At 57.2% G+C, this 139,525-nt stretch overlaps 6 protein-coding genes across 19 annotated transcripts in view; 3 read left to right on the top strand and 3 right to left on the bottom strand.

Annotated features, from left to right (window-relative positions):
* LOC136013413 (olfactory receptor 52K2-like) overlaps positions 1-6,245 on the top strand; it is a 7,970-nt gene extending 1,725 nt beyond the window's left edge. The window contains 2 exon segments of the mRNA XM_065677173.1: positions 5,261-5,722; positions 5,725-6,245. Coding sequence (XP_065533245.1) covers positions 5,261-5,722; positions 5,725-6,245 — 983 coding nt within the window.
* Positions 1-11,381, top strand: part of LOC136012867 (olfactory receptor 52I2-like) — a 12,461-nt gene extending 1,080 nt beyond the window's left edge. For 2 of the 3 annotated variants that reach the window (XM_065675910.1, XM_065675912.1), the window contains exon 3: positions 9,905-11,381. In XM_065675910.1, the coding sequence (XP_065531982.1) occupies positions 10,255-11,193 (939 nt within the window). In that variant the 5' untranslated portion in view covers positions 9,905-10,254 and the 3' untranslated portion in view covers positions 11,194-11,381. Of the gene's footprint in view, positions 1-8,412; positions 8,732-9,904 lie in introns of those variants that run through there. The other variant, XM_065675911.1, reaches the window with a different exon arrangement.
* A 20,301-nt stretch (positions 11,382-31,682) lies between these two features.
* Positions 31,683-52,687, bottom strand: RRM1 (ribonucleotide reductase catalytic subunit M1). The gene is made up of 19 exons (XM_065679005.1): positions 52,496-52,687; positions 51,714-51,802; positions 49,835-50,012; positions 48,980-49,080; positions 47,722-47,781; positions 46,426-46,465; positions 44,303-44,465; positions 43,601-43,742; positions 42,728-42,811; positions 41,955-42,116; positions 41,304-41,383; positions 39,988-40,189; positions 38,621-38,770; positions 37,248-37,469; positions 36,772-36,848; positions 35,493-35,628; positions 34,227-34,322; positions 33,148-33,336; positions 31,683-32,827 (listed from the first exon to the last, which is right to left on the bottom strand). Exons 1-19 carry the CDS (start codon positions 52,512-52,514, stop codon positions 32,639-32,641), a joined length of 2,379 nt encoding a protein of 792 aa, XP_065535077.1. The 5' UTR covers positions 52,515-52,687; the 3' UTR covers positions 31,683-32,638.
* Positions 52,688-58,540: 5,853 nt separating this feature from the next.
* Positions 58,541-123,913, bottom strand: STIM1 (stromal interaction molecule 1). 9 transcript variants are annotated; one of them, XM_065678997.1, is made up of 14 exons: positions 123,841-123,913; positions 123,130-123,374; positions 101,953-102,086; positions 97,192-97,306; positions 92,943-93,054; positions 91,800-91,915; positions 84,183-84,360; positions 79,202-79,379; positions 75,280-75,447; positions 74,017-74,117; positions 73,371-73,606; positions 71,927-72,007; positions 69,000-69,066; positions 58,541-60,879 (listed from the first exon to the last, which is right to left on the bottom strand). In XM_065678997.1, exons 2-14 carry the CDS (start codon positions 123,236-123,238, stop codon positions 60,345-60,347), a joined length of 2,130 nt encoding a protein of 709 aa, XP_065535069.1. In that variant the 5' UTR covers positions 123,239-123,374; positions 123,841-123,913; the 3' UTR covers positions 58,541-60,344. The 9 variants fall into 9 exon arrangements, with proteins under 9 accessions (XP_065535069.1, XP_065535070.1, XP_065535074.1 ...); XM_065678998.1 differs by lacking the exon at positions 123,841-123,913 and adding an exon at positions 123,697-123,770; XM_065679002.1 differs by lacking the exon at positions 123,841-123,913 and adding an exon at positions 123,623-123,723.
* Positions 123,914-125,688: 1,775 nt separating this feature from the next.
* On the top strand, positions 125,689-133,556 carry RHOG (ras homolog family member G). The gene is made up of 2 exons (XM_065678994.1): positions 125,689-126,041; positions 132,837-133,556. The coding sequence occupies exon 2, from the start codon at positions 132,865-132,867 to the stop codon at positions 133,438-133,440; it is 576 nt and encodes a 191-aa protein (XP_065535066.1). The 5' UTR covers positions 125,689-126,041; positions 132,837-132,864; the 3' UTR covers positions 133,441-133,556.
* A 3,009-nt stretch (positions 133,557-136,565) lies between these two features.
* PGAP2 (post-GPI attachment to proteins 2) overlaps positions 136,566-139,525 on the bottom strand; it is a 19,099-nt gene continuing 16,139 nt past the window's right edge. For all 4 annotated transcript variants that reach the window (XM_065678993.1, XM_065678992.1, XM_065678991.1 and 1 more), the window contains exons 5-6: positions 138,439-138,547; positions 136,566-138,267 (exon numbers count right to left, since the gene is read on the bottom strand). In XM_065678993.1, the coding sequence (XP_065535065.1) occupies positions 138,137-138,267; positions 138,439-138,547 (240 nt within the window). In that variant the 3' untranslated portion in view covers positions 136,566-138,136. The remainder of the gene's footprint in view (positions 138,268-138,438; positions 138,548-139,525) is intronic.

Genomic DNA, 139,525 nt, shown 5'->3' with positions numbered 1-139,525 from the left:
GTTAAGTGTATCATATCTGGTAAATTCAATGGTTGTTGCTTAGCAGCAGAGGCAGATCTGGCAAAGCTGAGAGAGAAAAGAGTTAACGTCTCAACTTCAAGCACCAGCCTCTCCTCACTCCTTACAAAGTCAGGGGAAGCTTTGCCAGTATGGAAGCAATTAAAGATTTCAGCTCAGCGCGCACTGTGTTCAATCCTGAGCATCTCATGCTCTGAGGGGATTTTAACCTGTTTCACTGTTTGTAAATACATCACAACAAGTTTGCAGCAAATCTAATGGGAAGCTGAGGTCAAGGAGCCTCGTCTCAAAAACTCTTCTGGATTTGGCTACTGCAATGAGCAAAACTTGTGACTTTACCGGTTACTGCTACTTGACTGCACAAATAAAACTCCATCAGCTTTTCGTGCCAATGAAGCAGAAAGAAAATGCTCAGGAATGTGCCAACAGGCCCACTGGAGCAGCAGCGAGTCTGAAAGTGCTGCTCCCATCCCTGCTGTTCCACGTGCCGGGCAAAATAACAGCAGCATCTTCCTAACATGGCATTTGCATGTAGAATGCAACTGCTGCTGTTCTGGGCTGGTGGTAGGAGAGGTCCATGCAAGGCTGATTGAGTTTGAGGAGATGAAAGAGAAGATCTCAAGGTGTGATGCTCTGTACAGGATGCGGCACTAGGTGCCTGTCATCGTGTGTGTGTGTGTGCAGGATCTGGGGCTACCTTTGCTTGCACAGGGCATGTCAAGAGAAGGATGCAGGGAGTGTAGAGATGGTGTAAGGTGGATGAAACAAGTGCAGTGGGAACAGCTTCTTTGCATGGCCCAAATGGGCTGGTCAGAGACTGAACCAGCCAGGTTGATTCCTTGGCATTTCTTGTGTTGAAGCGCACCCAAGAAAGCAGACCCTGCTGAAGGAACGGGACTGGTATAGCATTCGATGAACATACATGAAAGAATCCGGTAAGAATGGCAAATGCTCTGCCCACCCCACCCAAGTCTTGGAGGGCAGACGCAGGGACTGTGAGAATGAAGAACTTAGGCCCACTGTAGGACAGGATCTGGTTCAAGACCATCTAAGAACCTGAACGCGCACAAGTCCGTGGGACCAGATGAAATCCATCTGCGAGTCCTGAAGGAGCTGGCAAATGAAGTTGCTAAGCCACTGGCCATCGTATTTGAAAACTCATGGCAGTCAGGGGAAGTTCCCGACGACTGGAAAAAGGGAAATATAACCCCCATTTTCAAGAAGGGGAAGATGGAAGACCCAGGGAATTACAGAGCAGTCAGTCTCACCTCTGTGCCTGGTGAAATCTTGGAGCACATTCTCCTGGAAGGCATGCTAAGGCACATGAATAACAACAAGGTGCTTGGTGACAGCCAGCATGGCTTCACTAAGGGGAAATCCTGCCTGACCAATTTGGTGGCCTTCTATGATGGGGCTACAGAACCGATGGACAGGGGTAGAGCAGTTGATGTCATCTGCCTGGACTTGGGTAAAGCGTTCGACACTGTCACAGAATCACAGAATCCCAAGGGTTGGAAGGGACCTAAAAAGATCATCTAGTCCAACCCCCCTGCAAGAGCAGGGTAACCTACAGTACATCACACAGGAACTTGTCCAGGCGGGCCTTGAATATCTCCAGTGTAGGAGACTCCACAACCCCCCTGGGCAACCTGTTCCAGTGCTCTGTCACTCTTACAGTAAAGAAGTTCTTCCTGATGTTAACGTGGAACTTCCTATGTTCCAGTTTACACCCATTGCCCCTTGTCCTATCACTGGATATCACTGAAAAAAGCCTAGCTCCATCATCCTGACACCTACCCTTCACATATTTGTAAACATTGATGAGGTCACCCCTCAGTCTCCTCTTCTCCAAGCTAAAGAGACCCAGCTCCCTCAGCCTCTCCTCATAAGGGAGATGTTCCACTCCCTTAATCATCTTTGTGGCTCTGCGCTGGACTCCTTCAAGCAATTCCCTGTCCTTCTTGAATTGAGGGGCCCAGAACTGGACACAATATTCCAGATGCGGCCTCACCAAGGCTGAGTAGAGGGGGAGGAGAACCTCTCTTGACCTACTAACCACTCCCTTTCTAATGCACCCTAAGATGCCATTTGCCTTCTTGGCCACAAGAGCACATTGCTGGCTCATGGTCATCCTCCTATCCACCAGGACCCCCAGGTCCCTTTCTCGTTCACTACTTTCCAGCAGGTCAACCCCCAACCTGTACTGGTACATGGGGTTGTTCTTCCCCAGATGCAAGACTCTACACTTGCCCTTGTTAAATTTCATCAAGTTTCTCCCCGCCCAACTCTCCAGCCTGTCCAGGTCTCACTGAATGGCAGCACAGTCCTCTGGTGTGTCAGCCACTCCTCCCAGTTTTGTGTCATCAGCAAACTTGCTGAGGGTGCACTCAGTTCCCTCATCCAGGTCATTGATGAAAATATTAAACAGCACCGGTCCCAGCACCGACCCCTGAGGAACTCCACTAGTCACAGACCTCCAGCTAGATTCTGCGCCATTGACCACAACTCTCTGCCTTCTTCCTTTCAACCAGTTCTCGATCCACCTCACTACTTGATCGTCAAGCCCACACTTCCTTAGCTTATCTGTGAGGATGCTGTGGGAGACAGTATCAAATGCCTTACTGAAATCAAGAAAAACTACATCTACCGCTCTACCATCATCCCTCCACCTAGTCACTTCCTCATAGAAGGCTATAAGGTTGGTCATACATGACTTCCCCCTCATAAAACCATGTTGGCTGTTCTTAATGACCCCCTCATCCTTGATATGCCTAGTGATGGAGTCAAGAATAAGTTGTTCCATCACCTTTCCAGGGATGGAGGTAAGGCTGACCGGTCTATAATTACCCGGGTCCTCCTTCTTGCCCTTCTTATAGATTGGTGTGACCTTTGCCATCCGCCAATCCTCAGGCACCTCGCCCGTTTCCCACGACTTACCAAAGATGATGGAAAGTGGCCTAGCAATGACCTCCGCCAGCTCCCTCAGCACCCGTGGGTGCATTCCATCCGGACCCATCGATTTACAGATGTCCAGATTGCATAGCTGATCCCTAACCCAATCCTCATCTACCAAAGCAAACTCCTCCTTTGTCCTGACTCCTTCTGGGGCTATAGAAATCCGGGGCCCTCGGGGAGAGTCTGCAGGAGTAAAGACAGAGGCAAAGAAGGCATTCAGCACCTCTGCCTTCTTTATATCCTCTGTCTCCAGGGTACCCACTTCGTTCAGCAGTGGGCCTATATTGCCTCTTGTGTTAGTTTTATTTGCTATGTATTTGAAGAAGCCCTTTCTATTGTCTTTAACCCGACTAGCAAGATTGAGTTCCAAGGAGGCCTTAGCTGTCCTAATTGCCTCCCTACATCCTCTAACAACTGTCCTATATTCCTCCCAAGCGGCCAGCCCCTCCTTCTCTGTCCCACACAACATCCTTGCTGGTCGATGAGAAAATGAACATGAGCCGGCTGCAGTGTGCGCTCGCAGCCCAGAAACCAACCGGATCCTGGGCTGCATCAAAAGGAGCGTGACCAGCAGGGCGAAGGAGGTGATCCTGCCCCTCTGCTCTGCTCTTGTGAGACCTCACCTGGAGCACTGTGTGCAGTTCTGGTGTCCTCAACATAAAAAGGACATGGAGCTGCTGGAACAAGTCCAGAGGAGGCCACGAGGATGAGCAGGGGCTGGAGCACCTCCCGTATGAAGACAGGCTGAGGAAGTTGGGGCTGTTGAGCCTGGAGAAGAGAAGGCTGCGTGGAGACCTCATAGCAGCCTTCCAGTACCTGAAGGGGACCTATAGGGATGCTGGGGAGGGACTCTTTGTCAGGGACTGCAGTGACAGGACAAGGGGTAACGGGTTCAAACTGAAACAGGGGAAGTTTAGATTGGATATAAGGAGGAAATTCTTTCCTGTGAGGGTGCTGAGGCACTGGAATGGGTTGCCCAGGGAAGCTGTGGCTGCCCCATCCCTGGCAGTGTTCAAGGCCAGGCTGGACAGAGCCTTGGGTGGGATGGTTTAGTGTGAGGTGTCCCTGCCCATGGCAGTGGGGCTGGAACTGGATGATGTCAAGGTCCTTTCCAACCCTAACTGTTCTATGGTTCTAAGAGCTGAGTCTGAAGGTGGTTGAGCAGCATTATTTAATAAGCTGGTAGCTTTATTATACCTGATGTAGTACAGGTACCACTGCCCAGAACAGCACGTGGGACTGGAGATCAGCTGCCTGTGACAGGGAGGAAGGAAGGAGGATCTGCTTTCTTTCCAAGCACAGGATTACAGGATCTCAGATGTGTTTGGCCTTTCCACATAAATAACCCTGCCACAAGACACATTTCCTGATGGACTGGCTTCTGCCTCCCTGACTTCACAGCCAAGGTCTCTGGCCACAGACAGTCCTCTTTGCAATGACCTATTATGAATAACGAGTCTTGGCAGCACTTTCAGTATTGGCTTTGCGGTGTTTGCCCTTACCTTGCAAATAGCACTGACTAAAATGCCTCTTGGTTTGTCATCTGGAGGACTCGAAGCAGTTTGGAAGAGATTAAACTATTTAGGGGTCAAAGAAGTCAAATGTCTGGAAAGCCGAGGAAATGAGGTCTGGCTCTTCAGTGCACTGAGGAAAGCAGGGTACAAGTGCCTGAGAAACGTGCAGCCAATTCCTGCACTGCCAGCAGCTGATTTAACCTTGTTTCCCCTGTAAAACAAGGACAGCCACAGAACCAGGGGCTGCTTCGGGTTGGAAAGGACCCTAAGATCATCCAGCTCCAACCCCTTGACACGGGCAGGGACATCTTGCACTAGAAGATCTGGTTTGTATCGGAGAGGTGTGTTGATGACCAGAGTCCTGCTGAGCTGCATCCCCAAAGTGTTCTGGATCTTCCCCTTTCTCCCACCTTTGATTTTTGTACTGATGGCAACTAAATGTGCTCAACTTCTACCTCGTAACTCCCAGGCTATGGAGCGGAGGGCTGGAGATAACAGCCAGAGGCCAGCATGGGAGGAGAGGTAAGATAACCCCAAATGTTCGGGTGAAGACAACGATGGGACTGAGTGTACCTGGATAAGAGACAGGAGTGTCATACCATAGAACATCTCAAACTGGAAGGGGCCCATAAGGATCACCAGGTCTGTGTGCCTGAGAAGACAGGCAGGGGTGTTCTGTCTGTCGCTGGAGTCCACAGCAGGGCTTGTTAAAGCTCATTCCTTTCTCTACTGGCATTGTCTATACCAACTTTCCCTGTGTCTTCCCTTCCCAGCTCTGCAACACTGGCTAGTGTTCTACCCAAATCACTCCAGTCCCTCGTTCTTCATCCTGACAGGCATCCCTGGGCTGGAGGATGCTCAGTTCTGGATCGCCTCCCCATTCTGCACCATGTGCTTTATGACAGTGCTGGGGAACATCACGCTCTTCCTAGTGATTAGGATGGGCCCAAACCTGCACTTGCCCATGTTTTACTTCCTCTCCATGCTGGCCGCCATTGACTTCTTGCTCATCACTTCCACCATGCCCAAGCTCCTGAGCATCTTCTGGTTCCTCTCCAATGACATCAGCTTTAAGGGCTGCATGGCCCAGATGTTCTTCATCCACAGCTTCTCCACGGCAGAGTCGGGGGTCCTGCTCGCCATGGCCTTGGACCAATACCTGACCATGTGCAAGCCCCTGCACTACTCTGCCATCCTGAATGGCCTGGCCATTGCCAAGCTGGGTCTGGCCGTTGTGTACGCAGCACCTTGGTCATCACCCCTCTGATGTGCATGGCGACCACCCTGTCCTACTGTGGTCCCCACATCATTCCCCACTCCTACTGCAAGCACATATTGGTGGTGAAGCTGGTCTATGGGGACATCCAGCCCAGCAGCATCTACGGGATCACGGCTGCCACCACCATCATGGGCGCAGACTCCATCCTCATCGCTGTCTCCTACGTGCTGATCCTGAGGGTGGTCACAGGGCTGTCCTCCATGGAGGCTTGTCTCAAGTCCTTTGGCACCTGTGGCTCCTACACTGGAGTAATCTAGCTCTTCTGCCTGCCCGGGCTCTTCTTCTACACTCAGCGCTGAGGCCAGAGCATCCCTGAGCACCTCCACATCCTGGCAGCTGATCTGTACCTGATGGTGTCTCCTGTGATCAACCCTTTCACTGGGATGAGGACCAGGCTGATCCAGGAGCTGGTGCTGAGCCTGCTCTGGCAGACAGGGATCCAGCCTCCAGCCCAGGTCCTGACCTCAGCCCATCGCTAATTCCAGGTGACAAGGAATGGCGTTTAGAGCAGGGAACTATGGCAACAGGATGGTCCCTTCCTCATCTTGGCCAAACTCTCACAGCTAGAGGCAACACAGGAAGTTTGACTGGTGAAACTTTCTTTTTAGCAAGTGAATTCTACATTCCTGTTCATAATGGAAAGATAAATTGTGTCTAACTGTTCTGTATCACCTCAGTCCCGTCTCACCGCTTGACTCTCCATCTCAGCTCTTCGTAAAAGACTGTTTCCACTTTGGGTTCCTTGTTGTCCTGGGTTCAGCAGTAGCAGTCATTTTTCTTCTTCTTAGTAGCCAGTAGCGTTCATCCTCCACACGTACCCTTTTCACCTCCTTTTATCCACTTCATTCAGATTTATTCATTAGTCTCCAGCAGCTGCCTGACCTTGGTGCCTGGCTGTGAGGGGGAAGTGTGCGATGTGCACACTTACACACACTCATCCAGACCTTGAACCAGTGTTTTCCTCCCAGCCCTGTCTTGAAGCCTTCCTGAAGCATCTGCAGCAGTCACAAAAACCAGCTCACTTGAGAACAGGGTCTCCAGGTCACACGGAAGCCCTGCAGTCGCATGAGGTTTTGTTTCTGTCTCCTTAGAAACACCAAAAGAGCGTCAGCTGTGAAACATTGTTCTACAGCTTTCTTTTCCCCAGCATTTTAATGAGATTCCCTAATGTTCTGTGTTGTCTCTTTCCCCTAAGCATGCAAGCACGTGTAATGAGATTTTGGGAAGCTCCAGCCTGGAGGTGAGGAGCAGGAGTGTGGATTAAAGATGGGGAGCAGAGAACAGGGACTGAGCTCCTCTTGTTCTCCTCAGCAAAGCTGTACCTGAACTTAGCTATGATGAAAACTCATCTCCTGACACCGCACACGGACCCAGCTCTCCTTGTGCCTTCAGCCCGTGAAATCAAGGCATGGGAGTCTGCTCTCTGAGGGAATTCTGAGGTCCTGCTGTGTCCTGCACTGAGCCAGAGGGGAAAGGGGGGGCTTAGAAGGAGCTGCGGTGAACACCAAATCAAGCTGGTGGGTATAGACTCAGTTCTTCCAGTGTCTCCTGACTCTGCTGCCCTTGAGTGCCTTCTGAACCATGTACAGCCCCCAGTAACACCCCCCTTGACAACAGTACAATCTACACACTGCCAGCGGATTTACAGTACAGCGCAGCTCCTCCTGCCCGGCTTGGGTACCAGACCCTTCCAACCCAAGCCTCACGGTCCTGGTCTACGCTGGGGCTGGGAAGCATCAGTGGTAGGTGCCCTGCGTGGAGCCTGCCCGGCAGGGGATCTGTTCTCCAGCTACAGGGTTTGCCTGCACTGTAATTGCCTGATGCTGACCAGGTAAGATGCACTGCTCCCAGTATCACACAACCGTGCCCTGCACGCAGCCAGGCTTCCTGCAGAGCTTCCCATCCCCTTCAGGGAAGCACAACAATGCTTTTTTCTCATAGAATTATAGAATGGTTTAGGTTGGAAGAGACCTAAAAGCTTCCAGTGCCTAAAGGGGCTGCAGGAAAGCCAGAGAGGGGCTTTGGACAAGGGCCTGTAGGACCAGGCCAAGGGGAATGGCTTGAACCTGCCCGAGGCGAGACTGAGCTGAGCTCTTAGGCAGAAGCTCTTCCCTGTGAGGGTGCTGAGGCGCTGGCACAGGGTGCCCAGAGAAGCTGTGGCTGCCCCATCCCTGGCAGTGCTCAAGGCCAGGTTGGACACAGGGGCTTGGAGCAAGCTGCTCCAGTGGAAGGGGTCCCTGCCCGTGGCAGGGGCTAGAGCTGGATGGGCTTTAAGGTCCCTTCAACCCAAACCAGGCTGGGATTCCATGGTCAGTAGGCATCCTTCCTTCCCTATGAACTGCCTGATGCAGCCGAGGCTCAGGACTTGCAGTGAGATCCCCCCTCCCTGAGTATTTTGCTCTCTCTGGCACAACCAAAGGGCTTTTTCTCCACTTGAGACGGACGTCTCCAGTTTACATTCTGTGCATTGGTCTCACGGGCACCACCAGGCTCTGGAGAGCACCAGCACCCTGAGACCCAGCGGGATGATGCTGAAGGGGAGAGGTAATGACAGAGGAGGAAGCAGTGCTGACAATCTCCATCTCCTCAGAGGGCACAGCCTGATCTCTGCCTCTTGCGTCTGCTGTCCCTTAGGGAATTCCCAGAGGCTGGGTTAATACCCACGCTGCTGCCCATGGAGATGTACTGCTGCAGGTGACAGCCCTACGGGTGAGATAGGTACCTGCGCTCGTCCTTCTGCTCCGGCCAGGAGCAGAACCTGCGCTTCGGCTGCAGAGCTCCCCTGTGCTGCTTTTCTCTCCCAGGCCACCACGTCCCACAATCAGGGCTCTTCACTGCTGCTGCCGCACCGAAACCCTCCTGTGCCAGGCCCTGGTGTGGAACAGAGCTTCTGGAAGCAACTTCCCTCTTGCCTTGGCTGTGGGCACCCGGGGCTCTGGATTCGGACACACATCGGTGCCTGCAGGTAGGAGGCCACGGACGCTCCTGTGCATGAGTGCTTCATGTCTGAGCCACAGCTTCTCTGGGCACCCTGGGCCAGCGCCTCAGCACCCTCACAGGGAAGAGCTTCTGCCTAAGAGCTCAGCTCAGTCTCCCCTCGGGCAGGTTCAAGCCATTCCCCTTGGCCTGGCCCTGCAGTCCCTTGTCCAAAGCCCCTCTCCAGCTTTCCTGCAGCCCCTTTAGGCACTAGAAGGTTCCCCTCGCTCCACTGACTCTTACCTGGATGTCCAGAGCCACTTGGGATGCTCCCCGGTACCTGAGGCATCCGTGTGGGAGATGCAGACCATCACCATGGTCCCGATTCACTCCCATTTAGCTCAGGTGAGTGCTCCTGTCCTGACCAGGCTTTCCAGCCAGCAGCTCCTGCAGCAACCCCAGTCCTGGGGCTGAGCTGCAGCGCAATGGGGGTTCAAAGCCTACAGATCCTGATGCCCTGTTTGAAACCTTCAGATGCTGTTTCCTCAGTTGCCTCCCAAATCTCCTTGACTCCCACCTGGAACCTCTCTCCCTGCTGCTGCCACCCTGGCCATGTCGTGTGCTAGTTTCAGCCTGAATGACCCTCCTGTGGGGCTCTGCACATGTGCATTTGCTCCATACTGTCCCCAGCAGGGGAACTGTCAGCCAGGGCCCCCCCCTTTGCTGCTCGCTATGAAGCCCCTGGTGCAGCATCCTGCAGGCAAGGGCAGGGGTCCGGGGTGGTCACCACTTGCCTGGTCCTGGCCACCACGTGGAGAGAAGCAGCAGAAGCAGGGGCCCAGTCTGGTCACAAATGACAGGGCAGAGGCTGCTGCCCAGCGTGCTCGGACCCCTCTCCTGGTCTGCCCAGGCTGTTCCCTGGAGTTCCTCTGTTGACTTCAAGCTTCTCCCAGCAGAATGTGACCTCAGGAATTCATCTTTTCCTCTTGCTGCCGCCCCGTTTTGCAGGTTTCTCTCGTGGCCGAAGGACAGAATGAAGCCAGAGCAGCAAAAGGCCTTTCCATGGTCACATTTATCATTCCAGAGCACTTTCTGAGGCCACTTTTTGCTTTACAGATCTGGAGAAACTCCCTATGCTGTGCCCATTGCAGGAACCCGGCTGCTCAGGTGCAAGCACTGTCTGAGGGAAGCTGGATGCTGACCTGATTCTCTCCTCTTGCAGCTCATTTCAAAGCACCAGCTGAGCAACCAACGAGGAACTGAGCCCTTCGCAAGCACCAGACTGTGACAGCCCCTTGGTTGTTCCTGGTGGCACCACCTGAAATATGAACTTCTCCACCTTACAGGCTCTTTGAGCCATAACATCCCATTTATTCTCCATTTCTGATCCATTCCCCCAGCCACCCATGTTCTGCTGTGGCACTCCTGTAGCATGCAAGGGACTAACGGTTTGGAATCCTGACTTGGCTCTTGCACCAGTGCAGAGATCCCTCATTTCCCCCTGTAGCTGTGCACATCGCAGCGCTCACAAGTGGGCTCCCTTGGTTTAAGCACAAAGCCACATCCACCTGCATGGCTCCTGATCCCTCCAACAGCAGCTCCTCCTCTTTCATCCTTGTGGGTGTCCCCTGCCTGGAAGCGTTCTCCGCCTGCCTGGGCACCCTTTTCTGCTCAGCCTATATCATCGCCTTGCTGGGAAACGGAGTAGTGCTGCTGGTCATTGGGCTGGACACGTCCCTGCGGGAGCCCAGCCACTGCTTCCTGGCCATGCTGGCCGTGGTCGACGTGGTGATGGTGACGTCCGTCGTGCCCAAGATGCTGAGCGTGCTCTGGCTCAACTCCGCCGAGATCGGTGGCACGGCCTGCTTTGTGCAGATGTTCCTTGTTCACTCCACCACGTCGGAGGAGTCGGGAGTGCTCCTGGCCATGGCTTTGGACCGCTACGTGGCAATTTGTCAGCCCCTCAGGTACCGAGCCATCCTGAGTCACCAAACCATTGCCTGCATAGGCCTGGCTATTGTGCTCAGAGGTCTCCTCGTCATGGTCCCCTTGACGTGGATGGTGACCAGCCTCCCCTATTGCCATTCCCATGTGATTCCCCATTCCTACTGTGAGCAAATGGCCGTGGCCAAGCTGGCGTGTGCAGACCCCAGACCCAGCGGGCTTTACAGCGTGGCTGGGTCCTCTCTCATAGTGGGGATGGATGTGGCTTTCATCGCTGCTTCCTATGGGATGATCCTTAACACTGTCCTGGGGAAGCAATCGTGCTGGAAGGCGCTGAGCACCTGCGGGTGCCACATCTGCGTGATGCTGCTCTATTACATCCCTGGCATAGTCTCCATCTACGTGCAGCATTTTGGTAGCACCATGTCTGTGCCTGCACAGGTTCTGTTGGCTGATCTCTACCTCACCCTCCCCACCATGCTCAACCCCATCATTTACAGCATGAGGACCAAGCAGATCCGTGGGGCTCTGCTCAAAATGCTCTTTTCCAGGAAGGTTCAGGCCTGACGCAGGGTCAGTGGTTTTCCAGGTGTATCCTTCCCTGCAGAGACAGCACCGGTTTCATTCCCGTTAAGCGCACGTGGTGAACAGAAGCAATGAGAGGAGGAGGGAGAACCTCCACAAGCAGATGAGACCCTACCCAATGATGAGAGTTATGTGGGACTGGGAGCATGAGCAAATATGAGATCCTATTTCCCTTCCCTCTTCCCAGGTGATACAGAGAAGTGAGAGCCACCTTTGAGCTCTGAGATGTTCCTGATGCCATCAACATCCCTGTCATTATTTAAATGACATTTCAGGGCCTCAGGTATAATTGTATCAATACACAGATTCCATTCCAAGTGGGGGAATGCCTCCTGTGTTGTCTTCTTTAGTCCCTGCTGGGCTATCAGGGCCAGCAATGGGCAACTGTCACCACTGCAGATGCAGTGGCCACAGAGCTTCTCCTCCCTGGGCCTCTCTTGCACCAAAGGCTCATCCTCACTGAGCACAGAGCAGCTTCTGCACGTTCCTGGGTGACGATGGAAACCGAGCATCCCCAAAACCGAGCTCTTCAAAGCGCTCTGCCCACCCAGCAGTTCACAGCAGTGGGGTGAGGAGCCTGGAGCAGGGAGATGCTCAGGGGGGTCTAGCTCCGTGTCCTGCTGGCCGCAGCTTGAAGGTGTGGAAATAAACACTGGGTCTGTTTGGAGACACTCACCAGTCCCGTGTCTGCTTGCGGTGATGAGCAAAAGTACCTGAACAGCAAAATCCAGGCTGCCTGGAGGCCCGGAGCGCAGCAGGCCATGGGTCTGAGTGTCCCGAGCCCAGCGAGCTCTTGCTGCACCGCAGACACCTCTGAGCCCTCAGAGCCAGCCCCTGTGTCCAACAGGCTCCATTCAGGGGCTGCAGGACCCAACCCTGCTGAGACTTCTCTGGTGCAACCTGTTCCAGTGGAAGGGGTCCCTGCCCGGGGCAGGGGTTGGAACTGAAGGAGCTTTAAGCTCCCTTCAGCCCAAGCCAGTCTGGGACTCTGTGACTGCCCAGATGCTGTGCCAGCGTTCTGTGGCAGCTCCCATTAGGATGTTTAAGATAAGGCAGTGATGAAACAGAAATGAGAATTCAGCAGAAGTGAATGGCCTCATCTCAGAGGTGCTCAGGGTCCTCTGCTCGAGGAGAGGAGCCACGACCTCGCTTGGCTCTGAGGGTGGTGGAAGAGCAGAGGGTTCAACTCGGGGGACTGTGTCCATTAGCACAAGGAATCAGGAGGAAAGCACTCAGAGATGGCGTGTTTCCTCCCACAGCAAGGGAGCGGGGCAGCCCCCATCCTCCTCAGACGCACTCAGAGTAGATGTCCACACGGTCACCATCATCTCCCTTCCATCATTGCATTGAAAGATGCTGGTGCAGCACCATTCCTCTGTCCTATTTCAGGTGTCGGCTTCAGGCTGGGATGAAAACTGCCCTAAAATCACTGACACCATGGATATGAAGGCAATCTGGAGAGCCAGCTCCAGGCACAGACTGGCATCAGGTCTACAACACCCACCCGTGTTTGTTGGGGTGAATCCCACACAAAATGTCATGCTTAGTCCTCATTTCTACATCAGTTTAAAAATTAAACTCAGTGAAACACCTTCAGCTTCAGAACAGGTTTGAATGTGCCATTCCGTGCTACAAAACCATTTTTCCTGCCTTTTTCATGTTTATTTGTCTTTGTGCTGGACTTTTCCTGGCATCTTGAGAACAGCTTTGACAGAATGCTTGTGCGACCTTGGAACTGCTTTTTAGTGTAGAGAAATTGCACATTTCAGCCTTCTGCTGGTTGGAATGGGAGCCTGGGGGGGGCAAGGACAGTTCATGCTCTTTGTACTGAGCGACCGACAGCTCCTGGCTCAGCACAGCCAGAAATGAACCTGCCCATGCCCTGCCTCAGGCAGAAACACAGGGGAGGTTTTTCACTGCTCTGCAGACAACCCATGCAGCCGGGGCCTGCCTGACTCGGTCAGCCCCCGGCACCCACCGCTTGGAAAGGCAATGAGAAGAGAGAGAACTGAGCTGGGGCTAAGGCTGTTGTCCTCCAGCTGCCCTGCTGAGGCCATTACAGAGGGTGCCTGGGATAGGCTCCGGGTGCTCCTGGGGATCTCCATCCGGGAGGCTCCCGCTGGCATTGCCTGGGGTGATTTATGCCCCTGCACACAGGAGATGCTGCCTCTCTTCTAGATGTGAGCATCCCCAATGGTGACAGCAAGCAGAGAGCAAGGTGAGTGCCTCTGTGGCAGGACGGGCATCAGAGAGGGCACGGAGACAGCTCTGGGTACCAAAGGACGGGAGGTTGGTGGGACGCCGGTATCCGCCCTGTTTGATTCCCAGGGTGAGTCAGTTGGGAAAAGGCAATTGCTGGGAAATATTTTTAAAAGTCGTTTTTTAAACTTCTGAAGTTTTTTCTCAACTGAAACTGTAGATCCAGGGCTGCAGAGCCTGGTTTGTAGGTATTTGTCAGGTAAAAGTAGGACTTGAGTTAGGAAAGTGAACAAGTAGATCCCAACCTTTTAACCAAACCCAGACACTGCTGCAGAAGAGTCAGCTTGGTTTTGTCTGTATGGATGAGTCTATAACATCCTACTTGGCCTTGAGCACTGCCAGGGATGGGGCAGCCACAGCTTCTCTGGGCACCCTGTGCCAGCGCCTCAGCACCCTCACAGGGAAGAGCTTCTGCCTAAGAGCTCAGCTCAGTCTCCCCTCGGGCAGGTTCAAGCCATTCCCCTTGGCCTGGCCCTACAGGCCCTTGTCCCAAGCCCCTCTCCAGGTTCCCTGCAGCCCCTTTAGGCACTGGAGCTGCTCTCAGGTCTCCCCTTCAGGAGCCTTCTCTTGTCCAGGCTGCCCCAGCCCAGCTCTCTCAGCCTGGCTCCAGAGCAGAGCTGCTCCAGCCCTCGCAGCAGCTCCGGGGCCTCCTCTGGCCTCGCTCCAGCAGCTCCACATTCTTCTTTTGCTGGGCACTTGGAGCAAGCTGCTCCAGTGGAAGGGGTCCCTGCCACGGCAGGGTTGGAACTGGATGAGCTTTAAGGTCATTTCCAACCCAAACCATTCCAGGGCTCTGTAGTTCTATGAAGGCTTCACTCTGCTGCCGTAGACAATTCCCACTGCCCCTGAGGTGTCTGCGATGGGGAGGGAAGGGATGCAGGGGTTGAGATGGGGAGGGCTCAGATGGGAAGATGTGACAAAGGAGGCATCAAGTGTGGGAGAGTGCAGGGACCACTCCTTCAGCCAGAGGGTTCTGCATCCAGCACTAACTGTGAGGAGTGAAGATGGTTTAAGCCGCAGGGAAGAAAGCTGGTGGCACCACGGAGCCGGTGGTGTGAGCTCAACGCGCAGTACTGATTTTCCATTGAAGTTCCATTTCCCAGAGCTGGGGAACTTAAAGGCAGAGGGAATTTAGACGAGGAACCTGCCCAGTCACTTTGGAGGTGTCCTGAACAAGCGCAGCTAATGGCCAAGCTCCACGACAAACTTGCAGGGAAGGACAGATGTAGTCAGGGAAGGGAACGGAGCACCAGGAGTCACTGCCAAAGCACCACGGATACAGTGAAAAGGGGGAGCTGGTCAGGATGTGATGGGAGTTAGAAGCTGTTAGGTGGAGAAATCACGTAAAAGCAGATGAAAGCATCTGCCTCTCTGCATGGAGAAGAGACGTCCATGCCCACCAGAGGGAAAGGCAGTCAGAGAACTCCGGCTGTAACATTAATTTGACTGATTGGTAGCTGAGAAGGATGTTGAATAGAATGAATGCACTGCTAGGAACAGAAAGCAGATAAAGCAGCAGGTCTGGGTAGTCTGCACAAGGGAAAAGCATCCCTGAGTTGGCCAAGGAGGTCTTTGGCCTCTTCTGCCAAACTTCTGTGAGTCCTGGCATGCCGTGGTCACTGCAGACGCTTCCTCAGGCCATTACTTTAGCGAGAAGGAGCGATGATGTGATTAGCTGCAGATTGCTCTGCCTGACGTCAATGCCCAGCAGAACGCCCAAGAACTTAAGAGGAGATTTGCTCAATAAAGAATTAAAGGATTGGAATCAAATTAAATTAAAGCAATCAAGGTGGATTTGCAGGAAACAGCCCCTGTCAAACAAACCTGATTTCATTTGCTGATGGGACAGCAAGTTTAGTTAATCATCACAGAGTTAGCTAACAGCAGCGTGTCTCCAGCACGCTGCTCCGAGGTGAGGGGCTGACACAGCGCGAGGTCTGTGGAGCATCAGCAAAGGGCGTGAAGAGCTGGGTGATCAATAGCCCTCAAAATGAAGCCCTCAGAAGCATCATCACGAAAAGCCTGTGTTTCTGCAGCCATGCTGCAGTGGCTGGCCCCAGACTAGCAGTGACTCTGTGGGACTTCCAGCAGTTGTCCCCAGATTCAGCACAAATTGTGTCTTCGCTTACAGAATCACAGAATCCCAAGGGTTGGAAGGGACCTCAAAAGATCATCTAGTCCAACCCCCCCGCAAGAGCAGGGTAACCTACAGTACATCACACAGGAACTTGTCCAGGCGGGCCTTGAATATCTCCAGTGTAGGAGACTCCACAACCCCCCTGGGCAACCTGTTCCAGTGCTCTGTCACTCTTACAGTAAAGAAGTTCTTCCTGATGTTAACGTGGAACTTCCTATGCTCCAGTTTACACCCATTGCCCCTTGTCCTATCACTGGATATCACTGAAAAAAGCCTAGCTCCATCATCCTGACACCTACCCTTTACATATTTGTAAACATTGATGAGGTCACCCCTCAGTCTCCTCTTCTCCAAGCTAAAGAGACCCAGCTCCCTCAGCCTCTCCTCATAAGGGAGATGTTCCACTCCCTTCATCATCTTTGTGGCTCTGCGCTGGACTCCTTCAAGCAATTCCCTGTCCTTCTTGAACAGAGGGGCCCAGAACTGGACGCAATATTCCAGATGCGGCCTCACCAAGGCTGAGTAGAGGGGGAGGAGAACCTCTCTTGACCTACTAACCACTCCCTTTCTAATGCACCCTAAGATGCCATTTGCCTTCTCCAGCAAATGGAAAATACCTTTCCCCAGCATTATTGATGCAGAGCAGCTTAGAGAGATGCACAGGATGGGGCCTCCGAAGGAATTGCCTTGCAGTGCTCTGGGTCTTTACCAAGAGTAACCCCTTGGTCATGGGAAGTGCGTACCTTAATGCAATGAAGGGGCCATAAAGGGCTCTCTGGCCAAGCACGGGAGGTAGAGGAGGATGCTGTGGCTGGGAGGAGCAGACAGGTAATGTCAAATGGGAAGAAAACCACATGGTTACAACCGTGAGGACAAGTAGCACTTGAGGCAAAAGTGAGGAGATGGAGGTTCTCATCTCTGGATGCCCACAAGCCTGCACCACTGCAGTTTCTTCCAGCAAAGCATGTGATAGCAAATCCCATGTTACTGCGCTCCAGAGAGGGAAAAATGGGTGTAAAACTCCCGTTTGTGACAGGACACTGTTCTGCTTTCATTTGGCATTCAGTCTCCATGGAGGACGGGTAGCACCATTTTAATTGCACCCTCCTGACCGCAGCTAGCAGCTGCAGGCTGTCAGTGGTGCTTCTGGCCCCTTAGTGCTGGGTGACGGCCTGGAGCATCACGGTCTGTCTGCAGTTTCTCTCAGCCCAGTTTCACCATGGACGTGTTGTCTCGGTGCAGCTTCTGCACTGACCCAAGGCAGCAACAGGATGGAACTTGTGTGACCTGGACCCATATGCTCAGTCTTTATCCTGAGCCGGGCAGAGGGAGGGAGGACACTTGTAAGTCCCTGCAGCAAGTCCTTAAGCCCTGCCATTGCACTGCTCACAAAGGGCGGGCAAAGACCAAACAGGCTGGGGTCATTATGCCCCAATTCTGCCCACTGAGAGTGGCTGGAAGGCACAGCAGGGCCGGACACCGTGCTGCCAGCCTTGAGACAGCTCCCAGAGCCCCAGGCTGGGTTGGGTTGAAGGGACCTTAAAGCTCATCCAGTTCCACCCCCTGCCCCGGGCAGGGACCCCTTCCACTGGAGCAGCTTGCTCCAAGCCCCTGTGTCCAACCTGGCCTTGAGCACTGCCAGGGATGGGGCAGCCACAGCTTCTCTGGGCACCCTGTGCCAGCGCCTCAGCACCCTCACAGGGAAGAGCTTCTGCCTAAGAGCTCAGCTCAGTCTCCCCTCGGGCAGGTTCAAGCCATTCCCCTTGGCCTGGCCCTACAGGCCCTTGTCCCAAGCCCCTCTCCAGGTTCCCTGCAGCCCCTTTAGGCACTGGAGCTGCTCTCAGGTCCCCCCTTCAGGAGCCTTCTCCTCTCCAGGCTGCCCCAGCCCAGCTCTCTCAGCCTCTCCACAGTGGAGGTAAGGGTAGGGAGGTTAAAAGAGAAAAGGTAATGAAAGCAATGGGCCAGTCCTGATGGGTGCTGGGCAACCGTTCCTTTGACCAAAGCACTCCTGTTTTCCCAGCTGTCACTTGGCACTGGTGGAGTCACCATCCCTGCAAGCCTTCACACCCTGTGCACAGGAGGCCCTCAGTGCCGTGGGTTAGTGGTGCCTTGGCAGTGCTGGGAGCGGTTGGAATTGGCAATCTTAAAGCTCTTTCCAACCTGGTTGATTCGATGACTCCATCGTTCTAAGGCCAGCGCAAGGAATGAGCTGATCCAAGTTCCAGCCCTGCAGGAACCAGCTGGAAAGGAGACACCCAGGATGGGGACATTGCTCTGAGTAGAAGCATTGCTGCTGCCTACACCGAGCTCAGAAAATCACCCAGAAATGTGAAGTGGGAGCTGTTCCCTGTTCCTGACATATCCCACGGTTCCCAGTGCCAGGAATGATCGCAGATTGCTCCAGGAAAGGGACTTGCTTCATAATTCTGCAGCGAGTGGTGCAGATTTGTCACCACTTGGAGAGGGGGTGATCTGCTCCGGAACAAGGGAAATCAGATGGTCCCTGCACAGTGTGATGCATCCGCCCATATTTGTTTCCTTCTCCCTTCTCCTCATCCAAAGCTTTCTCAACACTGGCATAAGTCATATGGTTTGGTCTGAAAGGAGCCATAAATATCACCCAGTCCCAACCCATCCTGACATGCACCCGCTGGAAAACTTCAAGGAATCACAGAATATCTCAAGCTGGAAGGGAAGGATCATGAGAGCTCCCTGCTCCTCCCAGGACAACCCCAAACCGAACCCTATGGCTACGAGCATTGTCCAGATGCTCCTCAAATTCTGGCAGCCCATTGTATGCTGTACTTACAACATCTTGGCTGTGAAGCCTGAGGTTAAACATGGTTAAAGACGTCTACCAGGAAGGTGTCCAGCACTAGAACAGAGGCAATCCCCCAGCAGAGAGCCTTAGACAAGCATCTTGCTCATCCTCCTGTGGGGCAGGAGAAAGGGGCAGGCACGTCCCCAGGCACTGACAGGGATGAGATGAACCCACAAGGAGTTCATGTGCAGTGTGAGATTGAAGCTGGGAGCGTTTTGCTGTGCTGAGGACGGAGCACAGAGCGCTTGCAGCTCGGATGAAGAACGTTCCATACCCGTCCGTACAAACTCGGGTTATGGTGCTTAGCATCTCCTCAGTCAGCAAAGTGAAAGGGGGGTTATCAGCACTCAGGACCAGCACTGCTGTAGGTGCTGGTGTGGTACAAAGTGCTCCTGCCATCAATGCCCTAAGAGATGCTTCACTGAACTCTGGTCATGGGGACACTGAGAGAGAGAAAGACTAAAACTGAAATGCGATCCATCCTGTCTGCTTCCTGCTCTCTGCGTCAATCATGGAATCCCAGACTGGTTTGTGTTGGATGAAGGGACCTTAAAGCTCCTCCAGCCCCAACCCCTGCCCCGGGCAGGGACCCCTTCCACTGGAGCAGCTTGCTCCAAGCCCCTGTGTCCAACCTGGCCTTGAGCACTGCCAGGGATGGGGCAGCCACAGCTTCTCTGGGCACCCTGTGCCAGCGCCTCAGCACCCTCCCAGGGAAGAGCTTCTGCCTAAGAGCTCAGCTCAGGCTCCCCTCGGGCAGGTTCAAGCTGGGCAGTTCATAACTGGGGGGGGCGCTGGGGCTGGAAAGTCAAAGTGGGGTCCTGCTCCAGGTCTGTGTTTGCAGAGCGATGGCAGAGGGATGTGGGGATGTCTCACACACACAGACACACACACACACGCACACCCACACTCACACGCACACTCTCACACACACACACACACACACGCACACACATGCACACACACATACATACATACATACATACGTACACTCGCACACACACACACTCACACACACACACATACATACATACATACGTACACTCACACACACACACACATATGTACACACACACACACACTCACACACACACATACATACATACATACGTACACACACACACACACACATATGTACACACACACTCACACACACACATACATACATACATACGTACACACACACACACACACTCACACACACTCACACACACACACACACACGCACACTCACACACACACACACATACATACATACATACGTACACTCACACACACACACACACTCACACACACTCACACACACACACACACACGCACACTCACACACACACACACACATACATACATACGTACACTCGCACATACACACACACACACACACACACACATACATACATACGTACACTCGCACATACACACACACACGCACACACACACACACATACATACATACGTACACTCGCACATACACACACACACACACACATACATACATACGTACACTCGCACATACACACACACTCACACACACACACACACACATACATACATACGTACACTCGCACATACACACACACTCACACACACACACACACACACATACATACATACGTACACTCGCACATACACACACACTCACACACACACACACACACACATACATACATACGTACACTCGCACATACACACACACTCACACACACACACACACACACATACATACATACGTACACTCGCACATACACACACACACACACACACACACACTCACGCACACACACATACATACATACATACGTACACTCACACACACACACACACACACACACACACATACATACATACGTACACTCGCGCACACACACACACGCACACGCATCCCCAGCAGCACCAGCCCTGGTTCCAGCCAAGAGACTGCTGCGCGATCCCCAGCGGAGCGTCACCAGCTGCACACGCACTAATTGGCCCCTGGGCAGTCAGGCCGGGGGGGCAGCGTCAGAAGCCATCGGTCCCCTGCGGCTGTGCGCTGCAATTACTCATTAGCACCAACTGGGCTATCCCCAGGGAGGGACCCGACGGGACGGAAAGCACAAAGTTCAGTTGCTTTTAACTTCCACTTGCTGGGAGAAAACACGTCAGAGGCCCGGGCACCTTGAGGGATGCTCCTGCTCCATGGCCCCGCCACACAGCCCAAGGTGTCTGCCCAGGGCACAGGGGTGGAGCGTGCACAGCACCGTGGTGAGGCCGATGGTTGGGATCCTGCTGCAGGATCAGGCTGGTCCCTGGGGTGAGGAGTGCTCAGCTCGCTGCCAGCACAGGGATGCTCCAACACTGAACACTGCTGGAGGGTCCTGAGCCTGGGAATGGCTCTTCCCCAAGCCAGGAGCCTGGTTATCCCCCTGGGACCGTGCAGAGTGCGTCAGATGTGAGTGGTCCGGCCTCTGCTTCCACCACCCAGCAATACCTGCTGGGTGACGGAGCTGAGCGTGAGCAGCTCGTGCCCAGGCAGCCGGGAAGCCCCCAGCATCCTGGCCTGGATCAGCACCAGTGCGGCAGCAGGGCCAGGGCAGGGATTGTGCCCCTGCACTGGGCACTGGTGAGGCCGCCCTTCGGATCCTGTGCTCAGCTCTGGGCCCCTCACTGCAAGAGAGACATTGAGGGGCTGGAGCGGGGCCAGAGAAGGGAATGGAGCTGGGGCAGGGCCTGGAGCCCAAGTGTGATGGGGAACGGCTGAGGGACCTGGGGGGTTCAGATGGAGAAGAGAAGGCTCAGGGGGGACCTGATGGCTCCCTACAAGCGCCTGACAGGAGGATGGAGCCAGGAGGGGCTGGGCTCTGCTCCCAAGGAACAAGGGATGGGACAAGAGGAACCGGCCTCAAGCTGCCCCAGGGCAGGTTTAGATGGAGCTGAGGAACAATTCCTGCCCCAGAGGGTGCTCAGGCATTGGAACAGGCTGCCCAGGGCAGGGCTGCAGGCACCGGCCCTGCAAGGGTTCACAGCCCGTGGAGACGAGGCCTTGGTGCCATGGGGCAGGGGTGGCCTTGGCAGTGCTGGGAGCGGTTGCACTGGATGCTCCTGAAGCTCTTTCCCAACAACCTGGTTAATTCCATGATTCCATGGTTCTGAAATGCTGGGGGTGCCCTCACCTTTGTCCCTACTACCTTCATTTTAGGGGTGCTTGTGGCCCCTGACAGCAGCTCCCAGCAAACCCTTCAGCTTGTGCCCCCCCAGACCCAAGTCCTTCCCCTTTAGGACAGCACGGCCCTGGGGACAGACCCAGCTCAGCATCCCTGCAGTGCATAAACCAGCCTGCACCTTGCACCCTGCACCCTCAGCCCTGCCTGCACCCTGCACCTTGCACCCTGCGCCCTGAGCCCTGCCTGCACCATGCACCCTGCACCATGCACCCTGCACTCCGCACCTTGACCATGCACCATTCCCCATGCACCATTCCCCATGCAATCTGCACCCTGTGCCATGCACCATGTACCCTGCTTACGCTGAGGCTGCTGCCCTGCAGCTGCTTCAGGAGCACAGTCAGGAGCAAACGGGCCTGCCCTGGGATGGGGGCTCTTGCAGCCCCACGAGCTGTGCCTGCCTCTGCAGCCCCCCTGCATGAGTCCGGTGTCATCAGGCTCTGCTGAGCTGGGCCAAGGCCAGGTCCCAGCAGAAAGCAAGCGTGGAGCAGCCCAGGGAGGGTTCCTCATCCCTCGGCCACTGACCCCATCCCAGCTGATGGACTGGGACACCCCAGAGGGTGCAGGCAGCTGAAGGGAGGCCAAGGAACAGAACTGGTTTGCCAGTGGTCAGGAAGAGAGTCTGGATCACAGAACACTCCAGTTCTGCTGCATCCCACTTGGGGCTGCAGGAAAGCTGGAGAGGGGCTTGGGACAAGGGCCTGTAGGGCCAGGCCAAGGGGAATGGCTTGAACCTGCCCGAGGGGAGACTGAGCTGAGCTCTTAGGCAGAAGCTCTTCCCTGTGAGGGTGCTGAGGCGCTGGCACAGGGTGCCCAGAGAAGCTGTGGCTGCCCCATCCCTGGCAGTGCTCAAGGCCAGGTTGGACACAGGGGCTTGGAGCAAGCTGCTCCAGTGGAAGGGGTCCCTGCCCGGGGCAGGGGTTGGGGCTGGAGGAGCTTTAAGGTCCCTTCATCCCAAACCATTCCATGGTTCTGTAGTGCAGGGCATTTGCACCCAGGGCTGGGGCAGTGAGGGGAGAGGTGCCCAAACCCTGCAGCTCTGTCCCCGCGTGCCCACGGGTGCAGGGCAGGGCAGGGGGTGCGGGTGCCCGGGTGATGCTCCCACATCTCCAGCACCTCCCGGCTAAGACGTGGCCCCCCCGAGCTGTGACCACAGAGCCCGGGGCTGGGGGGGGGGGAGCCCGTCCCTCTGCGGCTGCTGCAGCGCTGCGGGGCTCCGCGGGACAGGAGCACCAGGATGAACCCAAGCGTGCCCAGACCTCGCGCTGCTGCGGGCGAGCAGACACCGGGGCAAAGGGGGCACCGCGGCCGCACCGAGCGTGGCACCAGGCGTGGAGCGACGGAGGCACCTCCTGGCCAGAGGAGGGCATTGCCAAGCCCCTGCACTGCCCCCCTGCACTGCCCCCCTGCACTGCCCCCCTGCACTGCCCCCCCTGCACTGCCCCCCTGCACTGCCCCCCCTGCACTGCCCCCCTGCACTGCCCCCCTGCACTGCTCCCCTGCACTGCCCCCTTGCACTGCCCCCCTGCTCTGCCCCCCCCCTGCACTGCCCCCCTGCACTGCACCCCCTGCACTGCCCCCCTGCACTGCTCCCCTGCACTGCCCCCCTGCACTGCCCCCCTGCACTGCTCCCCTGCACTGCCCCCCTGCACTGCCCCCCTGCACTGCCCCCCTGCACTGCCCCCCCCTGCACTGCCCCATCCCTGCACTGCCCCCCTGCACTGCTCCCCCCGCACTGCCCCATCCCTGCACTGCCCCCCCTGCACTGCCCCCCTGCACTGCCAGCCCCCCCTGCAGTTCCAGCCCGCAGGGCCTGCAGCGACCGGCAGGTCCCTGTGCGGGTTGGACGCTCACAGTGGGAGGTACAAACAGGCAGCTCTCCCCCATTACCTGGGTCTGGACTGTGTTTAACACACGGACCTCACAAGACACCCGCACCGACCGGCATCCACCAGGGAACCACGGAACCATGGAATCAGACCAAAAGAGCTCGAAGTTTCTCCAGTGCAACTGCTGCTCAGCACTGCCGAGGCCACCCCTGACCCGTGGCACTGCGGGCCTCGGCTACGCGGTGTGAGCACTCGCACGGTCTGACCTCCTGGTCCTTGCAGCATCCCCCTCACGTCACTCTCTTGCCAGGGGGGGAAACCCAGCCCCACGTCCAGCACATCCCTGCTTCCCGGTCCGGGCCAGGTCCCTCTTACCCGTTTCAAGCAGGCCGAGAAGCCCAGCAGTCGGTTCGAGACCAGTCCCTGCAGCAGACGCTTTGTCCCCAGAGCATCTAAAGGTGCTTCTTAGCCTGCCTGCGCTCAGGGCAGCGGCTCAGACACTGTGCTCAAACACTTCCCTTCTCCCTGCAGCCATCACTCAGTGAGAGGACACTTTGCTGTGCAGTGCAGTGCTGTGCAGTGCAGTGATGTGCTGTGCTGTGATGTGCTGTGCAGTGCTCTGCTGTGCTGTGCACTGCAGTGATGTGTAATGATGTGCAGTGCTGTGCAATGATGTGCTGTGATGTGCAGTGCTGTGCGGCACTGTGTTGTGATGTGCTGTGCTGTGGTTGCAGTGCTGTGCAGTGCAGTGATGTGCAGCGCAGTGCAGTGATGTGCAGCTCAGTGCTGTGCTGTGCTGTGTTGTGCTGTGCAGTGCTCTGCTGTGATGTGCAGTGCAGTGCAGTGCTGTGCCTTGCTTTGCTTTACTTTGTTTTGCTTTCAGTTCATTTGCAATCACCAAGCCTCGTGTTCGTTGGGTTTTTCCGCAGCCCCGGCCCTGAGTCAGGATCCTTCCCTGAGGACTTTGGCTCTTCCTTCCCAATTGAATCCACGGCACATCAGCATCCACAGAGGCTGCTCCCAACCTTCCTGTGGGCAACAGCTGGGGGGGAGCACCCACAGCCCCGGCCAGACCCGGGTCTGGTTTTGGCCCAGTCTTGCTCCTCCGTGACTCAGGCAGTGAACGAGACCAATCAGACCCGAGCGGAAATGAGGGAAACCACAGCAAGGGCTGACCCAAAGGGAAGGGGTCTCTTAGGCCAACTGACCCGGGTAACCCCTGGCCATGGGGCCAGGCCAGCCGGGACCCCAGGACAGCTCAGGAGATGTCGACCTGGCAGGGAAGGAGCGCTGGAGCACGAAGCAGGAGAGGTGGCGTCAGACAGCAGCAACGAGGGACGCAGCAGCCCAAGGGGCTCGGCGGTGGACATCCTGGGGCTTGCTCGAGGTGGTCGTTGGCAGGCTGAGAGCTGCCAGAGGGGAGACTGAGATGAGCTCTTAGCAGTTCTTTAAGGTTCCAACCCCTGCCGTGGGCAAGGACACCTTAACCAGAGCAGGTTGCTCCAAGCTCTTTCTCCACTCCCCCGTGTGAGGATGCAGCTCGCTGTGATGACCAGGTGAAGGAAGACCAAAAGGGGTGAGGAGGAGCGGTGTGTGCTGCTGGACCCCAGGGAATCCCAGCGGGAGGGATGCGCCTGAGATGTGCTGTCTGCTCCCCATCGGCCACCCCAGGGGTCAACCTGCCAAAGGGCTCAGCTTTCCTGGGCCTGGGAGGAGAAAGCACCACTCCTCCTGCTGTGGGCGCAGATCTCTACTCTGCCAGCACAGACCCAGGGGCTGGAGGCAGCTCGTGCCCACGGGCTTGGTTTCTGGCAAGGAAGAGGCTGGGTTTTCCTGCAGGATTAAACGCTCCTGCACCAAAGCGTGGGCTTGCCCACGGGTGCGTTTCTCCACGGTTTCTGACGGAGCGCAGCAAGAGCCTCATCCAGCGCTGGGGGATGAGTGGGAGCGGCGGAGGATGCTCATGAGTCACGCGCGGAGCTCGAGGCAGGGCTATTAACTGGGAGGCTGCTTGAGCGCGGGCTCCTGGCATCTGCTCCTGCCTCCACCCCAGCAAGGCTCTGTTGGCAGCCCGGGTGTCAGCGAGAGGCCTTGCCACCGCCTCCCCTGGGTCCCTCTGATGGATCCCGATCCTCCCCGGTGCCACCTCCAGCCTCGGGCTGCCGGCAGCTTCCATCAGCCCCTGCAGCCTCTGGTAAGGGTCTCAGCCATGCAATCCCGGACTGGTTTGTGTTGGAAGGGACCTTAAAGCTCCTCCAGCTCCAACCCCTGCCCCGGGCAGGGACCCCTTCCACTGGAGCAGCTTGCTCCAAGCCCCTGTGTCCAACCTGGCCTTGAGCACTGCCAGGGATGGGGCAGCCATAGCTTCTCTGGGCACCCTGTGCCAGCGCCTCAGCACCCTCACAGGGAAGAGCTTCTGCCTAAGAGCCAAGGGAGCAGCAGGAACCTCCTCAGGGCCATGGGGCATCCAAGCAGGACAACCACCCATGAAGGAATGAAACCAAAATAAACCCAACCGACCAAATCAGAGCCCATCACCCCCAACGCATCCTGCACTGGACGGAGCCAACACACCGGAACGACCGTGAGCAGACGCCCTCACTGCCCAGGACATGGCACAACCGCAGTGGGGCAGCACGCAGTGGGGCAGCATGCAGTGGAGAGCAGCTCCCAGCACATGCTCACACTCGTAGCTCCATGATTTGGATGCTCCAGGATTGGTCCCACAGGACCTGCCTGAAGAGGGACTCACATCCCCGGCAGCTCGGTGCTGAGCACAGCAATCCTGGCTGCTCACCAGGACACAGGGCTGCAAAGCCAGGCAGAGACCCTGCACCAGGTTCATCCCTTGCTCTGGCAGCCTCAGACTCTGCTATTCCTCCTTCCTTTGCCCACACGTGCCCAGTGGTTATCCATGGAATTGGGATGGGGAAAAACTCGTGCTTCCACAAGGATGTTCCAGCACTTGCCTCTGCTCTGATGTGTGGTGGGACCAACACTGGTCTGTCCTGGGTGCTGCCTGGTTCTCTCCTCACCAGCTCAGAGGCTGAACTGGACACTGGGATGCACTACAGGATGTGTGGAAACCCTTAAGCTCTCTCTCAGCGAAGCACCTCAGACCCCTCTTGTGTCCATTTCATTTGCACCACGGTTTGCCGAGATCCTCACAAAGATCAGGAGTAACCCAAAGAACGGACACCGCGCTGGTGGCTCCTGTTTCTCCACTGGGACTATCTCAGTCCCAAAGGCTGCTTCAAGTCTCCCATCATTTTATTCCTGCTAAGCCTCTAAACCCGGCTGGAGCTGAAGAGGAGCTGGGTGTCTCATCACCCACACGGTGCTGCTGCACTGTGGGAGAGGCTTGTACAAAAAGCAGCAGAGAGCAGGAGAGGGCTGAGCTGCAGGATGAATATTAACCAGGTGCACAGCAGCGTTTTCTGCTTGATGCCGAGTCTGAAATCCCAGACAATGAGAGCTCCAGGGAATGAGCAACTTCATCAGGGCCTGTAGGGCCAGGACAGGGCAGATGGGTTCAGACTGAAACAGGGAAGTTCAGGCTGGATCTAAGGCAGAAGCTCTTCCCTGTGAGGGTGCTGAGGCGCTGGCACAGGGTGCCCAGAGAAGCTGTGGCTGCCCCATCCCTGGCAGTGCTCAAGGCCAGGTTGGACATAGGGGCTTGGAGCAAGCTGCTCCAGTGGAAGGGGTCCCTGCCCGGGGCAGGGGTTGGAGCTGGAGGAGCTTTAAGCTCCCTTCCACCCAAACCAGGCTGGGGTTCTGCGATCCTCCCCCAGCAGAAGAGGCTCGGTTTCAAAGGAGCACAAACAAGCTGCGGGCAGGGACAGGGGGAGGCAGTGAGCGCGTCTCTGTATTTGCCATCTGATGGTCCTCAAGTGTCTACAGAAAGTTGAGGGGACACCTTCTACAGCGAGGAAGTGAAACACCAAAACCTGTGGGTTTTAAATGGGAAACAGAACAAAGCCTTGCTCCAAGTCAAGCTCCTTCTCTCCCTGCTGCATTGCGGCTGCAGAGTTAAGGATCTGTTACAATTTACTGCCATAAATTAGGAACAACCAGCTCCAACACACACACAGGCAGGGAGAAAAGGGAAACAGGCTGAGCCCTTCCAGCTCGGAGCCAGAGCTGTTAAAGCATTCCCAAAGGAGCTCAAGTGATGGAGTAAAACCTGCCCCGAGGGCCAGGCGAGGACTGTGCCCACCCCAGGAACAGGAGGGATTCAATGTGAAACGCAGCCAAAACCAGTGGGAAGTTCCACCCCAGAGCTCACTGCTCTGGCACAGATCCTCACACACACACCCTCACACACACATCCTCACACACACATCCTCACACACACATCCTCACACACACATCCTCACACACACATCCTCACACACACACATCCTCACACACACATCCTCACACACACATCCTCACACACACACATCCTCACACACACATCCTCACACACACATCCTCACACACACATCCTCACACACACATCCTCACACACACACATCCTCACACACACATCCTCACACACACATCCTCACACACACACATCCTCACACACACACATCCTCACACACACATCCTCACACACACATCCTCACACACACATCCTCACACACACATCCTCACACACACACATCCTCACACACACACATCCTCACACACACACATCCTCACACACACATCCTCACACACACACATCCTCACACACACACATCCTCACACACACACATCCTCACACACACACATCCTCACACACACATCCTCACACACACACATCCTCACACACACACATCCTCACACACACACATCCTCACACACACACATCCTCACACACACATCCTCACACACACACATCCTCACACACACACATCCTCACACACACACATCCTCACACACACACATCCTCACACACACACATCCTCACACACACACATCCTCACACACACACATCCTCACACACACACATCCTCACACACACATCCTCACACACACATCCTCACACACACATCCTCACACACACATCCTCACACACACATCCTCACACACACATCCTCACACACACACATCCTCACACACACATCCTCACACACACATCCTCACACACACATCCTCACACACACATCCTCACACACACATCCTCACACACACACATCCTCACACACAGATCCTCACACACACACATCCTCACACACACATCCTCACACACACATCCTCACACACACACATCCTCACACACACACATCCTCACACACACATCCTCACACACACCTCCTCACACACACACATCCTCACACACACACATCCTCACACACACACATCCTCACACACACATCCTCACACACACATCCTCACACACACACATCCTCACACACACACATCCTCACACACACATCCTCACACACACATCCTCACACACACACATCCTCACACACACACATCCTCACACACACATCCTCACACACACATCCTCACACATGACCATGGGCAGGGCGCTGGGTGCAACCCAAAATCAACTTAAGCCCATCCTAAATCCCGCTGTGACTCACGTGCTCCACTCCTCAGCTGCTCCCAGCCTCCACCTCCCGTCGCTTCGCTCCAGCAGGGCACAAGGCACAGTCCGTGCCAACACCACTGACTCCTTCTTGGACAGACAAGCAGGATGATGGCCACAACAGCGCAGGGGCTGGAGGGGCTCCTGGATCAGCACCATCCAGCTGCAAACCCGCATCCTCCAGGACTGCAAGTGATTAAATGTCAGTAACAAAGCTCCCTGGTAAGTTCCTTACCAAGGAAGTTCTGCACAAGCCCAGACTTTGCTAAATCAAGAGCTCTCAGCCCCCAACCCAATGCGACAGGGAAGCACCGATTCTGTTGTTGCTTGCAGGACAGGCTCAGCATGTTACAGGTGCTGCTGCTATGGACGGACATGTCCAGAAATCAGGATGGAGGAGGCAGGTCTTGGACTTAACGCTCACCCAGACATCATAACAGAATCCTGGAATGGGTTGGGATGAAGGGACCTCAAAGCCTGTCCAGCCCCAACCCCTGCCCCGGGCAGGGACCCCTTCCACTGGAGCAGCTTGCTCCAAGCCCCTGTGTCCAACCTGGCCTTGAGCACTGCCAGGGATGGGGCAGCCACAGCTTCTCTGGGCACCCTGTGCCAGCGCCTCAGCACCCTCACAGGGAAGAGCTTCTGCCTAAGAGCTCAGCTCAGTCTCCCCTCGGGCAGGTTCAAGCCATTCCCCTTGGCCTGGCCCTACAGGCCCTTGTGATGAAGTTCAAGCCTTCGCCTGCCATGGATGTGTCCCACCTTGGGGACAATTCCTGCTGTCCTGATGCAGGGCTGGACCACTGCTCAAGCTGCACACAGATCAGCTTCAGCCAAGCCTGAGGAACATTGTGCCCAGCACTGATGCCAGTCTAGGGTTCAGCAGGCACAGGGAGAGCTGCTGAGTGCTCAAGGGATGTTCCACAGTGAGCAGGAGCAGAGCCCAGGCCACCTCCTGCAGGCAGCTGCTTTGTGTGCTCCTCACGGTCCTTCAGGCTGGACTCTGGTCCAACCTTCAGGCTGCAGAGTCCCATCCCCAGCAAGAGACTCGCTCCTCTTCCCTACTGCCTCCCCAAAGCCACGGAGAGCAGCTCCTCAGGGGCAGTTTGAACAGAGGCAGGCATCTATCCCAGCCTCTTGGAGAGATGTGTAGGTGGTTTCACCACCTCCACTACAGCTTTAAGCACACCAGCACCAGTCTGGGTCTCCAGTAGTAAATTCCTTTCATGTTTTCCTCTGTAGCTCAGAGCTATTTCCTGGAGAACAGCAGCACCTTGCTGTTAAGTGGGGAGAGTTCAAGAGAGAAACAGCCTGTGCAGTGCTGCTATAGCTCAACCACAGCAGAGGTAACAGACACCCATGTCATAGAATCATAGAATAGTTAGGGTTGGAAAGGACCTCAAGATCATCCAGTTCCAACCCCCCTGCCATGGGCAGGGACACCTCACACTAAACCATCCCACCCAAGGCTTCATCCAACCTGGCCTTGAACACTGCCAGGGATGGAGCACTCACAACCTCCCTGGGCAACCCATTCCAGTGTCTCACCACCCTAACAGGAAGAAATTTCCTCCTTAGATCCAATCTAAACTTCCCCTGTTTCAGTTTGAACCCGTTCCCCCTTGTCCTGTCACTGCAGTCCCTGACGAAGAGTCCCTTCCCCAGCACCCCTATAGGCCCCCTTCAGATACTGGAAGCTGCTCTGAGGTCCCCACGCAGCTTCTCTGCTCCAGGCTGAACAGCCCCAGCTTCCTCAGTCTGTCTTCATACAGGAGGTGCTCCAGTCCCCTGATCATCCTCATGGCCTCCTCTGGACTTGTTCCTATGAAGACAGGCTGAGAGAGCTGGGCTGGGGCAGCCTGGAGAAGAGAAGACCCCTTAAGGGGAGACCTCAGAGCAGCTCCAGTGCCTAAAGGGGCTGCAGGAAAGCTGGAGAGGGGCTTTGGACAAGGGCCTGTAGGGCCAGGCCAAGGGGAAGGGCTTGAACCTGCCCGAGGGGAGCCTGAGCTGAGCTCTTAGGCAGAAGCTCTTCCCTGTGAGGGTGCTGAGGCGCTGGCACAGGGTGCCCAGAGAAGCTGTGGCTGCCCCATCCCTGGCAGTGCTCAAGGCCAGGTTGGACACAGGGGCTTGGAGCAAGCTGCTCCAGTGGAAGGGGTCCCTGCCCGGGGCAGGGGTTGGAGCTGGAGGAGCTTTAAGCTCCCTTCTACCCAAACCAGGCAGGGATTCTGTGACTTGCAGTGGTGCCCTGTAAGAAAAACCAGTAGCAGAGGCAATAGGGCAAGTGCTGGACTGCAAAACAGAACATGAGGGCTGAAGCCTCTCCTCTAGCAGACTCCCAGGTCTATCCCATGAACTACCCAACCTCCTCTGCACATTCCCCAAACTACTTCATCCCTTTGTGTCTACTTTAGGCCCAAATCTTCGAAACACACAATGTAACAGACACCCAACTGAGTTAGGCACAGCTGCCTCAGCAAACACCAAACACGGTGCTGCCATGCCTCGCTTCACACCAGAGCCTTCAGCCTCACCTCACACGCAGGAACCTTCAGCCGGTGCTCTGGCAGAGCTGTGTGCAGGAGGCTCAGGGTTCATAACCACGGCTGCAGCCTCCAGCTGCTCCAGCTGAGTTTCAATCACAGAAAAGCTTCCCTGGGATACCAGCTCATTCCTTCCAGATTCCATACTTTATTGGCTTTGGCTGGGTTAAAGGGCTGGTTTGTGCTACATGAATTCAATAAATATTGTAGAACTGATGCTGGAGCCCCATCAGAGCAGCAGGGGGGGAGTATATGGACAAGTAAAAATGTATTAGCTTTCAAAGATCAAATAACCAGCTGGGGGGGAAATGCAGCTCTGGGGGGAGGAAAGGATGGTGTGTGCACTTGAGAAGGTTTCTGGCCAAGGCCAGAGTGAAGCCCATTACCAGAAATCTGACTGATAAATGGTTTAACACAGAATGTAATGTGCTGCAGCAGCTCTGCCATTTCCTGGCCAGAAATGGAAGGGAATATTTCCCAAGTGCAACTCTGGAGAATATGCACCTACCACCAGCCTGCTCCTTTGCAAAGATTGCTAGAGAGAGAAGAGGTGGGGACAAGGGGTAGGAAATGACGGGAGAAAGTCTCCCTGGCAGATGTGCACACACTCCAACTCCTCAAGCTTAACACCAGTCACCGCTTGGCTGTGACAGACGGCACAGTGAGCGCACAGCACACTTGGCCTGGGGATGCTTTCCTGCTGCCCCCAGCAAAGGAAAGCACAGTGAGGTCTGCTTCTTTCTCTGAAGCCACCAGTAACAGTCTTGAGCAAATGAATGTCTGAAGTCCTCAGGACAGGTCTCTAAGGTAGACGGCATTAGCACTTGCCCTGCCTCCAGGGTTCAATGTAACACCATGAAAGAGCACTTATGTTTCCCAACTACTAAAGCAATATAAAAACTTCTCATGCACCCTTCTCCATCCCCATACACCGCCAATGGAGGGGAAGCTACAACACACTACTGTGACCCCACCCTCCTGCCACAGCTCCAGCAAGCCTCCATGTCCTGACGTTATACTAAATGCTTCTATCCAAGATGGGCTCCAGGCAGAATGGCTTTGCTGGCATTGCAGGGTGGATCCATTAGGAGCCACACATGAGACACTCATCCCGGTTCTCCAGGGAGCACACCATGGCTGCTTTATTTCTCTCCTTCTCTTCCTCTTCCCTGGAAATCTTCTCCCGCTCCCGGAGCTTCTCTTTGTTGAGAGTGAACTGGATGGGGTTAGCAGCTGGTTTAGTCCTCAGGTAGTACATGCCCGTCTTCAGGCCCTGCAGAGGAAAACCTGAGTCTCAGAGCTGGAGGTGAGGCAAGTAACAGCCAAACTGAGCTGCTGAGGGCAGTCTCCCTCAGCCCTGCCACTGCACCAGCCCCACAGTCATGTCCAGCACCAGCCAGGATTAACAGGAACAATGCTAAGAGCACCCACAGCTTCACTGCTCTAGAGATACTCCACTGGTAACACTACATTCTAGGAAGGAAGCAGCCATTCACCCTTTTGAGAATCAGACAGAGCAACCTTTCCTGACAGAACTGACCAGCCCCATGTACTCTCGACTCCGGACAAGGCTCCTCCCACCAGCCCAGGTACCTGCTTCCAGCCATAGAAGTGCATGCTGGTGAGCTTGCCGTAGTTGGGCTCTGCAATGTGGATGTTGAGGGACTGGCTCTGATCGATGAAAGCGCCTCTGTCTGCTGCCATCTTGAGGATAGTTTTCTGGGAGATCTCCCACACGGTCTTGTAGAGCTGCTTCAGGTCATCCGGAATCTCAGGGATGTTCTAAAAGGAACAGGAAGAGTTTTCCAATGCCCAAATGTTCATATTTATAAAATCAAGTTCATAGATTCACAGAACTTCTGCCTAAGAGCTCAGCTCAGTCTCCCCTCTGGCAGGTTAAAGCCATTCCCCTTGGCCTGTCCCTACAGGCCTTTGACCAAAGCCCCTCTCTCCAGCTTTCTTGTCAGCTCCCTCGATGTACTGAAATTCTGAGACTTCAGCAACCCTGACCAAAATAAGGCTTTTCAACTCCAGCACTGAATCCAAGCGCCCTGTACCTAAAAGCACCAAGCTTAAAGAAACCTTGCTCCCTTCAACAGAACAGCTTCTTCTGGGGAACTGGAGAGAAAAAGCTGTTTGCAAACAGACCATCTGCCCTAAATAGTTGTGAGGTCTCACAAAAAGCAATCCAGACCAGAACTCCATGACCAGTGGTATGCACTTTGTCAGCTTGACTCCAAACACAACAGGCACAGCAGCATTTCAAACTCCACAGTATAAACCATTCATCCAACACAGACTTCTCTGGATCTCAAACTCAGCTCCTGTCTCAAGCCTACTCCCTGCTGTGAAATTCCCTCTCTCAGCTTTATGATAAATGGGAATCCAAACATTTGCAGGATCAGTCTGCAGTGGAGCAGCCCAGCTCTGTGTTTCCAGCAGTATTCAGTGGTACATTTCCACTGGGCTTTTCTGTTACAGAGCAGACTCCAGCAAGAGCAAACTACTACTGAGATCAGACACATCCCCTCTTACCTTAAACAGCTTTTCACCCCAGCCTGCCTGACTCACTCAAATATAGCACACCCCAAAAGCACAATGTGGCAGAACAGCCCCAACACTTCACAGACGCACAGGAACTCATGAGCCTTCTCCTGGTCTCTCACACTTACCTGGATAGAGCCGTTGTGGGCAATGATTTGGTTCTTCATCTCCTCGTTCCACAGGCCCCTCTCTGTGAGATCCTTTAGCAAGTGTGGATTCACAACCTGGAACAGGCAAAGGCAAAGAAGGAAAGCACTGCACGTTCTGCTAAGCTCTAGGCCTGCCTTATGGCACAGAGACAGCTTCCAAGAGGAAGCAAATGCACCCTAATGTGCACAAGTTTTTAAATGGTTAAACATGTACTGACAAACTCTCTCTTCAGTCAGCACTGAGCTGTGCACACAGACACCAGAGGAGGGACAAGGTTAAAACAACAGCGTGACAAACATGAGATGCTGCTGGACACTGCAGGCAACACAAGCCTGTCTGCAAGGCCTGGCTGACACCAACTAGTAGGACAGTACCAGGAGAAGTTCCTGGACCTCACAAATAAGAAAGGGGAGTGTATGCAACTTCCCTGCGTGAGGAACGCCAAAAGATGGGAAATGGAGAGATCTGGGTTTAACAAAGCCACTGACCACAAACTGAATTACTAAGTAAAGGTGTAAACAATCAGCAAGACTGGGGTCAGAATGGGAAAGAATAAAACAGAATCGTAGAATCAACCAGGTTGGACAAGACCTTTAAGCTCATCCAGTTCAAGCGCTCCCCAGCACTGCCAAGGCCACCACTAACCCATGGCACTGAGGCCTCGTCTCCACAGTGCGTGAACACTTGCAGGGCCGGTGCCTGCAGCCCTGCCCTGGGCAGCCTGTTCCAATGCCTGAGCACCCTCTGGGGCAGGAATTGTTCCTCAGCTCCATCTAAACCTCCCTGGCACAGCTTTAGGCTGTTTCTTCTTGTTCTATGCCTTGGGAGACCAGCCACTTTCTGGCTCCATCCTCCTGTCAGGTAGTTGTGGAGAGCGATAACATCTCAGTTACTCTTCCCATAGCACACACATGCCTTCAATAACATAACTTTTCATCATTCCCTTAGCAATTACTCCTGCAGGCCATTTAGAAGCCTCATAAAGGTTTTACACAGACAAAAGCAGCAGCACTTCTGTACAATTCTGCACATTCCACCACGCGTGTTGTGGAATACGCACAAGTGCACTACTAGCACATAGAACACAGAATATAGAACAATCTACATACTCCCCTTGGTGCTTTTGGACTTTGACACAGACATCTGACCAACTGAGTTACCAAGCGTGTGGTCTCCACCTTGTCTTTCCTAGCAGTGAAAGTCATGAAAGACATGAAAAGAGAAAAGCTCTTTTGCTTTCTTACCTGGAACTCTCCTGAGAGGACTCTGCGTGTGTAGATGTTACTGGTGTAGGGCTCGATGGATTCATTGTTGCCCAGGATCTGAGCAGTGGAAGCAGTTGGCATTGGAGAAAGGAGAAGGCTGTTCCTGACACCATACCTAGTAACAACAGGCAAGAGTTAGAAAGCTTCAAGCAAGTGAGATAAAAGACAGAAGAGATCCGAGACAAGCACAGTTAAAAAACTTGTCTGCAAAGAGCTAAAAGGGCCTTGTATTAAGGTACACGGAACACTCAGGTCACACTCAGAAATCAACAGCCCCTCAGGGTACCCTACGAACCTCAGCTTACCTGCAGGAAAATAGGGAAGCTCCACTAAACTTGTAATGTGGGTCAACATGGAAGCAGAACTAAAGCCTTTGCTATTTTCATCTGTAACTGTGGAATACTGGAATGGTCTGGGTTAAAGGGCCCTTAAAGTTCCTTCAGTTCCAACCTCTGCCACGGGCAGGGACCCCTTCCACTGGAGCAGCTTGCTCCAAGCCCCTTCCAAGCCATTCTCCTTGTCCTGTCCCTACAGGCCCTTGTTCAAAGCCCCTCTCCAGCTTTCCTGCAGCTCCTTTAGGCACTGGAGCTGCTCTCAGGTCTCCCCTTCAGGAGCCTTCTCTTCTCGAGGCTGCCCCAGCCCAGCTCTCTCAGCCTGGCTCCAGAGCAGAGCTGCTCCAGCCCTCGCAGCAGCTCCGTGGCTTCCTCTGGACTCACCACGAGGCTTTCCCAAATTATTCAGTCATGAGAAAGGGTGTAGAGAAAAACCCCCAATCTGTCAGACACCCCACAAGCCCACAGCACTCAGGGAAACCAAACCGAGCAGCTCATGAAGAGCCTGAGACCTGTCCAGAGAAGACAACAGACAGGAACGAAAGCTAAAACTCACACCCACACAAATTGAAGAAATTCATTACAGGCACTTCAGGCTTTAACAATTCTGCCTTCAGGATGTTCAAGGCTCAGTTCCCAGTCAGCAGGAGCCCAGCTGACACTGTCTCACTCATCACTACATTAAACAGGAACATAAACCATTCCACAGATGTACTCAAGGTGAAATAAGAGCTCAGCTAAATCAGAGTCTCGGGATGAGCTCTCCCTCTTGCAAGGACAAAAATAAATGAAAGCCATCCACGAAACAGCTTTGAAGAAACTGGGGCAGAGGGAAACATCCAGGACCATTTTTGCACTTGCACCCTATCAGTCAGAACATAGTGAAAGTATTTTACATCCAACACTACATGTGCAGGGCTACTCACTTAGCAATCTTCTCCTTTAAAGCCTTCCAGTCCCAAAGATCCGAGGGGGTAACATTCCACATGTCATACTGAAGAATCTGAAGAGCACAGGGGTAGTTCAGATTAGACAAGGCACCCTCTTCTCCATGCTTTAACACACTGTAAATTGACCTGTGATTCCTATTAACTATTCCCCTCAATTCAGCTCCTGTATCAGAATCTCACACTATTTTAACTGCACTGAAGGGACAGCAGCACAGGCTGAGTCTTGTTTTTCTTTTAGTGCTCTCTCCACTTCAGTTTAAGTTCTGCATTTCATACTGCACTTCAGAATGATGGAGGAAATGATGAAGGAAAACTCAAGCACCATTTGTAGTTGCAGTGTTATCAGCTAAAGAGCTCCAATTATACCTCTCTTCCTGTGTTAAAAGACCAGGCACAGTCATGTTCGCTTTCCGTAGCTTTGGCTCTGACACAGCACACATTCTGGTACTTACTCCTTTGCTGACAGGAGAACCCTCGTATGTCTCATAGGGTCCTTGCTCCTTGGCAAGCTCACAGCTGGCTTCCAAAGCACCGTAATAGATGGTCTCAAAAATCTGCTGGTTCAAGCGCTGGGCCTCAGGACTCTCAAAGGGGAACCTCATCAGAATGAAGGCATCTGCCAGGCCCTGCACCCCGATGCCAATGGGACGGTGGCGCCTGTTGGAGCGTTCCGCCTGCATGGCATTAGCAAAGAGAACATTACCTTCAGCACAGCAAGAGAGGCACAGGATGGGTAGATAAGGCTGGAAAGGACCTCTCAGAGGAACTGTCATCCACTGCCTTAAGTTTCATGGGCCTTTTGTTCTGCTGCAACAACCCCCGTTTCAATTCTGCCCAGTCCCCACTGTCTGCTGGGGCAGGAGTGAGGACCCAGACTCAGTTTGTTAGAACTGCTCAACCTGACAGAAGAAGCAGTGATTCAGAAGTGGACACCAAGCACACTCTGAAACACAGCCCCGTGAAGACATTTTAAGTCCTGCATTCAAATTGCACGTGCTAGAAAGACCTGATCCCTCAGCAGGTTTGACTTCATACTTTTGAGTATTTGGTTATTTCCTCCTCCAACAGCCTGCTCTTGCTTGACTCCCTATGTTCTGCAATGCCACAAACCCAGCTCCCATTCCTCTTCAGCAATACCAAACACTTTCCCCACTTTCCTTCCCAGAAATCAGTCTATGCACCCCCCCAAAAAAATGGATAAAACCAATGAGGCTGAGTTACACATTCCTGGGACCCTTCCAGAATCCTCCTCTCTGTTCCACTTCCTGCTCTATTCCTTGTGCTGTCCTATGCTTCAAGGAAATCATCATACATGAAAAAATTCCAGCTGCAGAACCATCTCAAGGAGAGGGGTTTTCTGCAACTGCTTCACTAAGGAATTGTCTTGGATTGAAGATTAAGGCAGCACCAACAATGGGTCATGTCTGTAACCAGGTTGTTAATGGAACTCCCAACTATTTGCTAAAACAGGTTTATAAAATCTCTCCTTTATTTCTTCTGCCCAAGAGTCAACAAGAGCTCAACATGACTTAGCTGTGCGTACCTGCAGCCCAGAAACCAGCCATGTCCTGGGCTGTACCCCCAGCGCAGGAGCAGCAACTCAGGGAGAGAATTCTCCCCCTCTGCTGTGTTCTGGGAGACCCCCCTGCAGTCCTGATCCAGCTCTGAGGCAACAGCACAAGAGGGGCACAAAGCTGTTGGAGTGAGTCCAGAGGAGCTCCCTTCCAACCCAAACTGCTCCAGACTGACTGGGGTTGCTCCAGAACAAGACGCTCTGCCCCCTGGCCCCCAGCACACTCCAGCCCTGCAGCAGCTCAGTGCTCACCTCTGGCACGGGGTAGTAATTGATATCAATGATTTTGTTCAGGTTTCGGACGATAACTTTGGTGACTTCAGCGAGCTTCTTGAAATCATAGCTGTGCTCGGGAGTGACGTACATGTTCAGGGCTATGGAGGCCAAGTTACAAACTGCAACCTGTGGAGAAGACAGTGAAAACAGGAACCACGGCCAAAACCCCATGCAAAACCCACACCATCCTCCTTCCAAAGCATGCTCTCTATCCAAAATACATGGAGACAAAGAAGCAAGCAGCTTACAAGGCTGGGAAATGCACTCCTCATTTCTCTGCTATCTTCGGAATTGTGAAAAGGGTAACAACAACTCAGAAAGGTTTAGTTAGTTATCACCATAAAAAATCAGTCCTCTGGCCTGGTCAATCCTATTGCCTGCAAGCCATCCTCACACAAACTAAGCCTCAGCATTTCTTGTCTTACGGAACCAACAGGATCTCAATGAAGTCCAGACTGCTTTAGGGTATTTTCTTGGTCATTTTTAACACCAACATTCATTCCAGCCTCAGGAGAATTGGAAGGGAAGCAGTTTAGTCACCATGCCTGGAAGTATTTAGAAGTCATGCAGATCTGACTTTTAGGAATATGATTTAGTGGTAGCCCTGGCAGTGTTAGGTTAACAGTTGGACTCGATGACCTTAAAGGTCTTTTCCAACCTAAATGATTTCATGATTCTGTGAAGGAAGTCAGCTAAGATTTCTATTGCAGAGGCAGCAGGATAGATCTCCACCTCTTCTAGGCACTTTAGGACTTTATGAACATGCCAAGGAATGTGCGCTAGAGAACTGTCAGGGCTCAGGCAGTAGAAACTTGTGGCTCAGGTAGCTTGTGGCTAAGACAGATACTTGCAGTTACAACAGCCTCAAGAGCTTTACTGCACTAGAAATTCCCTGTTCTATGTCCTACCTTCCCCTTTGTTAGCAATGCTGGGGTCCAAACACAGCACATCAGTGAAGCACCAAGATTAGGGTAGTGCACAGGGAGCTCAAGGGGAATTGCTACTGCAATGTAAGTCTGGGACTAAGGGAGGCCTGGTTTTACTAAAACGTTAGCCGAGGAGATGCTTACACTAGCCACCAGCAAGGCACAGAGCTCACTTCTCCCTCAGACTCTCACAGGTTTTCATTGATGGGATCTCTTGTGTTATACCAAAACCTCCATGGGAGTTGGAAGGGAGGAGAAACCCACTCAGAGGCAATGGAGAAGCTGCAAGTACTCAAGTCAATGCATCCCCAGAATTTGCTACCTGCTCCCTTCCCCAACCAAGTCAGACTTACTCTAGAAAGCTGCAACAGCAGCAGTCACAGCTTTCCTAAACACAAGCTGCTGTTCTCCACCTACCTCCTCTTTGCTGGTATACTCCACGATTTCTGTACACAGGTTGCTGCATTTGATGGTGCCCAGGTTCTGCTGATTGCTCTTCCTGTTGCAGGAGTCCTTGTAGAGCATGTAGGGTGTGCCAGTCTCAGTCTGTGACTCAATGATGGCGTACCAGAGCTGCTGGGCCTTCACCACCCTGCGCACACGGCCCTGCTTCTCATAGCTGCAACAGAACCATGGAATCATGGAATCAACGAGGCTGGAAAAGACCTTCAGGATCACCAACTTCAACTCTTACCCTAAGGCCACCACTAACCCATGGCAGTGAGGGCCTCGTCTCTATGGTGTGTGAACACTTGCAGGGATGGTGACTGCAGCCCTGCCCTGGGCAGCCTGTTTCAATGCCTGAGCACCCTTTGGGGCAGGAATTGTTCCTCAGCTCTATCTAAACCTGCCCTGGTACAGCTTGAGGCGATTTCCTCTTGTCTTTTCCTCTTGTCTTATCCCTTGTTCCTTGGGAGCAGAGACCAGTCATAGAATCACAGAATCACAGAATAGTCAGGGTTAGAAAGGACCTTAACATCATCTAGTTCCAGCCTCCCTGCCATGGGCAGGGACACCTCACACTAAATCATGTCACCCAAGGATCTGTCCAACCTGGCCTTGAACACCGCCAGGGATGGAGCATTCACAACCTCCCTGGGCAACCCATTCCAGTGCCTCAGCACCCTCACAGGAAAGAACTTCTCCCTTAAATCTAATCTAAACTTCCCCTGTTTAAGCTTGAACCCGTTACCCCTTGTCCTACCACTACAGTCCCTAATGAAGAGTCCCTCCCCAGCATCACCTCCTGGCTCCATCCTTCTTTCGATTAGTTGTAGGGCACATGCTGCTTAATAATTCTCAGGCTCTCCAAAACAGGAGTGAAAGACAATCATCAACTCAACATCAGGTTCTCAAGCAGGCAAGACCCCATTCACTCGTGAACTAGCCAGGAGTGTTAACAGCAGGGTAGCAAGACTGTCCTTGTCTAAAGGGAACAAATCTTTCATTACAACTAGTTCAAAGCAAAGCTATTGACTGTTGTAAATGGGGAACACTTCAGAATTTCCTTCTAAGAAGCTAAAACAATCATTCACACACAGTTCTACCTTGAGCAGGCCCCAGTTTGGAGCAAACAGTGAGCAGACATTCCCCATCTTTGTCCATTTATCAATCCGATAACAGAACTCACTGACCAACACCAAAAACCCATGCTTTGGCTCTCAGACACCACACACCAGGGGCAACTTTTTGAATGGGCGGCCACTGCTTCAAGGTCTATTCCTGCTTTTTACCTCTCATACAGCTTCTCAAATTCCTCTCCCCAAACTTCATCTAGGCCCGGGCACTCATTTGGACACATTAAGGACCAGTCCTGTAAGAAGGAAGAACAGTAAGAGAAAGTCTTTAGGCATCCTGTTTATTAAAAGCACTGAACTTCATCAGCAGACCTTGCTGCAAAGTGGAACATGCCAACTTCCGAACCCAAAAACCTGGAATCAACTCTACCAGCAGACATGGGGAAGGGATTTACCAGATGAGCCAGTATATTTAAAAAGTCATTATATGGATATTGGTGACCAAACTGCACTTTCAGTCCTGAAATGTCTGGTTCTCGAGATGCAACCCAGTGTAAAGTAAATACAAGCAGTCATGTGAAGCCTGAGAAGATTTGAAGATATAATGAAAGTCCACAGTAAATTCAGTGTAAAAGTGTAACAACACATGGGCTGGAAGATCAAGCACTGAAGCAAAGCATCCCACTGGAGTTCTCCAACTCCACTCTCTACCTGCACAGCCTAGCTCTTAAATAAGGTGAAGCAGCTCTTTTGGGCAGCTCCTCTGCTGTTAGGAAGATGGAGCTGCAGCTCTGCATGAAGCCCATCCCAAGGCTGGTCCCGTTTCTCCAGTAACAGGACCTATTCTGCACCAACGAAGCTTCTTACCTGGTTGGTTTCAACTCGCTTCATGAAGAGATCAGGAATCCAAAGTGCAAAGAAAAGGTCTCTGGCTCGTTGCTCTTCTTTCCCAGTGTTCTTCTTCAAGTCCAGAAACTCAAAGATGTCCAAATGCCAGGGCTCCAGGTAGATGGCAAAAGCCCCAGGTCTCTGAGAGGTAAAATGTGATCAAAATCAGGACAAACTGCCTTGAAGATAAAATGTCCTGCACTGCCCCTGAGTGCACCCAACAGCCTGAACTAACTGGAGCTTTATAGTGTCAATAACGCTGTTTCAAGAATGCTGTTTTGCCCCACAGTTGCTCTCACTATTGGAACTGGGCCATGTCACCAGTTCCAGACTCTCAATAAAAGTGATTTAGTACCACAACTGTATTTCCTCTGTGTAAACAGGAGCTCGACAATCACGGATTTACTGTGTCATGCCTCCACTGACCTCTGGACTGTGTGGAGACAAAGGATCAAGAAGCTTCCTACAGTCTTGTCCCTTAATTCACTAGAAGGTGTTCAAGGAGTGACTAATACCCAGCGCAAGAGGCTGATCTAACATGTGCCCATCATGCAGCAAGAGACAAACCTGCATGACAAAATGCATAGTGAAAGGGGAACACTAAATTATGAAGGGGTGAAATACCCTATTTTGATGTGTCATCTACAACCACTTCACCAGCTCACTGATGTTACTGGGTCAATCTTTCACAGGTGAGCATCTTCCCCCTTTGACCCAAGGCTCCCTTCTTGACCCTGATGCAATGACAGTACCTTGTTTCCTCCCTGATCCACGTAGCGAGCAGTGTTGTTGTAGACTCTCAGCATTGGAACAAGCCCATTAGAATTCCCATTTGTCTGCAGAGGCACAGGAAAACCATCAATACTAAAAAGCATCTACCTGAACAGATGAGCCTACATTGCCTTGCTGTCTCTCAGCAGTCTGCAAAGCTCCTACACTGAAAGCCAGGAACACACCACCCCAATCAGTTACTTGGTAGTCCCTTCCCTGTTTTTAAAGAGACAAAACTGGAATATTTGCTACTGGTCTTAAGAGTTAATCAAATGTAGCTCCTAAGCTCTTTCCTCTGCATTAGGTAATGTAAAGCCACGCAGAGGTTACATACGCTGTAACAGAAACACCAAACACATATCCACAGATCTCAGAACCACAGAAGGGTTTGGGATGAAGGGAACTTAAAGCTCCTCCAGTTCCAAGCCCCTGCCATGGGCAGGGACACCTTCCACTAGAGCAGCTTGCTCCAAGCTGGTGTCCAACCTGGCCTTGAGCACTGCCAGGGATGGGGCAGCCACAGCTTCACTGATGATCTCAAGTACTCAGATATAAAAAAAGGTAAAGGGCTAATGCACAATCTCTGAGCACACTCCCAGGTTGCTAATACATAAGAAAGTGGTAATTCTTTGATCAAACAGTGGACTAAGATCCTCTTTTTGGAAGGACTTCTGTTACACAGCCAGAACGCCACAGAAATCCAACCTTTTTGCCTTAGAACATACCGAAAAGAGAAGACTAACTGCTGTGTTCAGCTCAGTCAGTAGAAGCTGCATTGATCTGGCAACTGAAGTGCAGACATGTAATGAAAGCAGAAGGTTAACCTCTGCTGGGAGCACCATCTGCACACCTACCCCAGCAATATAGCTGCCGGTGGCTCGGATACAGCTCACAGCAAGGCCAATCCCACCAGCAGACTTCGAGATCAGTGCACACTGCTTCAGAGTGTCGTAGATCCCCTCAATGCTGTCATCCTTCATGCATAGCAGGAAACAACTGATAAAAACAAACAGCTTTAGCATACAAAGGTTAAACCAGAAAGAAGTCAAGAAGTACTTCATGAGGGCTGCAGAAAACCAAGGGTGAACACTGATTCTTTATCATGCTACACAAAGCAAATAGATGAAGCAAAACCACAGACTGCAAAGTGGAATAAAGAACCGGTTTAGATAACATCCTGAGCAATAGTTGTAATACCGGTATCTGTTATCAAAGCAAAACAATTTTAAATCATATCAGTTACGCTTGCTACTCTTAGCATGTGTTACAAAACAATTACCAGGATTCATTTGGTCATCTACAAAAGACTAGGCATGTAAGTAACTTTTACATGGAAACATTCCCATTAGCTTTAGAAGCTTACAGAAACCTGTGCAGTCTTCCCCAAAGACAACACTAAGTATCACGTTAAGTTTGACAGCAGCTTCTCAAACCTTCAGTAACCAACCACAGAAGCACAGCTGCTATTTATGAAAGCATTTCATTGACCAGACCCAATCTGCAGAACTTTCTCTTCATCCTGTTATGCATGAAGCAAACCTGGAAGCCCATGGTACCTGGAAAGCTGGGGCCGGTTGGTGCCTGCATTGAACAGCGTGGGGGAAGCATGAGTAAACCACCTCTCAGAGAGCAGGTTGTACGTTTCTATTGCAGCTTCTATGTCATTCTTGTGGATCCCCACTGACACCCTCATCAGCATATGTTGAGGACGCTCAGCAACTAAAGACAGAGGAGAAAAAAGAACGTCAGTGTGACATTTACTATTAGTACAGACGTGGAGGTTGTAGCAATGAGCTACAAACAGTGTGCAATGGGCCACTTGAGAGCCGTGGCTTTCATAGAACCAGAGTAATTTAGGTTGGAAGGAACTTCAGGAGGTCTCCAGTCCAAGCTCCTGCTCAAAGAACAGTCAGCTGAGAGAATCAGAGCAGTTTGCTCAGGGCTTGAGCCAGTCAGGTTCTGAAGAACTCCCAAGGATGGGGACTGGGTAACCCCTCTCAACAATCTGCATCAATGCTCATGGGAGCAGAAACAAAACCCACCTAATTCTAACTGTATTAACAGTTAGAATCCAATCAAATGCCCAATCCAGCATCCAATTGCTCTCCAGGTTTATTATGTTAAGCTGACAGGAGATTTAGATTAGATATTAGGAGAGAATTCTTCCCTGGGTGTGGTGAGGCCCTGGCACAGGGTGCCCAATAAGTGATAAATGCCCCATCCCTGGCAGTGTTCAAGGCCAGGCTGGACACAGGGGCTTGGAGCAACCTGCTCTAGTGGAAGGTGTCCCTGCCCATGGGATTCTATGATATTACAATTATCTCTCACCCTCCTGGTGTCCCTTTCACACTAGGGCCTGCAACAGCTGGTGCTGACAGCACCGTAGCTTATTTAACTTTAAATTTGTTATGAAGTGCTTAGCATTATGAAACATGTTATCAGATGGACAGGAACTCCTTCATCTTCTAAATCCTTGGCTACAGGCAGTTTCCAAAGCACCAGGGTCCTTAATACAGAAAGTGAAGCACAGTGGGCCAGGTCACACTGCCATCATTTGGAACACCCAAACACACCTCAGTGCTGCTCTTTATCGATCAGCTGCTCTTCATGCAAGCACAGCACTGCCACCAAACCCCCCCAGAGTCCTGGCCTAAGAAAAGAAGTTGCACATGCCCAGAGAACACCTACTGTAAACATTTGGCTGCTTTTTAAAGCAGAGTTTCCACTGGAATGATTTATGGAAACCTCTGAGGTTTCCTTTTTATCCCCTCAAACCCTGCTCTGAGCTGTGGTCTTGACTTTTAAATCACAGAATCCCATTGGAAGGGACCTCAATGATCATCCGGTCCAAGCTTTCTAGGCAAAGCATGACCTAGACTACATGGCCCAGCACCCTGTCCAGCCAAGAAGAGATGAAGCAAGAAGAGCACCCTGTCCAGCCGAGGCAGAGAAGAGATTCCAAGCAGTCCCGTGGAAAAGGACTTGGGGGTGCTGATCAATGAGAAAATGAACATGACCGGCTTCCGTGCACACTCGCAGCCCAGAGAGCCAACTGTATTCTGGGCTGCAGCAAAAGCAGCGTGACCAGCAGGTCGAAGGAGGTGATTCGGCCCCTCTACTCTGCTCTCATGAGACCTCACCTGGAGCATTGTGTGCAGTTCTGGTGTCCTCAACATAAAAAGGACATGGAACTGCTGGAACAAGTCCAGAGGAGGCCACGAGGATGATCAGGGGCTGGAGCAGCTCCCATATGAAGATAGGCTGAGAAAGCTGGGGTTGTTCAGCCTGGAGAAGAGAAGCTGCGTGGAGACCTCAGAGCAGCTTCTAGTGTCTGAAGGGGGCTTACAAGAATGCTGGGGAGGGACTCTTCATCAGGGACTGTAGTGACAGGACAAAGGGTAACAGGTTCAAACTGAAACAGGGGAAGTTTAGATTGGATCTAAGGAAGAAGTTCTTTACTGTGAGGGTGCTGAGGCACTGGAATGGGTTGCCAGGGAAGCTGTGAATCCTTCACCCCTGGCGGTGTTCAAGGCCAGCCTGGACTGAGCCTTGGATGACATGGTTTAGTGTGAGGTGTCCCTGCCCACGGCAGGAGTTGGAACTGGATCATCTTAAGGTCCCTAAATATTCTATGATTCTAAGTTGGATAATACTTGAAATTGACAGAAACAGTTCTTACCTTTTGAGTTGATTTTCAGCAAGTAAGAACGTTCTAGAGTCTTTAAAAAGAGAGAATGCATTTAGGAGACATGCAGTTTGATAAAAATCCTATTAATTAACCCCAAACTTGAGCATCTTCATGCTCCTTATCCCAGGCTTCAACAGAAGCACCAACCCTGCCCTCCACTCCTTGCCAATGGCACGGCAGATGAGGTGACTAACGACTAAAATAAGCCAGAGGTCCACTGTAGGATTCCCAATTCTCTACTTTGGATTCTGGAGCAGCAGTGGAGCACCCAGGCACAGGGCTCAGCACTGTCTCTCAACCCACAGTGAGTGAAAGCTCAAAGACAAGGGAGTGCTTGCTCCCCACAACCCCAAGCATGGGAGCTCCACCACGATAATGCTTTCCAGACAACCACATCACAGACTGGGGGTTGAACACCCAAACGACAAACACGGCAAGACTACAACTACAGCAGCTGCCTCTGAAGCTTGTTCCCAATGGATTACAGCAGTAATTACAGGAGGGAATGTCAGGAATTGTTTGTCTATACACATATAAAACACATCCCCTTCAAGGTCCCCTCTTTCCACCCTTGCCTATGCTGCTTCTGCAGCTGCTCTGCTCTTAACACCCTCTAGTTGTTTCCTCATTGCAAACTACTTCTCCTAGCCAGAAGGCACCATGTCAGGCGCATTGGTGGCAAGTCCTGGCAAAGCCCCCCAGCTCCTGCAGAGATCTACCCGAACCATCTGAAGCAGGCAGTGCTGTGGAATGGAGACATGCTCTGCAGAGACCCCACCATGTCACCCCTAAAGCAACTCAGCAAAGCACAGGCTGTCTGAGAGAGCAGGAGGAGCAGACAGTGGGGGCACAGCAGCCTGGGGGAGAGTTTCCAGCAGGGTGGAAGATGACAGAGGCTGAGTGGGGGATGACGCACTGACAAAACTGTTCCACAACACAATGGGGGAAGCAAAAAAATCCCTTTTTTGGTTTCTTCAGAATCACATTATTCCCATGAGGAATGGCATGAGCTGGGAAGCTTTCACCAACTTTCAGTGCTGGCTGCACAGTTAAGAGCCCAGCAGTTACATTACAGCAGCCAAGGGCACACAGTGAAGCCAACATGTTTCATCCAGAGAGCAACTGTTCTGTGCAGGTACTCTTGGTTTTTATCAAACCCACTGATGTCCTACTTAATCCAGTGCCCTGCTTGCCCAGATCTAGCTGCTTCCATCCTTCCCAAAGGACTCAGCTCCAGAACAACATCAAAACAGCACTCTTTGTTATCATGAATAACACACTTCTTACCTTAAACCCAAAGTAGTTGTAGGAGAAGTCTCTGTCATAGATAATGGCAGAATTCAGGCGCTGAGAAGAAATAAAACAGAGAAAAAGTTAGGTTTACAATCAGGGTTGTTGTACCTCACTTTAGGGTGTAACAACACTGTCATTGTTGGGCATTCCTGGCCTCACAGCTCTAGTGAAACTGATAGCAGCTCAGAGGAATATAGGAGGGGAAAGCTTGAAACAACAACTGCATAGTTTTAACAGGGTTATTTCCAAGTACAATGCACAATTGTTGGCTCCATTTGCTGAAGTCTAACTAGACACCAAGAAATGCAACACAGAATCAAAGTCCAAGGAATTGTTTGTCTATACACATACAGACAAACAAGAGTGACCTCCCCATCTGAACAACCTGAAATCAGAGCCCACAGCTCAGGTCTCCATTCCATGCTCCCAGGAGAGGCTGCTATAGCAAAAGGTGCTTTTTGTCAAATTCTTCAGTTGTGCTGATCATGACTATGAGGACTCTGCTCTGGTGAGACTCCACTTGCAGCACCGTGCGCAGTTCTGGGGTCCTCAACATAAAAAGGACACGGAGCTGCTGGAGCAAGTCCAGAGGAGGCCATGAGGATGATCAGGGGCTGGAGCAGCTCCTGTATAAAGACAGGCTGAGAACATTGGGGCTGTTCAGCCTGGAGCAGAGAAGCTGCATGGAGACCTCAGAGCAGCTTCCAGTATCTGAAGGGGGCTACACGGATGTTGGAGAGGGACTCTTCATCAGGGACTGCAGTGACAGGACAAAGGGTAACGGGTTCAAACTGAAACAGGGGAAGTTCAGGTTGAATATAAGGAAATTCTTCCCTGTGAGGGTGCTGAGGTGCTGGCACAGGGTGCCCTGAGAAGCTGTGGCTGCCCCATCCCTGGCAGTGCTCAGGGCCAGGTTGGATGGGGCTTGGAGAAACCTGCTCTAGTGGAAGGTGTCCCTGCCCATGGCAGGGAGCTGGGACTGAATGATCTTAAGGTGCCTTCAATCCAAACCTGTATGGGATTCTATTACATCTGAGAAAATAGAATCTGCTGCAGAAACATCCTTACATGAAGAAATTCCTACATCCTCTCTTGTAAACTCTCCAGGATGGGGCAGCTCTCCCTGAACTGGTTTCTGCATTGGCGTTTTGTCCTGGACCAAACATGGCTTTCTTAAAAATACGAGAAATCAATTATCTGAATCACTTCACTGAATGTTTAAAACTCAGAAGTGAAATAAGAAGTTACATACATCTTTGTTGGCCAAGACTATGTCCAGAGTTTCTTTGGAGATCATTGGCGAGTGCTTCCCATTGTGAGGGTTTATGTAGTTGTAGAGATCATCCATCACATCTGCAACAGAAAGAGGATTAAAGAGAGGGACATCCACAGACCTGCACATACATCAGCTGTCATCTTGTTTCAAGGGCAGGAGTAACCATCCTCTAAAATAATTCCCTCCAGCTCTATAAACACACAACTTCGCTTCTACCTGCTCGCTACTGTTAACCTTATAAAATGTACTTCTCTTAGAAGGGTTTTTTATAGTTTATAACACATAATAGATCGGAAAGAAAGGGGGTGCAATCTCATTTCTATCAGTTGCATTTTTCATCAATCTATTTATACAGATACTTTTCACAAACTAGGCAATTTCATTTTGTGTCACATCCCTAAAACTCATGTTTTTTCATTTCCATGGCATTTTTAGTTAGCCTGGGTACTGAGTAACTCCTGCTTAAGAAAGAGATTTCCATATTTATATCCTCTAAACCTCCTACTCTCTTTCTGACTATTGCTATACAAGGGCATGTAGCGAAAGGACAAGGGGAATGGCTTTAACCTGCCCGAGGGGAGACTGAGATGAGCTCTTAGGCAGAAGCTCTTCCCTGGGAGGGTGCTGAGGCGCTGGCACAGGGTGCCCAGAGAAGCTGTGGCTGCCCCATCCCTGGCAGTGCTCAAGGCCAGGTGGGACACAGGGGCTTGGAGCAAGCTGCTCCAGTGGAAGGGGTCCCTGCCCGTGGCAGGGGGCTGGACCTGGAAGAGCTTTAAGGTCCCTTCATCCCAAACCATTCCATGATTCTACCCAAGTCCCGCAGAGACGTACCACTGAACACCTTCTTGGTTTCCTTGTGCAAGTTGGACACTGCAATCCTTGCTGCCAGGATGGCATAGTCAGGGTGTTTGGTGGTCAGGGTTGCAGCCGTTTCAGCAGCCAACGTATCCAGTTCCACTGTTGTGACACCACTGTAGAGCCCCTGAATCACTTTCATGGTGATCTGGGCCTGTAAGACGAAAACCCTGGAGGTTAGCTACCTGTTGATGGGGAAAAAACGAGTCGTGACATGATGCTTCAACCATTTAAGATGTCAAATCTGCTTCACTATAAGCATTATGAGTGAGCAGGAAAGCAAATTAAGATGCCAAACCTTCTTGGTGAAGTACTGACTCCTAAAATGTTAAATACTAAGGCAGAAGGGAGAGCAAGGGAAGAGTGCAGAAAACAGGAACTGTCAGTCCAGAATCATCACCAGCTTCTTCCCTGCAGGTACTTTCCTCAAGGCAGAGTAGCACCAAAGTTCAAAGTTCAGAAAAGTCATATAGAAACAGTATTTGCTTGGGAGGTTTGAAACTCCAAATGAAGCTTGACTTTAGAAATGCCTGAAGGGACATGGAAGTGTTGCTCTTAAAATCATTTCATGACAAGAGAAAAAAAAAACTCCAACCCTGGAAGGAACACAGTGGCTTTTGCTTCAGAGCTTACTCCAAGCCTCACCTCCCATTTGGGACCTTTTATGGGAAAAGACTTTTTCATCTACTCTAAAGTATTTTCTGCTTTTCTGTCATGCATTTAGCACTGATCCCTACAAGAAAGGGCGCATTCTGCACTGGAGAAGAGAAGCTTGATCTAAGAAAGTAACTGCCAAACACACTGGAAGTGCCAACAGCCTCCCAGAAGCAGGACATGCACTTTCAAACCTCACTCTTTGACTGTAAGGACGTCAGGTTAAGGGGTTTTAGCACTGGTTGTAAAGCATCTGGCACAAGAAGATCCAAGTTGAAAAGGAGAAATTCAATTCCAGGAAGAGAGATGTCACACGCTACTGTGGAATAAATAAGAATGCAGTGCTTATATCAGATTATTGAGAGAGAAGCAATTAAGATTCAGGAGGCCCAGGAATCCTGCCTCTGTCCTCATCTACCACCAACATCACTGAGATCAAGCCAGCATTGTTTGTGTTCCAGTGACAGAGTCCCTAAAGCTCCTCCGGCTCCTTGTGGCTGCAGAGCACTTCTTGCCACAGGATGAATGGCAAATATTTCACAGACGCAATTTAAGACACAGAAACGGATCATCAGGTCTTTGAGATGCGAAGAGCCTTAACCTGGCAACTCCAAAAGAACAGACTCGGTCTGCAGAGCTGCATGAACACCTCACAGAGGTCAGTGGATCTGGAGGGAGTCATCTCTTCCCAGGCTTTGGAAGAAGAAGCTTACAGGAGTGGGCTCAGCAGCCTACGCAGCTCAAAAAAAGCAAAGCAAGGAAATTATAGTGACAAGAAGGGCTCTCTCAGACAGAAAGAACACCTTCTTTTATTGAGATGATCAGGAGCTACTTCCCATATAGCATTGCTCAAGCTTTGCAGATCAAAATTGAGAGCAATCTCCCAAAACCTGTGAATTGGAGCAACAAACAACTCTTCTTTAAGGACAAGAAGCTCAATCACTTCAAGAACGTCTGAAATAAAAGCAGTTTACAATAATAGGTAAAGTGATTTTTCCCCCACCACAGTCTCAGACTCTGTATCTGTGAAGCAAAAAACCTCAGAACGCAACGAGAAGCAGCACATCACGGATGCATTTGCCAGGAGCCCCTGCACAGGCCGCTGTGCGTGGCTTTGGCCAAGGAAGTGTAACTGGGGAACACTTGGTTTTTAGGGGGGATCACCACAAGGGGCAGAGCACAGGATCCAGAACAGACTCACAGGATCGACGAAGTCGGCATTGAGCCCGTAGCAGAGCTTCTGGATGCGCGACGTGATCTTGTCAAACATGACACGCTCCTGGCGTCCATCTGGGGAGAAGAGGGGGCAGCACAACAGGTCCCGTTAGCCAGGAGCCAGTTAAGCCCAGGGTGCTCCTGCCCAGCGCCTCGAGGAGGAGCCAGCCCTCTCTGGGGGGAAGCTGGGGTGGGTGCAGCAAGGACACCCTGTTCCGGTCCAACGTCCAGGCCCAAGGAGAGGCCAGGAGCACCCCTGCAGGCAGGAGGAACCCAGCCGAGGGCCACCGCCACCCCCAAGGGCCGGGGACCCCTCCTGTGGCCGAGGCTGTGAGGCGCAGGCCCAGCGCTCACTGCCATGGTGGGAAGCGGCAGGGCTCCCGCAGCACACCGAGGGGCCTCGTCCCTCGCTCCGGGCTCGCGGCGGGGGCTCTCTCACCCTAGGGTCCCCGCAGTGCGGGCCCTAACGCTCGGCGCCCTGGAGGCTGTGCACAAAGCAGACGGGACCCCATCCTTCCGCCTTCCTCCCGCAGAAGAGGGGGGAGCCCCATCTGCTCGCTTTAGGGATCGGGATAAGAACCCCCAGATGAGAGGGGTCCCACCCCGCTCACCAGCGCCCATGCGAGGGGTCCCCCAAAGCACGGCGGGTCCCGCTCCCTCAGACCCGGTACTAGGAGAGGGGGGCCCGTCCCCGGCACCAGGTGCCACGGAAGGAGCCCCCTCAAGCAGAGGGCCCCGTCCCCTCGCACCAGCGCACGGCCCCCTCACCGCGCTTCACGACGTGCATGGCGGCGGCCGGCGTCCCAACGGCTCCCCCGCTCCCGCCAAGCGCGCTGACCCCGCCGGAGCGCCCCGCCCCCGGGCCGAGGCTGCGGCCGACATCTTGCGGCCGGGCACCGCCTCCTCCCGCCGCGGCGGAGCGCGGCCTCCCGCCGCCCGCGGAGGCTCCGGCTCCGGTTCCGGCTCCGGTTCCGGTTCCGGTTCCGGCCCCCGCCCCGCGGCCCCGCGCCCCCCCCCCGGAGCCGCCGCTCCGCCGCCGGCACCCGCCGCTTGCCCGCTTCCAAGATGGCGGCGGGCCGGGAAGGGGCGGGGCAGGCCGGCGAGAGGGCGCGGCGTACGGGGGCCGCGGAGGGCCCAACCGCCGCCGTCCCGCGGTAAGCGGCATGGCCGGCGGTCCCCCGCTGTAAGCGCTGCCGAGCGCGGCGCTGGCGTTGCCTCTGGTGCGCTCCGGCGAACGGGGCCGGGCCCGCACGGCTCCGCCGCCCAGCGCCCCCCGGCCCCCTCCCGCGGGCCGTTTCCAGCCGCTCTTGCCCAGGCCTGGAGCGTTCCGCGGGGTCCTCGCGGTGCCGATGCCGGGCCGGGCGCTCCTCCCCGTCGAGCCCCAGCGCCCCTCCGAAGAGAAGCCCGTGGCCGCCCCCTCCCTGCACATCCCGCGGGCGAGCCCCTCCGTGCCCCGCGGGCTGACATCGGGTCCCTCTGCAGCGCCTGCTCCTTGCAGGGGCAGGGGCACGTCTGGGGTGCGGGCAGGGCTCACGGGCAGCGGCACCCAGAGCACCCCCAGCTTCACGTGCATAAACCAGCCCAAACCGGCAGCAGTTCCTCGGCGGAGCTGCTCTGAGGGCCGCACTGGAAGGGGCTTGGAGCAGCCTGGTCCCTGCCCGGGCCAGGGGGTTGGAACTGGATGAGCTTTACAAGCTCCCTTCAGCCCAGCCCAGTCTGGGGTTCCGTGATTCTGTGAGCCCCGGCACTGCCCCCATGAAGACGTTGGTTCCGTTCGGCCCCAGAGCAAAACTGGCAGTTAGTGGTTCCTCAGCACCCACGTTTGCTTTGAGCGCACCAGCATCGCAACCTGGTCCTGCTCAGCTTGAGCAAGACAAACACTGCGCCGACAGTGAGAGCTCGAAGAGCTCCCATCTCAAAGACGTGCCACAGGGACACTCTGGGGCTGATCAGGAAATGGGAACCAGTTTGGGGTTGTTCCTCTCTCTGATTGCAAATAAGGCTATGGAAGGACGAACCATGGCGTTTGGATCCGTTTGAGCTGTTCTCCCTCGCGGATCCTCCTGCTCAAGCCCTCGGTGTTTCACTCACTCCTCTGACAAGGCAGCAGCAGGCAGAGCACTTGTTCCACTTGGCGAGGCTGCGGCTGTGGGTGGTGGGCTCAGCTGCAGCAAACAGCCTGCTCCCCGCCAGCACGGCCTGGGGAGAGCAATGACCAAGCAAACCCGGCCCCCAGAGGGGTGAGGTTTGGAAGGGAACGGAGCAACGAACCCCAAACTTCCTGAGCCCGCGCAGGCTTCACCGCCCCAGCCCGGAGCCGGCGGTGGCCGCGGTGCGGTGGCCGTGCTAACCGGTTCCTGCTGTCGCGGTGCCTCGGACAGGCCCTGGACAGGCCGCTTCATTCAAACTCAGAGCACAGCCCGCGTGGCCAGCACAAGGGCACTGAGCTTTTCCCAGCCAGGAAACAAGCGCTGAGCTGGAACAGCACCAAAACCAAACCAAGGTTGCTTCAGAACCTCAGACGCATGCGGAGTGAAGTCAAAACCCAGAGGATGTGACCCTGCCGTGGAGCAGGCGGACGTGGCTCCCACCTCTTGCCCACACGCTCCTGTCTTGCCTGTGGTACGAGGAAGACATTCCTTAAAATGAGCGGGGTAAAACACTGGCACAGGGTGCCCGGAGAAGCTGTGGCTGCCCCATCCCTGGCAGTGCTCAAGGCCAGGTTGGACACAGGGGCTTGGAGCAAGCTGCTCCAGTGGAAGGGGTCCCTGCCCGTGCAGGGGTTGGAGCTGGAGGAGCTTTAGGGTCCCCGCAATCCAAACCAGGCTGGGGTTCGGTGGTAAACAAGACCACCAAACTTTCCCAGGTTAAAACCCTTCCTCCACTCCCTCTTTGGGGCGAGTTACAGTTAATCCCTTGACCCGGAAGGTTGCGTACAAATGCTGCTCGTTAGAAGAGGCTGCTTGATTCTGTCTCTCCCCCAGGTCTCGGCTTTTGCACTCCCCAGTACAGCAGCGCTGCGGCTGATGCCTGAGCGGAGGGACTCTCCTTTGGTTTCCCCCCATGATGAGCTTCCTTTCTGCTCCTGACTTAGATTAGATTGAAGGCACCCCACAAAGACCTTACACAGCCTCTCGGAGCGGTCGCCAGCTTAGTGCGTCACTGCACCATAATTCACCCTCTGCTCCGACCCTGCAAAAGGTTCTTGGTTGGAAAGGGTTGATTCTGCTGAAGCGCTGAAATCCCCCTTCCCTGCCGCAGAGCCGGGCACAGTTCTGGTCCGAGGGCCACTTCCTCCTCCAGTCAAAGGTTAGGAGGAGCTGGCTGCAGCCGCAGGGTGCTGGCAATGGCCAACGAGAGGCAGGGCCAGTGCCTCAGGTGTGTGGAGAGTGAATGCAGGGGTGCGAGACAGGCAGAGGCAGCGGGGGACCAGGGATCTCCCCCAGCATCCCGTGCAAACGCAGAGGGAAGGCGACGGCAATGCCGACCGGGGCAGCCGGTGGCCCAGTGGCTGGAGCGGGGGAGCTGCAGGGCGAGCGCCGACTCTCACGGGTAGATCACAAATTCCTCCCAGCAGCTGCTGCTGCTGCTGGCCCTGAGCCCGTGTGCAGGCAGCAGCGGTCCGACCCCAGGAAACCTGCACTGATCCCTGTTTGGCTGCCAGCGTTTCCCCGCAAACGGGACAGCAGAGCACAGACACTGGAAGCCAGGGTGACAGTGATGGGTGTCTGGGGGTGATTCCGCTCTGGGGAGAGCCCCCCTGCATCCTGCAGCCAGCCCTGGGGCAGCAGCACAAGAGGGACGTGGAGCTGTTGGAGTGAGGCCAGAGGAGGCCATGGAGCTGCGAGGGCTGGAGCAGCTCTGCTCTGGAGCCAGGCTGAGAGAGCTGGGCTGGGGCAGCCTGGACAAGAGAAGGCTCCTGAAGGGGAGACCTGAGAGCAGCTCCAGTGCCTAAAGGGGCTGCAGGGAACCTGGAGAGGGGCTTGGGACAAGGGCCTGTAGGGCCAGGCCAAGGGGAATGGCTTGAACCTGCCCGAGGGGAGACTGAGCTGAGCTCTTAGGCAGAAGCTCTTCCCTGGGAGGGTGCTGAGGCGCTGGCACAGGGTGCCCAGAGAAGCTGTGGCTGCCCCATCCCTGGCAGTGCTCAAGGCCAGGTTGGACACAGGGGCTTGGAGCAAGCTGCTCCAGTGGAAGGGGTCCCTGCCTGGGTCAGGGGCTGGAGCTGGAGGAGCTTTAAGGTCCCTTCAACCCAAACCACTGTGGTTCCATGATAACCTGGAAAGGGAGATGGAGCCATTCCTAAAGCTGCTTCTCCCTTCCACCTGGGTGCTGTTCAGCTTGGGGAGGCAGCAGCCCCTTTTGTGTCCCTTCACACCACTGCCCACCTCCTCCTCACGCCTTCATGCCTGGTGGCTTCCAGCACTGGGTGGAAGCCTGGCATCGCTGTCTGCCTCCTCACACTGCCCCGCAGCAGGGCTGGGATCTTGGCAGTGCCACAACCCTGATGTCCCAGTGCCCTTATGCGTGAGCCCACACCTTGAGCAGGCACCGGGCTGCTCCTGCATCGTGGCTCATCCGTGGGTGTCTGGGAAGCGCAGTACAAAACCGCATCCCAGCAGAGGCTTGATGCCGAGCGGATCACCTCTCGGCTGCAGCAGCAAGCGGGAAGAGCCGTTTGCGGGGCGCTATTGGCTCCGGGGGGGCTGATGGGGACTCCTGCAGCCGATGCTGCACCCCGAGCCGGGCTGCCCGGGGCGGAGCTGTGCCTGCTGCAGGGGAGCGAAGCGGAGCGTGCCCGTCCCTGCCCCGTCCCTCGCTGCCGAGCTGGAAACGCCGGGCACCGGGCACCGGGCACCGCGACGCGCCGGACCCCCGGCCCCCGCCCCGCCAGCGCAGCCCACGGTAGGACCGTGCCCGCTCAGAGCCGCGGGGTGCAGGAGCCCCTGGTCCCGGTGCTGGGGACCGGCGGGTGGCGGAAACCGAGCCACAGCAGCCCTGGACTTGCTGGAGGCAGAGCTGGGGCGAGAACCCCGCAGTGCCGAGGCCCCGTTCTCCATCCCCTGCGGGCTGAGCACACAGCTGGGCTGAGAACTGTTTGATCTGCTGGGGCACCGGTACAGATGCTCTGGGGATCCTGTGAGCCTCGCAGGGGGGCAGGACCAGTGCCCAAGGAGCTGGTTCTGGTGGAAGGATCCGAGCCCCAAGCCTGCTGTGGGCTCGCAGCTCCCTGTGCAGCCCCGGGAGCAGGGCAGCCGTGCTGCAGCCTCGCCGGGTCCCAGAGCCCTGCCAGCCTGCGATACGATAGCAGCTGAGGCACGAATGTCCCCATCCCGCTACCCACCGTGCTCATCCCCCCTTCAGCAGAGGTGCCCCAGGGCCGGGGGGCAGCTCTGGGGCTAGCGGGAGGTGTCCTGCTGGTCCTCCACCTCTCCCATGCCACGCAATGGCCCGCACAGTGTGCACAGCACCACGACTCTTCCCTGCATCCAGCACCACTTTGCCTTGGTGCAGCGTGAGGTGACGGCTCCAGCCCTTGGCCATGGGTCCCCTGGCCCAGTGCGTGGGCACGATCCCAGCAAAAGCGGGAGCTGGAGGTACAACCATAGACTCACAGGATGGTTTGGGATGAAGGGACCTTAAAGTTCCTTCAGTCCCAACCCCTGCCCCGGGCAGGGACCCCTTCCACTGGAGCAGCTTGCTCCAAGCCCCTGTGTCCAACCTGGCCTTGAGCACTGCCAGGGATGGGGCAGCCACAGCTTCTCTGGGCACCCTGTGCCAGCGCCTCAGCACCCTCACAGGGAAGAGCTTGTGCCTAAGAGCTCAGCTCAGGCTCCCCTCGGGCAGGTTCAAGCCATTCCCCTTGGCCTGTCCTTTCTGAGGGAGAGCTTGGCCATGCCCAGCCCTGGCGAGGAGCCTTGTGGGGTCTGGGGGCTGTAGCAGGTCAACATCTTCCGTACGGAGGCTCCAACCACCGCCCCCACCACCCAGCGCCGGCCAGGACCATCCCCTCAGCCCGGCATCCCGGCCCCCAGCGCCCCCCGGGAGACATGGGCCGGGCAGCACCAGTTCTGCTGTCCTGCCTGGCTGCTGCCTGGGCTGGGCAACGGCTGTCGCGTCCCCTGCCTGTGCTGCCGCAATGGAGGAGGTGGGGAGCCCCGGTGCTGCTCATGCCCCGGGGAGGGGGCCAGGGGCCTGGGGTGGGACAGCGCCCTCAGGACAGCAAATGGGTGCTGGTGGGGTCTGGGATCTTGTGTTGCCCACCCGGACACTTTAATCACACTGAGAGGACCACAGGGAGAGGTGCTGGAAGAGTTCAAAGCGCCTTCATCAAGGCCTGTAGGGACCGGCCAAGGGGAATGGCTTGAACCTGCCCGAGGGGAGACTGAGCTGAGCTCTTAGGCAGAAGCTCTTCCCTGGGAGGGTGCTGAGGCGCTGGCACAGGGTGCCCAGAGAAGCTGTGGCTGCCCCATCCCTGGCAGTGCTCAAGGCCAGGTTGGACACAGGGGCTTGGAGCAAGCTGCTCCAGTGGAAGGGGTCCCTGCCCGGGGCAGGGGTTGGAGCTGGAGGGGCTTTAAGCTCCCTTCATCCCAACCTATTCCACGACTCTTATGTACGGGTGATTTACGACCAACCCAGGCAGCACGGGATCGGTTTTGGTGCTGAGCAGCCGGGTGTGATTCAGACCCCATGGAGAGGATGGCACCAGGCTGTGGCTGCTGTGGGGGCACAGCCCTCAGGGAGATCCCCACCATGGGTAAGCACCAAAAGGAGCCCATCAGGGCAGGGCTGGAAGCAGGCGCAGCAGCCGCGGGCTCGTAAAATAGACTACATGCTTTATTGGATTCAAAAGTTTTATGAAATGACCCCCAATAAAATAACCTAAAATCCATCCTCAGGACTTGGCAGATGCAGCAACAGTCGCCGTGCGCCGGGTCCCCAACCCCCTGCTCCAGGTCTCCGCCACCACCCGCAGCTCCAGCCTGGGCCCCCCTCATCCCGGGGTACCCGCGGGTCCCCCCCCCCCCCCCCCCGGGCATCCCTCCCTTCCCGTGCGCGGGAATCAGGCACTTAGTCATGGAGAGGAATTGTCCACGTCTCAAAGCAACAGTGGGATTGTCACCGACCAGCTATGGAACCGGGACACGCGCGAGCCCCCCGCGGGGACAGACTCGTGTCACTGTGCAAAGCAGGCCCCAGCATCCCGCCCGCCTCCTCCTCCTCCTCCTCCTGCATCCTCCTCCGGAAGCAGCACAGCTCGGGATGTGTGGGATGGCGGTGCAGGGGTTGGGATGGAGGGACAGGGACCCCCGGCCTGGTGCAGAGCTCAGGCGGTCACATCGTGCCGGGCAGCAACCATGAGGAGTGCAGGAGGCTCCGCTGGCAGCCCCGGCCCTGGGATGGAGCAGGACTCATCCCTCAGGATGGGATCGGCTCTATGGATGGAGAAGCACTCCTTCCTGGGGATGGAGCAGGATTCGGACCCAGTGATGGGAGCAGCCCTGGGGATGGAGCAGGGCTGAGGCTCATCCCTAGGGACAGGTTCACCCCTGCGATGGAGCTGGACCTGGCCACAGTTTCTGTCCAGACCTGGGTACTCCCCACAGCATCAGACCCGCGATGGGGGACATGTGCTGAGAGAAGGGCTCGGACCAGCAGGATGTGACCCGCAGAGGGAGGACGGAAGCTGCTGAGCCCTGGGGAACAGCTTGGCATGGACCACACGACCCACCATGGGCTGTGCCAGCGCCCAGGAGCAGCAGGGCCCCCGGCTGACCCCGTGTCTGGATGGGGCCCGTCCCCAGCCAGAGACCCCCATTCCCTCTCTCCAGCCCTGCCAAACGGGGACACGGGGACGAGGGAATGCTCCTGCACCTGGGACCCCCTCCATTTGTGTGGCTGCACCCGGCTCTGCACCCGAGGACAGCCCTCCCCGGGCGCTCCCCATCCCCAGGGTGCCCCCAGGACGTGCCCGGCCCGGAGGAGCTCCTCAGTTCCCCTTTGCGAGTGAAGATGGGGCCGCGGCTCCCCCCGCACGCAGCGCTCCAGCGCGGACCCCGCGGGGCTGCGACCGCCCCGGGATGGGGGACGCGGGGCGCGGGTCGGGGACGCGCTGCAGGCAGAGCCCCGGGTGCGCAAGTACCAGCGAGGGCAGAGCCCCCCCGGAGGGCGTCCGACTGCTCCCGCTTACCGAGGGCGCACCCAGGGGACCGCCCCTCCCGGCCACGCCGCAGCGACGGGGCCGGGCCGGGGAAGGAGCCGGGACACGAGAACCGTCGCGACGGCCGCAGGCAGGTCCCGAGCGGGGCCGCTCCCCCCCCGGGCCCCCCCGGCGCGGGCAGGGGTGGCAGCGGCGGAAGGACCGAGGAACCCGATGGGGAGGACGAGACCCGGGCTGAGGCGGGGGCTGAAGCCATGCACAGCAAAGCCGAGGGGCGGCAGCGGCCGGGGGGGGGGGGGGGGGCGGCGGCTTCGTCCTCGGTCTCCGTCTCCAAGGTGAGGAAATAAATAAAGAGCGGCGGCTCCCGCGGGGGGGCCGGGATCGCTGCGCTCCCGCTCCCGGTGCGCGGCCGCCCCAGCGCCGCTCCGTGCGGGCTCCTCGCGGCCCCGTGCCCTGCTCCTACTTCCGGGGCTTCTTGAAGATCTTCAGCGGGAACTTCTTCCTGCTCGGGCCCAGCTCGGCCTCGTCGCCCGTGGCGCTGCTGTCCTCGTCCCCCGCGCTCTTCTTGGCAGCCAGCTGCGGGATGCGGGTGCTCTTGGCGCTGCCGGCGCGGCAGTCAGAGCTGGGGGAGGGGGTGTCGGGCTCGGTGGAGCTGGGGCTGTGCGAGCGGGAGCCCTCCGGGGGGCTGAGCCTGGCGGGGGCCGGGTGGCTCCCCTCGGAGCACGGCTTCTCCGGGCCGTGGTTCACCATCAGCATCTTCTTCAGCACCAGCGGGCTCTCGGGCAGCCGCTCCGGGCCGCAGGCATCGGCCCCCTGCCGGCTGCCGCCGTTGGGGGTGGCCGCGGCGCTGGCAGGGTGGCCGGGGACAGCCTCCTCGATGGAGCGGGTCAGCAGGTTGGGCCGGGCGGCCAGCAGCTTGGGCGCCGAGCTGGGGATGCGCTGGTGCTCGCTCAGGTGCGGGATGGAGGACTCGGAGTCGCAGCGAGTCAAGTCTCTGCGGCAGAAGAAGGTGAAGGGAAAGGAGGTCAGAGCCACGGAGCCGGGGGCGAGGTCCCGACCCCTGCACACGCGGATGCGGCAGCCATGGGCAGTGCAGGGACACCCCTCGGGGCAGCCCCGGCCCATGGGCAGTGCAGGGACACCCCTCGAGGCAGCCCCGGCCCATGGGCAGTGCAGGGACACCCCTTGGGGCAGCCCCGGCCCATGGGCAGTGCAGGGACACCCCTCGAGGCAGCCCCGGCCCATGGGCAGTGCAGGGACACCCCTCGGGGCAGCCCCGGCCCATGGGCAGTGCAGGGACACCCCTCGGGGCAGCCCTGGCCCATGGGCAGTGCAGGGAACCCTCCTGAAGGCAGCCCCATCCTGTGCTGGTGGCTTGCAGTGAGCCATGGGAGCAGGATCAGGGCAGCCCATTGCTCCCACTGCCTCATCCATGGTTCTGCTGCTGTCCCAGTGCCCGGACACTGCACTGGGCAGCCCTGGGGATGGGGGGACTCATCCAGCCCTGGACATGGGGCAAAGGGACCCCCCAGCGCATAGGGCTGCTCGCTGCCTGCACTGACCCTTGCTCATCCCATGGGGAAGCTGGAAGGAAGCACTTGGACAGGGAGGCAGAACCAGAGGGATGGAGGCTGATCCATGAAGCAGCAGCAAGCGCCCAGCCCTGAGCTCATGGGTCCAAAGGCAGCGGCTGTGGCTGCAGCCATTGGGGAACCTCACCCAGGGCTGGTTGGATGCTCCTGGGCTGTGCTGAGCCAGCAGATCCCTCCCATTCCCTGCAACCACTCTGGATCCTGGTGGAGCCGGGCCCTGCAGCACCCAGCATTGCAGAACCCCGACCCCGCTGCTCTTCCAGCAGCAGGAGTGGGGGCACCTTCCTCAGGGGGTTCCTCTGCGCTTCTCAGCTCACACCCACGTGTGCGCTGCTGCCCTGCCCCGGAGCCGCTGCCTCCGTTATCCTGGGTGAGCCGGGCACAAACCTCTAATCCCGGCGGCAGGAATTAGAGGTCCATTGCTCCCCATGCCATGCCTGAGCCGTTGCCTGCAGACCCTCTGCTGCACAGTGGTTTGTGCCCCCCAAGCCTGGTGCCACTTGGGGTTGCGAACGGTGCTTAAGAGCATTGCCCAGCCTGAGGGGCTCCCAGGCCCTTTTGGAAGCGGAGAGTGGGAGGTAGGAGAAGGGAGAAATGGGGATTCCCACATGGCTGCTGGACCCGACATCCCCATGGTCCCTGCTGAAACGTGGAGCTGGACCAAGAGCTCTGGCTGCCACCTACCCTAACGCTGGCCTCAAGGCCTGGGTGCCACAAGGCCACCAGCCCTGGCACTGAGGGGTAACGGGGGACCTGTCCTCTGCTTCACCCACAGCCTGTGCTGGGCCAGAGGCAAGGAGCATGGAATGGGAAAGGGGAATGGAGAGAAGAGAATCGAGGAGAAGCAGAAGGGGGTGAGAAGGGAAGGGAGGTGCTCAGTGGTTCCTTGGCCCTGGCTGTTCCCAGCACAGAGCCCCCCATGTGGCCAAGCCCTGGGACGTGTTTCACTGCGTCCTGCCTCAGCCCCAAACCCACCCAGCACAGCGTGAGGAGCCCCTGGATCCTTTTCTACCGCATCACCACCTCCAGTAACATCAGGGTTTGGAGGAGCAAAAGAGGCAAGATGGGAGAAGCAGCTCTCACTGCAGAGGAGGCTCCCAGGCAGGGCAGGGAGGATGCTCAGGAGGTGACAGCAGCGCAACGTCACCCAATGCAACTGCACAGCACAGCGTGTGGTGAGGGGCAGGAAAGATTCTCCTCAGATCATCACCCCTGGGATGGGAACAAGGGTGGGTTTTAACTAAACCAACTGAACACACCCGGGTCCTCGCTGAACTGCTCCATGGGGATACATGGAGAAAAGGGGGCCTGAAAACCCTCGTGGGTGGGCAGGATCCAGCGCAGGATCCACTGAGAGAGCCCAGGAGTGGAGATGGCCTTGGAGCAAGCTGCTCTAGTGCAAGGTGTCCCTTGGAACACTCCAGGAACTGGAGGAGCTTTAAGGTCCCTTCATCCCAAACCAGGCTGGGATTCTGTGCTAGGGCAGGTGTGAATCCATGGGGACACGACTCCCTGGTGCTCACTGGCTTTGCTGGAGAGCAAGGAGAAGGGGATACTCCTGAGCCCAGCGCTGGGACAAGAGGGGAGAACATCACCAGGATAATGGCAGTCGTTCTGGGAGAGGCTCAGCCAAAAAGGGCTGGTTTCTGCGTTGGACTGGATGGCCTCTGCTTGAAGGTCTCTTCCAACCCAAACTATCCTAGGATTCTATCCCGCTGATTTTCACAAGGCTGATGCTCCCGAATCGTGTGGCACAGGCTCAGGAGGAAACGGTGGTCCAGGACAGAGCCAGCCTCGATGGGACCACGGGAAGGTGCCTTCAGAGGAAGCACTTCTGTGGTGCAGCAGGAGCTACCGAACTCTCACCCCTCCTGGAAAGCTCAGGCCAGCTGAACATGGAAATACTGCTGAGCCTCACGTCGGCACGTTCCTCAATCCCAGCCGCGCTGCCGCAGTGCTCATGGCTTTCTGTGTGACATAGCTGGGGACACTGAGCCCAAAGCCAACGTGTTCACCTGCGTGAAGGCAGGATGCTCGTGCTGCTGCTGTTCTACCCGCTTCCACCTGCGCTTCCTACTGTGCTGCTCCGGGAACCTGAACCCACTGGTGAGAGGGTGAGGAAATGGGAATGGGCTGACTTGGTGCAGGAAAGAAGCAGAGAGCAAAGCATGGAGTAAGGAAAGACTGGCAGTGGTGGAGGAAGAGAGGACAGGGCAGGAAGATGAGGGAGTGACAGCATCAACACACATTGTGCCTCAACTCTGCAGCTCAGTGCGTGGCTTCTCCTGGTGGCTCCTCTCTGCACCCCCAGACATGGGCTGCAGGAAAGCCCAGGGTGACTGACACGAAAGCTGGGCTTGGTCCATCAGCCTCAGGCAGACCTTGCTGCACGTACCATCGCCCGCCCTTCACCAGCAACACCCACAGCTGCACAGCTACAGCCTATCTGTATATAGACATATGTAGGCACTAGGACAGCAGAGGCTTCCCCTATGGCAGAATCAGATCTGCCATATGGCTGTTACTCCATTGTGCTCACTCTGCCACAGTCTGAGGCTTTAGAAAGGGCTTTGACATTGCAAATCCAAGATTCCGCTCTGTACAACTGTGAAAGATGCCTTCTGCTGGAGTCACCGGTAAAGGGGCTGCAGGAAACCTGGAGAGGGGCTTGGGACAAGGGCCTGTAGGGCCAGGCCAAGGGGAATGGCTTGAACCTGCCCGAGGGGAGACTGAGCTGAGCTCTTAGGCAGAAGCTCTTCCCTGTGAGGGTGCTGAGGCGCTGGCACAGGGTGCCCAGAGAAGCTGTGGCTGCCCCATCCCTGGCAGTGCTCAAGGCCAGGTTGGACACAGGGGCTTGGAGCAAGCTGCTCCAGTGGAAGGGGTCCCTGCCCGGGGCAGGGGTTGGAGCTGGAGGAGCTTTAAGGTCCCTTCATCCCAAACCATTCCATTATTCTATGCTTACTGACACTCTCCTTTTGCTTTGGCTGCCAGCTCCCATCCCTGCTGGAATAGGGCCACCGGCATGGGGATTTGGTCCTACACTCCCATCTCCATCAGGTTTATCCCCATGAAGCAGGCTCTGGCAGCAGAAACCTCTGTGCACGCAGCAGCCTCCAACCCCTCTCCCCCTCCCAGGGACACCCAGTCCCCAGCATGAACATTAACAGCCACACACCAGCCCTGGAAATGGGAACAGCTCTGACCTTATTTGCACCGGATCCTCTGAAGCCAATTGCAAAAGAGAAGCAAAGAGTGAGGAGTTCAGGAAAGCAACTCGCGGCCACGCGATGGCCTTGCCTGGAGCGCAGCTCCCTGCCCGGTGAGCCCCACAGAGCTCGCAAGGCAGGAGCGACCCCGAGCTGGGAGCGGGGGGGATCAGCTTGGCTGAGGTGATTTCTCTCCTGGGGTCCCAGCAACACCGGCATCTGCTGGGTACGAGAGAGGCTGAAGCGATGCAGCCGCCCAGGGCAGCGCTCCCCTGCTAACGGGAGCCAGGATGGGGGGTTCCGCTCTCATCCTTGCCAACGACTCCCTGGAAGCCTCTCTCAGCCTCAGCTTCCCCATCTGTTCTGCCGGCCTCTTTGGGAGGCCTTGGAGCTTGAGGGATGCATGGAAGGGCCTCCAAGAGTGGTTATATGAAAGAGCGAGCCATCGGCTCGTGCGGCGGCACGCCTCCGCGGCGCTGCTTCTGAGGAAGCATCTGAGCGGGCTCTGCTGCTGATGCAGTTGGACAAAAAACCAAAAGCAACAAAGTAAGAAGACATTTGGGCACCCAGTTCTTCATTTCTGCTCCCTGAAATGAACGCAGAATGGATGAGGATGGGTTTGGAGCCGTCTGTTATTGTGGAGCTGAAGCACATCGCATCTACAGGGGAAAGTTCTCTGCAAAACTCTGCTGCTAAAGCAATAATCCTGCACCACCAGGCGGTCTTTGCTATGGGAAGAGAGAGAAACCAGTCCTACCCTCCACTGAGGCTACTAAGTGCCCGTGGGGAACAAGGAGATGACCCGTTAATTGTCTCCTAATGACCTCCCAGCACCATTTGCCTTGTCAAAGGGGATCCCGAAGTCATCCCACATTTCCCTCTGCCACTCTCAGGGGACTGAGACTTTACCCTGCTCAGCAATCAAGTGTCACAGCCTCGCTGCAAAGAGAAAGGATGTTTATCCAGCTATTCCTGAAGCAGTTCCCGGCCCTCGCGCTGCCCTGCCGGGATGAGCCTCCTCCCCACCGAGCCGGGAAGGTCGATGACAAACAGGGAATGTGTGATGGTACCAGAAGCATTCCCAGCTTCATCAGTCAAACTGGGGCAGCTGTGCTCAAGTAGGCAGTGATTCCTTTCAGTTCTAATTGCACTCCTCCTCTTCACCCCAAACCAAACATCACTGAATTAACCCAGACGCTGCTCTTTAACTGCTCATTGTGGGGAAGTGCAGGAATTCCCCTGTCTCAGTATTCCAGAATCCCAATGCCTGGAGCTGGGGGATGCTCTGGTTCAAACAGGAGCTCAGCTTCAAGACCCACAGATTACCAAGGGGTGAGACATCCACAACAGAGACACCAGGAGACACCTACAGCCACGGGCAGAGGTCCCTATGGATAGAAGGAATAATGGCACAGCGTGCTGGGATGAATGAAGAAGTGGTGACCGGGAATGTTGTCCTGCCTGGATAAATAAACACGAAAGGACGTTGCCCCTCTCAGCTTCCTCACTGAGGGACTTCCAGCCCTTTCCCAGAGCCTGTTCCCTAACTCTGAGGATAAGGAGGGCACTTTGAGTTTCACCATGGAGAAAGCACGGAGCAGAGACGGAACAACTGAGCCACGGTCACAGGCAGCTCCCGGGAGGATGGTGGTGGGGCGCTGGCCCAGGGTGCCCAGAGAAGCTGTGGCTGCCCCATCCCTGGCAGTGCTCAAGGCCAGGTTGGACACAGGGGCTTGGAGCAAGCTGCTCCAGTGGAAGGGGTCCCTGCCCGTGCAGGGGTTGGGGCTGGAGGAGCTTTAAGCTCCCTTCATCCCAACCCATTCTATGGCTCCCTGAAGGCCATCACAGCCCTTCCACTGTCTGCTTCAGCACTGACACCACACTGAGCACCCGCAACACCCTGAACCCTGTGGTCTCCAACCACACAAACCCCACACCCCAAGGGTTCAAGTGAAGCTCCTGCCTGGACTCAGGCTCACACAGCGCTCTGGAGCTGGACGCATCCATGCCCCACGTTGGGGAGCACCTCCAATACTGCTGCCTGTGGACCTCATTCAGAAGAAAGCCCCCAGAGCTGCCCAGGGAAGGTGATCCTCTGCTTGCGGTGCAGAACATCAGAGCGTGGGATGGCTGCTGGAGGCCACCTCACTGCACCCCGGTTAGACCAGACAGGAGTCCCCCATCCATGGCCCACCCAATCACAGAATCACAGAATCCCAAGGGTTGGAAGGGACCTAAAAAGATCATCTAGTCCAACCCCCCTGCAAGAGCAGGGTAACCTACAGTACATCACACAGGAACTTGTCCAGGCGGGCCTTGAATATCTCCAGTGTAGGAGACTCCACAACCCCCCTGGGCAACCTGTTCCAGTGCTCTGTCACTCTTACAGTAAAGAAGTTCTTCCTGATGTTAACGTGGAACTTCCTATGCTCCAGTTTACACCCATTGCCCCTTGTCCTATCACTGGATATCACTGAAAAAAGCCTAGCTCCATCATCCTGACACCTACCCTTTACATATTTGTAAACATTGATGAGGTCACCCCTCAGTCTCCTCTTCTCCAAGCTAAAGAGACCCAGCTCCCTCAGCCTCTCCTCATAAGGGAGATGTTCCACTCCCTTAATCATCTTTGTGGCTCTGCGCTGGACTCCTTCAAGCAATTCCCTGTCCTTCTTGAATTGAGGGGCCCAGAACTGGACACAATATTCCAGATGCGGCCTCACCAAGGCTGAGTAGAGGGGGAGGAGAACCTCTCTTGACCTACTAACCACTCCCTTTCTAATGCACCCTAAGATGCCATTTGCCTTCTTGGCCACAAGAGCACATTGCTGGCTCATGGTCATCCTCCTATCCACCAGGACCCCCAGGTCCCTTTCCCCTTCACTACTTTCCAGCAGGTCAACCCCCAACCTGTACTGGTACATGGGGTTGTTCTTCCCCAGATGCAAGACTCTACACTTGCCCTTGTTAAATTTCATCAAGTTTCTCCCCGCCCAACTCTCCAGCCTGTCCAGGTCTCGCTGAATGGCAGCACAGTCCTCTGGTGTGTCAGCCACTCCTCCCAGTTTTGTGTCATCAGCAAACTTGCTGAGGGTGCACTCAGTTCCCTCATCCAGGTCATTGATGAAAATATTAAACAGCACCGGTCCCAGCACCGACCCCTGAGGAACTCCACTAGTCACAGACCTCCAGCTAGATTCTGCGCCATTGACCACAACTCTCTGCCTTCTTCCTTTCAACCACCTCTGCAGTGCCAGCGGGTGAATCAGGAGAGATCAGGGATTTAGGGATGTGAACGGTCCCTACTGTACACAGGTCTCCAAAGAGCCATCGCTTGGCTGTTACTACTGAAAAGGACCAAGTTAAACCAGCGATCCAGCAGTAAGAAGCTCAGCTCCCTCCTCAGTAGCTCCTCAGCCCAACCACGACCATGACTCGTGCCCTGCCAACAGTCACCCCAAACCACAAAACTCCTGGATGTTTTCTGCCACCTCCTGAACACAGCACAAACTTCAACCCCTCCCTCAGCACCACCTCCTACCTCCTGGGAGCCACCCATCGTCTTTCCTTTGCAATTCGCTTGTGAAGACCCCAAGGGAGTCAAGGCTTCAAATAAGGTCAGCGTTTGCTTGCTTAGTTGTTACCTTCGTTCTCACAGGAGCATCCCCCAAGGGAAAGACCGACTGATTGAGTGGTACCAAGTGCCCAGGAGCTCTCTTTGGCTTTGCTACGGTTAAACAGGCACTCCTCATGGGCTGTGCACCCACTCAGCTCCCAGCTACGAGGGGATGGACCATGGAGCACTCCTTAGAGGGTCCACTGGCACGGGAGAGCGGTTGGAGAAACAAACATGTGGGTAAATCATGAAATGAAGGCCCAAAAGGAAAGGGTAGAAGGAATGAGGGGGGGGGAGAGCACCCGAGCAAGCACCAGCTCTGAGACACAGCAGGCAAGAGGGAGCTAGAAAAGAAAGAGCAGTATACCCAGAGCTCTCAGTGCGACAGCGAACTCCAGAGGTGACATCAGGAGGGGGTAGATCAGGGATGGAGTCCGTCTGGAGGAAGTAAGAGGAGGTGGTGTGATGGTAATAGAGAGGGTGGACATGGCAAGCAGGAGCAGATGCAGTGGAGGTGGATGAGGAGGAGCAAGAGGTGGAGGAGGTGGCGGCGGCAGGTGATGGGCTGGTGCCGGGCAGGTCGGAACTCAAGGACTGTCCAGAGGAGAGGCTGTGCACTCGGCGGAGGGAGACTCTGCCCGCCCGGTACTGGGCCGGCTGCCCCGGCTCATTCTGGCCTTGCACGTAACTCTCTACCAACCTCTGCGATCCATGGGCGTGCTGGGGGTCCACCAGGCGCTGGCGAACTGTGCTGGGCAAGGCAGGAGCTGCAGGAGACAAAGGGGACAACGCTGAAGGAGCTGCAAAGAGACCGCGCATCACATCAGCTGCCACCCGCGGCCAGGGCTACGCGCCACGGCGGCCACCCCACCTTGTGCTACAAGTTACAGTGCTTTGATGCAGAAGAAGCATTAAGGTGGTGCTACTGCTTCACATGCTGGATTAATGCCCAGCCCATGGAAAACTCTGACACTCCTGATGTAGGTGCTTGCTGAACACCTTATCTGATCATCTTGCTCCAAGCAGAAAGTGGCTGCGTGATTCATCCTGCCCAAGCTGACATCAGAGCTACCACCCAGGCTCCCTTCGGAGCACATGTGAGGTTGGTACTTTCAGGGCATGATTCATTCCACCCAAATACAGACATTGAAACCCTTTGGATGCTTCGTGCTTTGGTAGTGCCCGGAGAAGCTGTGGCTGCCCCATCCCTGGCAGTGCTCAAGGCCAGGTTGGACACAGGGGCTTGGAGCAAGCTGCTCCAGTGGAAGGGGTCCCTGCCCGGGGCAGGGGTTGGGGCTGGAGGAGCTTTAAGGCTCCTGCAACCTAAACCCTTCTGCGATGCTCTGACCATAATGATCTTTCAGGCCACCCAGTCCTACCTGCCCAGTAACAGAGGTCAGGGACCTGAGCCTGTTCCCTACCCCACCTCTGCACAGCACCTACACACCGAGCTGGAGCCAGGTTCTGCCTGCAGAGAGGCAGAGGGAGGATCCTTCCCTGCATGGCCATTTCTGCTACTCATCTCCATCAGCAGAGCATTGCAGATGGAAAACCAAGGATCCAAGGGGCTGCATCTCCACCCTGCACACAACCAGGGGGGTTGTATTTAACCCATTAGCTGTGATTTCCATACAAGACATTCCTTCCTTGGCAGGAGATAAGGTGTTCAGGTTGGTTCAGGATTTCTTATATACATAACAAATGGATGTACAAATGGGTTAAAAAGGTGAAGAGAGGAAAGCTGAGAATGGAGTGGAAAGAGAGATCCTTTGGGAATCAAAGAACCAGCAAATCACTGCTGTAAACCCCGAGAGCTGGAGCACACATCTCCTGCAGCTCAGCTGACCTCAACAGTCACACTGAGCGATCCCAGCTGGGCTGTATTTCAAGTGGAAGAAGGGATGAGCAGGAATAACTCAGGCAGCTTTGCTGCTGGCACATCCCTGGGCTGAATCACAGTTCCCCTCACGAGGTCCCACCGCCCAGGTTTGCTGCTTCTCACTTCACTGCACTGCGCATGGGGAACCTTTCCCTGGAGCTCGACACCATCCACGGTACAGTTCCAGAGTTTTCTCTTAAGAGCTGCAGAGCTGAACTAAGTAAAATCAAGTTACACGGAGTCAAGGTGGGAACAAACCCCCTGCTCCGGTGGGGACTGCAGGAAACTGCTCCTGGGGATGGGCAGGGACCTGGGGCTGTTGGAGCGAGGCCAGAGGAGGCCACGGAGCTGCTGCGAGGGCTGGAGCAGCTCTGCTCTGGAGCCAGGCTGAGAGAGCTGGGCTGGGGCAGCCTGGACAAGAGAAGGCTCCTGAAGGGGAGACCTGAGAGCAGCTCCAGTGCCTGAAGGGGCTGCAGGGAACCTGGAGAGGGGCTTGGGACAAGGGCCTGTAGGGCCATGCCAAGGGGAATGGCTTGAACCTGCCCGAGGGGAGACTGAGCTGAGCTCTTAGGCAGAAGCTCTTCCCTGTGAGGGTGCTGAGGCGCTGGCACAGGGTGCCCAGAGAAGCTGTGGCTGCCCCATCCCTGGCAGTGCTCAAGGCCAGGTTGGACACAGGGGCTTGGAGCAAGCTGCTCCAGTGGAAGGGGTCCCTGCCCGTGGCAGGGGTTGGGGCTGGAGGAGCTTTAAGGTCCCTTCCAACCCATTCTATGGAAACCAGAGGCTGTTCCAGCTCCTGCTGTGCCTGTGCAGCAGCAACGGGCGCTGACGGGGATCCAGCTTTGCAGAATAACTAACTGGGGGTTTCTGCTCCAGGTTTCTCCGTCTCTTGGGCCATGCTTTTCCCTGTAGAGGGTTTGTTTGTTCCCTGCTGTTCATTCCTCGTCTACCAACTCAACACCTCACCCCTTCGAGCTCTCCTTTTTACCACGTACCCTGTGATAAGCTCAGGACCGAAGCCACAGCAGCCCCTCACTTCCCTCAAGCACCACTTTCCTCCAGGCACTGGAGGTTTTATCCACATTAGCCAAACACCCTGCTCATCATCGTGAGGAAGAGCATGACCTGCCCTGCTGCTGCATGTGCTCATCCTCCTCCATCCACAATGGTCAGCATTTGGCATTGCTCCATGAAGGGGAGGCTTCCAGCCAAAACCAGGAGGCTCAGGGTCTCAGAGCTGAGCATGTCATCCCCATGGCCCAGCATGGGGCACAGGGGGACAAACTAGCACAGAGGTGGCATTGCTCAATTAATTTAAGGATCCTGAGGGAAGAAAGGCACCGTGATCCACAGCAGCCCCATGGGAGGGATCAGGATCAGCCTTGGCTGGCAGCGGAGCAGCCAGAGAAGGAGGTGGGATGGGAAAGGGAACACTACCACCTCCTCCCAGCCCAGCCTGTATCCTTCATCTCCACCTCAGGGCTAAAACCAAGGAAAAGCAAGGCTCCGGATTTCCTACTGGATTGTGTTTAACAGCAAACCCAAGAGCACGTGAGAACTACAGCGAACTGTGATTCTTCTTCATCCCACCAGACTCTTCCCAGGGTTAGTCAAGATGCTGAGGGCTCAGTGAAGAGAGGTACAGCCATTAGTCCAGCCGTGCCAGAAAGTTGGAAAACTGGTGTATGTATTTTAGTCCAGAAAAAGGGCAGAACAAAACCCAAGGAAGATATAACTGAAGAGAACCAAACCAGGGTATTTCCAGAGGGACTGTTCCTCCGAGGACAGAGACGAGCGGTCACTGAACCTGCGCCCGAAAAGCCAGGCTGCATCTGGGATGGGCCAGCAGGAGAGAGAAGAGTGATTTACCAGGAGAACCACCACGGGCAGTGAGCAGCACCCTGACAGGGCTGGGCAGGAGAGACCCCCCCCCTTCCATCCTGAACCAGTCTGTGTACCACAAGAGAGAAAAACCCTCCAGGGAAAGGCCACCGCTCCCTCGCTTTGGGAATGTGATGCCCAGCGCTGGCTCCACACAGTTATCCCTGCAGGGATGTGGGTGGGCACTGTGGAAGGGAGGCAGGATGCAGGCAGCAGCCAGGCTGCCAATCCCTGCACTGACAGGACTGCAGGTGCTGCTGCAAAGGTCTCGCTTGAGGTGTCTTGAGCACAGCATGAAGAAGCTGAGGCTTCAAACCTTGGAGGCAGCCTCGTGCCTCGTGCAGCTCCCATCCTCTGTGCTTTGGGTGCTCCTCAGGACGTTCCTTCAGACATCCCTCCCTCATCTGCACCTTGCAAGTGTTTCAGAGAGCTGCCCACCTTGGTTTCTAATGGCAAGTGACAATCACAGGGACTAACAGGATACAATTCTGTGTCTGAGGCTTTAAACATGCCCTGTGCACACCCAACCCCACAAATCCCCAACCCCTCATGTTTGCTGCGCTCTGGAACACACAGATACCTCTGTTCCTCCTGCCTTAACATTCTGCAGACACTCCAGATTCTCAGAGCTCTGGTTCATCCCCCCGTCACCCTGAGCAAACCATGGCATTCACCTCCAGACCTTCAGAGCATCTACCCAGAGCCTAATGGCATGTACAGACATGGCCTGCAGCACAGATGCCAACCCCAAGACTCTTCAGTTCCTCCCCCCAACTTCTACCCAGTTACACAGACCTGGTTTTGATCAAGTCTGGAAGAAGCCTTCTTTTGTCTAAATAGGCTACAAGAAACCTGGAGAGGGGCTTGGGACAAGGGCCTGTAGGGCCAGGCCAAGGGGAATGGCTTGAACCTGTCCGAGGGGAGACTGAGCTGAGCTCTTAGGCAGAAGCTCTTCCCTGTGAGGGTGCTGAGGCGCTGGCCCAGGGTGCCCAGAGAAGCTGTGGCTGCCCCATCCCTGGCAGTGCTCAAGGCCAGGTTGGACACAGGGGCTTGGAGCAAGCTGCTCCAGTGGAAGGGGTCCCTGCCCGGGGCAGGGGGTGGAACTGGAGGAGCTTTAAGCTCCCTTCAACCCAAACCCTTCTGTTATTCTGATTCCTGACCCTTAACCACTAACAATTGGGCCTGGGTCATTCAAAATCCATCTCGGATACCTCAGTTCCTCCTAGCACACATGAACTGCTGTTCCAGGCCTGCCCCACGCTGCAGCACCCAGCACCTGCAGAGCCCCACGCCGAGCGCACAGGGACTACGTACATTGGATGGACATGGGAGACACGATCTCTTCGTCCAGGTCATCCACGTCATCGGTCATGATGAAGTGCGAGGGGTTGGGCCGGGGGGTGCCCATCCAGCTGGGGTCGATGTTGAGGGCTGACGCCAGGCTGTGGATCCCCGGGTTGTTGACGATCTGGAAGCCACAGAGCAGCTCGATCTGCTGCCAGCGATGCAGGCGCTCCCGCAGCGCCGCCGTCACCTCGCTCAGCGCTTGCCTGGAAGCAGGGGTCAAACAGGGAAATGTGGGCAATGAAAGAAAAGCACACCTCGAGTGCCTAAACCAGGGAATCCAGAGGTTCGGCTTTGGATCCCTGTGCTTGAGACAGCTCTCATTCCGCTTCCAGGACTCTACACACAACAGGGCAGCCATCCCAGGGTAATGGGTCAAGAATCCCCCCACATCCCGAATCCTTCTGACAGGGTTTTGAGTTACTCTTCCTAACTGTGATTGCTGCTTTGACACAGAATTTAGAGGTTATTGGTTAAAAGGAGCAAGTCCAACCCCAGCTCAGTCAACAGGACACAAGTGCAGCAAAATGAGAGCAAGAGCACTTGAGGCTACAGCACGCTCACATCTGTGAGAGGAGAGGGGGGAGAGGGGAGCAGGGATTCAGCAGATACTCACTTCGCAGTCAGGATTTTATGGTCGACATCATCCAGAGAGGAGCTGTGAGCAACGTGGAACGTTCCAAACAGGGTGTTTCGCTTCTTCTTGATTTTTTCAGCCTGGAACATCAACAGAAGAAGGTCACAGGGAGAAGAGGACCTCGGGTGGCCTCCAGGCCAAGAACGTCCTGGATGGGGGAGCCAGAAATAGGCCCCGCAGCTGTCTGCACACGTGTGAATAGTGTGAATTGTGGTTCACTGAGGGATGTTATCCCTCCTCGCGCAGCCGGTGAGGGACTGCCAGCAGCCAGGAAGCAGCTGGGGGGCTCCTGCTCCTCCTGGTCCTTCTGATTTCCCAGCACTCAGAGGAACTGAAGCAGTTCAGTTCCTACAGCGAAGGGCTCTGAGGAAGCTTGTTCTGGCCTTCCCAGGACCACAGGACCAAACACAGTCAATGCTCTGGGGCTGTTGGTCTGGGGAAGCAGTTTTTAGCTTGCGGTTGGTTTTCTTCCCCTTTGTGGAAAAGTCTCCCCTTTAAAGCAGTGTGAAATCAAAGCGGAGTGGAATTTAGCTTCACAGATCTGATGGCCTTATCCTGAAACTCAGACAGACCAAGGGCATGGACAGGAGCACTGGGACAGCAGAGGGAAAAGCACTGGGAAGTTAAAGTGCTTGTAATAAGCACACACCAAGGAAGGGTTTTTACACTCTGCCAGCCCTGGGTGCTGTGTGTGGCCACAGACACAAACATGCTACAACAGCATCCCTGCACCTCAGAGCTTTCTGGTTGCCACAGCACATTTGAACCAACTGGGAAGGCAGAAATGATTCATCTCTACAGATCCTACCCATGTTCAACATGGTGCTGCCTGGGCACGTAAATGACCTAAAGCAGGGATTATGCTTAATAGGTGCAAACCCTTCTGCTTACTAATGACCCCCAGGGCTGTCACATGGGCAGAGATCCCTCTTTTGCACCTTCCCTGGGCTGCAGCACACTGAGGACGTGGTAACGCAGCTCATGGGCATGCCCTGGTCAGGCCATCGCTCAGCACCATCCTGGCAGCGTTCAAGGCCAGGCTGGACAACACAGCCTAGTGTGAGGTGTCCCTGCCCATGGCAGGGGGTGGGAACTGGATGCCCTTAAGGTCCCTTCCAACCCAAACCAGTCTGGGATTCTATGATTAAAATGGCAATGAAGAAGGTGCAGAGCAGCCAACTGTGCCAGCTGCACGCCCCAAACCCACGGGAGCACCCGCGGTGTGGACATTGATGTTCTCACCCCTTCCTTGGCCACCAGCAGCTGCTTCTCGGCGTTCTGCTTCTTGATGTTGTAGTACTGCACCTCCACCTCGTGCGTCAGCTGCAGCCACTTCTGCAGGGCCTCGGGCGCAGCCCAGCTGCAGTGCGACTCCAGCTCCTTCTCGGCGTTCTTGAGCGCCATGCGGACCTGCGGGACAAGCACCCCTGTACCGCAGCAGCGGAGGGCACCCCTGCCCTGGCAGCGTCACCCCCAGCGCCGCGGGCGACACCGCCCGTGTCAAACAGCAGAAAGAGGAAGGCTCCGCATGGCTTCATCTCGCTCAGCACAGAAGCAGAAGTTGCTTTGAGAGGCGGTGGGCAAGGGAGAGGGAGCGCGGCAGCGCAGCCATTGACAGACAACAGCCTCCTGGTACCTGAAGGGGCTGCAGGGAACCTGGAGAGGGGCTCGGGACAAGGGCCTGTAGGGCCAGGCCAAGGGGAATGGCTTGAACCTGCCCGAGGGGAGACTGAGCTGAGCTCTTAGGCAGAAGCTCTTCCCTGTGAGGGTGCTGAGGCGCTGGCACAGGGTGCCCAGAGAAGCTGTGGCTGCCCCATCCCTGGCAGTGCTCAAGGCCAGGTTGGACACAGGGGCTTGGAGCAAGCTGCTCCAGTGGAAGGGGTCCCTGCCCGGGGCAGGGGTTGGAGCTGGAGGAGCTTTAAGATCCCTTCCAAGCCCTTCCATGTTTCTGTAACTCCGCTCCATCCCGGCTCAGTCTCCTCCACACACTTACTCCATCTTGCTGGAGAAAGGAGTGATTACAACATCAGAAGTGGGTGACAAGCAAGTGTGAGAGACCCAGACCTTACACAGAGCATTCAGTGCTAGCACCCAGCACAAACTAACACATCTCTGCCATTGCACAGATGTGGAGAGACTTCAGCAGCCCGACACAAGCCCTGCGGATGTAAATTCCAGGGAGCCAAAGGCAGCGGCTTACACACAGATCCTGTGAAGTCCCTTTCTAGATCCTGGAGGATATTTGCAAGATCCATCAAGGAGAAGCAAGGAGGCACCACACAGGAGAGGTCAACTGCTTATATCCCTTATGTGTGATTGAGTCTCGCTGAGCATATCATGGCCTAAATCACCGGCACAGAATGCCCGACCCCACGCAGCTCTGGTTTTATCCCTCTGTCACCTCAGGCAGAAGTGACCACAATTCACACGCATCTGGCATTTAGGAGTAGGGAGAACCAGGAAATGGGACACGAGGGATGTGGGGTAGAGGAGTGCTCAGACACTGTCAGGAATGTTTCTAGGGACTGGTGGAAAAGGGAAGTGGTGCAGAACAACAGCCAAGGACCAGTGGCAGAGATGAGCAGTGGCCAAACCAACCCCTGTGGTCCTGCAGGGAACCAACGCAGGCAGGAGTTCCTTTGTGAGGCCACATTCTCCTGTGAAGATTCCCAAGATCCCATTTTGACCAGAACACTTTACAGGGCAAGGAATGATCTCTGGGGCTGCTGCCCTGGCTGGGGCCATGGTCTGGGGGAGGATGACCTAGTGAGGAGAGAGGACTGGTATGAACAACCCGCTACGGGACAGTCCCATCCCAGAAACACCCTGCAGCTCCAGCCCACCCCCCCCAGCTCCAGCAGGAGCTCCCAACCCCCCAGTATCACTTCAGTGATAAGAGTCATAGAATCACAGAATAGTTCGGGTTGGAAAGGACCTCAAGATCATCCAGTTCCAACCCCCTGCCATGGGCAGGGACACCTCACACTAAACCATCCCACCCAAGGCTTCATCCAGCCTGGCCTTGAACACTGCCAGGGATGGAGCACTCACAGCTTCCCTGGGCAACCCATTCCAGTGCCTCAGCACCCTCACAGGAAAGAATTTCCTCCTTAGATCCAATCTAAACTTCCCCTGTTTCAGTTTGAACCCGTTACCCCTTGTCCTGTCACTGCAGTCCCCGATGAAGAGTCCCTCCCCAGCATCCCTATAGGCCCCCTTCAGACACTGGAAGCTGCTCTGAGGTCTCCACGCAGCTTCTCTTCTCCAGGCTCAACAGCCCCAGCTTTCTCAGCCTGGCTCCATACAGGAGCTGCTCCAGCCCCTGCTCATCCTCGTGGCCTCCTCTGGGCTTGTTCCAACAGTTCCATGTCCTTTTTATGTTGAGGACACCAGAACTGCTGCAAAAGAAGGTCTTGGTTTAATACTCCCTGGGACCCAAGAATATCTTAAATGGGATGAGGTTTCTGGTCAGTGGGAGTGACTGGTTAATGTTGGTGGTCTACAGCTCACTGGGATGGTGATCAGGTTATAGGCACACAGTGTGGGTCAGGTGGGTAAAACCAATACTCACCCTGGCAATGCATCCCTCCTGGAGGCCTCTAAGAAACAACAGAGCAGTTGAGTCACCTCCGGCTCTCCGGGTTTCTCGCCAAATGTAAAAGGAGGGGAGGTGGGATGGCTGAGGAGCAGACTGGGTACGAGGGCCTGGGGTTACAAGGGGAAGGCTACACACCCCTCTTTAGTGGCCCAAACCAAAGTGCCTGGATTTCCATTTGTGTGAGCATGGATATCCCAGCGTGTGTCCTGAAACGGGGCTCAGGGACTTTGGGGGGAGGCTGGATGAGCAGTTCGGAGGATGCCCCATCCCTGGCAGTGCTCAAGGCCAGGTTGGACACAGGGGCTTGGAGCAAGCTGCTCCAGTGGAAGGGGTCCCTGCCTGGGGCAGGGGTTGGGGCTGGAGGAACTTTAAGGTCTCTTCAACCCTAAACCATTCCAAGATCCTATGTTCACCAGAGCAAAGCTGGTCACAGGCACCTGCGGATCTCTGGGCTGCTGATATTCCACGCAGGAAGGGAACTTTCTGTTTGCTGACTGTGCATACCTGGGCCACACTGCCCCGTGGTTCCTGGTGACCTGATGGCCCAGGACACTTCTTCCTCCCTTGTCAGTGCAGCCCCTCAATTCCTGTCTTGCTTTCCTCCCCATCCTCCATGGCGGCAATGAAAGACTGGATGTGGTCAGGCTGGGGATGTGCTGATGGCCTCAGAATTCCCAAGGCACTTGCTTGGCTCACGCAATTCCAGCTCACACCAGCTCAGGTTGAACTGATCTAGAAATGGCAGTCAGGCCAGAACTGTCCCTCAGGGGAGCAGGAAGCAGCCACTGGATTTGTGGCTTTGGGCAAAGGGCATTCCCAGATGCTCACTCTCTGCCCTCTGTTACTGCAGATGCCATGAGCATCATCCTGGATTTCAGTTATTCCCCTATAGCCTTTGCTGAAGGTCTCGGGGTTTGAAGCTGTAGGACTGGGAACCTACAATGAACTATTTCACAAATGCTCTGTGCATCCTTCTGGACAAAACGTGTTTCATTGTGCCCAGCAGCAGCCTTAGACACAATAATCCAGACCTACATTAGGATGTATAACCTGGGGACATGTTTTTCCTGCTCATCTGAACATGAAACTAGTGGATTTGAGAACTGCATCCCAACTCTAAGTTTGCTCTAGAGATTCTCATCTACTGCTGACTTTCCTTGGAAGCAAATCTCCCTCTCACACCTCTCGGATCCATCAGAAAACACGTTAAACACAACCAAAGTCACCACAGATCTCTCCTAGACCCATGAAGAGATACGAAAGAAAGGGAGTGGGAGTTAGAAGTCACCAGAGGGTGCAGCTATGGGTCAAGTTCAACACCCTTTGTGTGGGGCAAGATGGGATGCTGTGTGGCCGCAGCCCATTGCGCAAGACCCCGCCGGCACGGTCCCTGCTCGCATCGCACAGCAGCGCGTTACAGAGTACAGGGGAGTGGAAGAAACCCTCAGATCCCTCCCTCCACACAGGGCAGTGGCAAAGCGAAGGGGCACAGCAGGGTAAGCAGAGCAGCCCCGGCTCCTCAGGGGATGAGGCAGGGTGAGGAGCCGCTCGCGCTGCCTCCCTTACCTGCTCCAGCTCCTGCTCAGCGTACTTCTGCCGGCTGAGCTCGTTCTCGGTGCCCTCCCGCAGCTCCCGCAGCCGATGGGCCTCCTGCTTGGCGATGCTGATCTCGTCCTGCAGCTTCTTCTCCAGGTGCACCTTCTCCACCTCCACGGAGCGATGCTCCTCCTGAGCCTTCTGCAGCCTGCAAGACAGGAGGGCCCCGTGCTGGGTGTGCCGCGCTGGTGGCACAGGCGCAGGAGACCACCGCGCGAGGGCTGCCGGCCACCCCCTGCCCAGCCCTGCACTGACGGACCCCGGGTTCTGCTCACAGGGGTCTCTGTGGGGAAAGCCAAGGAGAAAGCTCCCCATGGCCAGGGAGCAACTAAATCACCTCCAGAGTCACAGCTTCATTTATTAAACACTCAGCACTAACAAACTCATTCATTAGACACTCGGCAGGAATTGTCTTAGTTTTCCAAAGCGTTTCCAAGATTCCCATCAATAAGCCTCAAATTAACTTCAATCTTCAGTGTTTTTACAAACTGAAAACCTGTGCTTTAATGAATCAAGAAAGGAGAAGGAAGATCTGCCTCAGCAGGTCTAACCAGCCAGATGGGATGTTCTCCTTGCAGGAGCATTCAGAGACATGTCTTAATCTTGCCTGGAAGTTATTCTTTTTCTTCCTAGTAGAATGAATTCAGTAGGAATTATATATATGGCAACAAGAAGTTCTAACATAGTCCTTGTAGCCATGCAGCAAGGCTCAACCACTGAGGCTGGAAAGCTTCAGCCCTTTGCAGGAGACACCACCACAACCACAATGAGATGCTTCAGGGTTTCAGTGATGTTTGGATGGTTTTGGTGTTTTTCATGGAACCAGAATCCCAGCCTGGTTTGGCTTGAAGGGACCTTAAAGCTCCTCCAGCCCCAACCCCTGCCCCGGGCAGGGACCCCTTCCACTGGAGCAGCTTGCTCCAAGCCCCTGTGTCCAACCTGGCCTTGAGCACTGCCAGGGATGGGGCAGCCACAGCTTCTCTGGGCACCCTGTGCCAGCGCCTCAGCACCCTCACATGGAAGAGCTTCTGCCTAAGAGCTCATCTCAGTCTCCCCTCGGGCAGGTTCAAGCCATTCCCCTTGGCCTGGCCCTACAGGCCCTTGTCCCAAGCCCCTCTCCAGCTTTCCTGCAGCCCCTTTAGGCACTGGAGCTGCTCTCAGGTCTCCCCTTAAGGAGTCTTCTCTTCTCCAGGCTGGACCAGCCCAGCTCTCTTAGTGACCATGTAAAACTATCCATAAAATGAAAAGAAAAAGCCCCCAGTGGAATCATCTCCACCAGAAATGAGTATTTCAAGGTCATAAAATCTTCTCCCCTCAAGATCAACATCCAAACAGGAAAGCAAACCAGTGGAGCGATGTGTCCTGTGACACAGGAGAGGGACAGTGGCACTTAGTGAGCTGGACCTGACCAAGATCACATCGGGAGAGGGGACTGAGCAGCTCCTGCTCATCCCAGCCCAGAAAAGGGAAACAGTGCTCCTCAGCTGCTGCTCCCTGCAGCACGCACCAAGGTAACCAGCCTGGTGGTGAAGGGCATCACTTGGGTGTGCTCTTGGGTACGCATGGGCAGCAGGGACCCATCGTTGCCTTTGGGGCCAAGAGTGAAGACCCTGACTGCCCCGGCAAGGACTCCTCTTCCTCGGGCTCCTCCTGGGCCAGTTGGAAGAGCGTGCACAGGCTGGGCTCTCTCTGCCATCACATTGTCTCTTCTCTTGGAAAAGGCCCAGTTCCAATTGACGGATCTGCTGAGAAACTCAAGTGTTTTCTTCCCAATTCAAAGAGGCTCTTGCCAGGACATTCCATGTCCTCAGATAAGCCTGCGCTCTCTGCCCTGAGCAGCAGTCCTAAAGCTCTTCCATACTAGGCCTGTGCGAATCCCGAACCACCAAAATATCTCTCGTTAAAGGAGAAATTCCCCCATCCTGTGACGCAGAAGAGGGAAGGAATTTTATCCTTCAGCTAATTCCCAAAGGCACTCTAACACTATGATTTCCATTATAACCTGCTCTCCTGACAGACAGCCCGTGTTCGCTTATGTTGCTCATGGACAAAAGTACATTTTGTGTGTGCAGTCACCTTCAGACCCAGACGACTGAGCCACAGGGGCACCATGTGCCCTGCGCTCTATGAGACAACACAGAGCTACACCTGAAAGCATAAAGTCATCATGGAACCCCAGCCTGGTTTGGGTTGAAGGGAGCTTAAGGCTCCTCCAGCTCCAACCCCTGCCCCGGGCAGGGACCCCTTCCACTGGAGCAGCTTGCTCCAAGCCCCTGTGTCCAACCTGGCCTTGAGCACTGCCAGGGATGGGGCAGCCACAGCTTCTCTGGGCACCCTGTGCCAGCGCCTCAGCACCCTCACAGGGAAGAGCTTCTGCCTAAGAGCTCAGCTCAGTCTCCCCTCGGGCAGGTTCAAGCCATTCCCCTTGGCCTGTCCCTACAGGCCCTTGTCCCAAGCCCCTCTCCAGGTTTCCTGCAGCCCCTTTAGGCACTGGAGCTGCTCCCAGGTCTCCCCTTAAGAAGTCTTCTCTTCTCCAGGCTGACCCAGCCCAGCTCTCTCAGCCTGGCTCCAGGGCAAGAAATCAAAGGGCAATGAGGGCAAGAAGCCAATGTCACCCATACAGATCTTCATACAATCTTCCATCCTCAGTAGGATGTGCTAGGACACGAGCTTTTTGATCTTGATGGGTCACTGAACTGACTGGAAAGTGTCACTGGTGAAGGATGTTCTCAAAAGGTATTCTGAAGACGAACAAAAGATGACTTTTTACATCCACCCTCCCTTCTCAGCTCTTCCAGAGGCATTGGACTCGTTCATCAGCACCAGCACTAGCAGCTGGCAGGTAACTGGAAAAGCATCACACACCTTCCGCTGGTCTGCTCAGCACCAAGTTCCAATGAGGCAGGACAGGAGGTCCCTTCAAGCCCTGGAAAAGAAGTTTCTGAGCAGATCTTCAGAAGAACTGATGCTGTTTGGAGGTTCTGCTGCTCCTACAGCGGCTGCGGACCACAGCTGAACCTCGCTGGGGCTCCGGGATGAAGAAGCGAAGGTGTATTCCCCCTTTAGAGGAGAATTAGCTTCAAGATGCCCCACAATGCTCAGGGATGCAGCTCCTACCTCCTGAGCTCCAGCTCGGTGCCCTCTGCAGAGGACAAGCCCTCCCTGCAGAAACAACACAAGCTGCTCCGGCTCAAGGCTCAGCTATGCCCAGTATCGGTGGTTTTGGGTTTCTTCCTCTCTGGCTTTAGAGCATTAGTTGATTCCCAGGAACATCCACTTGTTTACGCGGCTCTGCCCTCGGCAGCAGGGCCCAAGGTCGTTCCCCACACCCTGCGTTCACAGCAGAGGGTGCCTGGAGCTCTGCTGTGACCTGCTCCTCAGTGACACCAGGCAGACCTCCTGCCCTGCGGGCAGCCCTGCGGCTCCAGATGGACAATGAGCAGGAATTCCCATCTCCGGCTGCCCGCAGAAATACATCTCCTCCTCTCTGGGCCATTTCCAACCTGTGCTCTAGAATTCCTCAGAGCTCTGTGGAACCAGCTGTGGGATAGAGCTGGCACCACAGCAGGTAGAGGGGAAATGCCCTGTGTTCTATGCCTGTGCCAAAGGGAACACAGGTCACGTATCCGCATTCCTGCCGGGGAACGTGCCCAGTCTGGCATCATCACCTTGGTGCTCTCTCAAGTGTCTGCTCCCCACATAGACACCAACTGATGGGGTCACACTCGAAGGAAAAGCCCTTCCAGCAAAACTCAGGAGCAGACAGATCCTGAAGGCTGCTCATGGCACATAGGCGAGAACAGGCTGCAGTCCTGGGGCAGCTGCTCTGAGGCTTCCCTGGAGCCTTCCCTTCTCCCCAGCTCTCTCAACCTGTCTTCAGGGCAAGAAACGAAGGGGCAGTGAGGCAAGAACCCAGGGTCCAGCGTGGGGCTTCACACTGAATCCTCCAAACTGATGTATTTTGTCCATCCTTCCCCGGCAGCACTCCTGAATGCAGGTATCACCGTGCAGACAGGATTCAAGAGCGGATGTGCCAAATTCCTCTGTTGCTTCCATGGATTCAGCATGCCTTTTCCCCCTCAACAGCCAGCATGAAACAACCTGACCAGCCCGGATGCCAAAGTCTGCATGATCTGGATTCCCGTGACACCTTTAAGAGGCTCTGCTTCCCCTCCAGGTGTGGATTTAAACTGTAATTTCAGGGAGTGGGCATCCCAATATGCTGTCACTATGAGTCAGACAGGGAACAGAAACCACACCACTTTCACTGTGTGAAATTCCACTGCTCCCATATATTTATCTGTGGTAAATGAACAGGAAGTGCCTACTTGAAATAAGGGAAGCCCTCAAAGCAAAGTGACCACTGTGAGTACAACGGGAGAGCTCCCATCCCCTTTGCTCAGATGGATGTTTTGCTCCATAAACCCTTTTGATTCCTTGCTCTGGAGCCAGGCTGAGAGAGCTGGGCTGGGGCAGCCTGGACAAGAGAAGGCTCCTGAAGGGGAGACCTGAGAGCAGCTCCAGTGCCTAAAGGGGCTGCAGGGAACCTGGAGAGGGGCTTGGGACAGGGGTCTGTAGGGCCAGGCCAAGGGGAATGGCTTGAACCTGCCCGAGGGGAGACTGAGCTGAGCTCTTAGGCAGAAGCTCTTCCCTGTGAGGGTGCTGAGGCGCTGGCACAGGGTGCCCAGAGAAGCTGTGGCTGCCCCATCCCTGGCAGTGCTCAAGGCCAGGTTGGACACAGGGGTTTGGAGCAAGCTGCTCCAGTGGAAGGGGTCCCTGCCCGGGGCAGGAACCTTCCACTGCCCATGGCTCATCCTTCCACTGGATGAGCTTTAAGCTCCCTTCAAGCCAACCCATTCCATGATTCCGTGAAATCTAACGGAGTAAGAACCTTGCAGGTACGAGCGACAGCCTGATGAATGCTCGGGCTGGGTGGACACACAAAACGTACCTTTCCTGAAGGTCATGGAGAGACTGCTCTGCTCTGTGGAGTCCCTCCAGGTCCTTCATCATCTTCTTCATGTGCTCCTTCGAATAGCGGTTCTGGATGTAGGCAAACCAGCAGCCACCCACTCCGATGACAATGGACACCACCAGCATGAAGTCCTTCAGGTGGTTGTGCCGAGTCACTGGAAGAGACCAGAGGCACCACTGAATTCAGGAGAAGATGACAATCAACGCACCAGAGCTGGACATGGGAACTTAAGAGGGTGCTAGAGGGAATTGTGGGACAGGTTCCATACAGGGGAAGGACGATACCGAAAACATCTATTCCATCTGAACGGGGAAGCAAAAGGAAGAAAACTGGTTCAGTTCCAGATCTAACAGACATAACCTGCCTGGCAACATGGGACACAGGAGGCTCCTCCGCACAGGAACCCCCAGGACAACCGTGCTCCTCCAGCGCAGTGCAAACAACTCCAAACGCAAGGATGCAAGAGCTGTGACTGCGACTGCGGAGATGGGGCAGATCCAGTGCAAAACGGTCGAGTTGCAAAACCTCCCATCAGGATTCCAGCTCGACGCGAAACCCCGTTTCCATCCGTCAGCAAACAGCGGGGACAGACGTGAGAGAGGGGAAGGCACCAAGTGGGGGTTCAGTGCTAAAGAAACCAAACCCAGGATTCCAGCAGGATTTCCCAGCTAAGGAAGAGCAGTATTTAGTGTCCACCCAAATCTCACGATGCCCCAGTGAAGCCAACACAGGGACATGGATGTTTGCTTTAACTCATCCCCATATCACTGTGAATCTCAGTCAAGACAGAAGATGCAGAAGCTAGAGGTTATCACTGCTGGTATGCAAAGTGTAGGGAAGCCAAGATGAAAAGGTGTTGAAGGAGGATGCTGAGGTGCTTGAATCGCGAGGAAAAGATGCTGGATTTGATGGAATTCAGTATTTGGGCGCAGGAGGCTGGAAATACAATTTTACATCCTCGTGCAGCTCCAATAAAGGATTTATTTGGGGTTTCCTTGCAAAGGCAGAACAACAGCGGGGACTGTGAGAACAGAGTGCTCAGGGCATTGCGGCTGCCCCATCCCTGGCAGTGCTCAAGGCCAGGTTGGACACAGGGGCTTGGAGCAAGCTGCTCCAGTGGAAGGGGTCCCTGCCCGGGGCAGGGGTTGGAGCTGCAGGAGCTTTGAGGTCCCTTCAACCCAAACCAGGCAGGGATTCCATGATCACCAAGCACAGATGACAGGTTAGATCAACATCTTCTCTTCATATCCTGAAGCTGTCACGTCACTGAGGCAGGAATTCCGCAACAGGGCAGTTACAAACCACAGACAATGGCCTGGAGCTATCAAGAATACTACAAATACACACACACAAATGTAAAGAATTGGCTAAAATGAGCCATTCCTACTCAAAGGCTTTAGGTGAAGCATCACAGAAGGGCATGAGCAGCCTCAGCCTAAGGAAGAGTTCACCTTGTGCCACAGGGGCAGGGGAAGACACCAGCTGCAAAAGCAGTGGAGCAGAAGATGGCACTAAGGTGGACTCAGACTCTCAGCCAGAGGAGCAGATGTGTCCCAGCAGTGAGGGCGTTAAACCTGAGACCAGGGAAAAGCCTGGTACTGGATCTCCAGCTCTGAGTTATTTTTCAGCCAAGAGCAGCTGAGATGTGCCATAAAAATGACGGCTTTTGAGGTCATTTCTTCCCCAGCAGCAGATGATGGATGCGAATGCTCTGACTCCTCTGACTGCATCCTAAGGGACACATCACATGGGGCTCATTGCCAGTGACACCCATGGCCTGCAGTGATCTTTACTGTGTTGAAGTGCCGGAGTCTGACCTGGTTACGGGACCAAACTACACCCCGTGGAGTCCCTCTGGTCACAGCCCAGCTTTGGTTTCTCTGTACGTCGCTCTCCACTGGGAGTCAGAGCAGCCTGAAGGTGTTTGAGTCTAACAGGGCCACCCTCATGAGCAGAAACACCATTCCTGAAGTGACTCGAGTGAGCTGCTGCTGTCTGTGCCTGGTAGGAAGTGCTCTGCTTGAGTGTGAGCCAGAAATGAGGAACAGACATGAGCCAGCACAGGGAACATATAAAAGCAGCCAAGTATCCTGTCTGTACAGGAATGTACTGATGCAGCGTAATGGATGGTCTGCATATGGAACGAAGATGCCCCGAGGCCCCTTTGGACAAGGGCCTGTAGGGCCAGGCCAAGGGGAATGGGTTGAACCTGCCCGAGGGGAGACTGAGCTGAGCTCTTAGGCAGAAGCTCTTCCCTGTGAGGGTGCTGAGGCGCTGGCACAGGGTGCCCAGAGAAGCTGTGGCTGCCCCATCCCTGGCAGTGCTCAAGGCCAGGTTGGACACAGGGGCTTGGAGCAAGCTGCTCCAGTGGAAGGGGTCCATGGCAGGGGTTGGAGCTGGAGGAACTTTAAGGACCGCTGGGGACGCAGCTCAGCACATGGGAGGTTTCTGGCACCCACTGCCAGGTCACAGTGACCCCAAGTCCCTCTCTTCAGGGCTGCTCTCCATCCAGTCTCCCCAGGCTGTGTTTGTGCTGGGTGTTTCCTCTTCCTCACCCAGGAGCTTCTGTGCTGCACTGAACTTCACAGCAGTGATGAGCAGCACATCGTCACAGGGCAGTGAGGACCAGCATGTCGTCACAGGGCTGGACCTGGGGCCTCTGGTCAAAGCAGATGGAGGTAACTGCTGGTGGGGCTTCAGCCACAGCTGGCCACAGGAGCTGCTCCTGTTCTCCAGGAGTGGGGCAGGAGCTGCCATGCAGCTTTCAGGGAACCCCCCTCTGCTTAACCTGCAGTTCCTGAAGCTAAGGAATAATCCCCTCCCATCCATCAGGAATGATGAACAGGATTTCAGCAGAGATCATCTTTATCTCCGTAATGGCTCAGCAAAACTTCCACAGCTCATGAAGAACTCTGTCATGTTTTTACCTTTAGGACAATAAAGATAAATTGCTCCTTACATACCTGTGACATTCACCTCTGGAATTCTATGGATTGAACATCAGCTCCTGCTGAAAGCTATCAACGCATCATTCCCTTTTAACGCTCCCCCCAGCCCCCCAGCCCTGGATCAATGCATTAACAGCATTAAACACAAGAGATGGAGCTGTGGGATCCCAGCTCATGTGATCCCAGCAAGTGAGATCCCAGCTCGGGAAGGAAACCCCACTCGCTGCATGGGGAGGCGAGGGCTGTGTGCGCTGCTCTGACACCGACGCTGCAGCATCCCAGATGCACACCAAGAGGAGGAACCACCTCCGCACTGAGATCAGCTCTCCTGCAAACCCGGATCCCTTCCAGACACTGCTGAGCTGCTCCAGGAGCTGTATTCTTCCCAGGAGCAGATGACCTACGCTGGCACCATCTCAAAGCCACCCAGGGCTGCTCCTCAGTGAGACAAGCTGCTCCGGCACAACCCCAGCAGCACCGCTCCCCTCCACCAGGGACCGTTCCAGCCTCAACCCTCTCTAGGAACACTTCAGCTGCGACTTGGCAGCGTTTCCCCAGTGCACACAGGTCCTGTGGCCAGCCTGGAGGTGCAGCAGCCCAGGCCAGGGGGCTCTGCAGTGAGCGGAAGGGACACTGGGGCTGGAACACAGACCAGCGGCATCTTCCCTCCTGCAGCACCCTGAGCCCAGCAGCACCAGGAAATCCAACCCGGAGCCAAACTGGCAAAGCCGGTACTGGCAGGCACCAGTGGACACACAGATATCGGGTACGGGGAGATGACCTGGGTGAGGGACGGCCAGAATGGGGTGACGCGTGCAGGGGGTGGCTCACCAGGGACACTGATGGTGACAGGCGAAGGGGGAATGGCTTGAACCTGCCCGAGGGGAGACTGAGCTGAGCTCTTAGGCAGAAGCTCTTCCCTGGGAGGGTGCTGAGGCGCTGGCACAGGGTGCCCAGAGAAGCTGTGGCTGCCCCATCCCTGGCAGTGCTCAAGGCCAGGTTGGACACAGGGGCTTGGAGCAAGCTGCTCCAGTGGAAGGGGTCCCTGCCCGCGGCAGGGGTTGGGGCTGGAGGAGCTTGAAGGTCCCTTCCTTGAGGGATTTATGATGACAGCTAAAACACACCTGCCCTGCCTGCAGTGAAGGGTCTGTCCCCACAGGGGGAGGGACAGGACCCTCCTCCGAGCCCTCAGCTGACACCCAAGCACTGCTCCCAGCACACAATCCATACAGACGAGTTCCAGCAGTTTTTGGAGAACATTCACTTGTAAATTCCACACTAAAGGAATAAACAAGATGAACCCTGGCCCCGTTTCCATCCCGGATGGAATATCACAACATCCTCTTCCTAAGGAGCAGCTCCTGGCATGCTGCTGCAGATAGGGAGCTTTGAATGGCTCTCACTTCACGCCCCGAGGAGGCTGCCAGGCTGCCTCGCTGGGGGGCTGGTTTCCACCACCCACACCTATTCCAGCTTTTTTCTCCTTTATTGCTTCCTCGGCTGCTGCTGTTCCCGTTTTGCCCAGCACGGGGCCAGCCCCGCTCCAGCCCCGCAGCACAGGGCCTCAGCTAGGGCAGGTTTAGGTGGAGCACAGGGCAATCCCTGCCAGCCCCACAAGCTGAGCAACCTCCAGTGCCCAGGGCCAAGCAGGCTCAGCTCCACAGCGCTGGACAAACATCAGCAGCTTCCATTCCAGACAAGAGGATAAGGAAACTCAGTGGAGAACTCAGCCTGGGTGTAAATTTTGCTTCCTAGAACTCTTCGTGGTCAAATACAGGATAACCAGAAGAATTCAAGCCTTCGTTCCTGGGAAGGAGCATGCGGGGAGCTGCCATGGTTTAAATTCAGCCAAGCTGGCTTTTTCCTGCAGGTCCTCTCCCAAGGAAGGTGCCCCCGAGCACAGGAGCAGTTTGGCTGAATTGCCTGATGAAACTCATAGAATCCCAGCCTGGTTTGGGATGAAGGGACCTTAGAGCTCCCCCAGCCCCAACCCCTGCCCCGGGCAGGGACCCCTTCCACTGGAGCAGCTTGCTCCAAGCCCCTGTGTCCAACCTGGCCTTGAGCACTGCCAGGGATGGGGCAGCCACAGCTTCTCTGGGCACCCTGTGCCAGCGCCTCAGCACCCTCACAGGGAAGAGCTTCTGCCTAAGAGCTCAGCTCAGTCTCCCCTCGGGCAGGTTCAAGCCATTCCCCTTGGCCTGGCCCTACAGGCCCTTGTCCCAAGCCCCTCTCCAGGTTCCCTGCAGCCCCTTTAGGCTCTGGAGCTGCTCTCAGGTCTCTCTCTTCTTTTCTCCAGGCTGAACAAACCCTGCCCATGTGAGCCACATCCCACCACCGGCAGCTCCGCTCTCTCAGCAGCACAGACCAGCCCACCTGCACTGAGCACCCGAGCAGAGCTGTAGCAGGAACTCATCCAGAAGCACTAAATCCATCACTGCTCTGAGCTGCTTCAAAGGTCACTGAGCACTTCCCGACCGCGCCGATTGCTCAGGGCTGCTGAAAGTGGCTGTTTCGCAACCCTTTCCTTAAGGAATCAGGTTTGGATAAACAACCTCTCACCACACACCACAGCGTGAGCTGGAGACAAACCACAGCGAGCACAGAATAGCAAGTATCACCTCCTAAAAGGCATCAAACTCTGCTGCAGCCGACGCCGAAAGCCTGTCTCCTCTTGTCACAGTCGCACACGGAAGCTGCTCAGTCTGTAACAATCTGAACTTCCTGCTCTGTGACCTGAGCAACCCAACCAGGACGTTCACTGCACCACTGAGCACTTTCACCAGGGCAACCACGAGGTGTTCCTGCCCCAGTGCCACCGGAGCCACGCGGCACGAGGAGCTCCTCAGACACGGAGCAGGGCCCTCGAGCTCAAACCATTCCATGTAATCCTTTACTCTCCACTCACAGAGCACCCCGGACCTGCCTGAAAAATCCTCCCCACAGCACAGGAGCTGCTGGGCTGGCGAGCGGCGAGAGCAGCTCTCAGCCACGAGGGCTCCACCAGCCCTGCGCCACACCACTGACACCAGTGACAGAGGCCAAGTGGAAAGCCAGAAGCAAACTGGGCCTGAAGGAATGGTTCCAACACCTGGAGGGAAGAGGCCGATTGTTCAACCCGGGCTGGTCATTCACCCAGCTCATGGAGTCCCAGACTGAGCTGGCTTAGGAGGGGCCTCCAGGATCATCCAGTTCCAGCTCGTATCAGTGCCAAGCCTCCTAAGTTCCACTGGCTTCATTCTGTGCAGCCACTTTTCCCAGGATTTACCTCACTGCACCGTTTCTCAGGAATTTGAACACAGACTGAAAACAAGGAAGGTGCAAGAACAGGGGGGTTAAACCCAACAAAGTAAATGGAAGAAATCATTTCTCTCTGAGGGAGCTGGGCTTCTTCACAGCCTGGTTTGGGTTGGGAGGGACCTTAAAGCTCCCCCAGCTCCAACCCCTGCCCCGGGCAGGGACCCCTTCCACTGGAGCAGCTTGCTCCAAGCCCCTGTGTCCAACCTGGCCTTGAGCACTGCCAGGGATGGGGCAGCCACAGCTTCTCTGGGCACCCTGTGCCAGCGCCTCAGCACCCTCACAGGGAAGAGCTTCTGCCTAAGAGCTCAGCTCAGTCTCCCCTCGGGCAGGTTCAAGCCATTCCCCTTGGCCTGGCCCTGCAGGCCCTTGTCCCAAGCCCCTCTCCAGGTTCCCTGCAGCCCCTTTAGGCACTGGAGCTGCTCTCAGGTCTCCCCTTCAGGAGCCTTCTCTTCTCCAGGCTGCCCCAGCCCAGCTCTCTCAGCCTGGCTCCAGAGCAGAGCTGCTCCAGCCCTCGCAGCAGCTCCATGGCCTTCTCTGGGCTCGCTCCAGCAGCTCCAGGTCCCTCTTGTGGCGTTGCCCCAGCACACGGGGGTCAATGTGTGCCCAGGCAACACAACTGCCATAAAACCCAGCTCATCTGCAGGATTCCAAGCAGGAACAGGCCCTGCTCAGCTCCCCGGTGTACCTAGAGCTCATGACAAAGGCATGAGTAAGAGGGAGAGAGACAAAAGTCCCTTTAATAGACACTAGACGTGAGCCAGACAGAACGAATGCAAAAGGAGCACCCCAGCAGCGCCGAGATAAGCATCAGAGAGCTTCCAGATGCCAAGAGACGCCTGTAATCAGCATCAAAGGAGCCAAGTCCCTCATTCTCATCCATCCCAAATGCCTTCCCATCCAGGATAAAGCCATTTCCCCCATCTGGAGGCGGCTGATCTGCAGCCTGAGTCACTGACAAGCCCCAGGGATGACGGAGCCGGGTCCCGGCAGCAGCTTCCCTCTGGAGCAGGGAGCAGGCAGGGCGCTGCCCTGGGCAGCTGCTCCGCACCAAAGAACAGGAGCCACGGGAAGGTTTTACCCTTCAGACACAGGAGATCCCAGCAGGACAGCAGGTCTGCAGCAGCAGAGATGAAGCAGAAGCCCAGCGGGCAGGATGCTGCTGGGCTGTGGAGCTGCTCTGATAAACCCAGAGACAAACCCATCCCTGTTTCAGAGGGATTACACCAGGGATGAGATCCCCTGTGCAGGGCAAGGTGTGCTTCCCACAGATCTGTCTTTGCTGGTCAAGCCTGAGCAGAGGCAGATCCCCCTGAGGAGCAGCCAAAGGACTCTCAATTCTGGTACTTACAGAGAGGGGGCCCAAAGAGCACCGTGTCCAGAGCCTTCAGCTGCAGCTTCTGCCTGTGGCTCCGATCTGTCATTTTCAGCACACTGCCCATCATGGTGGCGTTGTTCACTGCCAGCCTGGAGGTCAGTCAGAAAGGAAAGGAGGGTTGGACATGTCCATTTGGGTTAATAACTGAGCAAACATTAGTAACATGGAGGCTGCGGGAGGAGAAACGCAATGAGCAGGACCTGAAAGCTCCCTGCTTAGTCTGTCAGAACTGAAGAAATGACTCAGACACTGTCACCTCTGACACAGGATCTCTCATCGAAGAGACAAGCAGCAGTGTCTTTGGCTTTACATGGAGAAAGAAGGAAAACCCAAGGCCCCGTGTGTTTCACTGAGAACTTGGGTCCTGATTTCTCATCAAAACTGATCTTTTCGTGTCCAGTCCCAGATATTCTTGTTTTTAACCAATGCTCTGTTGCTAGCCCCTGACATCTTCCATAGACCATAAACCCACACTTCTCACTTGGAAGAACTGTTGGGGCACACCATGCACTGCCTCAAAACCCACTTTCCCTGTCAGTTTATAAGCCCCTGTTCAGTGACAACAACCTTTACCATAGAGGTGGACTGAGGTCCTTGGTTTAAGCCATCTCATCCTCTTGAGGAACACAAGGCTTAGGTCTCCTTTGCTGGAGCATCAAGGGGCATGGATTCCCACCAGCACACACCAGTGCTGCAGAGGTGCATAACCAGTAGCCCTTGAACTGGGAATGTAAATGCTACTTGGATAACACACAGAAAGTGAAGTTCCAACCCCTGCCCTGGGCAGGGACCCCTTCCACTGGAGCAGCTTGCTCCAAGCCCCTGTGTCCAACCTGGCCTTGAGCACTGCCAGGGATGGGGCAGCCACAGCTTCTCTGGGCACCTGTGCAGCCTCTCCCTTCACCCACAGCAGATACATGCTCGCCTAAGCATAAATCTCTCCCTGCAGAGGACCACAGCAAAGGAGAAGCATCCAAAGGTAACTGGAGTGGAGCAGGAATGACACTTGGCTCTATGGTGCCAAGGAATGACACAGGATGTTACGAGCTGCCTCAGCTCGCGTTTATTCCCTGGCACCATCCCAGAGGAACACAGGACAATGTGGGGAGCACTGACCTGGGCATGGCATGTCCACTCAGCTGCAGCTTTCGGAAGGTCTCTTCATACTGTGGCAGCTCCACGTAGGTAATGAGCCACTGAACCACCTCATCCACGGTCCAGTTGTACACTGCAGGAGAGGCAGAGAACAAGCTTAGTATTTTTAGTGAGCAACGGAAGTCATCACACCTGCAACAAGAGCACAACTTCGCCTGCACAGCTCATCCTGTCACCTTCGGCAAAGTGTCGCCAGAGTTTAGTACCATGGAATGGTTTCAGCTGGAAGTGACCTAAAAGCTCCCCCAGTTCCACTCCCCTGCCACAGGCAGGGACACCTTCCACTAGAGCAGCTTGCTCCCAGCCCTGACGTTTCAACACATTCCTATTGAGCACGCAGTGAGCTGGATCTATATGTGGACTATTAGCCAAGAAAGAATCCCCCTGGGATGCTCCAGGCAATCCTGCAGCTCCTCAGGCCCTGTATGGTGGCTGGTGTGACCATTTCTGGGAGTCTGTTCTATGCACAACAGGCTGCTATAGATTCAGGAAGACACGATGGGCTGCAGCACGTTTACCCTTAGGAGACACCACCGAGGAAGGTAAAGGACGGGTGTGTTCCCCACAGCAGCCTCTGACAACAAAGGCTTCACGGTGCTTGGTTTTACATTGTGCTTCCAGCTCAGGAAAGAATAAACGAGGCCATGAGGCCATCAGACAAAGGAGCGAGCACAGACGGGGCCTCCTGGCACCCCTTCACAGTGTCACAGAATCATGGAATGGTTTGGGTTGGAAATGACCTGAAGCTCCTCCAGCCCCAACCCCTGCCCCGGGCAGGGACCCCTTCCACTGGAGCAGCTTGCTCCAAGCCCCTGTGTCCAACCTGGCCTTGAACACTGCCAGGGATGGGGCAGGCTCCAGCAGCCCCAGGCACTATGCTGGTGGTCACCACCCCGCACGCTGCTGGCCCAGCCTCTGCCGGTCCCTCTCTCACATGCCCTTTCCACCAGCCAAGTGGAGAGAAGTCCCGTTTCCTGCTGGCTCCAGGGTGAGCGGCAGAAGTTCAGGGCTCCATGGCACAGCCTGAAAGTCAGCAGTGACTTGTCCCGCAGCTATGAGAAACATCCTCCAGGGAGCTGAACGCCTTTGATGGAAAGATGACAGAGCGGGAGCCAAGCGCTGAGCAACGGCAGCGAGGCTTGAAAAGAAGATGTCATCTCCATGATGAGTCACGGATGCACGTTGGCAAACACAAAGCCAGCAAAGTCCCTCACTGGAGGAAACTCCCCACAGTTAATGGTGGCTCAGCCAGGAACCATGGGAAAGCTCTTTTATAGATACAGCATCATGGAACGGGTTGGGATGAAGGGAGCTTAAAGCTCCTCCAGCTCCAACCCCTGCCCCGGGCAGGGACCCCTTCCACTGGAGCAGCTTGCTCCAAGCCCCTGTGTCCAACCTGGCCTTGAGCACTGCCAGGGATGGGGCAGCCACAGCTTCTCTGGGCACCCTGTGCCAGCGCCTCAGCACCCTCACAGGGAAGAGCTTCTGCCTAAGAGCTCAGCTCAGGCTCCCCTCGGGCAGGTTCAAGCCATTCCCCCTGTCCTGTCCCTACAGGCCCTTGTCCCAAGCCCCTCTCCAGGTTCCTGTGGCCACAAGGAAGATGCCAGAGCAGGAGCAGGCCGGGCGATGCCGGCTCCCTGGGAGCAGCACTGCCAGCACGGAGCGCAGCGGGATAGCAGCGCTGCAGGGCACGAGGCCAGAGCACTCGGCCACCGCAGGCGGCTGTCCCTGCCCACGGAGCAGCCACCAGCTGCGGTGGGAATGGTGCCCATGGGGGCAGGACTCAAACAGGCTCTGCAGAGCCCTCTGTGAAGTGCTGGTCCCTGGAGCTCCCCATGGAGATTCTCACCTGCGCAGAAGGAGCGTGGGCACTGCTGCTGCCTGCCCCCCCAGACCTGCCAGGGTGTCCCCCCCACAGCCAGTGACTCCAGGCTTGTCCCTCAAGGTCCCTCCTTCTCCCCACGCCAACAGCCACCTCTTGGCTTAGCACACACCCTCCCAGCATCCTCTGAAGCCTTCAACTTCTCCTTCTTCTTGGCCTTCCATCCCCAGAGGTCTTTATCTGGCGAAGAAATCCCTGGGAAACAAGCTGGTGGCATCAGCATCATCTACTGCAAAGCCGAGCGGCTCCTGTGCCCTGCATCCTGTGCCATGATCCCATCTGCTCTCCAGTGGAGAGCGCTGGGCTTTATCTGTCTAATCCTGCACTTTACGTGAGCATCACAACTTTGTGTTTCTGGATAAGCAGGGGCAGAAAGAACTTTTCACTTTCCGTGTGCACCCAGGAACAACAACAGGAGGCAGGAAAAGCGCTTGGCTTGAAACCAGCTGAAACAGGCACCACCCCCTCAGCTCCCATCCCCATCAGACCCTGGTGCCCTCCTGCTTTTCATACCCACATCTGGAGCAGACCTTTTCTCCAAGCCCAATCCTACCAGTTCTTGGAGTTCAAACTCCAACACTGGCTCCGTATGAGACCATCCCTTGGGAAGCAGTAACTTAATTCAGCAGTGCATGTGCAGCGTGCCAGGAAGGGAAAACCAGAGCAGGAACTAAATCCAAACACAAGGAAAATCGTTAATGTCACAGGAGCCCTGCCCAGAGACGTGCCAGGTCCCGCGTGTGTCACAACAGGCAGAGAGCAAAAGCAGCTCAGCAATTAAGAGACCTGGGGACTATCATGGGACGTTGTCCCATGTCCCTTAATGATTTCTGCCCTTTTCCAGCCGAGATCCATACAAACTCCAGGCAAAGCCATCCATAAGCAGCTGTACAATGGAATAAACATCAGGCAGAAGCTCTTCCCTGTGAGGGTGCTGAGGCGCTGGCACAGGGTGCCCAGAGAAGCTGTGGCTGCCCCATCCCTGGCAGTGCTCAAGGCCAGGTTGGACACAGGGGCTTGGAGCAAGCTGCTCCAGTGGAAGGGGTCCCTGCCCTTGATAGGGCTTGAGACTGGAAGAGCTTCAGGTTGTTTCCAACCCAAACCATTCCAAGATTCTTTTCCTGACCCCCGTGGACACCTTCCTGGCGCCGGCACACAGCCAGCACTGCAGGAGCTCAGTGCGTGGGGCAGCCCCCAGCAGCCAGGGAAGAATCAGTGAACGTTAAAGCTCCTTCCAAGATTCAGAAGTTCCAGGAAGTTTCCAGCCAATGACTCAGCTTCCACAGGTGAACTCGCCAGGATGGATAATGCCAATTCTTAACAGCCTGCACTTCACACAGAACCATGGAATGGTTTGGGATGGAAAGGACCTTGACATCATCCAGCTCCAAGCCACTGTCACGGGCTTAGCTCTGCATCGCATGGGTCTGTGTCCACTTCCAGGCTTAGGACTCTACTCCCCTTCTCTTCACCAGATTAAGGAGCTTTTCAGGTTCTGCAAATTCCTCCTGAGGAAAACCCGGCCTGCAGGAGAGCTCCCACACAGCTCTGCGGAACATTTAGGATGCTGCAACCCCAGAACCACCTGAAAGGGCGTGTTTGGGTAGCTGGGGCTGTTGAGCCTGGAGAAGGGAAGCTGCATGGAGACCTCAGAGCAGCTTCCAGTGTCTGAAGGGGGCCTATAGGGATGCTGGGGAGGGACTCTTCATCAGGGACTGCAGTGACAGGACAAGGGGGAACGGGTTCAAACTGAAACAGGGGAAGTTTAGATTGGATCTAAGGAGGAAATTCTTTCCTGTGAGGGTGGTGAGGCACTGGAATGGGTTGCCCAAGGACGTTGTGAATGCTCCATCCCTGGCAGTGTTCAAGGCCAGGCTGGATGAAGCCTTGGGTGGGATGGTTTAGTGTGAGGTGTCCCTGCCCATGGCAGGGGGGTTGGAACTGGATGATGTTAAGATCCTTTCCAACCCTAACTATTCTGTGTTTCTATGATTCTATTTGAAGGAGAACCTGGAACTGGACCGTATTTGACTGCATTTTAATGCACATTTCTAAGGGCAGGGAAACTAAATAGTAATTTATACCTTTATGGCTACTGTCAGAGGCCAGGATCAACAGATTGGAAGTACCAAGACCAATGCAATCCTGCAATGTCACCCAAAAAGGAAGCTAGAAGAGAACTGGACAAGGCAGCCAAGGAAGCAGTGTGTACACCCCAGGAGGGACACACAGTGCTGCCAAGGTTAGATGAAATCCAAGGTGCTCATCCCTTTCATCGCACAGGGGGTAGAACGGGCTGTTTCAAGCAGCTTCTTCGTGTTTTATTACCTTCAGATGTCTTCCAGGCCTTCCAGAGGTCTTCCACACTAATGAGCTTGTCCTCCCCATGGAAGGTGCTGTGCTTGACTGTGGGGTCGTGGTAATTCAAGTCCTCCCTCAAGAACTAGGAGAAGAAGAAACAGCAGGATTAGATTTTGATTCAGCTTTGAGGGAGAAGAGAAGCATCTAAAACTAGAGATAATCTTTCACCTGCCTTTCTTATTCTTACATCCACAGGCTCATAACTGCTATGGCAAAGCACAGCTACATCTGAGATGCAGCATCTCTGGTCTCATAATCTCTGATCAAAATGACTTCATCTTCTCAGTTCATCATGGAATCATGGAATGGGCTGGGTTGAAGGGATCTTAAAGCTCCTCCAGCTCCAACCCCTGCCCCGGGCAGGGACCCCTTCCACCGGAGCAGCTTGCTCCAAGCCCCTGTGTCCAACCTGGCCTTGAGCACTGCCAGGGATGGGGCAGCCACAGCTTCTCTGGGCACCCTGTGCCAGCGCCTCAGCACCCTCCCAGGGAAGAGCTTCTGCCTAAGAGCTCAGTTCAGTCTCCACTCGGGCAGGTTCAAGCCATCCCCCATGTCCCATTCTTCCCCTGGTAAGGGATAACGCAGGCAGCTCCTGCAGGGCAGCCGGTGCCCGTCAGCTCGTGACCAGGAGGGGACATGGCAATGTCACCCAGCGCCACAGGCGGCGGCTGCCAGCTCCCGCCAGGACCGGGGATCAGCTGCTGCTCTGTATATTTAGCTCAGAGCACAGGAGGGAAAAGTGATCTCCTGCAGCCCCCTCCAGCACAGGATCTCCACAACAAACCCCAAGGACTCGGCGGAGGGGACAGCGCTGCTGTGCGAGAACATCGCCGTCAGCAGGCGGGGAGGAGGATGCAGGATGGGTCATCGCCTCCTTCCAGGAGCTGCTCGTGGATGGAGCTGCACACCAAGATCTCCTTAGAAGCAGATCTGCCCTTAGTATATGTTGGAGCAAGGCCAGAGGAGGCCACGGAGCTGCTGCGAGGGCTGGAGCAGCTCTGCTCTGGAGCCAGGCTGAGAGAGCTGGGCTGGGGCAGCCTGGACAAGAGAAGGCTCCTGAAGGGGAGACCTGAGAGCAGCTCCAGTGCCTGAAGGGGCTGCAGGGAACCTGGAGAGGGGCTTGGGACAAGGGCCTGTAGGGGCAGGCCAAGGGGAATGGCTTGAACCTGCCCGAGGGGAGACTGAGCTGAGCTCTTAGGCAGAAGCTCTTCCCTGTGAGGGTGCTGAGGCGCTGGCACAGGGTGCCCTGAGAAGCTGTGGCTGCCCCATCCCTGGCAGTGCTCAAGGCCAGGTTGGACACAGGGGCTTGGAGCAAGCTGCTCCAGTGGAAGGGGTCCCTGCCCGCCCGGGGCAGGGGTTGGAGCTGGAGGAGCTTTAAGGTCCCTTCATCCCAAACCATTCCAGGATTCTGCGCTTCTATGCAAACTCCTGTCTCCAAGGCCTCTTTCTGTAACGTACCTGACCCCAGGCAGGGGCCTCAGAGGTTGACAGGAGCCAGGGCCTGATGGAGCAGCAGCATAAACCATGTTTCCTTAGCAAACCAGGCCAACAGCATCCGAGGACTCCTCGGGATGAGCCTCCACCAGAGTTGCCCCTAAAGTGCTGGAGCTGCCTTTGGCGTGAGCGTGGAGCAGAAATAGAGCAGTAATTAGGAGAGGTCCCCGCCAGGGATAGGGCTTTGCTTTAATTGAGGTCACTGCTGTCAGCTGAAACTCCACTGAACATCCACTTCCAGAAAGGAAAAGGCAGTGATGGGTTAAGGGCAGCATGAGGCTGTTGGGTGAAAATTCACCCACAGTTAAGAGTATTTTGGAACCACCCTTCATTTCTGTCTGTCTTTTTCTGCCCAGTCAGGTCTTCAAAACATACCCAAATCTGCTCCCAAAAGGCCAGACTAATGAAGGTGAATACAAAGTTCCCAACGGACCAGGAAAACACCAGGATGGGAGGAAAGAGGTTCTCTGGCCACTGAGCCCCCCTGTGCTCCATGTGCCATGATGGGAGCTTTGGCATGTGCACCCAGGACCAAAATGTGTGACAGCCGCAGGCGCTGCTGAAGCCTGCATCTGCTTCTGGGGAAGAGGAGATTGAACACAAGCTCCAAAATGACCTCGGCCTCATCCTCAAGAGAGGGAACTGCTTTTTCTTCCTTTTATTGAAATAATTGATATACGATGAAGAGAAAGGCAAAGAGCAGAGAAGTGTGGTTTAGCAGGGACCTCATCCACCCCAGCCCAGCATCTGGGCAAGAGACAACTCATCCATCCCAGCTCAGCATCTGGGCAAGAGGCAACTCATCCAACGCAGCAACATCTGGGCAAGATCAGCGACTTACACGTTGTGTTCCGGAGCTACGTTAAGGTGTTTTTTACTTTGTTCTGTTGCAGACCCACATATTAACAAAAAAGTCAATCCCAAGCACATAATCCTACACTAGAGGGACACAGCCACTGTTCCCATCCCCGCTGCTGTGCTGGCACCAGCACCGTGGCACAGCACACTCCTTCCCAAGTCACTGCATGGCTTTCCAAAAGGTTTATGGAAATCAAGGGTGAAATCCCATCCCCTACACCCACTCCCAAGGTGGGAGCTCTGCCCGTTGAAAGAAGGGTGCATGAAGATTAAACATAACCTGCCCGAGGGGAGACTGAGCTGAGCTCTTAGGCAGAAGCTCTTCCCTGTGCGGGTGCTGAGGCGCTGGCACAGGGTGCCCAGAGAAGCTGTGGCTGCCCCATCCCTGGCAGTGCTCAAGGCCAGGTTGGACACCGGGGCTTGGAGCAAGCTGCTCCAGTGGAAGGGGTCCCTGCCTGAGGCAGGGGGTTGGGAATGGAGGAGCTTTAAGCTCCCTTCAACCCAAACAAGGCTGGGGTTCCATGATAAGGCACACAGCAATACTGGAGGAGAGCGGCTGGGTCCAAGACAGGCGATGCACAGGGCCTGGACATGGTCTGATCCATCTCTGAGGGGTTTGGGCACTGACTGTAATGGCACCAGGGCCTTCTGAAGCCTTTTAGAGGAACAGATTTTATTACTCACACATTGGCAATATCTGGACATAAAAGGACCTGAGGGTACAACAGCTTGGAGGAGTTAATCCTGCTAGCGCTTGTGCAATAGCCCTCAACGGGTGCACTGAGAGAGGCAAGAGCTGCTGAGAGAGACACAAAACTGCTCATTAGTGCCCAGCCCTAACTCCTGATTATCCTCACTCTAGTAAGGGGTGAGCAGGATGCCTGGAGCGGGCGGATTTCCCTGGGGCTGTCCCAGGAGTCAGTGGGAGCAGTGGAGCTGCAGCTCCAAAGCCATGCGGAGCTGGGAGCTGCCTCCGGACAAAACACCAAACTTAAGGGACTGCAACTGGGAGCCTTTCATTTGGTTTAATTACTCCATGAAGTGGGATTTAGGCAGAGGGAATGGAATGCAACCTGGGAGCAGGCAGCCCCGGGAGCACCTCAGCACGGTGCTGAGCTCCAGGCTGCTGGGTCTGGAGCAGCCCTGGAGACTGGCACCATCCCAGAACCCAAGGTGCCCTTGTGACAGCTTCATTTGCCCCATAACTCAACCGCTGCATCGGCCTGGGTGGCAGATTCTACCTCCTGGATGGTGGTTTCCTTATCTGGGGAGCAGGAACAACATGCCCTGGGGAAGGGTGCCTCATGGACAGGATGCTGTGTGGTTCCCATGGACAGCGCGGTGTGGGCTGCCCTGGGCCTTCAGTCACGAGGGAAAACAGGAGCCTTTTGGTCCAGGAGCAGCAGGACATGGTTTTGTACCTTCCCGACCCCACGGAGATGCTGTCGGAGTCTCCCACAAGCCATACAGGTTGTGCAGCACTGTCCCCATCAGGCCAAGGCCTGGGGTGCCAAGGGCACATCCAGCAGAGCTCCAAAGTGTGGCACCGGTGGCTGTCAACCACCACCCTCCTCTGGAGAGGGAACCGGCTCAGCACCAGCCCCGGCCTCAGCAGCTCCTGGCTCACTCCTCACCAGGGCCAAGAATAAACAACACAGGAGGGACTGGAGCTGCTGGAGCGAGTCCAGAGGAGGCCACGGGGATGCTGCGAGGGCTGGAGCAGCTCTGCTCTGGAGCCAGGCTGAGAGAGCTGGGCTGGGGCAGCCTGGACAAGAGAAGGCTCCTGAAGGGGAGACCTGAGAGCAGCTCCAGTGCCTAAAGGGGCTGCAGGGAACCTGGAGAGGGGCTTGGGACAAGGGCCTGTAGGGACAGGCCAAGGGGAATGGCTTGAACCTGCCCGAGGGGAGACTGAGCTGAGCTCTTAGGCAGAAGCTCTGCCCTGGGAGGGTGCTGAGGCGCTGGCACAGGGTGCCCAGAGAAGCTGTGGCTGCCCCATCCCTGGCAGTGCTCAAGGCCAGGCTGGACACAGGGGCTTGGAGCAAGCTGCTCCAGTGGAAGGTCAGGGGGCTGGAACTGGATGAGCTTTATGGTCCCTTCCAACCTAAACCATTCTATGATTCTATACCTTGTGTGTAGAAAAAGCTTAAGTGGCTAGAAACCCCCAGAACTGAGGCAAAGCCACGCACTGAAGATCACAGTTCTGAACTACACTGTTTGGATCAGAAACTTGGCTCAAGACCGTACACTGCTGCCTCCACCAGGGAAGAGACCAGAGCCAACAGCCTGACTCCTCACTCCTCAAATGCGGGCATTACCCCTGAGAACACCCCTCCAGGAGCAGAGCTGGGGCAGGCCAGCGCAGCACTGAGCACGTACCTCATCGCTCTCCTCGACGTCCACGTTGCCGTTGGCATCGTCATCCATCTGCTTGTGGATGTTGCGGACGGCCTCGAAGCTGAGCTGCTCGTCCTCATCGTGGCACAGGGGCTTGTCGATGCGGCAGAACTCTGCTGAGGAACAAAACCCCACGTCAGGCACCTGGTACCAAACCCAGGCCAACCCTGCTGCTTGGGCTGCAACAGCCCTAGCTGAGCACCACGCACAGCACAGCCGGGGGCTCTGCGGCGGCCAGGGGCACGCACAGCCCCTGGCACAAAGGGGGCATGGCCCCAGCAAGGCTGAGCTTCCAGCTCAACCCCTTCAGCACTTGGTGCTCCGAGGGCAGGGCCCTGCCGGGCTGCTCCTGCCCGCACCACATCCATCGATGCCCTGGAGGAGGTAAGGGGGGGCTGCACCTCGAATTTACCTCCCATGTCATGAACTGCACTTCTCGCTTGGACACTGTTAGTGTTGGCACAGCATCCATGAGGACACTGTGAGAGCGAGAGCTCTGTGTTTATACAACGTCAATGGAAGAAGCCTCCCTCCTCCTGTTAGAAATGGAATTTTCTGGCTTCCTTCCACATTTTTCTGCATTTCATTTCTCACACTTCAAATCCTGCCACATGCCTGAGTCCATGCAAGCACCACCGTGATCACATCCTTCCTATGACACTGCCACGTGGTGAGGAGTGACCCAGTGCAACGGCAGAGCAGGGATGCAGAGACAACAGCCCAGGTGCCAGGAACTGAAAACATCCCCCAAAGCTGAGCTCCTTGGCTAACACACAACAAGAAACCCCCTTGTGATTCACAGAGGCTACCCCAGGGCAAGGATCAAGAACTGTCCCGGGTGTCGGCTGTTTGCCAATGACAGGCGCTACGGATAAGGCATCTGGGAGACATCTATCTCTGAGGGAATATTTACCATGGAAACACTGTCCTGCACGTGGGCTACGACAGCCCCTTGCACCCCTCCGGGCTTGGGGAATTGTGGCTGAAAGGCTGCTCGTAGAAAGGGACCTGGGGGTGCTGACTGATGGAGCTGAACATAGAATCATAGAATAGTTCGGGTTGGAAAGGACCTCAAGATCATCCAGTTCCAACCCCCCTGCCATGGGCAGGGACACCTCACACTAAACCATCCCACCCAAGGCTTCATCCAACCTGGCCTTGAACACTGCCAGGGATGGAGCACTCACAACCCCCCTGGGCAACCCATTCCAGTGCCTCAGCACCCTCACAGGAAAGAATTTCCTCCTTAGATCCAATCTAAACTTCCCCTGTTTCAGTTTGAACATTACCCCTTGGCCTGTCACTATGGTCCCTGATGAAGAGTCCCTCCCCAGCATCCCTATAACATGAGCAGCTCGTGCCCAGGCGACCGGGAAGCCCCCAGCATCCTGGCCTGGATCAGCACCAGTGCGGCAGCAGGGCCAGGACAGGGATTGTGCCCCTGCACTGGGCACTGGTGAGGCCGCCCCTCGGATCCTGTGCTCAGCTCTGGGCCCCTCACTGCAAGAGAGACATTGAGGGGCTGGAGCGGGGCCAGAGAACCTGAGTGATTCCAGGATTCCCAGACCTCAGGAAGTTCACCCCACCCCAACTCATGCCTGTCTGTATGGCCAGGAGAGCCCAGCAGCCCCAGAAACCATTGACCCAAACCCATGCAGGAGCTGAGAACGCTCCCCCTGACCTCCCCCCGTGTCACTCAGAATCACAAAATCAACCAGGTTGGAAAAGACCTTTATGATCAACCATGCAACCACTGCCCCAGCACTGCCAAGGCCACCAGTAGCCCATGGCACTCATGGCACTTCCAGCCAGCCCAGCTCTCCATCGGATGCTGGTGGAGATAATGACACCTGGACTCACGGAACCTGGGGAAAACAGCTGGAACAGCAACAGGGAGTGAGCGAAGGAGAAGGCAGGGACACCGCTGCGCCGGGCAGGGCCGCAGGAAGGTGAAGGCAGGGCTTGCCTGCTCAGGCGTGCCAGGAAGCCTCTGCGCTTCCATCCCACCTTTGGATGTAGCCGGTGGCGGAAGAGTGGCTCATGGCACTGCCCGGGGTTGTCCATGGCACCAACAGGGTGAAGGCATTTTCTGCCTGTGTAATGGTTTCAATTGGCAAGGAGGGGAACTTGGCAGAATTACTTGAAACGTCACTGGCTGCCCAACGCTGGTGTGCACAGGTTTGGCTTTCCTCTCCTACCCTGCCCAAGTGTGGCAAGATCAGCTCCGCACATTGGGCTGGGCCTTTCTGCAGTGATTGCTCATGCTGATCTCAATGGCACAGAGCAGGAACACAGGATGCTCGTGGTATTTATCCTGCCTTTGGGCTGGGCTTCACAAGGCACAATGAAATCAGGCTAAAAGATGCCTCCCAAAATACTCTGTGATCATCTTGTTCTAGGCCTGTGCTTATTATTACAGCAACGCTCTGGCAAGGGTCAAATTCTGAGCAGGAAACGTCATGTTATGATAAAACACGAGTGGTTTCTTCATGTTAACACCCTTGGAGCCATGTAACCCCAAACCACATCCATTCAAGCGTCCATCCAGCATCCAGGCCACAAGGCACATGGGTTGAGGTGATCTCAGCAGGTTTCATGCAACCACAAGGACAACCTGTGGGGATCTGTGATACAAGGCAGCAGAAGGAGCAATAAAGCCATGGTCGCTCGTGTTGATAACCAAGCACACAACCCACAGCTCTGGAGTGAGTAAACAGCGAGGAATTTGTTTGCTTCAAGGCCAGGAAAAGCCTGAGTAAGTGACTTAATCAGCAGAAGCCCCTGCCCTGATAACAGAATGGTCCTGAGGGTGCTCCGGCCAGCATGGGCCACCCTGTTATCTCTCGGGGAACACAGGATGCAGTTGTAACATACCCCAGATGAAGAAACAAAGCCCAGGGCCAGCATCTTGCCTAACAGTTACTAACCCAGGAGCTTGTGCCACAGTAACCACTGTCGCCTAAAGGGACACAAAAAAGACCTATCCAAGCACCAGGTCCTCTCTTGGGGCGATAATGAGGGCTTAGTGCCCAGCAGGTCCTGCCCTCCACGTCACACACACAGTGACACCCCACGCCAGCCCCTCCAACACAACCCCTGGCACCCAGCAAGTGAAAGCCTTGGACTGAGTGTGACGCTGGTGTGAAGGATGCTCCTGCTCCCCCAGAAAGCCCTAGCACAGCACTGATGTTTGCTACTGCAGCTCCTGGAAGGGGACACTTGCTTGTCTGGTCCTCATCACTCCCAGCTTGCTCCTTAGGGGTCAGACCACCCTGGGATTTCAGGGCCCCTCAGGAGCTGACACCATCAGCTCTCCTCCACCCTCCCACCCCACCTTCTGAGTCAGCAGGACTCTTTTGTTTCTTCATCCCACTGCTTGGTGCCTCCAGGCCTGTTCTTTATCTCCCCCCATCATATCTTAATAGCTGTGGTCCATCCTTCCCTTTACAACAAAAGGACATTTGCCCTCCCCTGGGGTGCCCTGATGAGGACCACTAAGGTGGGCACTATCAGCACATGCCATCTGTACATCCCTTCTCCTGCCATTGTTCCCCATTCACACGGACCCACCTTCACCCTCAGGGCTCCATCCCCACACAAAAGCTCTGCAATCACCTACACAATCTCCTGCAAGCAGCTGCTGAAGATGCCACCACCTCTGAAACCATCAACAGGCACACAGGCAAAGCTGGAGTGACATGGAATCATAGCATCATGGAATGGGTTGGGATGAAGGGACCTTAAAGCTCCTCCAGCTCCAACTACGGGCAGGGACCCCTTCCACTGGAGCAGCTTGCTCCAAGCCCCTGTGTCCAACCTGGCCTTGAGCACTGCCAGGGATGGGGCAGCCACAGCTTCTCTGGGCACCCTGTGCCAGCGCCTCAGCACCCTCCCAGGGAAGAGCTTCACCCTTGCTTCAATCCCCCTCTCCACCACAAGCCCCCGTTGTTTGCCCCGTTGGGGTGGGAGGTACAGCCCTGGGTCCCTCCCCCTGCTGCCCTCAGACCTCTCCAGACCAGCCCTCAGCATCCTCCTTGGCTGCTCTGCCCTCAAAGTGCCAACGTCACCCACTTCCTTCCTGAGAAGTTCCTGTTTGCTCCCCTCAGGCCCAGCACTGGGGAACGCTTCTGCTGGGCTGTCTAAATAAGATAGAAAAGTTGTTCCAGTACCACCCTGTGAGCAAGGAGGGTCTGCCCAGGGTCAGCCAGGAAACACCACATCAGCTCCTTCACAAGATGAGCACCAGCAGCCAAAATATCCCACAGGCAGGAAAGGGATCCAATGAGCTGAAATAACTTGAGATTGGGTTACTCCATGATAACAAACTAAGGCATGTAACTGATTCCACCTTGCACACTCCTTCCCTCCTGCAGAACAAACCTGAGCCATTAAACCTGTACCAAACAGTGAAAGTCAGCCAGATTTGACTTCAGGAATGTCTTCACTCCATGCCTCGTAGAATCCCAGCCTGGTTTGGGTTGGAAGCGACCTTAAAGCTCCTCCAGCTCCATCCCCTGCCACAGATGGGCAGGGACCCCTTCCACTGGAGCAGCTTGCTCCAAGCCCCTGTGTCCAACCTGGCCTTGAGCACTGCCAGGGCTGGGGCACCCATTAACAGCTGATGCGCTTCAAAAGCAACTTCACTGGAGACAGGGGAAGTCTCATCAATTCATTCAACTCTGCCAATGCCGTGGTAATCTGAAACTGAGACACAACAGCATTGGGCACACAACCCAAGACAACACCAAGCCTTTCCCACCCCTGACATACCCCCTTCTAGAGAGACTGAGCCCTTTTCCATGCCAGATCCAACCCCGTCTTTGCCCCCAGCAGTGCGGATGAAGCTGCCCCAGGACCTGGGACCGTGCACTGGATGCCCTACTCACACCACACATTGTCCTAATTGCATCAAATCACAGAATCCCGGGATCCACCAGGCTGGAAAAGATCTTTAAGATCCAGTGCAACCGCTCCCCAGCACTGCCAAGGCCACCACTAACCCACGGCACTGAGGCCTCCTCTAGGCAGTGTGTGACCTCTGGCACCAGCCTTTGCTCTCCAGGACCTGGGCTCAACACCGCTGCACTCTGAAGAGAGCAGGAGACCACAGCACAGCCAAACCCAGCCTCACAGGTACCTTGGAAGGCACAAACTCAGTGAGAGGTGGGAAGAAATCAACGTCAATCCGAAATCCTGCAGCAGATGTGAGCCAGCGCCAGCCCACGGCGCGCTCCGAGCGCGGCTGCGGTGCACGGAGATGCACGACTCATCCTGAACCAATGGCTGTTACTTGTAATGAAAGAGAAATTGCTAAAAGGCAGAAAGCACAGGCTGGATGAATCAGCCCTGCTCCGGAGCCAGGCTGGGAGCTGGGCTGGTGCAGCCTGGAGAGAAGGCTCCTGAAGGGGAGACCTCAGAGCAGCTCCAGTGCCTAAAGGGGCTGCAGGAAAGCTGGAGAGGGGCTTGGGACAAGGGCCTGTAGGGCCAGGCCAAGGGGAATGGCTTGAACCTGCCCGAGGGGTCCCCAAGTCCTACAGCTCACAGCTAACTCAGACCATCAGAACACAGGAATCCCCCTTTCCCCTCCCCAGGAGACCTGAGCAGCACCAACACGTTTCCTCCATGACACAGCATTCCCGCACACACGTGTGTACACACACTGCACCGTGCCATGGTGAACCTTCTCCACACACATGCCATAGGGTACGGGTCAGATCATGCAACCAGGCTGGTTTGGGCTGGAAATGACCTTAAAGCTTCCACCCCCTGCCCCGGGCAGGGACCCCTTCCACTGGAGCAGCTTGCTCCAAGCCCCTGTGTCCAACCTGGCCTTGAGCACTGCCAGGGATGGGGCAGCCACAGCTTCTCTGGGTACCCTGTGCCTCCAGCCTGTGCAATGGGTTATCTAATGACCAGCTCCTGAGCTCGCAGTGAGTGCCATGACTGACTCAACATGATCCATCCATCTCCATCACTTCCATGTTCCAAGGACGGAATGCACCATTCAAAGCCACCACAGGCACAAGGCCAGAGGCTGGAGCCAAGTTTGACCCATTCAGATCATTTCAACTGAACAAACAGGATTTTTCCATAACTATTGACTCGGTAAGAAACTGGCCCCATGGACTTCCAGTGAGCAGGATAAGTCACAGATGTCTTGGGAAGGGAACAGCAGAGCCTGGTTTGGGGAATGCTGGAGCTCTAATCCCAGAGCAAGCACTGGATGTACTTCCAGAGCACCATGAATGCTGGGTGGGCAGAGCTGCACAAGGAGGGCAAAAAATTACATACAACCAACTTGTTCCTCAGCATCCCATAAAGCCTCCACACAGCTGGGTTCACAACTGAGGAGAGCCCTGCATCACTCAGCACTCACCACCGCTGGCTATGGCGTGATTCCCAGCAGAGCTTGTATCTGGGTTGGGAGGACAGAAAGTGTTTTCCCTCCCTGTCCCATCCCTCCCCGCCTGGGTGGGTGCTGCAGTGCAGCTCAGAGCTCACAGGCTGCTGTATCACAAGTTACAAATGGAACAGACGGATGTGGCCATCGAGGCCGGGGAGATGATCTCAGCAACATCACCCTGGTCCTTCCTCAGCAGTGTCCTCCTGGCCATGACAGCTTGGACCTAGGGCTGGGCACGCTTCACAGCAACAGCATCTGTTAGAACAGTGCTCTTAAACCAACAAGATCCTGGTCACTGCGGTGCCCCATCCCTGGCAGTGCTCAAGGCCAGGTTGGACACAGGGGCTTGGAGCAAGCTGCTCCAGTGGAAGGGGTCCCTGCCCGGGGCAGGGGTTGGAGCTGGAGGAGCTTTAAGGTCCCTTCAGTCTGTGATTCTCTGGTTCCTCTGAAGTTCTCTGCTGTGGGGCTTTGGTGTGTGGAAAAGACATCAGAACATCCACTTCAAGCTGAAGCAAACAGCAGTCTGCAATAGTTCAGAACTGACGTGAGTAATCAAGTGAAGTGTCCATTAACCGCATCCAGAAAGAGAAACACTTCATTTCTGCGTAAGGTAATTATAGCCTCCGTCAGCCCCCAGCAGGCAGGAGGCTATTTAAGGTACGTGCTTCTAAATAAGACAAACTAGTCCTGGAATACTAGCTTTTTAAAATAAACCAAAACACACGTGGGAGGGAGCATGACACAAACCTCCCGACTGCAGATAGGAGCCGCTGGTACCCACGGTACAGATAAAAAGACTGCCATTACCGCACGAGCATGAAGGGACTAAATTAAAACATCATTGCTTACGGCAGCTTAAAAATAGTCAAATCCAAACAGAAACACGCATCTGGTGTCCTCCTGATAGAGACATCAACGTGGTCCTTGCGACACAGCCAGCAGTGAGTGGCTGCCCGGCTCTCCCACGTAATGACTGAGGATTTCATGGATATGGGCTGGAGGAGCAGTGGAAACCGAACGCACGGTGCTCAGGGTTACAGGGAGCTGCAGCCAAACTGTCCTGCTAAAATGGCTCACTGAAGGCTTCAGCCCCATCAGGGCCCGTGCTCCCGGCAGCACTTGGGAAGGAATCCCAGCCTGGTTTGTACTGAAGGGACCTTAAAGCTCCTCCAGTCCCAGACCCCGGCACCAGCACACGCACGGCACCAGCGCTGGTCCCGCTGCCCTGTTGGGATCCCATTCCCAAGAGCAGAGCTCTCACCCCTGCAGCATTTCCACACAGGCCAAGCCCGGAAACAGCGACCAAGTTCAGCAGGGTCTGTACTGAAGGGACCTTAAAGCTCCTCCAGCCCCAACCCCTGCCCCGGGCAGGGACCCCTTCCACTGGAGCAGCTTGCTCCAAGCCCCTGTGTCCAACCTGGCCTTGAGCACTGCCAGGGATGGGGCAGCCACAGCTTCTCTGGGCACCCTGTGCCAGCGCCTCAGCACCCTCACAGGGAAGAGCTTCTGCCTAAGAGCTCAGCTCAGTCTCCCCTCGGGCAGGTTCAAGCCATTCCCCTTGGCCTGGCCCTACAGGCCCTTGTCCCAAGCCCCTCTCCAGGTTCCCTGCAGCCCCTTCAGGCACTGGAGCTGCTCTCAGGTCCCCCCTTCATGCAGCAGAGGGGCAGGATCCCCTCCCTGAGCTGCTGCTCCCGCTCTGGGGGTGCCCCCAGCACACGGGGGGGTTCTGGGCTCAAGCGTTCACTGAAGCCGGGTCCTGGGGAGCTGCTCCATCCAGCATCCACAGCAGCAGAAGAGAACCACAGTGCCCATCTTCAGGCCCCTGCTCCAGACACACAACTCCTCTGCCTCAATACACGGACACACTGAGGGACAAGGGGCATCCCAGCCTGTCTGCAGCCCCTCTGCGCAGCATCCAGCCTGACATGGTCCTGGATGAGGTGATGGATGTGCTGCCCTCAGCAGCTGAGGCTGCTCTTCCCTTCGGATGCCTGATGGAGGGAGCTTCTGGTTTACTGAGGGGTTGTATTTGCTAAAAGCTCTGGAAAGGCTCCTCTCTTCGCCATGACCTACAGAGCACCGTACGTTTACCTCCCATCTCCGTATGCTCAAGCCATCCCCCCGAGTGGCAATCCCCGCAGCTCTCCTGGCACACGTGTCCCTGCAGGGACCCCGGAGCAGCAGCACCAGGCTCTGAGAGCACCACGTGGGTCTGCCAGAGTGAACCAAGCCCTCGGAGCTCCGCTCCGGGCTACTTCAGCTCTGTAGGGGCTGGGGTTACCGGGACCCGTTACCACCATCAGCCACCTTCAGGGGAAAGAACCGTGTTTACCAAAGGCACAGCTGCGGCTACCAGGAAAGCTCCCTGCAGATCCCAGCACACACACAGAGCTGCTTCCGGAATACAACCCGGATGCTCTCAGTCTTATTTAGTACCTCATCGAATAGGAAGAGGTGCTCTGTGGTCTGCTCAGGCAGAGAACAGCACTTCCAGCACCAGCACTAAGGGGAAAGGTGCCATGATTTTGCCTCCTCTGCTTCAAACTGGACAACTTTCCTTCACGAGGAGCTTGGGGAAAGCAGTACAATTTGGCCAATATGGAAAAAGGAGACCTAAGGTCAAGCCCGCACCTCATCCACATGCAAACACCAAGAGGAGACAGGATGGAGACAAGGTGGCTGTAAAATGGGTTTATAACAGCAGGAACTGTTGTTCATTTACACTTTGGATACATGGAGCTGCTGGAGCGAGGCCAGAGGAGGCCACGGAGCTGCTGCGAGGGCTGGAGCAGCTCTGCTCTGGAGCCAGGCTGAGAGAGCTGGGCTGGGGCAGCCTGGACAAGAGAAGGCTCCTGAAGGGGAGACCTGAGAGCAGCTCCAGTGCCTGAAGGGGCTGCAGGGAACCTGGAGAGGGGCTTGGGACAAGGGGCTGTAGGGCCAGGCCAAGGGGAATGGCTCGGAAGTGGGGAAGCAAGCTGCTCCAGTGGAAGGGGTCTCTGCCCGTGGCACAGGCTTGGAACTGGAGGAGCTTTAAGGTCCCTTCAACCCAAACCAGTCTGGGATCCAATGAATGAGAGGGTGAGTTTCTCTGAATCCCGAAGGAATCACAAGTACCACTGCCAGGGTGAACAACTTACACATTTACAGCTGGAATAAGGAAGGAGCACGGGTGAAATATCCCCCTCCTCTCACGTCTTGGCCGATTTTCACCCCAGTACAGATGCTCCTGGCATGAACCAGGAGCAGTGCAGCCACATCCCTGTAGCGAGCCTGCACCAGAATCAGTCACAGAGTCCTGGAATCCCAGGGGAAGGAGCCTTAGGAATCACCCGCTCCAACCTCTCCCCGCACAGCGTGACCCACACTGGGCAGCCCCATCTGAGCAGTGTCCAACCCTGGGGAGTCACCACTTCCCTGGGCAGGTTATTCCAGTGGCTGCTTGCTCTCAGTGGCAATGATTCTCCTCTTGTGTCCAGGGGGAATCTCCCAGCAGTAACTTGTGCCCTTCACCCCTCGGCTTTCCATGGGACTCCTTGTCCAAAGGGAGCCTCCACCTTCTCTGCAGCCACACTGACCTCCTGGCACATGGATCAGGGCTCCCTGCGCCTTCTCTTCCCCAGCTGAACAGCCCCAGCTCTCGCAGCCTTTCCTCACTGCTGCCCAGCCCTTGGACCATCGCTGTGGCCCTTCTCTGGCCGCTCTGCAGCCCGGCCACAGCTTTGCTGTGCAGCAGGACCCGACCTGACCCCATGTTCCAGGGGTGCCGTGCCCAGCGCCGAGCACAGTGGGACAATGGCACCTTCATCCCTGTGGGGATGCCCTTGGGGATGCTCCCCAGCACCCTGCTGGGTTTCTTGGCTCAGCTGCTCACTGCTCACTCCTACGGAGCTGGGGCCCCCCCAGTCCCTTTCCTGGAGCTGCTCCCAGTCTCCAGCTTGGGCTGCGCTTGGGATTGGGCTTTCCCAGGTACAAGACCTGACGCTCGTCCTTGTTGGACTCCATCAGGTTCTTCTCCACCCTCTCTCCCAGTTTATCACTGCTCACTGGCTTCCCTGCTGCTCCTCCTCCACGGAGCCTGCGGAACTCAAGTGTAACCGAAGTTCCTGGTCCTCTCGGTGCTCCCATCCTCAGCCTTTCAGGAGGACAACAGGGAGATGACAACGGTGGGATCTGGGTGTCTCTGAGCTCAGGGTGTCTGTGCAGGGACTCAGTGATGTCCTTACAAAGGGTCTGACTCAGGTGCAAACAGACCTGGCCAGAAAGCAGGCAGAGGCGATGGAAGAGGACAGGCCAGGTGAGATGGGGGAGCCCGCAGGGGAAGTGGGACACCTCCATACAGCACAGCCACAGGGAGCACAAAAGCATCTCAGACACCTCACCTTGTCAGGCCGAGAGCTGAAAATAGCCACAGCATGGAAGTCAAACCAGTTGGACAACGGCTGCAGAGCCTGATGCTAATGCAAACAAGGAGCAGCAGCCGGAGCCAGGGTGCAGGATGAGGGCTTGGAGCTGTCTCCTGATGAGCTCCACATGTGGGGCTCCGGAGCGGTGTCGGACAATGCCACTTGTCACTGCAAGTCCCATCTAGCACCCACTGCTTCAGCTCCCTCCCTAGCCCATGGAAAGGAACAGGTACCTCTGGAGAGCAGCTCCTCCGTCCAACATGGGCAGGTGAAACACCCGCTTCAAGACTGGGAGACCTTGTAAGAGACCTAAAGACCTAAAGGGGCTGCAGGAAACCTGGAGAGGGGCTTGGGACAAGGGCCTGTAGGGCCAGGCCAAGGGGAATGGCTTGAACCTGCCCGAGGGGAGACTGAGCTGAGCTCTTAGGCAGAAGCTCTTCCCTGTGAGGGTGCTGAGGCGCTGGCACAGGGTGCCCAGAGAAGCTGTGGCTGCCCCATCCCTGGCAGTGCCCAAGGCCAGGTTGGACACAGGGGCTTGGAGCAAGCTGCTCCAGTGGAAGGGGTCCCTGCCCGGGGCAGGGGCTGGAGCTGGAGGAGCTTTAAGGTGCCTCCAACCCAAAGCATTCCACGAGTCCATGAAGACCCCCACCTCCTCCATGCCAGCACAGGAACAGCCATGCAGCTCAAGAGACAGCTTCTAAAGGACAATCTCCAAGGGTTGAGACCCACCCTCCCCAAGGCACAGAAGCACAAATCGTTTTCTCTCCCTTCCCGAGAGGAAAAACCCCAGAGGTGGGATTAAAGCAGGGGACCCCACCTCCCACTTCCTGCACCCGCTGCTGCGAGCCAAGCTCCACAGAACCCCTCCTGCAGCGCGGGAGGGGTGCCCTCGGTGTCCCCACAAGTCCCTTTCCCGTCGGTATCAGTGGCCCAACAAGTTAAAACAAGCAGGAACCAGGAAAACCGGATTATCCACAAAGCGCGGAGCCCAGGTCCTCAGGAACCAGTGCGGTCCAGAGGAAACCTCCCCAAGCAGCGCTGGAGGTGGGATGAGGACAGGACCCGTCGCTGCCCCACCGAGAGGTCCCCGTGCCCGCAGGGCGCTGCTGTCACTGCTCCCACAAATACATCAGCATCTTCGAAGTTCATTTTCTCCCTCCCCGGTTTCTCACCTCCTGGAGCAGCAACTCCTTTATCCAGAGGGGCTCCAGACAGGGCTTGATTAAAGGAGTGTGCCCAAAGCAGGTTGAGCTCCAGGAGGGCCACACCAAGCTGCCACCCTTGTCATGGCCCTGAGGAACCTCTTCCTGGTCCCAGCATGGTGGCATCCCACTATGGGTCACCTCTGAGGGAAACCTGGAGCCTACAAGGGCAGAATCGCCCTCTCAGCAGAGCCCAGCATGATCCCACACCTCCAAACCCCTCAAACCCGGCTGCAACACATTCGTGCCATGGTCCCAGTTTGAGGTGCTGGTGCTTCCTGGGGAGGAACAGAGCCAAGTCCTCCTGTGGGGAGGGCACAGACCGACGGGCGAGGGTGCACAGATCACACAGCAAAAAGCAGGGCCATTGACAAGTGATCCTTCCCACAGCGCTGAAAGAAAGGTAAAACATTCCCATTGCTCACTCTGCAGAGAGCAGAAACACCCTGACATAACGGGAACCCCGGATCGCCGTCCCCCCTCTGCAACGCTCGGGGATGATCTTCAGGCAACCGCTTCCACAGAAACACTTCAGGGATACCCTGAGAGCAGCTCCAGGGCCTAAAGGGGCTGCAGGAAACCTGGAGAGGGGCTTGGGATAAGGGATGCAGGGCCAGGGCAAGGGGAATGGCTTGAACCTGCCCGAGGGGAGCCTGAGCTGAGCTCTTAGGCAGAAGCTCTTCCCTGGGAGGGCCGAGAGCCCCCACACGCAGGGTTCAGGGGCAGGCTGGGGTCATCCTCACTGCACTGGAACCCCAGAGCTCCTGCAGAAGGAGCGCAGCTCCTCCAGGCCTGCACAACACAACACGCTTTCATATTAGCCTTGGAGCGCAAGGCTGGAAGGAAAAACACCCCTGAGGAACCCGTAATAGCAGCGACTTGGAGAAGAGTGTTTCAGGAATTGCTTCTCCCTCAGAAAAGGAGCTTTTCCCCTCCATCTGCCTGCCTCCATCAAGGAGAACACAACTGTTTTCCCTGCGGCTTACCCAGAGGTTCATCATGCGCCGGCACTCGCACGGCCCCGAGCGCAGGCATTGCTCGGCAGCTTTAATCCTCAATTACTTCTCCCCTCCCTGCAGTTCCAAGCTGCACTGCACAGGGGCAGGGGCTGCTCACTTGTCCTTCAGCCCAGGAGCATTATTACAGCTCTCATGCTCCTTGTGTTTCTACCCACTGAGAGCTGCAGGTTTCCAGGCACCAGAGCTCAAAACATGGAGGAATAAATTAAACTGAGCTTAAAACTCGGCCCGTCAGAGGAAAACGATGTCAGAACTCCTCGCTACCCAAAATAGCTTTTTTTCTTACACAACATGTGGCACGAGCGTGTGTTTGCAAACAGACATCACCATTTCCTATTGGATTGCTCCTGCTCCGCATTCTGGAGTCATGGAATCACAGAGTGGTCTGCACTGAAGGGAGCTTAAAGCCATTGCCCTTGGCCTGGCCCTACAGGCCCTTGTCCCAAGCCCCTCTCCAGGTTCCCTGCAGCCCCTTTAGGCACTGGAGCTGCTCTCAGGTCTCCCCTTCAGGAGCCTTCTCTTCTCCAGGCTGCCCCAGCCCAGCTCTCTCAGCCTGGCTCCAGAGCAGAGCTGCTCCAGCCCTCGCAGCAGCTCCGGGGCCTCCTCTGGACCCGCAGACATCTCCCATCGCACAGGTTCACAACCCAGGTACCTGCCGGGCAGAGAGGGCACGGTTCCTGCTGCTGGTTCCCAAAGGCAGGCAGCACAGCTGGCCCTGGCACACGAGCGAATGCATTCTCCAAAGTGGAAAAAATGGGTTACTTAAAAATAGGTCCATAATCCAAACAAACAAACATCCCGATACCATTTCATACAGAGAAAGCGAACAAGCACAGATGATCCACATACACAAACATGCACTTATCTGAACGACTTCCTTATCCCAGAACCATAGGATCATGGACTGGTTTGTGTTGGAAGGGACCTAAAAGCTCCTCCAGCTCCAACCCCTGCCCCGGGCAGGGACCCCTTCCACTGGAGCAGCTTGCTCCAAGCCCCTGTGTCCAACCTGGCCTTGAGCACTGCCAGGGATGGGGCAGCCACAGCTTCTCTGGGCCTCAGCACCCTCGACAGAGTCACACAGAGGTGATGGGGCTGATTAAACTGAAGATAAAGGAACAATTAAAGCCTGCAGAAACCCACCTGGATCAGGTCACACAGGCAATGGTCAGCAGGAGATGGCCACTGCCTTCAGGCACATAAAACATCTCCTCAACTCCTGAAGCAAAGGGAAGCGCTCAGAGCAGGAGGTGGGGACACAGAAGAATCCAAAGGCTCCACCGTGTTATTGGGGAGAGCAGCAAAGAGGCCAAAGAGCCACATTATTAATAGTGCTTGACTATGGCATAAAGAAGGGTGATCAGATCTTCCTTTGCCATTGCAGACCAGAGGGATTCCCAGCTCACACTGCAGACCTTCACCCCAACAGTGGCTGGGGTCCTGTCCCCATCCCCACCCCAGTGCTGTCACAGCAGGAATCTGCAGCATGGCCAGAGCACCCCTGGAAGCAAACCCCTCCAGGTACCAAAGGGCTCCTTCCAGCCGGAGCCCAGAGCTGCCCCAGGAGGAAGCAGGACTCCCCAGCCTCCAGCTGGCTCTGCCTGCTCAGGAGCCTGTCTCTCCCCATGTAGCCTGGGTTAAAAGCAAAGCTAAACGAGGAGCTGAACAGGTTTTTCAACACTAATAGCCTGTGCAATTAGAGCTGGCAAAAGCAAAGTGCAGCTGAAGGGAGGAAAAGGGTCACTGAGCTTGGCACTGAACCTGGCCTTGGACAACTACCCCGGGACAAGTGCCACCGCTTCCATCAGCCTCCATGCTGGACAAGCAGGATTGTTAGCAGCAGATGGATAACCTCATGGCAACCGGCTGCTTTCCAATCCCCTGCTCGTACACCCTCCTTTTTACAATCAAATCCACACAGAATTACACCAGGATGACCTTTCCTTCCCCACCACAAACCAGGCAGGTCCTGAACTAAAGTCACTGCATGCTAAGGCAGCTGCCCTGCAGCACTGGTTAAAGCACAGCGGGCACCAGAGATCTGTCCCCTGCCCAAGGACCAGGAGGGGTCAGCACTCAGCAAGGACAGAACTACCCCATACCCCAGGCCAGCCACAGACCCAGCAGCAGAGAAGCAAACTGGCTCCATTCTGAGACTACCGACACTGCTGGCCACTCCATAAGGGACGTCAGGAGGCTTCAGCACACATTGAACATTCCATTTCCTCCCAGGAGGAAAGCATGGACAGGAGGATTGCTGCTGTGGACTCCCCACGTGTCCCTGCACATCCCGGCCTCACCTTAGGAAAGGCCAACCCAGAAGAAGAATAATCTGCCCAGGGAAGTGGTGACTCCCCAGGGTTGGACACTGTTCAGATGGGGCTGCCCAGGGTGCTGGGCATCCAGTGTGGGTCACGCTGTGCCTGGAGAGGTTGGAGCAGGTGGTCCCTGAGGTCCCTCACAACCTGGGACTCCAGGAGTCCTCCAAATGAGTGTCATTCCTGAAGGAAGTGCAATCCATGGAGGTTTCCAGTCACGCTGGAGAAGAACACAAACTATTTCCTGGCCAAGTTTTCCAAGCATTCTCCAACCTCCTCTTTCCCCCTTGCCCAGCCCAACGCTGTGACTCACATTTTAGGCTGAGAAAGTTGGGGCTGTTCAGCCTGGAGAAGAGAAGCTGCGTGGAGACCTCAGAGCAGCTTCCAGTATCTGAAGGGGGCCTATAGGGATGCTGGGGAGGGACTCTTCATCAGGGACTGCAGTGACAGGACAAGGGGGAACGGGTTCAAACTGAAACAGGGGAAGTTCAGATTGGATCTAAGGAGGAAATTCTTTCCTGTGAGGGTGCTGAGGCACTGGAATGGGTTGCCCAGGGAGGCTGTGAGTGCTCCATCCCTGGCAGTGTTCAAGGCCAGGTTGGATGAAGCCTTGGGTGGGATGGTTTAGTGTGAGGTGTCCCTGCCCATGGCAGGGGGGTTGGAACTGGATGATCTTGAGGTCCTTTCCAACCCGAACTAGTCTATTCTATGATTCTATGTGCACCTCCTGCTCAGTGTCAGGAGTACCTAGAAAGACTTAACTGGAGTTAATGAAGAGTTCCTGCGGGGAGGTGTGCTCTGACAAGCTGGGTCATGCTCCTCCTTGAGCTGAGGACCTGGGCAGGCTGCAGGAGGATCTGGAGGCTTCCAGCACACAGGGGATGACTCCTGCAGTGGTTCCATTACACAGCACTGGGAGCTTAAGGAGCAGCCAGATTAAGGGTACCTCAATCAGCTGCTTGTATTTCACCACCACTGATTTGTGCTGACCTCTGCTTTCAAATGATAGGGCTTTTTCTTGAGGCATCTCATAAAAGCATCTTACTCGCTGCAGCAGGTGAAACCAGAGTCTCCGGCAAAGGAATAAAGGGCAAATGTGAATTTTGGCATCGTGGTGGGTGAGGGAACCTTCAGCCCCACCAAACAAATGCTCTAATGGAACGATCCATTAAGCAACTGGCAATGGTAATGTTTAAACTGGCGATAAAGAAGCCACCATCCACATGTGATCCACATCCAGCTTTCCACAGACACCCCTAAGTCCATTCAGCTCATGTCAAAAGATCTCGCTGCAAGTTCAAGGTCCAAAGCAGCCACTTTGCAAGCTGGAGGTTTTGTAACCAAGGATTAACTCACAATAAACCCCTTCCTCTTGGCATGCCGAGTACAGGGGCTCTCAGCCGCTCGGGCACAGCATCCTCACCCAGGAGTGAATTCTGCCCCTCTCAAATGAGCCTCTGGGTAAAAGCTTGTGGTTGTGGCCCCCTTCATCACCCTCATTTTAAGCACTGATGCTCTGTTTGCACGTGCAGCTTGAGCTCCGAGTGCTACAGGCAAACACAGTAACGCCGAGCTTGTGCACTCAGCTCTCCTGTTAGTATCATCTTAATACTTTGATACCCTGTTATAAACACCCCCTGGCTGGGGTAAGAATCCCACGTGTTAAACATCACCTGAACAACAGCAACAGCTCCAGAAACCGTGCGATGGAGGGATTAAGGCAGGGAAGGAAGAGAAAGAGAAAGGAAGGGAAAGAGGAGCTGCTGTGCCTTGGCATATAAGTAACTGCCAAACCCTGCTTTGAGGCACTGAGGGTCCAGCCCCTGCCCATCCCCAGGCACACATCAGCCACAGAATGGGTCAATCTCACCACGCTATCCCAATCCCATCTTTTAACCGCTGCAGGAGACAGGGAAAATCCACACCAGGATCCCGAAGCTGTCTACATGAAGCCAGAAGAGGCATCCAAACGAGACCCCAGACAGCCTCCAGCACAGGCAGAGCGTGGCAGCCGCATCCCTATGGGTGCGGGATCACTGAAAGCAATCTCGATCCCAAATGCAGCCAGACTCAGGGGAATGCTCACTCACATGGAGATGGAGCAGGCCTGAAGGCAGCAAAGCAGGCAGCTGCGGTGGAAGTATCACCACTAAGGGAAGCAGGATGAATCCCGGCCATCCAAAGCCCAGCCCCTGGCAGGCAGCATTCCCTGGATGTGCAAACACACCGGGAGGTCCCTGCAATAAGCAGCAGCAATATTTCAGCGTCCACCCGCGCCGCTCTGCACAGAAGGCAATCAAGGGAAAATTAATAGCAGCAACCTGCTTGATACCAGTTAATGTGATCTAATGAGAAACAGGCTACGGAGAGAGATCACTGTTTGTACCCAGATTGAATTAGCACAGAATGGCTTGTGTTGGAAGGGAGCATAAAGCTCGGGAGTGTTCAAGGCCAGGGTGGACACGGGCTTGGAGCAAGCTGCTCCAGTGGAAGGGGTCCCTGCCCGGGGCAGGGGTTGGGACTGGAGGAGCTTTACAGCCCCTTCAACCCCAGCCATGCTGTGATTGATTCCATGATTAAATCAGTGAGACTCAGGCAACTGACAGATTACAGCAAGGAACTGGAAAGGGAATAAACCCAACCACCCAAAGGTAGGACCTGTACTGATGGCCGCAGGGAGCTTCTCTTGCCCCTTTTAGAGGGGGGGTGCAGGAGAGCCCGGGGCTGGAGCTGCAGCCAGACAAATTCATGCTAAAAATAACCAGCAGCGGGTGAAAACAATGAGGCCGAGCGAGAGTGAGCACATCCTGCGGGGCCTCAGCACCGGCACACGCGTGCTCCAGGGCAGCCCCGGCCGGGGGTCTCAGCTGGGCTGGGCTCAGGCTGCTGCTCTCCATGGCTCTGAACCACACCGCACCGCGGGCTGGCTCTCCGGGCCTTGCCAAACGGCTCCGGTGCATCTGAAGTGGAACCGACCTCAGATCTGATGGAGCAGGAAGGGGTTAGAGCCACGTCTGGCCCTGAACAAGCCTAAGCCAGGAGAGGGTCTGGTTTTCCCTGGAGTTCTGTCGCCAGCTCTGAGCTTCCTGCTCAGGGGAGACCTCAGAGCAGCTCCAGTGCCTAAAAGGGCTCCAGGCAAGCTGGAGAAGGGCTTGGGACAAGGGCCTGTGGCTGCCCCATCCCTGGCAGTGCTCAAGGCCAGGCTGGACACAGGGGCCTGGAACTGGATGAGATTTAAGCTCCCTTCCAACACAAACCACCTATCCATTTTATCCTATGATAAACCCACCCCATTTCAAACTCTTATGTAAGAATCATCTTAGGAACCAGAAGCACACAATATCCTCACCAGCACACAATACCCTCACTAAATGATGCTGATGCACAGAATATCCTCACCAAATGATGCTGATGCACGCCCTGAGTGTGCACAGAATCAAAGCATCGGAGCCCAAGGAGCCCGCGCTGCTGCACTCACACTTCTGCTCCCTGCACATCCTGAACCATTCCAGGGAACAGTGACCAGTGCCGTCACCTCTTTTCTCCTTAGCTCATGCCCTGTCACAACCCGAGCACCTTCCTTCCAAAAGCCTGCCCAAGACGAGCGGTGTCAGGAGCCCACCGCACCCCCCCTCAGCTCCAGGGAGCCCGCGCTGCCGCAGATGTGTGCGGCCAACCCCAGCCTCACCCGCTGCTTCCAGGGAACACGTAAGGAAAACCGGCATGTGCCGGGGATCCTCCTGTGCTGCTACAGCTCCAAGAGCTACAGAGCTAACGGCCAAGTGACCGCACAGGTAGCACCAGCTTCGAGCTGTGGGAGCAGGGAGCCCCAGGCAGGGCACGGGGCTGTGACACTGGGAGTCATTCACGTTCAGCCCAAGCAAATCCCTTACTGCCCACGTTCATCCACACGTCCGGGGTTCAGGCTGTGACCTGCCATCCCCTGCAAGGTCCACGTGCTGCTCCGCAGGGTTTTGAAGCCAGGAGGAACTAAATACACCAGCGGTGACTCGACAAGAGCTACAGAATCACCTCTTCTGCAGGAGCAGCCCAACAGCAGCGGGGGCTGCTGGAGACCAGGGCTCGGGGCTGCTCCCTGCTCTGCCTCTGCTCGGAGAGGAGCAAGTCAGCAGCTGAATCACCAGGGCTGCCACACTTCTGCAGGGCCTCCAAAAATAACTCCGCTGGAAATTCCTTGGAGGCATAAACCTTGCTTCAGAAGGACTGCGGAGATCCAGTTTCCTTAACGGAGGGGACGGGATGTGAACTGGCCTCAGCATTTAGGATCACAAAGGAAGAATCTACAAAGCAACCTCTCGCAGGGCGGCGTGCACGAGGGCAGTGGGGAGGGAGAGAAGGAATATCCCCCCCCAAGCGAGCCACACAAAGCAGCGCGCCGCCGGGACGAAACAATCTGCCCTGCCAGGAACCAGACACCGCGTTCCCGATCGTTCTCCTGATACCACGTTCCAGGACTTGCCCTGTTCTCACCAACCAGCTCCACACACGAAGCCAAACCCCTGCTTAGCAACGGCGCTGCGGCCACTTTCATCCTGCACCTTCCACTGTAACCAAAGCCTTCCACCAGGTCCAGTCCCCAGCCCTGCTCACACACCATCATCACCCTGCAGCACCCAGGGGCTGGAGATGCTCAGCACCTGCTTTCACCACCCCAAACCGGCGCATTATCCCTCGTGGAAGCCTCTGCCTGGATCCGGAGCGGATCCAGGCTGTGGATGGCGGTGGTGGAACGCGCAGCAGCCCCGATGCTGACAGCTCTGCTCACTGAGCAGGGTCGTGGCGCGCAGTGCTCGCAGCACACACGGGTCCTGTGGCAGCACACACGGGTCCTGTGGCAGCACACACGGCTCCTGTGGCAGCACACACGGGTCCTGTGGCAGCACACACGGGTCCTGTGGCAGCACACACGGCTCCTGTGGCAGCACACACGGCTCCTGTGGCAGCACACACGGCTCCTGTGGCAGCACACACGGCTCCTGTGGCAGCACACACGCACTGGCGCTGCGCAGCGAACGGGCAGGGAGCTCGGGGCTTGTCTCAACACCAACGGTTAAAGCAGGTTTGAAGGAGCAGGCTCCCAGCTCTGACCTCAGGCCCCGGCACAAGGACACGCAGCAGCACCAGTGCCCACGGCGCTGCCCGCAGTCCCCAGCCCTCCGCCGAGGCTGGCTCCGCTCTGCCGGCAGCCTGCCACTAAAGCCCGGCTCCCGGGGCGGCTTCCCCCGATCCCGGCGGGGCTGGGGCTTCTCCTGCCTTTTACCGTGGGGATTCTGGGGTGGAGGGCAGGGAACAAGGGAGAGCAGGGGCTGGGCCCGGCTGCGGCTGCTCAAGGCTGCGGGTGGGGAAGGCTCAGCGCAAGGTGCGGGCAGGAGGCTGGGCCGGGCCGGCGCTGCCTGGGCACGTCCTTACCCGAGAGGTAACGGCCGAGCCCCGACGCCGAACGCGCTGCAAAGCGCCCCACGCGGGAACGGCCGGAGCCCGGGCGCGCAAGCAGCCGGGGGTTATCCGGGAGCTCCGGCCCTTGCCCCCGGCGCCGCGGGTCTGCGAACCCGGCCTCAGCAACCGGGACAGCGGGGCACGCAGCCGGGCTCGGGGCGAGCTGCTCCCGTGGGAGGGGTCCCTGCCCGCGGCAGGGGCTGCAGGGGCCTTAAGGTGCCTCCATCCCAGCCCATGGAACGGAGCAGCAGCGCGGCCCAGCCGGGACCCCTCCGTGGCACCGGGCGATGCAGGACCCCCGGTGCCCGGGGAGAGAAGCAGGGAGGGAGGGCCGGGGGGAGCCGGGCCGGGCCTCACCTGCGATGGCGCTCTCGTCCAGGTGGGAGCCGGGGGGCCGCTCCCCGCGGCCCTGCTGCAGGAGGAGGCCGCACAGCACCCACAGGGCCACTCCCGACCGTACATCCATTTCCGCGTCGGCCTCGCCGCTTCCCCCGCCGCTGTCAGCTCCTCCTCGGCATCGGCCCCGCCGCCGGGCCCGGCCGCTCCGCTCCGCTCCGCTCGGCTCCGCCGCTCCGGGCTGGGCGCTCCGCGGCAGGCAGCAGCTGAGGGACCGAGCGTTACTCCCGGTGCTCCCGCCCGGGCGCCGCTGCCCCGACACGGACAGGGACAACGCCGCCAGCCCGGCGAGAGACACCGGATCCGGGCTGCCCCCCCCCCCCCCCCCCCCCGTAGTGGTCTCTCCCGGCACAGCCTTCCCCGCCGCCCCCCGCAGCAGTGGTCTCTCCCGGGAGAGCACTGCTCCCCCTCCCCAGCAGTGGTCTCTTCCCGGGACAACCCCGTCCCCGCTCACCCGCCGCAGTGGTCTCTACCGGGACACCCTGGACCCCTCCCCGGTAACCGCTCCCGGTCCGCTCCTTCCCGCACCTTCCTCCTCAGAGGCGGCTCCTCCCGGGACACCCCCCAGGCCCCCCCCCCCGCCGCGCTGTCTGCCGGGACAGCCCCCGGTCCGTCCCCCCCCCCGCCCCCCGCAGCGGTGGTCTCGTCCAGGCGCCCGCCCCCGCTGCCCACCGGGCCCTGGCGCCGCCGCCGCGCGCTCGGTGACAGGAGGCGGAGCCAATCGCTGCCGGGAGAGACCCCCGGCGGGGCGGGGCCCCCCCCCGCGCCCGGCCAATCAGGGACGGGCAGCTGGCCACGCCCTCCCCGCTTCCTTCCCCCTCCTCCTCATCCGCCTCCGCCGGGCCCCGCGCTCCGCCGCCGGCCCGCAGCGGCCCCTGGTGGCCACCGGGGGGAAGCGCAGGCTGGGGGCGGCTGCGGGGGACGCCTGCATGGGGCGAGAGCCGCTTCCAGCCGCGGGGGGGGCTGCGCAGAGCCCCCGGCACCGGCCTGACTCATCAGAGCACCCCGGCTTGGCAGAGCGCCCCAGCACAACAGAGCACGCCGGCTCCTCACAGCATCCTGGCTCACCAGAGCACCCCAGCTCCTTAGAGCATCCTGCTTCATCGGAGCACCCCGGCTCCTTAGAGCATCCTGCTTCATCGGAGCACCCCGGCTCCTTAGAGCATCCTGCTTCATCGGAGCACCCCGGCTCCTTAGAGCATCCTGCTTCATCGGAGCACCCCGGCTTACCAGAGCGCCCCAGCACATCGGAGCACCCCAGCTCATCAGAGCACCCCGGTTTATTAGAGCACTCAAGCTCAACTGAGCGTCCTAGCTCATTAGAGCATCCCAAAACATTCTGAACATCCCAACGCATCGCAGGACCCCAGCTCATCAGAGCTCCCCGAGTCATCAGAGCATTCCAGCTCCTTAGAGCACCCTGGTTCATCAGAGCGCCCCGACACATCAGAGCACCCCGCTCATGGGGACAGATCCGTTTTAATGCCCGGGCTGCCACACTCTGACACCCCCGAGAACTGCAGCACCCTGCCAGGGCCACATGCTCCTGATGGCATCGCCACTGGCCGCCATTGGCCCGGTGGCATCAGCACCGCTGGAGCAGAGGAAGCTCAGGGACGGAGGGTTCACGTGTCCTCCCTCGGCCCCGGAGCTGACCGCGGAGCTCCCTGCAGGGACCGGATCCTGCCCCAGGATAGCTCCGTGGCTGCCGGTCCGGAAGCACAATCCCGTCCCGCTCCAGCCCCGCTGCCCCGAGAGGTGTCACTGTTGTCCCCAGGCGGGCGCTATCAGCCCCAGGACACGGGATGGGGGTCCTTGTATGCATGGGGACCGCAAGCCATGGAGGGTGCCCGGGATGGAACCCAGGGCTGGCAGCGGAGGGGATCGGGAAGCGCCCGGAGCCACGGGCAGCTGCCAGACTCATTTCCAGGCAGAGGGGACCTGCCCCATGGGCTCCTCTGCGCTGGAGGGGGGGCACATCCCGCGTGAGGGCAGGAGGCCCCTGTGGCTCCGGCGCACCCGGGATGAGGGTCCCTGAGGAGCCCACTCGCCTGCATCCCGGGGCCACCGCATCTCTCCCATGAGACCCTCCTGCCCTAGGGCAGGGAACTGGGGACTGTCATGGGCTGTGGGCGCTGCCCTGGGGGCTGTTGGTGGGACCTGGCCCTTATGGGAACCCCCATCCTGGGGTACCCAGCCCTTACAAGACCCCCCCATCTTGGTGTCCTGGCCCTGGTGGGGACCCTCACAGCACCTGGGTCCCCCCGGCCCTGACCCAGCATGACAAGACCATGCTCTGGGGGCTGCTCCCCGCTCCCGGTTCCGCTCCCTCCCCTCCCATCCATCACCCCATCCCCACACAGCCCCCCCGGGCAGCGCCTGCCACTTCCCCGCCTGCTGTTGCGCTGTGCCCGCCGGCCGGGTGCCCCCCCCTTCCCCCGCGACGGCACCGCCACCCCCGCAGCGCGGATCCCCCGCCCGCACCCCCGGCCCCGGCCCCGGCCCCATCCCGGACCCCGCGGGAGCAGCCGCGGGGCGGGGGCTCCGCTCCCTGGGGCTGCAGGCGCCTGCTCGGGGGTCCCGGGGCGGGCACAGCGGCGGCACCGGGAGCCCCCCCCCCCCGTCCGCTGCTGCCGTGCGGGAGTGGGGCGATGCCCGGGAGCGCCCCTCGGGAAGGGCCCGGCCCCGGCCCCGGCCCCGGCCCCGGCCCGGGCGGAGGAAGGAAGCGGCGGCGGGAGGGGGCCGGGGGGAAGTTTCTCCGCGGGACCGCCCGGGGCGGCGGGAGGCGGCCGCTGACTTCCTCCAGCTCCTCCTCCTCCTGCTGCTGCTGCCGCCGCTCCGGCCCCGCGCCCGCCGCCGCGCCATGCCCCGGGGTGAGTGCGGGACCGGGACCGGGACCGGGACAGGGCAGGGCAGGGACGGCGCGGCCGGGGCAGGGGGGGGAAGAGCCGCCTGTCGGGGCCAGGGCGGGGGCATCGAGACCGGAGCCCGCGCGGCGCGGGGCGGGGGGTACCGGGGCTCCGGGGTGCCGGCAGCGGGGGCAGAACCGGTCCGGGCTGCCCCCTTCCGCGGCGCTGCTGCTGCATCCATCGCCCTGCAGCCACTGCAGCGCAGCCACCGCGCGGCCCCCGGAGCTGCCCCCCCCGCTGCCCGCACTGCACGAGCTGCAGTCCCGCTCACTGCACGGACGGCAGAGCCGGCACTGCGCGCTGCACGCCAGAGGGCGCTGCACGGCACCCACTGCAACCACTGCGCTGTGCCCCAGCGCTGCGCCCTCTGCGCTGCGCCTCACTGCACCCCCTGCGCTGCCGGCACCCCCCGCGCTGCTCCCCCTGCACTGCACCCGTTGCACTGCTCCCTGCGGCACCTGCACTGCTCCCCCTGCACTGCACCCGTTGCACTGCTCCGTGCAGCACCTGCACTGCACCCGTTGCACTGCACCCGTTGCACTGCTCCCTGCGGCACCTGCACTGCTCCCCCTGCACTGCACCCGTTGCACTGCTCCCTGCGGCACCTACACTGCACCCGTTGCACTCTACCGCCCTGAACTGCACCCACTGTCCCCCCTGCACTGCCCACTGCACCCGCCACCCACCCGGCACCCACTGCAACACCCAGTGCACGCATTGCAGGTTCTCCACACTGCACACACTAAGAGGTACAACCCTGCACACTGCACACACTGCATGCACCGCACCGCCCACTCATGGCCTCACGCTGCACACAGCTTACAACACACCAGTTACAACACACGGGGCACGTCACGCAATGCTCATTGCAACACTGCACGCACTGCACCACGCACGTCACTCACATGCTGTCACATGCTGTCACATACGTGCTGTGGCACGTGTTCAGCAGCCACCACGCTGCAGCGCTCACACGCTGCAGCGCTCACAGCACCGTGTCCATCACACACCGCAGTGCACTGGGGGTGGCTCTGTCCCATGTGGCTGTGGGGGGTGCTGGCTGTGGGGCCACCTCTCAGTGTGTCCTGCTGCCGAGCGGGGGCACCCGTGGGTCCCCAAGTGCCGGGGGGAAATGATCCATGGTGGGTGCATGGGCCTGGTCCTACTGGGCTCGCTCCTCTCTGCTCAGTGGAGCTGAAGCACCAGGGGTGGCACGTGGGGACGTCACCCATCAGGGGGGCTGGTGCTGGCATCACAGGTGCAGGTAGATGGGAGCATCCAGTCGGGTATTGCTGCTGATGCCAGGGGTGCCTGAGCCCAGCACATCTCAAGGAGCTGGCCCATGGGGGTAGGTCTGGTGTGTGCCCTGTGTGGGGCTTTGGCTTGACCATAGCACTGAGAGGTGGCAAACTGGCCCCATGCTGGTGTGCTCTGCCCTGGGTCTTGTCTGTGACTCTGCTGGTGGTGTGAGCAGTGACAGGCTCACTTGCTGCGGAGTGAGGCCGGGCCCCATCCCTCCATCCATCCACCCATCCAGCCATCCCTCCATCCATCCATCCCTCCATCCATCCACCCATCCCTCCATCCACCCACCCATCCATCCATCCCTCCATCCATCCATCCACCCATCCATCCACCCATCCATCCACCCATCCACCCATCCCTCCACCCATCCACCCATCCATCCATCCATCCATCCACCCATCCACCCATCCATCCATCCACCCATCCATCCATCCACCCATCCACCCATCCATCCATCCATCCATCCATCCCTCCATCCACCCATCCATCCATCCATCCCTCCATCCACCCATCCATCCATCCATCCCTCCATCCATCCACCCATCCATCCATCCATCATCCCTCTGTCCATCTCTCCATCCACACATCCACCCACCCCTCCGTCCACCCCATTCCTTGTGCTGGGCTGGGGGCTCTGGCCCTGGCTCAGGGGCTGCTCCTGGAGCCAGCTCCAGCCCCTGGTGCTGTGTTGTGCACCGTGGCCGTGCTGAGGGGCAGAGCAGGACCCGCAGCGGAGCTCCCAGCCCTGGAGGAGGGAAATCAAATGAGGAAATTGCTCCGGACGGGGCTGAGCTGGGACACGAGGAAAAGCAGCCCCTGGAGGCTGTGAGTGCTCCATCGCTGGCAGGGTTCAAGGCCAGGCTGGACAGAGCCTTGGGTGCCCTGGTTTAGTGTGAGGTGTCCCTGCCCATGGCAGGGTTGGAACTGGATGATCTTGAGGTCCTTTCCAACCCAAACCATTCCATGGTTCTGTGATTCTATGACTCAGCGGGAAGGTTACAGCTGCCGGGCCTGGGGCTGAGCCAGGGGCACCGGGGCTGAGCCAGGGGTACCGGTGTCACCGGTGCAGCACCGCGCGGAGCAGGACCCGCAGAGCAGGGACCCCATCTCAGCACCGGGCAGAGCCCCCCACCCGCTCCCACCGATGCTGGTGCTGCCGCGCTCGGCCCCGGGCAGCCCAGCTCAGGATTTATGGAGCTGAGGGGATTCCTCTGCCTGCGCCGGGGCTGCACCGGGGCTGCTCCCACTGAGCGGGATGGATGCGGCTGCACAGCACGGGTTGGGCTGGGCAGGGCTCTCTGTCCATGGGCACACCGTGGGTCTGTCCGTGGGGACCCCGTGTGTCTGTCCATGGGCACACCGTGTGTCCGTCCATGGGGACCCCATGTGTCTGTCCATGGGGCACACTGTGTGTCCGCCCATGGGGACCCCGTGGGTCTGTCCATAGGGACCCCGTGTGTCTGCCCATGGGCACACCGTGTGTCTGTCCATGGGCACACTGTGTGTCTGTCCATGGGGACACCGTGTGTCCGTCCATAGGGACCCCGTGTGTCTGTCCATGGGCACACTGTGTGTCTGCCCATGGGCACACCATGGGTCTGTCCATGGGCACCCCATGTGTCTGTCCATGGGCACACTGTGTGTCTGTCCATAGGGGCCCCGTGTGTCTGTCCATGGGCACACTGTGTGTCCGTCCAAGGGGACCCCATGTGTCTGTCCATGGGGACACAGTGGGTCTGTCCATGGGGCACACTGTGTGTCCTGGTCAGGTCTGTGTGTCCATGAGGGACATTGGCCACCCTTTCGAGGTCCATCTCTATGGGATGGACCCACTGCCCGGCCTGTGAGCACAGGCAGCGACGTGCAGCACCGCACAGGGTGCGGGGTGCAGTGTGGGGGGCTCAGGGCGCAGCGTGGGCTGTGCTGTGTGATGTGGGGACCCTTGTGCCCAGAGCGGGGTGCCCGGGGCGGGGCGCGGGCTCCCAGTGCAGAGCCCAGGGGCCCGGTTGGCTTTGCTGGGGTCAGGTTTGGGGTCCCTGGGGCCGGAGCCGGGCGGGAGCTCAGGGAGCGGCTGCTCCGTCGCCCCCAGCGGAAGCCCCGGGGGGATGCCCTGGGCGCGTTTTGCTTCCCCTTTTCTGCCGCAGAGCGACCGGGGCCGTTTTCCCGTCCCGGGGCTGCCGATGGCTCGGGGGGGGGGGGGGGGTCAGCGCGCGTCACCCTCCCGGGCCCTGCACCCGGATCGCACCCCAGCACCCAGCGCTCCCCCCCGAGCTCTGGCTCCTCCTGCCCCCTCCCGGGGGGGGGGTCCCGGCCCCTCCGGAGTCCCCGGGGCTGTGCCCCACGCAGGATGTGCCCCTCGGCCCCCTCTGCGGGGGGCAGAAGGGGTTAAAGGCGCTGCCGGCCGGGAGAACAGAGCGGGCCTTGTGCGGGCGCCGGCAGCGCGGGGCCGGGCTCTGCTCACCCAGCGCCCGCAGCGCCCCCGGGCCAGCGCCGCGCATCCGGTGCCCGGGGGCTGCAGCACCCGCGCTGCCCCCGTGCCGGGATGTGGGGCCCGGGGCTGGTGCCACCGTCCTGGCCGGGGGGGCCTGGTCCGCAGTGGGCTCAGCTCCCACCTCCCCCCCGGGGCCTTCATGGAATCGTGGAATGGTTCCGGCTGGGGGGGACCTTAAAGCTGCCCCGGGCAGGGACCCCTTCCACTGAGCAGCTCCAAGCCCCTGTGTCCAACCTGGCCTTGAGCACTGCCAGGGATGGGGCAGCCACAGCTTCTCTGGGCACCCTGTGCCAGCGCCTCAGCACCCTCATGGTAAAGAACTTCCTCCTTAGATCCAATCTAAACTTCCCCTGTTTCAGTTTGAACCCATCACCCCTTGTCCTGTCACTACAGTCCCTGATGAAGAGTCCCTCCCCAGCATCCCTATAGGCCCCCTTCAGACACTGGAAGCTGCTCTGAGGTCTCCACGCAGCTTCTCTGCTCCAGGCTCAACAGCCCCAATGCTCTCAGCCTGTCCCCATACAGGAGCTGCTCCAGCCCCTGAGCATCCTCGTGGTCATGGAGGTCCCCTGCCCACTGCCTCCTCCTTGCCTCCTTCCCCGCAGCATCGGTGCTCTCATGGGCACGAGTGTTTCCATGTGCCCCATCCTCTTCCTCACCCGCTGACTCAGCGCGGGCCTCTCCTGGGCTGCAGGATGCTCACTGGTCCCAGCTCATCCCAGGGTACCCACAGATGGGGTTTGAGCTCAGTGTGTTCCGTGGTGGGGCCATGGTGGGTGCTTAGGGGTCACCCAAAGGATGGGGAGCTGCAGGGGGGGCTGTCACCGCTTCATCCCCATCCCCACATCCCCCTGGAGCCTGCTCCTGCCAATTTCTTCTGCTGCCAACGCTGGTCTCAGGCTTCAGCAGCTCTTCCCAGCCGTGCCCTTTCCCCAGGGATGTACAGACAGGGACAGGCTCTGGATACGCTGCCCCAGCCATGGGGTGTCTGCGGGACCCCCTGACCTGAATATGGGGCTGCTGCGGGACCCCATGGCTCCCACCTCAGCCCTGATCCCACTCACTCTGATTCTGCTCCCCTGATCCTGCTGCTGCTCCCCCAGCTCCTGCTCCCATCGCCCTGACCCAGTTCCTTCTCCCGCTACCCGGCCCTCATCCACCCTGCTGCTTCTGCCTTTGATTCTGCTCCCACCGCCATGATCCTGGTCCTTTCCCCATCGCTCTGCTCCTGCTCCTCCTGCTCCTGTTTCTGCTGCCCCTGCTCCTGCACCCATCGCCCTGACCCAGTTCCCTCTCCCACTGCCCTGTTCCCTTTGCTCCTTCTCTCACTGCCCTGATCCTGCTCCGCTGCACCCACCCCGCTCCCACCGTCCCGTCCCGAGCCTGTCCCCATCCCCGGCTTCCATCCCTCAGCTCCTGCTCCCTCCCCTCTGCCCCAAGCCCCGCAGAGCCCGGGGGGGGGCCCCCACCGCTGACCCCCGGCGCTGGGACCCCCGGCGGGTGCAGCCGGAGCGAGGGAGCCCTCGGGGCCGCGTTCGCCCCCGGAGCGGGCGGAAGCGGCGGCCGGAGGCCGGTGCCGGAGCGTGACCCCCCCGGGCCCCCTGCGATGGGGGCGCTGCGGCAATGGGGACCCCGGGTCCCGGCCACGGGGCGGCTCCGGCGGCGCTGGGAGCCCCCCCTGGCCCCGGGGCGCGGGCGGGGGTCCCGGCGCACCCGGCCCCGCCGCGGCAGGAAGCGGCGTCGGGGCGGGGAGGGGAAGAGAAGAGGAAGAAGCCGCTTCCCCCTCGGGGCAGGGGCCGGGGCCCGGCTCCTTCCCCTGCCCCTGCCCAAGCCCCGCGTCCGGGGCCCCGGGGACCCCAGCGCCGGGCTCCGGCTCCGGGCAGCGCCCCCGGCGCCCCCGCCCCGCAGCCCCGGAGCCGCTGCTCGCCGCGGTCAGGCTCCAGTGCCGCAGATCCCGGCTGCAGGGGCCGGAGCCCGGTAGGGGCGGGGGCTGCCGGCCCCACGGGTGGGCACCGGCCCGGCCCGGCCCCGCGCGGGGCACGCAGCTCGGCTCGGCTCCAGCCTGCAGCAGGAAGGGGAGCAGGATGCGGCCGCTAATGGCAATCACAGAGGGAACCTGAGGAAGGGAAGCAGGGAAACGCTCCGGGCCCCGGGATAAACACAGCTGCTGGAGCGGATGTCCCCCGGCTCCGGCCTGGCCACAGCGCCCGGGGCCCAAACCTGCCCGCGGCTGCTGCCCGTGCGCCCTCCGTCCTGAACCTTCCATGGGCTGGGCTGGAGGCACAGAACCCCCCCGTGTCCTGGGCTGCACCCCCAGAGCAGGAGCAGCAGCTCAGGGAGGGGATCCTGCCCCTCTGCTGCGGGAAGGGGAGACCTGAGAGCAGCTCCAGTGCCTGAAGGGGCTGCAGGGAACCTGGAGAGGGGCTTGGGACAAGGGCCTGTAGGGCCAGGCCAAGGGGAATGGCTTGAACCTGCCCGAGGGGAGACTGAGCTGAGCTCTTAGGCAGAAGCTCTTCCCTGGGAGGGTGCTGAGGCGCTGGCACAGGGTGCCCAGAGAAGCTGTGGCTGCCCCATCCCTGGCAGTGCTCAAGGCCAGGTTGGACACAGGGGCTTGGAGCAAGCTGCTCCAGTGGAAGGGGTCCCTGCCCGGGGCAGGGGTTGGCACCGATGAGCTTTAAGGTGCCTTCATCCCAACCCATTCCGTGATTCTATGTCACACGATGCTGCACGTGGCGCAGGGCTCTACAGCATCCTGGCCAGCAGCCACGGTGACACAAGTTTGGCCTGGGTTGGGGATGCGGTTCCTCACTGGGGGGTATCTGGGCTCTGCGCATCGCGGGGCTGTGGGATGGAGGGGCCCGTCCCTCTGCACCCCGGATGGATGGGTGGGTGTCCGGGCAGAGGCGCTCTGGTGGTCTCAGCCCTGGCGTGTTCCCTGCCCTGACCCTCTCCTCTCCCCGCAGGCTGCTGAGGGCACACGGAGCCTCCGGGATGCAGAGCATCAAGTGCGTGGTGGTGGGCGATGGGGCGGTGGGCAAGACCTGCCTGCTCATCTGCTACACCACCAACGCCTTCCCCAAGGAGTACATCCCCACCGTGTTCGACAACTACAGCGCGCAGAACACGGTGGACGGCAGGACTATTAACTTAAACCTGTGGGACACGGCCGGCCAGGAGGAGTACGACCGCCTGCGGACGCTTTCCTACCCCCAGACCAACGTCTTCATCATCTGCTTCTCCATCGCCAGCCCGCCCTCCTACGAGAACGTGAAGCACAAGTGGTACCCGGAGGTGTGCCACCACTGCCCCAGCGTGCCCATCCTCCTCGTCGGCACCAAGAAGGATCTGAGAAACAACCCCGAGACCATGAAGCGCCTCAAGGAGCAGAACCAGGCGCCCATCACCACCCAGCAGGGCATCAGCCTCTCCAAGCAGATCCGCGCCGTCAAGTACCTCGAGTGCTCGGCGCTCAACCAGGAGGGCATCAAGGATGTGTTCACCGAGGCGGTGAGGGCCGTGCTCAACCCTGCCCCGGCCAAGCCCAAGAAGCCCTGCGTCCTCTTGTGACTGCGAGACCCTGCCCGCCCCGGTGCCCCCCCGAGCTGCGCTGACCCCCCCGGGGCGGGGGCACCGGGGCCCCCAGCCCGAATCCACCAGCTTTAATAATACAGACCTTGTTTGCACTAACTGGCTCCTGCCCCGGGGGCAGCGGGGACCCCCAAACACCCCCGGCACCCCCAGCCCCGGCTCTCAGCGTCCGCTTTTGGGTGCCATCTCCCTGGTCCCGGCATGGAGAAGGGGATGCTCGGGGTGGCTGAACCCCCCCTCCTGCCCTGAGCACCCCATGGGCACCTGCCATTGCATCCCAAGCACCCCATGGGGACCTGCCATTGCATCCGAAGCACCCCATGGGGACCTGCCATTGCATCCCGAGCACCCCATGGGGACCTGCCACTGCATCCCGAGCACCCCATGGGGACCTGCCACCCCATCCCGAGCACCCCATGGGGACCTGCCACCCCATGGGGACCTGCCACCCCATCCCAAGCACCCCATGGGGACCTGCCATTGCATCCCGAGCACCCCATGGGGACCTGCCACCCCATCCCGAGCACCCCATGGGGACCTGCCACCCCATCCCGAGCACCCCATGGGGACCTGCCACCCCGTTCCCTGCTCCGGAGGCGCCAGCCCCGTGTTTGGCCGCTGTGGCTGCACTGGGGTGTCCCAGGTGGGTGTTTGGGGTGAGCCAAGCCCGGTGCCGCATCCCTGTGGAATCTGGCGCTGCCGGGGGAGCGTGTTCCCGCATGGCCGGGGCTCCGGGACTCGCCTCTAACCAGTGCTCCCCGAGCTGCTTCGCCTCGAATAAAGCCCTGCCCAGGCTCCCGTGTCCTGTGCTGGCCCCACGCGCCTTCCCCTGCGCCTTTCCCATCGCCAGAGAGGGTACCGCATCCTGCTGCTGCGGCCGGCTCCTGCAGCCACGGAGCCACGGAACCAGCCGGGCTGGGGAAGGGCTTCAGGGCCACCCAGTGCAGCCACTGCCCCACGGCCACCCCTGCCCCATGGCACTGAGGCCTCGTCCGGGCTGTGAACCCTTGCAGGGCCGGTGCCTGCAGCCCTGCCCTGGGCAGCCTGTTCCAATGCCTGAGCACCCTCTGGGGCAGGAATTGTTCCTCAGCTCCATCTAAACCTGCCCTGGGGCAGCTTGAGGCCGGTTCCTCTTGTCCCATCCCTTGTTCCTTGGGAGCAGAGCCCAGCCCCTCCTGGCTCCATCCTCCTGCCAGGCACTTGCAGGGAGCCATCAGGTCCCCCCTGAGCCTTCTCTTCATTGTCCTGCCCCACTCTGGAGCTGCAGGCAGGGGTTGGAGCCCCGTGTCCTGGTGCCCATGGAGCTGGTGTGTGATGGGGGACCTGGGCGCTGTGCCTGAGCGCTGAGGATGATCCATGCCCCTATCATAGAGGCAGCTCAATGGCAGCGGCTCAATGGCAGCGGCTCAATGGCAGCGGCTCAATGGCAGCGGCCGCTCGGCCGCGCTCACGTCCCCTCCAGCCCCGCGGCGCTGGCTCGTGCTGCTGGTGTCCGGCCCCGGCGGGGTCCTGGCAGGGTCCCCGCAGCCACACACGGGCCCCTTGTCCGGCCCCGGGGCCTTCCTGCAGCAGGGGCCGAGCCCGGCGCCCGCCACAAGCTGGGTCTTTGTTCCCTGTGGGGCCGCGTGGGTGCTTGGGCCACGGGGCCAGGAGACTCTGGCCATGTCCCGTCCCCATGTCCCCCATGTCCCGTCCCCATGTCCCGTCCCCATGTCCCCCATGTCCCCCATGTCCCATCCCCATGTCCCCGTATCCCCTCCCCATGTCCCCATGTCCCATCCCTGTCCCCATCCCACAGCCGTGCCTTTCTGCAGCCTCGCAGGGCCCAACGCAAGGCACGGCCCCCCTGCACCCTGCCCATGCCCCGCTGCGACTCCGGCTCCCGGCTGCGCCGAACCCGGCTCCTGCCAGGGGCTCCCGGCCCCGCGGCAGCAGGGTCCCTCCTCCCCCCGGTCCGGGCTATGAGGGGCCCTGCCCGCAGCCGGGGCCAGCAGCGCCGCGGGGCTGGCTCACGCCAGCTCCCCTCGGACGAGCCGGGGGCTGCACGGGGTGCTGGGGGCCGCAGCAGGGGCTGCCCGTGCCAGACCCCGGCCCCGGGCAGCAGCGGGGCTGAGGAGCCGGCCGGGGGGGCCGCAGGCACCGGGAGCGGGTCGGCCCCGCGCTGGCTCCGCAGCACCGGGATGAGCTCGTGGCTGCTCCCCCCCAGCCGCAGCGAGCTCAGGGCCCCGCGGGAGCCTCCGGGGGGGCAGAGGGAACCCGAGGCGCGGGCAGCTCCCGGGCACCCAGCGCCGCGCCCCGCACCCGGCCGTGCCCTCCCCCGGCCCCGGCCCCGGCCCCGGCCCCGGCCCCGCAGCAGCCGAGGGCGAGCGCCTGGGGCCGGGTGGGAGCGGAGCCGCTGCTGGGGCTGGACTCGGCCCCTCCAGCGCCGCCACCGCCCGGCTCCAGCCCCGGCCTCACGCAGCGCCCAGGGACACGTCCTGCACCGCAGCACCCGGGAGCTGCATCCTTCATCCTGCACCACAGCCCCAGCCCCAGGATCCACATCCTGCATCCCAGCACCCGGGAGCTGCATCCTTCATCCTGCACCACAGCCCCAGCCCCCAGGATCCACATCCTGCATCCCAGCACCCGGGAGCTGCATCCTTCATCCTGCACCCCAGCCCCAGCCCCCAGGATCCACGTCCTGCACCGCAGCACCCGGGATCTGCATCCTTCATCCTTCATCCTGCACTGCAGCCCCATCCCCCAGGATCCACATCCTGCACCCCAATACTCATTTGGGCTCATGTCCCACACCCCAGCCCCCAGGGTCCACATCCCACATCCATTGAGCCACCTCCTGCACCCCAGCCCTGAGGACCCAGTACCCAAGGTCCATGTCCCACATAGCAGCAGCTGAGGTCCAGGCCCCACACCCCAGCCCCAGCGCCCCTTTCCTGCACTCCAGCGCCAACAGCCGGGATCCACATCCCACACCCCAGTGATCCATCTGCACCCCAGCACCCAGGGATCTGCATCCTGCACCCAGCCCCATCCCTCATGGTCCACATCCTGCACCCAGCCTGGGTCCTGGTCGGGCTGTGGGCACCACACAGGGTCCGGCGGAGCTCTCAAACTCCTCAGTGCTTTATTTCAGTGGCAGCCCCAGCACGGGCAGCACCCGCAGGCACGCACCAAGGGTGCATGGACCTGACCCGCACTGTGGGACCCACACAGCAGGACACGCGCCAGAGCAGCCCCACATCAGCCATGGGCACCAAGCACAGCACCACAGGCACCGCAGCCATGGGCACCAAGCACAGCACCACAGGCACCGCAGCTCCCTCCTGCTGGAGGAGGCTCTGCCCAAGCCCCAGGAGCTCAGGGATGAGCACTGGCACATCCCAAGGGACCGCTGCTGGTGGCTCATGAAGGGTGCCCCAGGGACCTTCACGCTGCAGCGTGGGGTGAGCCCTGCACGCTCCCGGCTCCCCCAGTTCCACACAGCTCCTGCTGTGGGCAGGCTCGGCCCCGGCCCCCTGCCTGCATCCCTGCCTGTATCCCTGCAGGAGCCAGCCCTGTGCCACCTCTCCAGGCACAGCACCGGCTCCCCCGAGCCTCCCGGTGCAGGATGTGGCGGATTCCCCCTGGGAGCCAGAGCAGCAGCTCCAGTGCTGCCGCTCCAGCTTCCGGCAGTGCAGCGCCAGGAGCAGCAGAGGAGCAGGGGGACACTGACAGCACCCACCCAGACAGTGGCACCATCCCTGTGCCAGCCCCCACAGCACCCAGAGCCCACCAGCACCTTCCTCCCGGCAGCAGCAGCACCGAACCGCAGCACATCCCATCTCAAGCCCTACAGCACAGGGGAAGCCGTGGGGAGCTCACAGAGCCCCTCCAGCACCAGCCCATGCTCCTGGGCTTGCACTGGAGCCCAGCACCCTGCTCGCTGGTGGGGGGGCTTCTGGCACAGGCAGGGGCAGTGTGGGTGCTCTTGGGGTCTCCTGTGCCCCATGTCCCACACTGGTGATCTCCTGCTCTGCTCCTGTGCAGTCTGTTCATGCGCCAGCACCCTCCTCCCAGCAGCACCAGCATGGGGATGGAGAGCAGCGCCCAGCCATGGCTACTGTGCTCGCCCCAGGCTTGGGAAGAAGCTGGGCCCAGCCCCAGCATGGGGCTGGCTCGGGCCCAGCCCTGCACGCCAGCTTCCCAACAGGGCAATGCTGTGGACTGCCCCACGTTGAGGCTGCTGCCGGAGGTGCAGAGGCACCAAGTCCTTCTCCTGAGGCTGCCTTGAGCTTCGAGGTCCAAAAAGTCACCAGCTCCTTTTGAGGACCTTGGCCAAGGCTGGAGGAGGAACCATGAGACCACGCAGCCAAGGCAGGGCCAGGCTGGTCCCCGTGTCCCTGGGAGCAGAATCCCGCTCTGCCCACAGCACCCTCCAAGGAAGCAGGGAGCAGGTTCCCACCTCCATCCTCCTGCCCATCCCAGTAGCCAGCAGGGAGCCAGGGCAGGGGGTATCACCTCGGGGGTGCCCAGCAAGAGCCCCCAGCTCTGCTCCAATAGCTCCAGGTGCAGCCAGGGACCACATGCAGACACTTGGGGGGCCCGGGACAATCCTTGGGGCAGCTCCACAGCAAACGTCCTGGCCCCGGCCTGGGGACAACAGGAAAGGGAAGGGGCTCTGCCCCCCGGCCTGCTAGAAGTGCTTCTCCTCCAGCAGCGAGCTCACCACCAGCTCCTTGTTGCCGAAGTCCCAGAAGGCAGTCATGTGGAAGGCCATGTTGGAGAGCACAACCAGGTACTCGAGGAAGGCGAAGATGGTGTACACTGGGGAGGAAACAGCGCGTGAGGGGGGGGAGCCTGCAGGCAGAGCTGCTCCGGAGCAGGGGATGGCCTGGGCGCTCACCCTGCCTGTCCCCAGCGCCGCTCTCCTGCTCCCCTGGCTGGAACTGGGCACCACCCCAGCCCCTTCCCCGCGTGCCGAGCTCGCGCCCTCACCTCCGGGGCCGCAGTACCAGTTGTGGTGGAAGTAGACACACACAGCGAATGCAAACGTGATGAAGGTGAAGAAGAAGAGAAGCTGCTTCCACTTGTAGGACTTGCGCTCCTGGCAGGGGACAAAGAGACGGGTCAGGTCCCTGGCTGGTTCCCAGTGCCTGCCCCACATTGCAGACACACCAAGGCCACAAGCGCCTCAGCGGATACTGGAGAAGCCACCCCTGCCTCCAGAAAAGCTCTGTCCTGGCCCCACCAGGGCATGGGAAGGTACCAGGAGCTCCACAGCACAGAATCATGGAATTACAGAGAGGGTTGGGTGGAAGGGACCTTGATGCTCACCCAGCCCCAACCCCTGCCCCGGGCAGGGACCCCTTCCACTGGAGCAGCTTGCTCCAAGCCCCTGTGTCCAACCTGGCCTTGAGCACTGCCAGGGATGGGGCAGCCACAGCTTCTCTGGGCACCCTGTGCCAGCGCCTCAGCACCCTCCCAGGGAAGAGCTTCTGCCTAAGAGCTCAGCTCAGTCTCCCCTCGGGCAGGTTCAAGCCATTCCCCTTGGCCTGTCCCTACAGGCCCTTGTCCCAAGCCCCTCTCCAGGTTCCCTGCAGCCCCTTCAGGCACCGGAGCTGCTCTCAGGTCTCCCCTTCATGCAGCAGAGGGGCAGGATCCCCTCCCTGAGCTGCTGCTCCCGCACTGGGGGTGCCCCCAGCACAGGGGGGGTTCTGGGCTCAAGCGTTCACTGAAGCCGGGTCATGGGGAGCTGCTCCTCACCCAGCACCCCAGGTCCTGCTCCTCAGGCTCCATCCCACCTCCCCCAGCCTGTGCTTGTGCTGGGATTGCCCTGACCAGGGCAGGGCCTTGCCCTTGGCCTGGCTGAGCTCCATGAGGTGCTCATGGTGCCAGCTCTCAGCCTGCCCAGGTCCCCGTGGATGCTGCCCTCGGTCCTGGTGCCCAGTGCTCCACCACTGGGTCGGTGCCCCGGGTGCTGCAGGTGGCTCCGGCTCCGCGGGGCTCTGTGGGAATTCACCAGCACCAGGGAGCAGGAAACCACATCAAGAGCTGCAGCTGGGGCGGGCGCTGCACCGACACT

The sequence above is a fragment of the Lathamus discolor genome, chromosome 4 (assembly GCF_037157495.1).
Source record: "Lathamus discolor isolate bLatDis1 chromosome 4, bLatDis1.hap1, whole genome shotgun sequence".
In the NCBI taxonomy this organism is placed as follows: domain Eukaryota; kingdom Metazoa; phylum Chordata; class Aves; order Psittaciformes; family Psittacidae; genus Lathamus; species Lathamus discolor.
Note: the sequence above shows the minus strand (reverse complement) of the source record. Positions and strands in the feature narration are given on the sequence as shown.

Excerpts from the sequence above, each read along its gene's own strand:
- RRM1 (XM_065679005.1), bottom strand. Across the intron at positions 36,849-37,247 it reads GTTCTCCTGTCAGCAAAGGA|ATTCTTCAGTATGACATGTG; the intron begins GTAAGTACCAGA and ends TGTGCTCTTCAG. Across the intron at positions 35,629-36,771 it reads TTAAAGGAGAAGATTGCTAA|GTATGGTGTCAGGAACAGCC; the intron begins GTGAGTAGCCCT and ends TGTTGTTACTAG.
- STIM1 (XM_065678997.1), bottom strand. The coding sequence starts at position 123,238 with ATGGATGTACGGTCGGGAGTGGCCCTGTGGGTGCTGTGCGGCCTCCTC. Across the intron at positions 93,055-97,191 it reads GGCCTGGAAGACATCTGAAG|TGTACAACTGGACCGTGGAT; the intron begins GTAATAAAACAC and ends CCTCTCCTGCAG. Across the intron at positions 79,380-84,182 it reads CTCCATGACCTTCAGGAAAG|GCTGCAGAAGGCTCAGGAGG; the intron begins GTACGTTTTGTG and ends CCTGTCTTGCAG.
- RHOG (XM_065678994.1), top strand. The coding sequence starts at position 132,865 with ATGCAGAGCATCAAGTGCGTGGTGGTGGGCGATGGGGCGGTGGGCAAG.